Source organism: Colius striatus, chromosome 5 (assembly GCF_028858725.1).
Source record: "Colius striatus isolate bColStr4 chromosome 5, bColStr4.1.hap1, whole genome shotgun sequence".
Taxonomy (NCBI): Eukaryota; Metazoa; Chordata; class Aves; order Coliiformes; family Coliidae; genus Colius; species Colius striatus.
In genome coordinates this window covers 7,782,102-7,924,613 of record NC_084763.1, presented here as the reverse complement: position 1 = coordinate 7,924,613, position 142,512 = coordinate 7,782,102, and the positions used below count along the sequence as shown (strand labels likewise).

General features: G+C 42.9%; 3 protein-coding genes and 1 long non-coding RNA gene across 20 annotated transcripts; 2 read left to right on the top strand and 2 right to left on the bottom strand.

The window, feature by feature from the left end:
* The first annotated feature begins 20,834 nt into the window (after positions 1 to 20,834).
* Positions 20,835 to 44,353, top strand: STARD3NL (STARD3 N-terminal like). 13 transcript variants are annotated; one of them, XM_061996934.1, is made up of 12 exons: positions 20,835 to 20,938; positions 21,499 to 21,597; positions 22,639 to 22,749; positions 25,669 to 25,829; positions 30,645 to 30,941; positions 33,366 to 33,443; positions 35,320 to 35,397; positions 37,071 to 37,124; positions 37,222 to 37,339; positions 39,797 to 39,895; positions 43,015 to 43,084; positions 43,752 to 44,353. In XM_061996934.1, the coding sequence occupies exons 5-11, from the start codon at positions 30,717 to 30,719 to the stop codon at positions 43,065 to 43,067; spliced, it is 705 nt and encodes a 234-aa protein (XP_061852918.1). In that variant the 5' UTR covers positions 20,835 to 20,938; positions 21,499 to 21,597; positions 22,639 to 22,749; positions 25,669 to 25,829; positions 30,645 to 30,716; the 3' UTR covers positions 43,068 to 43,084; positions 43,752 to 44,353. The 13 variants fall into 13 exon arrangements, with proteins under 13 accessions (XP_061852918.1, XP_061852923.1, XP_061852920.1 ...); XM_061996939.1 differs by lacking the exon at positions 21,499 to 21,597; XM_061996936.1 differs by lacking the exon at positions 22,639 to 22,749.
* Positions 44,354 to 46,554: 2,201 nt separating this feature from the next.
* On the bottom strand, positions 46,555 to 63,641 carry MLH1 (mutL homolog 1). Of its 5 annotated transcripts, none has more exons than XM_061996877.1 (19): positions 63,255 to 63,641; positions 62,666 to 62,756; positions 62,434 to 62,532; positions 61,066 to 61,139; positions 60,369 to 60,441; positions 59,172 to 59,263; positions 57,906 to 57,948; positions 57,034 to 57,122; positions 55,503 to 55,615; positions 54,830 to 54,923; positions 54,166 to 54,319; positions 52,823 to 53,181; positions 51,739 to 51,887; positions 50,299 to 50,407; positions 49,388 to 49,451; positions 48,720 to 48,884; positions 47,905 to 47,997; positions 47,420 to 47,533; positions 46,555 to 46,921 (listed from the first exon to the last, which is right to left on the bottom strand). In XM_061996877.1, exons 1-19 carry the CDS (start codon positions 63,359 to 63,361, stop codon positions 46,751 to 46,753), a joined length of 2,253 nt encoding a protein of 750 aa, XP_061852861.1. In that variant the 5' UTR covers positions 63,362 to 63,641; the 3' UTR covers positions 46,555 to 46,750. The 5 variants fall into 5 exon arrangements, with proteins under 5 accessions (XP_061852861.1, XP_061852862.1, XP_061852863.1 ...); XM_061996878.1 differs by having other exon boundaries at positions 63,149 to 63,340; XM_061996879.1 differs by lacking the exon at positions 47,420 to 47,533.
* An 11,796-nt stretch (positions 63,642 to 75,437) lies between these two features.
* On the bottom strand, positions 75,438 to 76,297 carry LOC133625588 (uncharacterized). The gene is made up of 2 exons (XR_009818843.1): positions 75,993 to 76,297; positions 75,438 to 75,850 (listed from the first exon to the last, which is right to left on the bottom strand). It is a non-coding gene; the product is annotated as an uncharacterized LOC133625588 (long non-coding RNA).
* Positions 76,298 to 76,307: 10 nt separating this feature from the next.
* TRANK1 (tetratricopeptide repeat and ankyrin repeat containing 1) lies at positions 76,308 to 135,255 on the top strand. Its single transcript, XM_061997515.1, has 24 exons — positions 76,308 to 76,405; positions 87,094 to 87,228; positions 89,127 to 89,250; positions 91,236 to 91,386; positions 92,343 to 92,461; positions 94,565 to 94,648; positions 97,509 to 97,647; positions 98,515 to 98,646; positions 101,304 to 101,471; positions 104,828 to 104,983; positions 105,362 to 105,613; positions 106,432 to 106,608; positions 108,149 to 111,019; positions 111,298 to 111,497; positions 111,967 to 112,104; positions 115,580 to 115,720; positions 116,413 to 116,569; positions 117,654 to 117,742; positions 120,701 to 120,804; positions 122,999 to 123,131; positions 123,967 to 124,112; positions 126,442 to 129,518; positions 132,761 to 132,862; positions 134,461 to 135,255. Exons 1-24 carry the CDS (start codon positions 76,335 to 76,337, stop codon positions 134,598 to 134,600), a joined length of 9,006 nt encoding a protein of 3,001 aa, XP_061853499.1. The 5' UTR covers positions 76,308 to 76,334; the 3' UTR covers positions 134,601 to 135,255.
* The last annotated feature ends 7,257 nt before the right edge of the window (positions 135,256 to 142,512 follow it).

Sequence of the window (142,512 nt, the reverse complement as noted above, 5' to 3'; positions counted from 1 at the left end):
AAAGAGTATTGCAAGTACCAGAGATGTCTGTGAACAACCTCTGTTGTTTTCAAACCCTCCTTTCTCTCAAAGCATTACACAACACTAGAAAGCTGTGTAGTCCAACTTTGACTCAGGTCTGGCAGGTGGAAAAATTATTAAAAGAAAGGCTGCAGTGCCTGGAGGTTTCGTTTTCTTGTACAAACATAAGGGTACGTTGGAGCATGTGGTGCTGATGATAATGTGGGGACAAAGCACAAACTACTTGGGCCATTAAAAACCCACATCCCAGACTATGCCACATGGCAGCACAGAAGAAAAACCAAGCTTTTCTTGCTAACACAAACCAATTAAGTTATTTTTAGCTCCTACAAAAACAAAAAACACGGCAAAAAAGCAGCCACGCTCGTCACTGAGACAATAAGCATTTCTAAGATTAGTCTCAAAATTCTCTAAATACAGGCATCCCTTCCCCCACTTCCCAAAAGGAAAATCATAGTAATCATTAGGGTATCTGTGTTTATGACTAAAGTCCACAAAACAAAGGTTTAGATTAAAGGTTGAAGTTTTTACTTTGCATCTGCTGCGCAGAAGGACTGGTTTTGCTCTTCTTTACTTCCAATACAATGATCTATGTGGCCATTTGCTGTGACTGCATATTTAGCAGAGTGAGCTAATGGATCCTCTGATTTCCTTGTCCCCACGTTATTTTCACCAAGCATGGTAAATTGGGGTATTAAATCTTCCATAGTCCTTCCACCTTGTCGTTGGCTTCACAGGAGCAATTCCTGTAGTTCAGAGAGTCGCCCAAGATGTGCATTGCTCTCCCCATTCCCTCTGCCTTTATCATGAAATGGTTTTGCCTTCAGGTGAAAAATATTATGCAAGAAAAAGAAATACAGAATAATAAAGCCAAACATAGCCTGGATGTGCTTTATTTTCTTGAGAAACAAGTTAATGTGTGTGTCTGCATATAGATGTGCACACACATGTAAATATGAGTGCATGTGTTTGCAGATATGTATCTAAGGATCCTGTGTATGGGCAGCAGGGCCAAAATGTAAGATGAGGAGACTAGGAAAGTATTATTTAATAACCTACAAGTATAAGAACTTAAAAGCAGCCCTGAGGTTTTGGGGAGAGGAGTGGGTTGCAAAACACTGTGCAGCCTCATACAGTGAAAAGATCCCTTAAAAGTGCCATGTTCATGCTCATTAAAGAAACATAACTCGTGGAAGACTTTATAGTTGGTTTTCATATGAATCCCAGAAACAACAGAAGAAAATACAGTGGGACTTCAGATAGCATGTGTCTGTTCTTCAAAAATTTCCCCTAATACAGCAAAAGGTGAAATTACTGCTCCTCTTAATTAACATGCAGTGAGAGCAGTCGCTACTTTTATTACCTGACATTTAATTTGACAATGGTTGTTGTAAATTTTGCAAAAATATCTATCTAGGGATATTTTTTAAAAACTCTTTACATCCAGCACCAGCAAGTACTTTTCAGAACTGCTGGCTTAAGCAATTTCTCTTTGCCTTGCAGAGTTCTGGCTGATGGCCTGGGGCAAGAGCAGATCCCCCTCTGAGAGCCCAGAGTAGCTGGGAGCTGCTTCCATCCAAGCCCTGGCTAGTTCACAGAGGAGCCTTCAGAGCCCTGATGCACACAGGCAGGTGGGTGGCTCTACATAGATCAAATTCATGTCCCCTGTGACCATATTTTGGATATTTCATTTAAAAGTCATTGTGTTCTGAAAGGTGGGGAAACTCAGACATTTATTACCCTGAGGTGAAAACCAGAGGCAACTCCACTGTGCACAACATGCCTGGAGTCAATGGTCACCCTAATTAGAGGCTAAAGCCATAGACTAGCAAAACGTTGGGCAAAGAATGTGTTTTAAGAAAGGAAAAGATTCCTTTTAGGAAGCCTTCATTTTTTATGTGGCAAGGACTCTGTGTGGATCCTGCATGCCACTGCACCCTCTTTGAAGAAATTAGTTACTGAAATAGACTGCTAGAAGGTCCATCCCAACCAGCACAGCCAGAGGAAATGAGCAGGGGAAGGCAGAGCAGGCAAATCAAACAGCTGCAAAGATGCCTAACAGGTAAAATGGGCATTCCTGGTGAAATGCAGTAGCCAGTGGGGAACCTTGCCATCAAAAAGTTTAGTAGCCACATGTCTCAATGGCCTGTGATCATCTTCTTGCCCCACCACCGTACCCTAGAGTTAAAGAAAAGAGTACTTTACAGCTATACGTCCTCCACAACCAATCTTCACTGGGTGGGATGAAGAACAGGGCAGGATGTATCCTGCTGGAGGACAGTTGCTGGCTATGTTAGTTGTCACCAAGAGCCTTACTAGGGGGAAGCATGTGCAAACAGGCATTACTGTTGAGACATTCAGTGATGTTGCTCTGGTGGCTTTGAAAGGGCTTGTTGTTTTGCTTCTCATGGTCCTCTCCATGTTTCCATGTTGCTTGCCATTATGGCAACCCTGTGTCATCACAGCAGGGCTTGGCTCAGCAGCCTCTGCTCCTCCATCTTTATCTCAGCACCAGGGAAAAGAAAGCACTGACCTATCTGGTGCCCTTCCAGTTTCCTGCTGCTGGGACAGTAGCACTGCCTGAGACAACCCATCACCTTTTGTGATCTCCCTCCATGCAGGCTGGTTAAGCCTTGCAGTCTTAGCTGATGCATCTCAGCAAGGCAAGGGGAATGTATTTAGCTTCCATTTTCTATACTGAGAACTTGGTTTGAGTTGTTCCTGTGATCATCAGCAAGAAACTCAAGTTTAAATCCATGTCCATCCATACATTGTGGTATTTGTTTCTTCCACTTCTTGTGGTTACAGGCAATGAATCCTCCTGATTTTTCTATTGTTCCTCCTTCTTGGTTGTCAGTTGCTTTCCTTAGCAGTGGTAGTATGCTTCAAATCTGTATGTCACACTTGGCATCCCTGATGCTCTGCAGTGGCAGTACTTATTTTTTCAAATTACAGGCTTTTGGTTACTATGAGAACCCTTTGAATAAAGGAAATGCCTTCTGGCAGCAAAGAAGACTGTGTGACATAAACACCATATATCGTGCCATTCATTACAAGACTGCCCAAGCAAGTTCTTAAACACTCTTCTAAACTTCCTTATTAGCAAAGATGTTTTGTCAGACCATTGGCTTTCAAGTCTAATGTCACGGAATCTGAGCAATCACTTGCTTGGCAAAGGATGGTCAAAGATGGCAATGCCCAATAGCCAGCCTACTGAACATAACTTGTGAAGATATGATACATAATACAGATTTTTTTAAAGAAAAAAGTTGACCATAATGAAACAGAGACATTAATGTGGGGTGTGTTTTTCAGGGGTTTCATTTTAGCTGTGCTTATCTACAGAATTTTACTTCAGTGAGTTTCAAGTCTCCCTTCAGTCTCAAATTCTGGCTTGACAATTCATCTTGCTGACTCTGGGGAAAAAAATGAAGTCAAATTAAAACAAATAGCCTAGATTAACAATTGTTTCTAAAGGCCAGTAATTTCATGGATTTTATCTGCTTTTTGCTTAGAATTTCATGATGACTCTGCTGTCTGTCTTCCCTCCTCATCTTTCAGCACCCTGCACTCTCAATGAGTCATTTCAGAAAATTCCCCTGCAATTGTCTGGTGTACTGATTTATGTCTAACTAAGGGAGCAGCTACAGGGGCTACTGCTGTCTGTCAAACCAACAGCACATATTTTAATGGCTCAATTGCACAGCTACCATCTATAAACCCAGTAAAGACCTTTGTTATTTCTGCATTTCATTATGCAAAGAATTCTGTGGTACAAGGTTTAACGTAACAGCAGAATGATTCTCGTTGGTTTTGTGACGTTAACCAACCCTTTTCTATTTATCTCATGATACAGCATTGCATTGCTGGCATATATTTTTGTAGGAAAAAAGAGCTTAAAAAAACCCCTACTATATTCCATCTAACAATGTAATTAGTAGTTACCTTATTGTTTTATCTTATGAAAGCAAAAAATATGAATGTTTTTAATGCATGAGAATTTTTAATAAGCTAAAAAAAAGGTTATACTGTACACTCTGTTGGATATGCAGGCCATACTAATCATGTGAGTATATAAGTCTGCCTTTGTGACCAAAAATCCTCACTGAAAAATTTTTTGGCCACAAGTAATACAAAGTTTCAAACCACACTTTGACCACTAGGAAACAAATACGTTTATTTTATGCCTGATCGTTGTAACAAGACCCTGTGTCCGTACTGTGACATTTTGTTCTGGTTGCCTCCACAGCAAATGATGGGATGAAGCACTGCTTATCTACAAAGGGTTAAAGCTTACTAGTGGTCGGTTAATTAGACTTCATGGAAGTGATAAGCATGTAGTCCAGATACATAACCACAAAATCCTTGTTTAAAAACCTAAAGGAAAACCCCTTTCACTCTGACTGGAACATTTCCCATGTTTACAGTCCCTGACTTTATAACACGTTTACATAAGTTTGTGCATTATATTCTCCTGAATGAAAGCATTTGAGGTTTTTTAGTATATGCCTTAAAAAAAAGACCAAAAAATGATTTGAATTCAAAATAGTTTCATATACAAAAATGATGAATACTTTCTCAGCCAGGACAAATCTCAAAAGAGTACCAATAAGTTTCAGGTGTGACAGTAGTCCTTACCTTATGGGTTTCTTGAGCTCTGTTTCCTTGCCCAAACCATGAAGATGTGATACACTCAAGAGAGAAAGCAAATTGGGAAGGGCACGGACAATGCCCTTAGGCTGGAAGGGCATTGAAAGCTCCATCTGGAGAACTTGCTTAAAAGCTTCAGCAGCCAAATGTTTGGATGGGATTTAGAGACAAAAGTGAAACTCCACATCAGAATTCAGATGTCACATATCTGAGTTCTGACATTTATTCAGGCACCTGAAGCACAGAAGATGCTGAGAGAAAAAAAGCCCCTGGCATGGTCTGATCAACGTCTGTCAAATGGATGTGAGCCAGAGGAACTTCCTAAAGACAGCCATGCTGTCAAAATATTGACAAAACTGAGCCAGAGTGTTTCTAAAGGCTAATCAGAAGCGGCTACTAGAAATAACTAATTCAGATTCTTCAGCTCCAGAGATATACCAAGAAGAATATGACTTGGATGGGTTGAAGTCCTCAATACTCATCACCAATGGGCACACTTTGATCGAGTTGCTTAAGTTAGGGACAAAAGTCCTTGAATTGGACCTGAAGGCTCAAAATAAACTCAGTAAGCTTGAAACTGGCCATTGGCTTGATCCATTCAATCAGTGAGGGTCCTGTAAACACCATAACGCAACCTTACAACAGTGAAAAACAACTGATGCTACAGACCTTGGCTACCAAAATACAGATGTTTATGTTCTTGGTCTCCTTTTTCATTCCTAATCCAAAACATTGCTCTGCCTCCTGGTCCTGGAAAGCAGCAGAAGTAGCCAGATCTCAGATAGATCAGGAAGACCTCAGGGCCTGAGGAGGCACAAAACTTCTTGCAAGTCTGTCCTCTTTCACTGCAACTGAGGAGACTGTGCTTAAGTAGAGAGAAAGCCATGAAGTGTAGCTGTCTGTTCCATGCAAGAGATGGTCAGACTTGGGCTGCTTCAGCCGTGCTTGTCAACATAAAACCACATCATGCAAACCCTGATTCACTAAATCTTCCCCAGATTCACTGAGCTATAGATATCATTTCCATATGGAGTTCAATACATCAGCCAAAGCTTTGCAAGTGAGAAACAGTAAATAATCTGACAGGTGTCATCTCAGTAAATGTTATCCTTCAGTGCAAGTGAACATCATTTTGTTTTCAGTTACTTAAATGATTCTCTGTAATAGTGTTGATGCTTAAAGAATAGTAAAATTTCCTGTTGATAAGGGTAATCACTAAGAACAGTTGAATTTCCCAACAGATTATATCTAATTTCAAACACATCAACAGATCCTGCTAAATATATTTGCCCAGTACTCACAAAATAGAAACAAAGCAAGTACCACATTTAGTGTCAGTCACTTGGTGTACATGTGATGTGGAATATGTACTGCTCGTGGCTTTGTGCTTTTTTTTGTGGTTCAGCTGTGTCTGTCAGTAGGCTTTCCAGGATGGGGAAAAAAAACCCACCATGTTTTCAGAGTGTTATTGCAATGATGATGTAATTCTTTGGTTCAGGGTCTCACAAGTTGCAGTTTTGTGATCGTGGAGTTTGTCACAATAATGCAGGATGCAAGCAGCTACAGGCTGCTATTGAATGCTGTTCTGGCTATTTGACTTTGCATCAAAACTAGTTAGTGTTTCTCTAGCTACTAAGCAGGCTCACAGATGGTGTATCTCCTTGCAGTCTTCCAGGTGCGTTTCCTTTCTGAGGCTCAACTGAATAAATCAATCAGTAAAGGGCTGGCAAAGTTGTGGGCCAGGAGAACCTCAGAACTGAGCCTTTTGGTGCAGTGAGAGGGGTCAGCAATGTGGGGAATAAAAAGCTCTGTTGAATCCTTATCAAAAGCAGTTTTGCTCTTGCAATGGGGACTTCAGTTGCCTCTGTACCTCCCTACTAACAATGCTTCTAAAAGCCAGTGTTTGGCACCTGCCAAACCCTCTATATGACTGTGGACCTATCCACTGTCATCTTAGCCTGACCATGCAGCCATGGTCACTATCCCATTGCTATGTAGTGCTCCACAACCACTTGATCACCAACTTATTCATCTGCAGATGCATGTTCTTTGCTTGACCTCCCACCCATACAGACATACTGTAGCACAACTCCAGCTCAAGCAACAACTAACATTGAGGACTGTCAATACCAGAGTTTTGTGAAGATGAAGTTTGTTTTCCAGCTTTCTTTTCTAGGCATTCCTTTGGTGGAAATCACAGTCACATCAAGAAATACCTGTTTCAACCCCTTCAGCACCCACAGATTTCACCTTCTTCCTAAATTCTACCAATCACTCTGATGGATATACCAGAAGGACAAATAAATAAGGATTAGGAAATGCATTGGGAAATTCCACTTGAAAGTTCCCAGGCTGGCACAAAAAGAAGGTATTATTTTAGTTGCTACATTTTTCAGGAAAAGCAGTTTTATCACCATCAGTTTCATCAATAAGCAGCTCAAATCAACAGCAATTTATTAATGACAAGCTGTGCCCTTCATTTCTTCAGAGACTGGTAGCAACAGGCTCCAGTTCTCATCTGTCCCACCAGGCTTCTCTTACAAGTGGAAAGAGATATCCACTTTCCTTCTCAGCCAGCAAATAAATCTCTCTTTATTTCCTTTCCTCCATGTCTGATATTTATTCAATGGGATGGAAGGAAATAATTTGCTGGATTTGGATGAGCCTTGAATGCACTTTGGGGGTGACGTTACCCACCTCTCTATGTGATGCTGCACTTAACGCTGTGGTTAATGTGACTGGCCAAAGATGATGGCTGCTGGCATTTCTTTTGTAACTAATGCATTGATAACAGTTTGCTCCTCTGTGATGATAGCCTAATTACCTGTAGTTGGGTTGACTTGACTTTCCAATGTTTTTTTAGTTTTGCTGTGGGTGCTGAGGCTTGTGTAAGCATAAAATAAATGCAGCTGGAAGTACATCTGCCCTTTGAACTCTTCGCTTGTACTTCCCAGAAGGCCTGTCTTATTATTTGTCTTATTATTGCAAGGATACATGCAGTTGGCTGCATGCCTAGATTTGCATCTGGTGTCCAAAAAGAAAAACAACAATTTGCTTCAATACTATATTCGGAGATGACAGAGGACAAGAAGCTGAGGCTCAGAAACTGAGCCGTTTTCATGGAACTGATCAGCCACATACATCCTACCCGCAGCTTGAAGATGTTAGTCCTGGGCCTAAGAGCAGTGGTCAGGGAATGCAACTTTTTCCTTGTGTACTCATCCTTGTAAAAGCAAACTATGATAGGCTAGAATGTACTTTTTTTTCAAGATCCAGGCAGCTTCTTATTATATTCTACAGTTGCTTTGCTTGTAGAAGTCCTCCAGATAGGTGGAATGTTTATTCTCCATTGACCAAGGAAGGTTTGTGCCAACTTGCCAGTCTACTCTGAAAATTTCTTGAGGGTGTGGAGGTAGTCTCTCAGCACTACAGCTCTGCAGGAGCTTCAACAGTGCACAGGAACAGTAAAGTTCCTTAAGTCTTTAGGTATACCCAAGAGGAAAAAAAATCATCTCCCTCTTCAGGAGTGCACAAATGCCCTTAACCATGAAAAAAACCAAACAGCTACAAGCCCCTTCACTTTCCCTTCTTCTGTGTTGAAAACTTAACAGTATCTTATGGGCAACATCCAAGCAAACAAACAAACAAACAAAAATTTCTCCAGCGTTGTCAGATGAGTCTCTCTACTTTTGACTCCTTCACCACTCTCTCACAAGGTTAATTTCCTGCTGCTGAGGCTATAGAGGTTGCATCAGTCCTCAGCCTGATGTATAGTTTTTGTTAATGGGGTTAGCAATGCTTACAAAATTCAGTGCCTAACATGAAGTAACTGTTCCAGAAAGAGGTCTACTGCTTCCCTTTCAAGATTACATCTTTGATTGCAGCCCAGGCGTCTCACACTCCTAATGCTTAAATCACAACTTGGAGCCCTGGTTCTCTGGGGATTTTTTTTTTTCATGTGCAACTTGAAGCAATGTTTCTCACTTACATATTAGTATTAGAAGCACTTCTATCCTGAAAATGAGCTGAAAGAAAGGTCTGATGTGCCTGATCTCTTGGATAACCAAGTCAGCCTGAGGAAAGCGTGTACTTAACGGCTCCACAGCTGAAGACTTACTGCAGTGAGAGTGTTTTGCACAGTGTCAGCATGTTGGCTGGCTAATAACTAACCTGTAATAACTATCCTGTTCTTACCACAGGATGTGCAGGCTCCTAATTTTTGAGGGATAGATGAGCATTTTTCGCAGGATGGGTATTTCCGTGCGTTGGATTCTGTTTTGCTGAAGTATGTCTGTGTGAAGAAAAACTCCGTCCTTTCCCAGGCTTCAGATCTGCCTTGAAAAGGAAGACAATATTCACTTTCCTGAGACTAATGCCCAAGTGAATTTTTTCTTTCTTCAGACCATTATTTAGCCAAGACTATAGGTCTGAGTCTTCATTCACTCTCTGTCTTAGCATTACTTCTGATGCCTCTATAGAGAAATTCCTGTTCATATCACTTTAAGCTTCACTTTGTAGAGCAAGCAGATATTTCAAGTATTATCTATGTATTGTGGTGGAGATATTTGTATAAACACACCCTAAAATACCCAGAGAAAGAACAGATGGAAAAGATTTTTCAAGCCTTCGTAACAAATCCCAAGCAATTTCCAGAAACTATGTCAGTTAGCATAACAATAATTGCACCCACAGTTCCTCCTTCTCAAAAGATTTCATACTGTATGTATAGGACTTCATAGGCTTGTATTGCATTTCTACAGCTTTTGAAGTCTCATTTAAAGTTTGGAAAGTGAAGCTATTGGAAACTTGGCTATTCCCCCATACTTGATGGCCAACCAAAACACTGTTTATGTCTTGTCAGATGTAAATGATAGGATAGTGTGTTGTGATGTGTGTATTTTAGAGACCAAATCCTTGTTTGTAGAGGTTTTATGTTGACATGGGAATCATGCGCCACTTCATCAGTAATTTCACTCTCAAACCAGTGTAATTATAACAAAATACAATAGAGTAGAACCAAGCCACAACTGAAACATCAGCTTTCTATCCTGTCCCATCACTTGTGAATGAGATGTGAAAAGTTCAGGCTTACCGTAACTATGCTAGTGCCCAATACACAGGATTTCTAACAGTAAAAACAAATCTTTTCAAGTCCTTATTGCTTTTTTCCTTAGGGTGTGAGCAGAACAGTCTATAAAAACGCTGCCAAAATTCTACCAACACATGGCTTGCTTAGCTTACTCTGCTTTGTTAGTAGATACTACTAATACATCAATAGAACATACTTTTCTGACTTGATGCATCTCTTCTAAAGCTTCCCTTCTCAACTGTCTTTTGACTTAATTCCTCTTTATTAAGGTACCTATTAAGTAGAAAAGTTTCTGACACATTTCCGTTTACCCAGACTATCATCTTTTCTCCACTGCTTTGCTGCTTTGTTATCTGTTCTTCAGGAAACCTCGCCATCCTTAAATGGTCCCTCAGCTGTATTTGTTAACCTTGTGAATTTAAGGCAGAGGTATAAAATTTGCTGTATAATTCTGTGATGATTTCATTCTTAATATCAGAACGATCCTAATGATAATCTCTGGGACATCTGCATCCAGGTCAAAAGTGTGTAAGTTAGTTATGGTCTGATTTTGAGGTGCTGGTTTAGTATCTTGCTCTTGCAGGAGCAGCAGCACTTTTTGGAGACTCATCTTGTTTTTCACACTTTGTACCTCACTTGCATCTTTGTAGCTATCATTCTGCTCTTCCAAGGGTGTTGGCACACACCTGATGGAGCCTGATCCCCCTTCAAAAAACAACAGCTGCATCATATTCATGTCAATTGAGCTATTCTCATTGACTTTCAGAATGAACTAACATCATTCAAAATCCAAAGGAACTAGGTCACACTTCATCACCACTTCAAGGAATTAAAATGTTTCTCTAAGTAGTCCCAAATGTGTCATAACTTATGTCTTCAAAAATTAGGAAGAGGAAAGGATTAGGTAGGCTTACTTTGTTCCTGACACATCTCCCTGTTTTACTGTTTATTATTGTTTGCTTCATTGGAAATCTCTTTCTAAAGGCAAACACTAGCTTTAACCAGAGCAGAACTGCTCCCATTCCTCATACCATACCAAAAAGTAAAAAGCTAGGCTGAGAGGAAAACAACCAAACCAGTCCTAGGTCTTCTTCATAGAAGCTCAGGCAGAGAATACTTTTAAAACAAGCATTTGTCTGAGAAGGACTTTCTCCTTTGGAAGCTGAGATCTTTCCTTTAAAGGCTGTAATCTGGTGCCCAGGACACGATTACTGAGTCTCTTTGCCACATTCTAAATGGGATCACATCTGTAGATATTTATGAAAGCATTTACTGGTAGAGGTGTAGGTATGTTTCTGGATCTCTGCATTTATAGATCCTCATGTACCCTAACTAAAAAAAAATCTGTAAGAAATTGAAAGTTGCAGTATCATTAATAAATGATATTTGCAACAGCAAATAAATTGCAGCTGAATGCAAAAGGGAATCTTGTCGGATTTGATCTCTATGTGTTTGCACACGGACTTGTGGTCTATTAATTTGTCTAACCCCTTTCTGCATTAACATCCTTGAACTGCTTTTCTGCCCCTACCTCTCAGTCTCTGTCCCTGAACTGCATGAAGTGCAGCCTATTAAGTTTAAAACCTTCATATGTAGCCTGCAAATAGAATATTTTGTTTTATACAAGAGTAAGTTAATTACTCTGCTCTTCATCCAACACCTCAGTGGTTGTTGTCGCAGGAAATCTCCACCTTGGGGAGTTCCTATTCCAGCCTCCTGAAATCTAGCTGCCATTCTCAAGCACAGTTAGCTTGTCTGCACCTTTAACAGCTCAACAGAGTGACTTTTAGATGCTGTATCACTGAAGAAGGTCCCACAGTGTTCTGTGACAACCCAGTGATTAACAAAACAGAGATGCAGATGGTTTCCAAAGCTTCCCAAGACCTGAAATGAGCTTGAGATGAATGATCTTCTCTATCCCTTTGATGTTCAATGCTTCCACAGAACACTGAAGGTTTGATGGTAATGTGCCTGAGTGCCCACGATGCTTATAGATACATGCCATCTGTGACCAGATATCAGCTTTTGGCAAAGCTGCTGCCCAGTATGGAAAAGGCTTAAACTGTCAGTGCAGGTGCCAGCTTGGAGACAAATCACCACCCATTAATTGTCTGCATGTTTCTCTCCCTCTTGGGTGATCCCAGAAAGAGAAGAGAGTACTTCACAGAAAGGAGATAACAATGTGTAACTGTGAACGCACTTGGGAAATGTATTGTCATTTCAGTATAGTCCTACTGCAAACAAGAGGAAAAAAAGTCAGTGAAGTCATGAGAAAGGGATCTTTTCTATCAGCCCTTCCTCTGGGAGGTAAGCACCCACCACATCTCCCCTGGCCTCCTGGCATGGGTCAAGATGTAACACTGCTCAGGGCAGGAGAGTTTCAAGACAAGTTTAGTGAGATATTCCTGAGTAAGAGAGGCTTGTGCTTCTCCTTGTGTGCTGGGCTTGGAATTGGCTGTTCTACCTAAATGAACTACCAGTCGAAACACATGTCAAAAATCAAATCCATCTCCTGCAGAGTTGCTGACAGACATTGCAGCCCACAGCTGCCACCACTGCTCTGTTATCAATATTTGCTTAAGCTATAGAAAAGCATCATTTTCTAAAGCTAAGGTTGGATTTCTGAAGCTGATGATTTGGTTACATCTCCTTTATTCTCTTATATGTACAGTGTCTACTGAAATAGTGCTCTCTCTCTTGTATCACCATCAATACATGGCAGTATAAGATTATACAAAACACATCACTATAAAACTCTGTACCGTTTTAAAGTTGCAGAAACCATGTATTGCAATGAAATTACAGCTGAATGCAACCTCAGCATAAAAGGGAATAAACTGCAGTGTCTACACTTATATAAAAAGTATTAACATACATGAAGAAAGGTAACACTTTCAATGCCTGATGAGTTAATTTTTTTACCCAGATTAATCTACATGGGTACAAATTATTACAAAATGCCAAATGCTTCCTATTTATATTTCACTAACTAAAGAATAATGTAATGTCTGTAACACACATGAATTTGGCCTATTGCATCCAGCCCTGTTTTCTGAAAGCTGCAGTCCACTGTCATACAGTCCATACAGATGACAAAATGGACTTCTTCAATAAAAAGATGGCAGCACAAAACAAGGAGATTCCCCTGCAGCTTGTTCTACCTTGGCAAGAAGGAAACACTCCTTGACCAAAAAAACCCACCCTGGAAATAATGTTTCTCATTCTCTTTTAAAGCCTTTACAAGAGGTGGCTCAAATACAGCTGTAGTGGGTCACACACTGGCTCTTTAAACTTTCAAGGGGGTTTTTTTCCCTCTCTTTATAGTGCAGTGGTTCAGCATTGCTAGACTGAACACTAGGAACAAGAATAGCTCAGTGTTTTAGCTTGGCTGACAAACAAATGGATGCTGACACGATATTTCATGCATCTGAAGGCCTTTTGTCAGCGTGTGCTGCATCTTCAGCTCATTTCCACCATCCACCTTCTACGTTTTCAGGGCCGAATGAATTTCTGACTTTCATCCTTTCCAGGATATCTTTTGCTCGATGAAACAGATCGTGGTTTTTTTTCTGCTTACTGCCGTGCAGAGCCACAGATGATTCCTTTCATGGTCCCTTCCAATGACGGGCGGAGGTGAAACTCCTCGGCTGGCAAAGGCCGGCTTTTCGCTGAAAGCGGCAATTGTCGCGACACAGAGGTGGGTAGAAACATCGCCAGCTGACTCGATTTGGCTTGCAGGAGTAGAAAGTGCAGCATGCCGGTTGCCCAGAAGAGGGGGCTGGCTTCCCGCCCCCAGCCAAGCGCTCCGGGCGCCGTTCCCCGGGAGCGCAGCGGGGACCCGCCAGCCTTCCCCCCGCCGCCGGCCGGGCACCCGCCGGAGCCCGAGCTGCGGCTCAGCGGCACCAGCTCCCGGCCTCCATCACCCAGCCTCTGGGCTGCCGACAAGAGAAATCGGCTCATGGCTGTAAAAACAAGTTTAAAAGCATCTCCCGTGACTATAGTTGCAAAGGGTCAGGGGCACGGTTGTACAGGCAGGGGTGAAGCTACCAAGTTTCTGAGCAGTTTGAAACATCCTTACTGCACACTGTGAGAGTGGCTCTGATATGCTTTATACCCCTCTTGAGACAAAAAGGGATTGGCAAGGGAATCATATGAAGAAGTAGATGTCATGCCTGCACGGGTCCTGAGCAGTAGCTTCAAAAAGAGCATCATTTTGAAGCAGCTCATCTAATCTGATTCTACTGAAAACGCATCCAATACACTACACGAGGCCCATGAAAAAACAAACCTAAACTACATGGGAATTTCACAAGAAACTGCAGTGTGGGAACAGTAAAGGAGATGGAAAAGAGTACCTGACATCTTTTGGACAGGAACGAGTTAAAGGACAGAATGCATCAGTTTCACTAAATTAGATTACAGAAAACTGAAAGGTGGATTCTGTAGTTTATTCTTGTGTCTATTGCTTTGGGAGAAAGATGGTTTAACATCTGATACCTACTTAAGTGGTCATGTGCTAAAGCATGGAGGGGAAAAAAATTGCAAGGTTTAGTCGTCTGAATATTTCAGGTTACCTTGACACTTGCATAATTCTCCTTGTCTCATTTTTATTTGCATGATTTATCACCTTTTAATCCACTTACTCAGAAACCCCCTCAAATGTTTTATTCAGAAAAATGTTTGTCATTCAGACAGGAGCAATGTGTTTGATGTTAGCAGTGTTCCTGTTAGAACATCCTTAAAGCAAAACAGAGAGGAGGAAGAGGAGGGAGGAAACAAGGGCTAGAGAGACCTGCTCACTCTACAGCCATTTAAGATGAAAAAAAAGTGGACAGCAGCTATTTGAGCACTACTTCCAAGTGCTTTTGAGCAGCTTTTCTCAAAACACCCTTTTAAGTAACCCGTCAGCATTTTCAGCCTTTCTAGAACAGACAGTGCTTTAATTATAGATTATTTCCTTAGAGTTCAGTATAGTTAGGTTCAGAAAATGTTATTCAACGTAACTAGAGGCAAAGAACTATGCACATATGCAAATTATCCAGGAAACAGTTACTCTCTTGGTAGTACTACATGGTTAACTATGTAAGTCTCAAACTGATAATGCCATAAATGTAAATTTGTTTCTTGAAAGTTACAACTGTACTCCAACTCTGCTGGTCTGCTGGCTTTACAGAATGACCATTATAAATACTTCCTGGGTAAAATCCAGTCTGGTGAAAGACCCTGTCTTGCTTACAAGGCAGTTTCTGTACAGTAATCTGGATATATTTCCTCTTTTAGAAGAAAAAAACCACAATATATGTATCTGTCTCAAAGGGTCACACTTAAAATGTCTGGCATGGGGTGTTGGGTTTGTTTGGTTTATATTTTTTACTTCTCATTTTTCACTTAAACATTTTAGTTTCAATAATTCTGGTCACAAGATTGGCAAGAAGAATGCCTTCCTTTTAAAGCTTCACGAAACTAACAGATGTGTATTTGGTCCCACAAGTATCTACACATATTCCTAAGGTTAACATTACTAGATATATCTCAATGCATAAAAGGAACTTCTTTAAGTGAGAGCCATGGACAGTTGAACCCAGAAACACACAAAAACAGGTAAAAGAGAGTAAAGCAGAATTGAGTGTCAGGAGTATATACAGTATTCTATATACAAAAAATGTAGCTAAAATTGAGGCAATTATTGCTGTATATAAGGATTGTATATAAAAGGCTTTTGGTAAAGACAGCAAGATAGTTTCAGGTACAGGTAAAGAGTTTATCACTGATTCCTAGGGAAAAGAAAAACTCCATGAGATGTTTGAAACTCATTTTTGCTCTCATTAAACTTTTAAACTCTAGATGTGGGTGAAAGCACTTTTCCTGGGGCAGGGGAACTTGATACAAAAGAAAAAGGAAGAACAATCTGAAAAAGACGTATAGAAACAGGGCAGCTGTAGATGGAACAGAACAGAATTGATAAAATTAATAGGAAATAATAATAATCCATATTAGAAAGACAAGGCAGGATGAGTGGAAAAGACAAAGAGTTTGCAAAGAGATAGAACATGAGTGTGCATGACCAAAAAAAGAGAAATTGGCTGCAAAATGGCCCAGCAGCAGTCTGTGTGCACAAAGCACTTTGCAAATGCCAACAGATATTCTAAGTCATCTTTTGTTTAAAACCAAAGTGCATGCATTTCTTTATTCTCCCCAAGTGAATAAGCTCTTATCTTTAAGACAGGATTTGTTTTGCTCTGATGACAGGCAAGAGCTCAGAGAAGAACATTTCTGTCACTGAGCTGACCAGCGAACTGCTGTGGATTTCAGTCTTGTAAAGTTGCCATTAACATCAGAGAAAGTGGTATGTTGTGCTTGTTTCTTTCCTAGGGAAGGAAAGGTTTTCTTTAGAGCACAGGTTTAGAAAGTTTGATTCATGCACATGTTAGAAAGCTGGGGGCTTTTAGTACTCGAGAAAACAAGTGTAGGTGGGAGTTATCTAATTTCATGGCATGCAGAAGCGCCTGCACAAGTGGTACATCAGCCTTTTAATTCGGTGTCATGAAATATTCTGATGGGTGCTGCTCAGATTCTGCACTGAATATTAAGCAGCAATTACTCCTTGCACTAATACCATCATGTCATCCTGAAAAAAAAAGAGATCTAAAAAAGAACATGTTTTATTTCAATGCCTGACAAATGGTTGGAGTTTGAGTCTTGGTTTCCCTTAGTCATTGTCTTGCCACGGGATGAGTTAACAGTCCCTACACTGGGTGGTTCATTGCAACTTGGAATACATCATGGAAGAAAGCATTAATGTCAGCTTGAACTCTGAAGTGTAATACAGAAATTATGTGAGAATCCTAACTCTATACTCACTCAACAGGGGTTTTTTTTCTCTTCCTCTTCTACTGTAGAAATACTTAATCACATCCCACATGTTATCTAACTAGGAAGCCATCTAATCACCCCCAGTGCAATCTACTTCACTTTACTTGAAGGAGAAATAGACATTATCAGCACATCAGCTAGAGAAGCAGATATGTTAACCAAGGATGTCTTTGGTTGTGGCTTTGTAGCTTGAGGTTTGAGAACCAGTCATGCACAGGAATATGAACCTTTCATCACATCCTAAAACAGATTTAAGCAGATCGGTTCCTTTGACTTCAAAGGAGATTTGGGGGTGTAATGACTTTGTTTATCTTAGTGTCTTATCTTTAGACACTGTGTTTAACTACAGGATTACTTGTGCATATTCTGTTGTAGGAACCAAATTATTAATTTCAGTTGTTTACCACAGCATGAAAGAGCAGGAAAGAAATACTTGAGATGTACCAGAAAGCATCTCATTTTACATCCATCTACTTGATATAATGAGGCATATTGAGAATAACTGTTTCAGCACCCAGACTTCACATTAGCTGCTGTTGAGAACAACTAACTGATGTCCCAAATCCAGCATGGAGAGCAAGGAGCAGTGTCCTGCTTTAACTGAGACTCCAGGTGAGGGATCATGCTGAAATGACCATCCCTATTTCAGTTCCAGCACAGGATAGGAAGCTTTATACCACAATCTGTGTGACAGGAAAGCCTTCTTCATAGAATCATAGAATGGTAGGGCTTGCAAGGGACATTTAGAGATCATCTAGTCCAGCTTGCTCCTTAACAAGCTCTCATCTACCAGGATAGCAGATTAGGAAGAGCTCAGGCATATTTGCCTCCATTTGGCATCCCTCCTGACCTACCCTTGCCACACTTTAAGGGCAAGGAATTTTTATAAAGCAATTTGCAGCCAGTGGCTTTAATAAGACTTTACCTATTATCTGCGTTCTTCAGTATGGAATTAGGATTCCTTCAGCTCTCAGAGAACTACCAAAGCCTAATGGTCTTTCCTAGAAAGAGAATATAGAGCTGAGAATAAGCATATTGGGAACAACACACAAACACAAATCAAGAGGATTTATATAAATATGAAACAAGAGGATGGGGAGGCACTTTTTTTTATTGTCTCAAGTGACAGGATGAGGGGTAATGAAAAAAAGCTGGAATACAAAAAGTTCCCCTTAGACATAAGAAAAAACTATTTCACTGTGAGGTGAGGGAGCCCTGGCACAGGCTGCCCAGGGAGAGTGTGGAGGCTCCTTCTCTGGAGGTCTTCAAACCTGCCTGGATGCCTTCCTGTGTGACCTGATCTAGGTGAACCTGCTTTAGCAGGGAGTTGGACTAGATGATCTCTAAAGGTACCTTCCAACTCCTAGCATACTATGATTCTCTGATTAACCTGATTGCTAGCTACTTACTCTGACAAAGAACCCATTACTGCCGCAGGCTTTTCACAGTGGGAGCAGACCTAAAGACTGAAAATGGGCACTTAAAAAGAATAATAGGAAAATCAAATGAGGAAGGCTTTAGCATGTAAAGTAGGAGTCCTGACCCCGTGCTTCTCTTTCCATTTCTCTTGCTCCAGAAGATTACAGACACTCTTTTCCTTAATGCCTTGTAATAGGCACACGTGGACATAGTCCAAGGTAACAATTTAAGTGGAATGTTGTCTGAGACCTGTGTGCAACCTGCTCCACTCCTTTGGAAGGTGGAGCAGGCACTCCATTACCTGCACACAAAACACAGTTGCTCACATTCCAACTTCAGCGTCAGGACAGAGACATGCCCCTGTTAATAACACGCTGCTGAAGAAACTGCAGAGTGCTTCCTTACATGATCTAACATCTGTCCTTCTCTACATTCAGATCCACTGGGGGTTAAGAAAATGCCTCTGCACAGCCTAGAAAAACTTTCTCACTAGCCCATGCTCAGCTCTTTTTTTTTTCCAAGCCTGCACTGCTAAATGTCCTCCCTTTGGACAGCATTGCCATCACAGGATGAGTTGGTGTTCTCAATGTTACTTTTATTTCCTTGAATAATGCAAGACAAAGGATGTTTTTGACTCCTTGCAGTAGGAACTGAAACAGCTCTTCACTCATCAGGATCCTTTCCCTGCACCCTACAGAAAACAAAAAGCAGAATGAGCACTATTTTCTACCCAGTGAGATTCTGTAAGGCAGCATTTTGACAAAGCCAGTAGAAGAGAGGAGGTAGACCAGCTAGAAGGGGAGACTCAAACATTAATCTGTTGGGTCTTCAGACATCAATTTGTTATCTTATGACAGAGGTTTCACAGAATCACAGAATCTCAAGGGCTGGAAGGGATCTCAAAAGATTTCCCCTCACTTGGATGTGATTCAGGATCCATTTTTCTCCTGCCTTCCATAGCTGCCTCATGCCTTTCCCTTTAAGCCAAACACTGCATTCTCTAGCTCTCTCTGTATGGTTTAACCTCTCCCAGTTCTCACTGGTACCCTAGAAGAGCTGTCAATGGGACAAGGAGTTTGAGGACAGAGACAAGTGACACTAGTATAAAAAAGACACTTGCTCTATTCATCTCAGTGCTATTTCATATCACTTCTGCCTTGTCAGGAATTTAAATGTCAACATCATCTTGCTGCAGCCTTTTTTCCTAGACTTCTTTAATCCTTCTTCCTCCATTTGTCATGCAATAGCCATGACAAAATTTAGTTTGCTCTTCTTTTCTCTGTATAACTTGATGTGTAGGACAAGACACATTATTGCTGTACATTTTTTCTTAGAAGAGATGTACAACGGGCTTGGTAGTGTGAGGTTAGTGGTTGGATTTGATCTTAAAGCCTTTTTCCAACTGAAATGATTCTATAACTCTATGGATGTGACCTGCAACAATGAATGACAGGCAAACCTTATGGCATGTGTGAGCTTAATTTGACAAGCTTTGGGCTTCAGTAAGATCAGAGACCACACTTTCCCAAAGGAGAGGATGGTTTTCTTAAGTGGCTGCTTGGTTGAGTCTCTGACATATTTTCACAGAGACAATTCCCTGGCACTTGGATTTTTTGGTGCCAGTCTCTGTAAAATGTAAGGACTGAGCTATGACAAGACACACGAGCTTCAGTGGAATTTATGCCAATGGCAGATAATTGGTTTCAGTGCTCATTTTGATCGCTTCATTACAATTTGGGGGTGTTTACAGAGTCCCAGAATGGCCAGAGTTGAAAGGGACCTCTGGAGATATCCAATTCAACCTGCTAAAGCAGGTTCCTCTCCACCAAGTCGCACAGGAACGTGTCCAGGCGGGTTTGGAAACCTCCAGAGAAGCAGCCTCCACACCTTCCCTGGGCAGCCTGTGCCAAGGCTCCCTCACCTAACACCAAAGAAGTTTGTCTTCACGTTCACGTTCCCCACGCTCTGCCCTGAACCCTCACAGCGCAGATCGGCCGCGCCATAGCCTGGCAACAATGGCAGCGGCAGGGCGCTACCGGGGCGATACCGGGGGCACTGCGGACAGCCCGGGCCCGCACCGGCAGCGGCGGGGCGGTACCGGGGGCGCCGCGGACAGCCCGGGCCCGCACCGGCAGCGGCGGGGCGGTACCGGGGGCGCCCCGGACAGCCCGGGCCCGCACCGGCAGCGGCGGGGCGGTACCGGGGGCGCCGCGGACAGCCCGGGCCCGCACCGGCAGCGGCGGGGCGGTGCCGGGGGCGCCGCGGACAGCCCGGGCCCGCACGGGCAGCGGCGGGGCGGTACCGGGGGCGCCGCGGACAGCCCGGGCCCGCACCGGCAGCGGCGGGGCGGTGCCGGGGGCGCCGCGGACAGCCCGGGCCCGCACGGGCAGCGGCGGGGCGGTACCGGGGGCGCCGCGGACAGCCCGGGCCCGCACCGGCAGCGGCGGGGCGGTACCGGGGGCGCCGCGGACAGCCCGGGCCCGCACCGGCAGCGGCGGGGCGGTACCGGGGGCGCCGCGGACAGCCCGGGCCCGCACGGGCAGCGGCGGGGCGGTACCGGGGGCGCCGCGGACAGCCCGGGCCCGCACCGGCAGCGGCGGGGCGGTACCGGGGGCGCCGCGGACAGCCCGGGCCCGCACCGGCAGCGGCGGGGCGGTACCGGGGGCGCCGCGGACAGCCCGGGCCCGCACGGGCAGCGGCGGGGCGGTACCGGGCCGCGCTGTGCCCCCGCCCCGGAACAAGCCCCGCCCCTCCGGTGCCAGGCCCCGCCCCCTTCCGCGCCGAGCCCCGCCTCTCCAGTCCCCGGGGCCTGCGGCGCTGTTTCGCTGCGGTGGTGCTTGGCTGCGGTGCGGGGCCTCTCCTCCGGGCCGGAGCGGCGCGCCCACGGTAAGCGTCACCGCTTCCCCTCGCCCGGCAGCAGGGAGCGAGGGGATGGGGTTAAGGTGAGGGGAAAAGGCGAGAGGGATGCGGGGCGCGTTGTTGGCGGAGGGGGCGGCCTGGCCGCGCCTCAGGTGGGGAGGCCGTGGCTGAGGGGAGCGGGGCAGGGGCACAGCGCGCGGGGAGGGGGCGCAGCGCGGCCTCTGCTCTGCCAGGGCCGCTTTGTCCCGCGCTGCAGCGTTCGCTGTCGCGTTGGGGCGGGGAGGGGGAGAAGAAGCACTTGGCGGGGGCAGGGAGAGGAGGAGGAGGAGGAAGCAAGAGGAGGTCACGTGGGGGGAGGGGGCTGGGCAGGGCGGTTCAGGGGTCTCCTCGCCGGGAAGGAGGGTGTCCATGGGGCTCAGAGGGTGCTGAGCGGGAGAGCCGCCCGTGCTGCCGCAACCCCGACTGACCGGCAGCTCTCCGGCGGCTGGCGGACCTGCAGGCTGGAGGATTGTTTTTCCCTTTCTGCTGGAGGTCCTGGTTCAGCAAATACATCTTCACCGAGGTACGGTGACCTGTTTGTCCCGCAGGTCACGGCGTGTGAACAAGTCGGGGAAATGCAAACCTCTGGTTTCCAGCGTGGGAAAATGTTGTGTTGGCGTTTAATGTTAGCATCGGGCTGGATTTAGGTAACGTTGGAGAGGTGCTTCCCGATTGCAGTGTCTGGATTAGAAGTGGGTCATTTATTCTGGAATCATATCGTTTTGCCGTGTATCTCAAGGGTTGCACTGGTACAAACTGGTTAAGTTTACGGCAGTTCGATCTATGCCCGCAGTTAAAGTTACTCATTGATGAAGTGCTAACTGTGCCTCAGTCCCCAGTTCTGTGGTAATCGGGTGCCCATAGATAAAGAAGTTGAGCTTAACATAGAAAATATCCACCAAAACTTCTACACTTTAAAAAGATCCCTTTCTAAATCATGTTATTATGCTTAGAGGTATAAGGCCATCACAATATTTCTGCACAGTTGTCAGTACATTTTGTTATGGATATATGTAATTTTGGCATTTATAACGTGATGTAGGACTGTGAGCATTAATTCCTATGTGAGCTGTCGTTTTTTTCTGGAAATCCTAGTGTTTTGGGGGATTGTTAGTCAATCCGACATTGCAAGAGAGCTCATTTGTAAGCCAACAGGGTTGTTGTTATTTTTAGTAGATGTTTTTCATCAGCTTTGCAGTTTTAAGTAGGCCAGATGCAGAATGTCTGGGGTTTTGTTTGTTTGTTGATAGTTTTCAGGGACAGATACTTTGGGTAGAATGCACCAGAGGTTCTCATGTTCAGACACAGAACTTTAAGAGTTTTTCTGTTATTTATGTATTAGACTTTTTCAGGATGAATGTTGTTCTTCATAGACTTGGTATGTGGGGGAAGAAATATTTGACCTTTCTAACAATGCTGAAATTTGTGAATTACTAAACGCGTAGTTCAGATGGATTAGGCATTCTTTTTGGTGCTTTTGAGAATGTGGTTTTCCTGTTGCAATGCATTCTAATTTTGATAAGTTCTCGAGTGTTTAGCCATGAGTTTTTCCAAATGAGTTTAGCACAATTGTTCTATACATTCATTCATGCTAGAGAACGTGTTGAGACTTCACCATTTTAGACTTTGTCAGACCTTCTCAGCTAAACACGTACTTTAATAACTGTATTTGTTGAAATGTTTTACAGGGACAACCCAGATTTCCAATAAGCAGGATTAATGGATTTCATTCAGTGAATTAACTCGACAAGCACAATGTTTTTGTTGCTTTTTCAGAAGAGATTGGTGATGTGATAATGGTAAATCACACCTGTGACAGCAGAAACTGTGATTTTGCGTGGTTAGCGAGCAGCATCAGCTGAGTCACTTGATCATAGATGTGTTGCTTGTTAAATGTTGTCTAGTTTAACTGTATCTGCTAAAAACCTCGTCTTGATTTGAAATCCCCAGTGAGCATGTTAAAAGACAGCTTCTGTATTACCTCTTTGCCTCGCTGTGTTAACGTGCTCATTGAGGATTTCTGTATTACCTCTTTAACTTCAGCTAGGAGCAAGATTAAAAAGGAAAGGTTGAAAAAGTATATCTTAGTAAAGAATGAAACAAATAGCTCATAATGACACTTTTCATGTTAAGGTCAGCTGAAGCCCTGATTGCTTCAGAAACTGCATCACTTCAGACATCTAAAGTTAATTTCTAAGTAGAGCTGACAGGAAAACTAGTTGAATTTTGAGGACGTGTGTTGGAATAAATACTTTGTGCTGAATGTTCAGATCTTTGCTAGAGCTTACTGCTGCTGCTTGAACTGGGTAATTATTTCTTTACAATATCCTTTAGGCATTCTAAAGGAAGAAAATTGAGCTAATATGTAAAATCTGATACTTCTGGAGCTATAAAATAGGAGTTGAGAATTGTACCAGAAGTTTATCTTGTGTTTGAAAAATGAATGTAATTTTCTTTAAATAGTCTATTTCTTAAGAGCTCTGAAGAATTTTAAGGCCTTGAGTTTGCCTGGAGAAAACTTTCACACCATTTTGCTGAATAGTTTTTGAGGAGGTGCCAGAAGCCTGAGTGTTTCCCACTAACACTGTGATATTTCAGGAAGAGTCCTGCAATTCTGTGCTAGCAAAAGAGCAGTATTTCTTGTCCAAGTAGTATCTGGCTAGCAGCCCTGGGGCATACATTTATTGTGGAATTGGAGAAAAACAAACATGTATGAATCCTCTGTAATAAACCAGGGCTGTGCTTGGTATTTAAGGCAATCAATAAGATGTTTGGCCTCTTTAGATAATGTATTTTGTGTTTAGAGAAATGCTGACATGATAAAATGGAAATGCTTTTGATACCTAAAAGGTTTATTGAGCCCACAGTTGTTTTAAGTCTGGGAAACTGGAGGGGGTAGAATTTCATGTTGCTTAGTAGAGTAAAATCTGCAGTGAAATCTCTGTTTCTTTGAGCTGATGTTGACTGGGCTACAAAGACAGCAGGTAACGGAGGTGAGGAAGACTTAAGACTAGATTTGGTGGAGATTTTTAATTGCCTTTTCTCAATCTCTGTACTACTTCCCCTTTATGTTAATTTCTCCCTCCCTCCCTCTATTTGCAAGATGGTGGTGGTGGCCTACAAAGGTGTTTGCCATTGTGTCTGCTCTTGTAGAGCAAGAAGTGAAGTGATTGTGAAAGGCCAGCAGCGTTCTGCAGGATATTACACAGTGGCAGGCTTTCTTCATCTGCAGGGAAAAATTAGCCCAAGGTTGGAGCACTTTGATTTGACTTTCTGAGTTTGTGAGTCTCACTCTTGGGATGAGAGAAGGTGATGTTGCTGTTCCCTTAGATGTCCTACTGACCCAAAAGATTTTTTTTTTCTTACTTTCTCCTTTTAGCTTGGAAACCGTGTCCAACACTGTTCAGCACATTCTCCCAATGAAGGTGGTTGTTTTTTTAACAGGCAGAAATTCTCTAAATATTTTTCAAATACAATTCTAACTCAAGTAAATAGCATGACTTTAGAATTGTGTAATCATTTTGTAGAAAACAAAACTTAAACTTGACATGGAAGTAGGCAAACCTATCAATTTGCTAGCAAAAGCACAAATAGTTGCATTCCCACTCACTTTCTAACCAAGGAAAGTTAATTGCTCATCTGTCTTTGTTTTTTTGTCTGGCATCTGGCCATCTGTTTGGTGGTGTTGCTTTCAAAATCTTGGTGATAAGTTATTTCACAGCTCAATGATAAGAAACCAGATGTGATTTGTAAGTATAAAAGTGATTTGTATGCCTTACAAGCTGTAGGCAAATCTGTTTTGTGTATGTTTTGTGTGTTGGATGAGAAATGTTCTTTTGACCTGAGGGATATGTAAGAGCTGCTACTTCAAGCTGTTTGTGTAAGGGAATTCTCTCCTGTCTGCTTGCCTATCTCCTGTCTTGTCCTGCCCCTCTAAAGGGAAGCTTCCCAGGCTTAAATGTGTTGTATGTGTGTAACCTCTAATTCCTGCTGTGTTGCTTAAACCTAGAAAATTCCCATGAAGTTACACAAGGTTTCTGGTACTTATCTTTGGGGCATTTTGTGGATGTGCATCAGTTTGAATTATCTTTTTTTTTTGCTTGATCAATCCTGAAGTGGACAGGCAGTTGGACTAGATGATGGTTATAGGTCCCTTCCAACTGAATCATTCCATTCCATTCTCCTGCACTCAAGATGAGTTGAATAACAAAGAGACTGTTATTTGCCTGAAATGCCAGGGTTTTTATCAGCTCCAGAACCAGTTTCAAGGAGAAATAACACAAAGGGTACAAGTGGAAACAGGATTTTATTTTTCTGACTCATTCAGGGCAGATGTTCACGAGCATTGACACAATACACAAGTGTAGCCAGGAACAGGTTGATGCCATCCTCAGTTTGGCTTGAAAAACCATCACCTGAGGTTTGGCAAAGTCAGCGCTACAGAAAGTGGCAAATCCTCCACATCTTGTGGAGAGCCACGTGCTATTGAGGCTGCACAGGGAATACCCATTTCTGGCTCCCTCACGTGTCTCTTGTGACAAGGAGTTAATGGCGTAGTTGGTATCCAGCATGGTTGCTGTGAACTCTCCAGGCAAATTTGCCCATGGATTGTCTTGCAGGGCCATGAGTTACAGGCTGTTTACCTTCTTGGTGAAATTCCTTCACTCAGGCACTGCAGGGAGTGAACATGCTGGTCTGTAAACATCGTTTCTTCCTAGGACATACTTGATTTGGAACGCACATCCTGAAGCCTGTTGTATAGAATGACTCAAAAATGAGACTGCCTGGAGCCTAAAGAAAGGGTGCCAGCTGAAGTCAGCCTCCTTCAAACCAGAGACAGACACCGAGTCAACCTGGAGATGATATAAAAGTACTAAAAGTATGTAGCTGGTACTGAAAAAACAAAGCTGTAAAATATTATCCTTTGTCAGTAGCAGGAAAGCAGATAATTGACTAATGGACAAAGAAGGCTCTTACTGGAAAAAAAACTCAAAAGCTTTAAGAATGGGATTTTTCTCTTTGTATTTAGGGTTTGAGCAAGCCCCAAACCTTCCCACACCTAGTTTATAATTATGTTTTATTTCTTGTTTCTACATTATCTTTTTCTTTTAGCCTTTAAGAAGAACTATAACCAGTTATCACTTTGGGTGCCCAAACTCAAATCACATGGCAGAATGAATACAGGTGGAGGAGTCACTGTTTCCTGAAAGTGTGGGGATCAGTACCAGTCATGAACTAAAGAGAAGGCAGGTGTTATATTCCAATCTATGACCCATATGGAAGTGAAGCAGATTTTTGCCTTCCCAAACTTGCTCCACTGCTCCTTGGCCAGTGATGTATAAGAAGGGCTCTTGTTCCTGCCTAGCACTTGTGTTGCACTCGGGGAGAGCTGGAAAGGGGCAGCTCTGGGTGGTACAGAGAGCCTGGAGCCCTTTCACACACAGGCTGCATGGCACAAGCAAAAACGCCCAGGGAAATGGAGCCTAGGGAAGAGCAGAGGTCACTCCTGCTACAAACATTCATCAGGCAAGAGACAGAGAGATCTGGGGCACAAGCGGTGCATTGAAGGAGCCCTGGCAGGGGACTATGCTCAATGTATGGAGGACAAGAAGCCACCCCAGAGGTCGCTCATGGGCCTCACCTGAGAGTCTAGGAAGCTTCCTCCCCCCAGGTGCGAGGCACGAGGGCTATGTTTGTGGAGCATGAGCAGCAGTTACTTAGCCAGAAGGACCCAAAAGAGGACACCTGCAGCAAGGGGCCATGCTCAGTGCTGCAGAGGAAGGCCAAAAACCCCCAAGGCCCAGTGCCGCTCTGCACCAGGGGGAAAATTCCTTCCTCAGCCCAGTGCTGGCAATTGGCATGCCTGAGCACATGAGCAAGACCTGCCTCCTGCTCCCATGGGCTGGTCATGCCTCCCAGGAGATGCCCAAGCCCTTTTCTCTCTCAGTCTGGAGCCATCTCTGGTCTTCTGAGTCTGGCCAAGTGCTAAAAATCAGGGATTGTGTCAACAGCTGCAGCCTGGAGGAAATGAAAGTGCAACCAGATCTGTAGACTAGGATGGACGGTGCCAAAATACAACCATGGAAATAACGGAGGCTTTTAGAAACCACTGAGTGGAGGTGACACTGGTGTGGTGAAAAGGTTGATCTCTTTCAGACCCTGGAACATTTGAATCCATACCAAAACCACAACCAGGCAATGATTTTTCCAAATGGCAAAAGTAGCCTGTGGCTGCTATCACTGTTCCATGCCCTTCTCCCACTGACACCAACCTGCACCATTGGCCATGTTTCTACGGGACACAGAATGTGCTTCAGCCACAGAGTAAAACTTCCACAGGTCATTTGTGACTTTCACCGTTCTGAAAGTTGTTTCTCTACTTCCCTTTGTGGAAAGATGCCCAGTTCTTATCTAAAACCCTGTCAAGTCTGAAAGAGTAAGGAAAGTAGTCATCTTGTAGTTTTCTGAGTTTGCACTAAAACTCATATGTAGAATCAGGCTGTTATAAACAAATCATGTCTATAAGCAAGCTGCAGAGGAGGATCGAAGATTTTGCTTTTCATACACCTACTTGAAACCACCTGCTAATGTTAGTGTGGTTAAGTTATTGATGACATTATCCAGCTACAAAGGAGCTTCCCTTTTTTAGAATTATTGAGAGACTATGGAAAACAATCTTCTAGCACACACTTTGTGATTATGCAGATAGCAAAACTGAGCCAGTAAGTACTGAAAGCTGCCAGACTGTATCTATTGCATTGAAGAGTCTCTTCATCCTGATGCCAGCTCAGTGTGATGAGATGGGCCCTCCTGTGTGTCCACAGGTGGATCTGATGGATTATCAGGCAGAGTGAGGCTGAGGTGAATTCCCTGCCCAGAGGGCTGTGAGACCAAAGGCAGCCTGTCAGCAGAAAGCATTTCTCACTACATGGGATTTTTAAGCTAAAACCTGTGCTTTGAGTTATGCTTGAAAATGAAGCAGTAGCCAGAGCATTTTAGGACTGTGCTTTCCCCTTTGCGTTGGGCCTCAGAAGGCAAATGAGTGCTGAGCTAGCACATCCTGAAACAATTAGCTCTTGCTGTACTAATTGTGTTCCCAAACTGTGCTGTATCTCATGACAGTCCAGGCTGGAAGTAACAAATTCCTAGATAATTGCACTGACTTTCACATCAAAAATAAAAAAGGGGGTCACATCTTTCAGACAATGGAGATGGAATGTTTTTTTTTCTCTGCATTGCAGATATGGCTTTTCAATTTAACAGTTCCCTGGCTTTTCTAGTTATGGCCACTGATGGCCTGAACTGGGGTTTCTGTCTCATCCCAGATGTTTTCCTGCAAGCACCCATTTCACAGCAGGGCACTTGAGTGTGAGAGGTTTCAGTACAAAGCCAGTGCTGTGTACAGCACTGGAGTGCAGCAGTTCTGTTCACACCCTCTGGCTCAGGTGGCCCAAAGTTCATTGCAGCACTTGAGACACCTGACCAAACACATGCCACACATGTCTTCCTCCTCTGCAGCCCTTTGACAGCCACCTTTCAGGCAGCTGCTGTAGAAAGAAAGGAGGGAACTTTAAAGATGTATTGTGCTTGGCCACTCCTGCCTGGTGCTTCTGGCAAGGGGGGACACGACTCCCCGTGAAGGCAAAGACCAACATTTCCTTCTGCTCTTAAGAAAGGTCCTCCAGAGAGGGAGGTTTCATTAGTGAGTGACATGTCTGACATCAGGTGATTGCTGCTGTCATATAGATCATATTGGCCCCAATATTTGAAGTGTGACAGCACTTTGCTTCCTGTGGCTTATGTTTTGTGATTGCACATTTTGCAAGGCCAGCTTGAGTGGCTCCTGTGATGGGAAAGGCAGGAGGTGCATGGGAACAGGTCCTGCCTTGCTTCTCCCCCTGATTATTTCTCCTCATGTTTCCTATTTCTCCTATGTCTCCAATAGCACAGAGCATAACACCTCTTACCCAAAGCTGTGTAAACAAGAGGGTAAGAATGAGAAGTAATGAAGATACTCAGTTGTAAATCCACTTGAAAAGATCTGGCAACATGGCAAGTGCGGTACAATAATTTGTGTCTTTATTCCAGTTAAAGATGAAACCTATTATCTCAATCTCATGTTCCCACTTAATTTCTCTGGATTTGTATGTTCTGCTAACACCTCAAAGGAGATTGTGCCCAGGAAAAAGCCTATCTGATTTCCTAGTCTCATGGCTTATGAGTGAGAACTAGTGGATATATACCTTGAATTGGCTTGAAAACCAGGGGCAGGAGCAGGATGGCAGTAGCCTGTGTGTGTTTGGCCTTGTCTTTGGTTTGGCCCACAGCTAGATTGCAGCAGCAGATAGTGATTGATACTGGCTTAGTTTGCCTCTGATCACTTGTTCCCTGCAGACAGAGACCCAGCTGGCAAGATAGCTTCTGTCTCTGGGCAGTCCTGTTGCTGTTCTTATGATGTAGCCCAAAAAAAGCAGACTTTGAGCTACCTGAAGGCTGTTCTGTGTGACTTCACCTAGACATTGACCATCCCTGGCTCACTTGCCTTTTCCTCAGCGGAGATGTGTGTGCAGAGGTGACTCCCAGCCCCATGTTTCCTTTTTCCCCGTGTCCTTGTATCGTGATGTTTTCCTAGCCGTGTGGTACAGATCCCCTGCTTGCTTTTCCTGCTTTGCTTTGACTGGCTGTGTTCTTGTAGACATAGAGCTTGAACCCTGTTGGAAGAGTGGGAAGGGTTTCTCTTTCTGTTTTGTGATTTACTGAAAGACAGCCCACACAGGAAGGACCAAGGTTTCTTCTTGAATTTCAAGAAAGCTCTCCCCGCAGCGCTACGGAAGTGCTGTGTGATGTGATTTGTATTGCAGGATGTGCAGCTTAAACTTCTGAGTGTTTGGCATAAAATAAAGTTTTCTGTGTGTTTCCTTGAAACTTTTGTGACCACCTTAGTCAACTCCTTCTAGGAGCTTTAATTGGAAAAAGATTTTCATGGAGTAACAGTAGTGAAACATACATTAAGTTGCTCCAGTTTTGTTGGAAATCTAACCTGATTTGTTTGTTTGTTTGTTTTAAAGCCTTGTAGTCAGAAGAGACTCGAGGGAACTGCACTACCTTTAACCACTGGGTTGCATATGGTTTTGTCAGAGAGAGACTGTCTGGCAACATAAGTTCAGCAACTGAATTTCTCTATAGAGGAAACAGAGGTGCATTCACTTTATAGAATGATGACTACAGTATTCAGGGGTTTTAAGGGACCTTTAATCATGTCAGCTCTGGGTGTGCTAGTAGCTGATGCTGCCATTTTTCAGAAATTGTATGTGGAACTTCATTTTAGTCAGCTTCCTATTGAAAGCATTTAAAACAGAATTGGAAACCTTTAAGGTGCACAGCATCATGCTTTTTATTTATTCCCTTTTAAGAGTCTCACTCTAACAACATGGAGAATGGAGCATTCTAAATCTAGACAGTGCTCCCGTATTTCCACTGGCCTAATTGGAACATGAATTCTCTTGTTTCACAAATCCTGAGAGATACAGTGAGCCTAGGTGTATCCTATTTTAGAAAGTTTTTAGGGCCTGCTTGCCAAATGCTCTTAGTCATCAGTTTAGCAAAAAGAGAAGTGACATGGGAAGATGAAAATACCCACTGGAACTCTGGGGTTTTGCTGACTAATGTGTTTTGGTTTTGTTTGTTTGTTTAGACATTCTTTCTATATGGATCAGCCTTCTAGTGATGGTGAAACTGGAAGAAGACCACTGTAAGCAAAGCCAGGATGAATCGGGTGGCAGGTGATACAGAGACTGCTCACAGTAGCAGTGTGGAATCCTGTCCTTCCCTGCGGGATGTCCACTCCATCAACCCCACGCATCTCATGGCAAGGATTGAGTCATACGAAGGCAGAGAGAAGAAAGGCATATCAGATGTCAGAAGGACTTTCTGTTTGTTTGTTACATTTGATCTCTTATTCATAACCTTATTGTGGATAATAGAATTAAACGTGAGTTTTCTTTTCGTTCCCCTTAGACTTCATTAATTTACTTATTCATTTCAGGAGTGGTTAATAAGTTGTTCTTTTATCTCAAATTATATGCTATTTCCATCTATTTAAATTAAAGCAGCTTCTTACTTTTAAGCTTTCATGAACATAGTATCTGCTATCTGTAGACACATAGAACTGCATCTGCTTTTAGTCATGAGGATACGTGGCTTATTAACTTGCCACTAAACCTTCTGTTGTTCCTGAAGCCTATGAACCACACTAAAGAAACTGTGAGAAATCCAATTAACTTTTCAGGCAGCAAGTAAACAAAATGTTACTTTACATCTTTGAGTTTGATAAGAAGTGTGATTTTTCACAGGATTCAACAGTTCTCCTTCTGAATAATTCAAAGTCAGTGACATATCACTGAGGTGTTAGTCCCTGGAAGGACTTCTGATAGCCAAAACCTTTGTTTTGCTGAGATGTATTTTTCTTTGAGACAAACTTTCTGTGCTACACATTGTGTATGGCAGTTTACATTTAAACACCATAAACTCCCACGGTTGCCACCTTTTAACTCCAGCATTTGTAATTTGGAAAATGAGACAGTTCTGAAATTTCCAGAAGGCAACAGGATAGCTGATTTATTGTTATTTTGTAAGAAGCATCCTAGTTTTTGAGCTGGGTTTTAAGCTGTGATTTAAGATGTGTATTTAAGAAAGAACACACAGGAAAAATGGGGAGAATCACTTTTCTAGACAAGAACAATCTTGAGTAAACAGGTTTTTGTCAGCATTCCTTTACAAGATAAATAACCTTGATTATTGACCTGACGATACAATGTTGCAGGAGCTGACTGTTTAAGTACATCATGGATACAGTGAAAAAGACCCTTTCTGATTTAATATGAGAAAGCAGACTTTGCTTGGCTGAATGCTGTAATTTTGGGACTAGACTGCTACGTACTTTCTAAGTGGAACAACTTGTATCCAGTGTGTAAAGTTAGCTTGTCTCACAGAAGTAGCATAGCGTTCTGATGCATATCTTTTTTTAGGCCAGTTTCTCACAGCTTTTTCGACTAAGACGAGTAGAGCCTGGGTTTATATCTCTTGTCAGTGATTCAGAGTACAGATTTTCACATCAGTGCTCTCAGAATGTTTAGGACTCTTAGTAGAAAATGCAACCAACTCAAGATGTTTCAAGTGCTGCAGCATTTGAGACCTCAACATCCTGGCAATTTTGTGAAAAGCTTTATTTTAAGGAGAGCTTATTATGAACCAGACCCCTATACTGCTAAATGTCAACAAGAATGAAAACCATTTTCTTTTGTCTTCAGAAGTTGGAGTATTGGGAGCCATCATTTGATATCTGGGATCTGATGTATGGTTATATTTTTTTTGGTTCTGGTTTTTAAATTGTTTTGTTCATTGGGAAGTCAAATAGCACTGTGTTAGGACTGTCCATCACTGGTCCATAAGTAATGAGACTCCAGAATTGCTGCCAGAGTGCCTGTAAATATTGTTTTCCCTTTGCCACCATTATTCAATCTGCTTACGCATAATTTAGTTTTAAACACTCTGTGACAGTTTGAGCAAACCCTGAATGAAGGCTGGTGTGGTTCTCTGATCATCCAGATGTTAACATGATGCTTGTGGCAGTGAACAGCTTTGGGGGATGGAGGTTGCTCTTATTTATACTGGAAACAGGTGATCACACCTGATACAGTAGAACTGCCAACATGAAACTGCATTTAGAAAGTTATTTTTCACCCAGAGAGGAGAGGGGCAGGAGGAGAAACAGAAGAAATTTGGAGTTGGAGACAATAGTCTCAGGAAAACATTGTCCAGCAGTTCAGTTGGGAAAAGTGTGTGTCTAGACTGCATTGCTTTGAGATGTGAGCAAATGTTGGCGTGCTTTGGTACCTCCCTGCTTTATAAGGACAGCAATAGTCAAACTCAATATTAAAGCCTTCTCTTGGTGGGGTTTTCCAGTGCTTTACATAACTATTTCATTCAGTGCTTAGTTACTGAATTTGGTATTAAAAGCAATAGAATATGTACACTAAGGTTTTTATCAGCTGCTGTGTTCCTAATTAGACATAAAATGCTCTGTGAATTTACATAACAGACCTTACATTTAATCATTTCTTCTCCCCTCCACAACTTGTTGGCTTTTGGGACAGACTGAAATGTAGCTTGCATAGGCTGGGTGATAATCCTAAGTGTTTCCAATTTGAAAATTGTACATAAACATGAAAAACAAATAAGGCCACTAATCTTAAAATTGACATTCTTAGCAGAGGACATTCTGTATGTCCTCTGCACTTAGTTTAATGATCTTTTTATACATCAGTGGGGAACTATTAATTTCACCCTTCAGATTTGTGTGTACTTTGACATTGGTAACTTCCATTCTAAAGCTCTGTGTGTTGTTTCTTTGTAGGTAAAAGGAGGCATTGAGACTACCTTAGAGAAAGAAGTCCTACAGTATGACTATTCTTCTTCATATTTTGATATATTTGTAAGTGTTCTTTAAAAAAAAGACAGAAAAAACCCCAGCAAAAGTATAGTTTTCCCACATTCCTCCTTCCACAGATGTTCCTTAGTTTGAGTCCTGTGAAAGGGTTGATCTTTTCTTGGTAATTTAAACTGGAAGGACTTGTAGCAAATTTCACCCATCTAATGGGATTGTCCAGTCCTACTTTGGAGGGAGCCTCTGGACAGAGATGCTTAGGCCTATTTATATTGCACCTTCTGCTTTGGAGGGTGTAGAACATCAAATGAACAATTCAGTCAAGAATGTGAGACTGTAACATGATTTATTAAGACAACATGGATAGTCCTCCAGCTGTAAAAATCACCCTGTCTCAACTGACATTTTTGTCCTTCCACAGAAATAAGTCAGTTGCAGTGAGGAGAGACCTGCCCAGGTTGGCCTGTGTAGGTCAGGGTTTTTACAGATTTCTGTGGTTTAACTCAAACAGGGTGATTTTTTTTAACGTTGTACTAAAAACTGATGACATGAAATGTGCTTCTCTTTTACTATGTGTAAGCACCTTAGGCAAGAGGGAGGGGCTCTGCTGCGTTAGGAAGTTCCTGTCCTTCAGCAATGCTGTAGAACTGCAGTTGCAATGCATTTTGTACAGCGCGGACCAAGCTACTGATCTCAAAGTAAAAGAGCTCTTCGAAAGTGCCCCATGTTTTTTTGCAAGGTCATTAATTCTACCAGACCTTGTTTTCCTGGCAGAGATCAGTTGGTTTGGTGTCAGCCATTCTCTCTTGGAAACTGGCATAAAAAACCACCTTTGCTCCTCCATTGAACCATTTGCTGTGTCAAATGGAGTGAGCTATTAGACAAAAAAAATTCATAAGCTAGCAAACTATGCCACTGTTACCTTTCTCATTATTTTGCTGACAGGTTCTCTGTGCTATACCTTACTGCAGAAAGCAAAAGGTGTTACCTGTAAATGTTGCTACTTGGGCAAAATGATTTTCAATAGTTGAACCAAGGGTTAAAAACAAATGATGCAAAGTAATAGACCTTGATTCCCTGAGAAGGGACTAAGTCATTGAATTCTGCAAAATGATTTGTGGGCTTATGCAGGATCTTTTCTATTTCTACTACACATCACTGAAACATATATATTTGCAGGAGGTTAAATGGGTTCATTATACCTCTGGCCATATCTGTCCCTGATTTCTCTTAATTTTTAAGCATTTGTTGCACATTTTTTAAATTGAAGATGATCTCATATCAAATTAAAAACAGGGAAATTGAGGGTTAAAGTCCCCAGTTATTCAGAATTCTTACCTATCTGCTATTGATTTAATTTTATGTTCTAGAAATACAATAATGTGAAACAGCTTGCTATTGCAGGCATCTCCATACAGAGTAATTGATTGTTGCAACATTCATATTTCAATAAATACTAAAGAAATACTAGAAATTCTTCCCACTTTCTGATTACATTTGTAAAGTCTTTACAGTTTGTCATGATACTCTTGTGCAGTAGCATGCCACTAAGATCAGCAGGATGCACAGTGGTGCTCAAGGAGTTTGCTGGATTAACTGCATCTAGATTTAACTTCTTAGAATCCAGTCAGGTACAATGATCATGATGGACATACTTTGTGCAGCTCTCTTACATTTCTAACTTCTTTGTGGACTTGCACGTGCTGGCATAATTAAGCCTGTTTAGTGTTGCTTTAGCAATGGGAAATTGTGTTCTATTTCTGTTTTACAAGTACATGTTCCAGTTTGGTTCTCAACAATGCAACTTAGATTGTCCTCTTTAAAGTTGTTTTGTAAGCAGTTAGTATTTTCAGTGAACTGAGAATCTTGTGGTTCTTCTATGTTCTGAATTAACCAACCAATATTCTTTTTCCTTTCTCTATAGCTACTGGCAGTCTTTCGATTTAAGGTGTTAATACTTGCATATGCAATGTGCAGACTGCGCCATTGGTGGGCGATAGCTGTGAGTAGTAGCCAAGCATCACGGGGTTTTAACTAGAATGGATCCAACAGACAAAATTTGAGATGCCTCTTAACACTTGTATGTTAAGAAACATCTTGGTGCTATATATAAAAATTCACTGTACAGTAACAGATTAAAAAATAAAGGACTTTTGGAAGGTTTTCAGCCTCAAGACAAGAATTTAATGGCACAGTGGATGTGGTCCTTATTAGATGTCCTGTTAATATTAATTGAAGACTTACGGATGGCTAGTAACTGCATGTTACCTCTGACTTGTTAATTAATGTTTGAAATCTATTTGCATTTGAAATGGGGAATTGTAATCAAAAGGAATTTGCATTACTGTGCCAGCAATCCAGCTGTCCAATAACTCCCATACCTTTGCCTTCAGAGTTTTAGGTGCCACCCGTTGAGCACTGGCACCTGTACTGCTTCATGCTCCATTACCAACTGTCTCAAAAGGGAGGTTCTTGAGAACTGTAGGCAATCACAGTGGCTTGGAGCAAATAGCTTTAATGCAGCTGTACTGTGTGGATGAAAAAAAAAAGTGCAAAACTTGATGACAAACTATTTTCACCAGTCAGTGCCATAGATTGGAGTACAGTGGGCATATTGCTGCCTTAGCGTGTGGTAAATGTGAAGACTTTTTCCCTTAACCATGTGGTAGCTGCATGTAGAACGTGTTCATGTATAACTTTCTTCAAGTGAGTAGCATGCAGTTTGTTTTGGTAGTCTGAAATTATATGCCATAACTTTTTCTGGGGGGAGGAAATGGTGTTCTTAGCATGGCACTAACACATCATAGTAACTGCTGCTCTGATTGTGTTCAAGTGCATGCCTCTCAAAATCCCTTACTCTTAGTCACGCAGCTTTGGAGTATTTCTTCCAATGCTCTCCTCCAACGTGATACAGTTGTTTGTGAGGTGGTGAGAGTGAACCTATCATGGTAATTAGCAATTAGGTGTCTAAAGCTTCACTGACTTTGAAGCCATTAATCTTAAAATCCCACTGGTGCTTACCAGAAGAAACTTAGTTTCTGCTGTTATTGAAAGAATTGGTGGACCCAGAGTTAGAAGCACTAAGTGAACAGCACATGTCCACTGCCTTTTTTGTTTCTTTTCAGATGTTTTGTGCAATCTGCCATTTTATAAAGATGTCAGGGAATATCAAGCCTTCATTTGTCACAATGTCAGTGTATGAATTAAAGTTATTCATTGAATTTTACTCCTGCAAAGATTTTTGTTGTTTGAAATGCATCTATCAATTTTGCATGGTAGTGAAAAGCATTTGGAGTAATTGCTGTTTGCTTTTCCCCCAAGTGCATAAGCAGTTGGGTTCTTTTTTTAAGAGTCTTTGTGAGTAAGATACTGCATCTTCATTTTAAGATTCATTGTAAGATCACAGTTTCTATGACTCAGCATCTGTGTAGCACGTGAAGGGCCTATCTGCTGTGTGGGAATCAACATTTGGAGGTGTCTGTTTTAAAAGTTATTTTTATTAAGGTTATTTTAATAACACTGCAAGTTAATTGTATCATAATGGTTAGGTTTTGTTTATCTATGCTCTTGCTGTTGTTGATAAATATGTAAAGCTGCAACTGATAGATAATGGCAGAAATGAGAAAGTATAAAGCCATGTGTTAGTCTTAACTGTTCTTACCCTGTCTCTTTCAGTTTACAACAGCAGTGACCAGTGCCTTTTTATTAGCAAAAGTAATTATTTCACAGGTATCTATTCTAATCAAATGTTTATTTTGTTGTTTTCTTGAAAGCAAGATTCTTCTGGCTAATTTCTGTAACGTTGTGTGGTTTTGTTTCCTTCAAGCTGTTCTCACAGGGTGCTTTTGGCTACGTGCTGCCCATCATATCCTTCATCCTTGCCTGGATTGAAACTTGGTTCTTGGACTTCAAAGTGTTACCACAAGAAGCCGAAGAAGAAAACAGTAAGTTTTTGCTGTTCCCCCTCAGTCACTGCAGTTGGCAATGTTCAACCCCATGTTACCTGGCAGAAGAATGCTTCTGTCAGCCTCTCAGAATTTGAAGAGCTGTGGGAAAAATTAAATCACATGGCATAGTTTTTTGTTTTTCTGGAAAGGGACATCTCCCTGGAAGGAAGTGGAGTTTTAATTAATTCAGGGAAGCAAGGGTAAAAGTTCCAAGGGCCAGATCAGCAGCTTGTCAGGCACTGGGATTGCACATCATTTTGAAGACATGAAAATTTAACTGAGCTGGGCTTGTAAAATTTTATTTTCTGGGTCATACATAGAATAAGTATCTTGTTCCACTTTTAGGAAAAATAGACATGGTAACTAGCTCAAACTATTTTTTGAGGTGGAAAAGTGAAGGCAAAGAAGTGTTGTGGAGAGGCTGCTTCATGCATGGACGGAATGAGACTGCTCAAGTATGAATCTCAGTCTCTTCTTGATGAGGCAGCAGCTCATCTAGCACTCAGTGAAGGAAACCTAATGATTTAGTTGAAACAGAATATTGCTTCAGTGGTGAGGAAAAGAAAGCACAGATTCCTGCTACAGATGTTTTATTAGATTCAACAGCAGGAGAGCAATTGTACAGCAAACCTGTTGTTTGTGCACAATTACCTGAAATACAATCTGAAACTCTGTTGAAAGGGCACGTTTGTCTGTTAGGTAAAACCAAGATCTTTACATGGGCATGGATGCCTCTGGTTTTTTAGTGTTCTGAAATGCAGTCTTTCTACTTTGATCCCTATGCTTTTGCAAGAAAAAAAAGTAGATTAAATGAATACAGTGGGGTTTGCCTAGAGAAAGTGAAACTTAGGGTAACCTTTTTTTTTCCCTCCTCTTTTGAGGTGATGTGGAAACAGCTGCATCACACTTTTATCTCAATAGATGAGAGATATAACCAATTCAGAGACTTTTGCAGTTTTTATTACTACATCTTTTATTACCTGATCTAGGTGGACCTGCTTCTGCAAGGGGGTGTGACTAGATGATCTCTAAAGGTCCCTTCAACCCCTACCATTCTATGATTCTATAATATTAATAGACAAAGAAAGTATTTGATGCATACACATGCTGATCATCATAATAGCATTGGGATATTATTGCTAAATCCCTGAGAGGTTCAATGAAACCTAATGAGTTTGAAATAGACGGCATTTATTTAGAAATATGCAGAGTTCAACTAAAAAGCATGTATTTTGTTTGGTGATACTTCCGTCGTGCTTTGTTTGCTTTTAAGTCTGAGGCAGACAATGAAAACAGTTTTTAATAGTATTTGCTTTTTCACCAGGTATTTTTCTCTCCTGTCTCTAGTGGAAGTAGAAGGTGACTTTTTTTTCCATCTACTACTTGGTTCTTAAAAAAACAACCAACCAAAAAACCCCCCCACAGCAATTTTCTGCCTAATGCAACAGTGACTGTAATTTGGACATAATTTGACTGTAGCTTTTAAAAAAACACAAGAATAAAAAAGGGCAAAACTTGTCTTTCCACTGAAGATTTCCAGCTCTAAAGGCTTCCTTCTGTGAGCAGGATTTAAAGCTAAAATCCAGCCAGTATGTGTCTTCTGGTTTCATGTGACTCACTGTTAAGTGTGGAGACTGACCTTCCTCTTTTGGACAGGGTGGAAATATAAGTAAAATAGATGTCTCCTTCGGAGACTCTGAATTGGTGAATAAGATCAGTTGGTGTATGGAAGTAGTAGTTTGAGTTGGAATATTGTTTTTAATATCTGCTGTGTAGCTCAGCTCTCCTGATTCAGTAAACAAGGTTTTCTTCTTTTTCCCCATCAGTGTTTATGTGGCAGAGAGTAAAGGATGGAAGTTTAATTGTGTTATGTTGGTCTAAAATGCCATCTTTGCCCTGTTAACTGTCAGAAGACACATTGATGTCAGTGAGGATGAGATGAATTAGCTTCTCTCCCAACTCCTTTTGGATTTTGTCCTGTGTTAAACACACCAGAATAGCCCCATGTCTTTTCAAAATCAGTTTCCTGATTTTAGATGAAATTGAGCCAAAAGGAGTGAAAAGTTGGAGTAAATAGGTTTGTTGAGACAAAATGAGGACTCTTACAGTAGCAACGTGAGAAAAGGATTTATTTGGTTATAGATTTCATTTTCAGTTAGCCAGTGAATATTGATGAGTTTACATGTAGCAGCCCAATCATGGAATTGCTCCTAGTAGAAGGAAGGATTCCTTATTCACGTGTGCAGAACCTCTCTTTTGTTAGTGTGTCTCCTTAGCTGCCTGGAGTTACATAAATTGACAATTTACTGCTTTTTTTGAGTGAGATATTTCTTTCTAGAAGATAGGAATGCTAATGTAATCCATCAGTCTTTAAGCTGCTTCCTCAATACTGAGCTTTAAGATGCCATATGATAGCATTGAGGATTTGAGGTTTTGTGTTTTCATTCCTTCTAGGATTTTTGATAGCACAGGATGCTTCTGAACGAGCAGCTCTTCTTCACCCAGGAATCCTCTCTGATGGGCAGTTCTATTCTCCTCCTGAATCTGTAGCAGGTAATTCAAATGTTCTCATAGTGAATGATTTTTTTTCATACTGACATTCAACTCCTGCATATTTCAGCCCCTTCAGAGGGTGAGGTGGGGAAAAAAGTATGCTCCTTTTGAAATGAAAAGTTACTTTACAATGCTAGTAGGAACTAAACTGAATTACTGAATAAAAAGAGTCACTACTTATCAGATGAATAACAATACACACCATTACTTAAGCTCACAGGTAAGTGAAAGAAAATCCTACTGCAGCTGAACTGAGGGGTTAATGTGTGTTTCTGCTGTTGATAATCCTTATGGGTCCCTTATTCTATGTCATCTCTTATGTGCTGGCAGTGGTGTTTATGCAGCAATGCACTGTTTAATCCACCCAAAACTTGGAGCTTTGCAGCATCTTAGGATAGACAGTGAACCTAAAACTGCTCCAAAGGAAACTGAAATTTCAATCAGAGACTCTTTTCCTTTCTCCTGACAAAAAGCAAAAGCCCTCTGTATGAAAAGGCTGGTAGTGTGGGGAATATTAAACTGAGGGTACTCATCAATTACATCTTAACTCTGCCTGTCACCTGCTTGCTTCTAATTGAGGTATGAGCCAAGTAAACCAAAAAATAAATGGAAATACTGCAAGATTTAAGAGTGTGTTTGCAGGCAATTCAAGGAAATGAGTAACATCTTAAAGGGTTGAGTGGATGTAGTGTGAGCCCCCAAATCCTATGTCAGTCTTTTTACCCTAAAGTGTAAATCTCTTCAGTTAACCTGTGCTTTATTGTGCAATATATTTGAAATATTAATGTCTATTAACTGCTAGAGATAGATGTGCCTACCTTGCATTACACAGTTACATATGGTGATGATATTTTTCAGTCTGTTGCTGTCTCTGTGGTTGCAGAGCATCTTGGCATAATTAATGACTTAGAGCTCCATCTAGGGATGACAAAGCATTAAGACTGTGTTGAGTATAACTAATGACTGAAAGTGTATTTTAGTTAAAGCTGTGAGTATCTTGAGGAATAATGGTTGGAAGTGTTATGCTGAATTCAGCCTGAGATTTTTTTGGCAACAGAGTGTGGGAGGAGTGTAAGTGGCGCTCACAGGCTCTCCTTGGCTGTCTGACTGGGTCGTTGCTGTGTGTGGAGTGAGCTGTTGTGCCTCAGCATCTGTGTGGTGACTACAGGTATATGCCTGTGCCATTGCTTTCAGCATATCAGGTGGCTGCTTGTCGCTGGGTTTAAGTAAGAGCTCACCTGCTGCCTTCTAGTCTGCCCTATCTGCCAAGTAAGGTTGTGCTGCCATTCAATGAGAGCTGCACAGGCTGGAGGGCTGGGCGGAGAGAAATCTAATGAAATTCATCAAGGGCAAGTGTAGAGTCTTACATCTGGGAAGGAACAACCCCATGTACCAGTACAGGTTGGGGAATGAACTGTTAGACAGTAGTGTAGGGGAAAGGAACCTGGGGGTCTTGATGGGCAGCAGGATGAGCATGAGCCAGCAACGTGCCCTCATGGCCAAGAAGGCCAATGGCATCCTGGAGTGTATTAGCAGGGCTGTGGGCAGTAAGTCAAGAGAGATTTTCCTCCCCCTCTACTCTGCCCTTGTGAGACCACATCTGGAATATTGTGTCCAGTTCTGGGGCCCTCTGATCCAGAAGGACAGGGAGCTGCTGGAGAGAGTTCAGCACAGGGCCACAAAGGTGATGGAGTGGAGCATCTCCCTTCTGATGAAAGGCTGAGGGAGCTGGGGCTCTTCAGCTTGGAGGAGACTGAGGGGTGACCTCATGAATGTTTACAAATACATAAAGGATGGGTGTCAGGAAGATGGAGCCAGGCTCAATGATGGCCAATGATAGGAAAAGGGACAATGGGTACAAGCTGGAACACAAGAGGTTCCAAAGAAACATAAGGAAAAACTTCCCTGTTGAGGTGAGGGAGCACTGGAAGGTGCTGCCCAGATGGGTTGTGGAGTCTCCTTCTCTGGAGACATTCAAACCCACCTGGATGAGTTCCTGTGTGACCTACTCTAGGTGGTCCTGCTCTGGCAGGGGGGTTGGAATAAATCATCTTTTGAGATTCCTTCCAGCCCTTGAGATTCTGTGACATAAATTTGTTTAAGCAGGCTTTATGGGTATGACAAGCATAACAGTCATATTTGGACTAAAACACTCACACACTGGTAGTCACAAAGTATTCTGAAACTGCTAGATGCTGTACAGTAAAAATAGCTGGCAATTAAAAATACTTTCTTCAAACTTCTGCATTTCTTTCAGGTGAGACAAACTGTGGAGTGTTCTAGGAGAACAATTTTTGGCCAGTTTACCTTACACATTGATTGCAAAAGTATTTAGAGAAACTGTTTTCCCTGATCACACAGAGCAGAATAAACCCCTCTGCTGACATGGCAACATGTCTAGAAACAAATCTTTGCTGTCAGGAGGTGAAATTTAAAACAGGCTCTGTTGGAATATTCAGCACATTTATCATTATATGTCTATCCTTGAAGTTGTAAGTGTCCAGGGCCATCCTTTTGCAGCCACTTCTTTATATGGATTGACCCTTCATCTTCAACATTAGATTTGGTTACCAAGTAATTATTCTGGAGGTGGCAAGTGGAAAATAGTCCTGGAAAGAGCAAATTTCTACAGTTTCTGTACAACTTCAAAATAAAGGCAGGTACCCTATTCCAAGAAAGGAAAGGGCTTCGAATAGTCTGGCCAAAAAGAATGCTTAACAGCATTGTCCATCTTTTTCCACTTCTTGGTGAGAGGGAACAATGTGTCCATAGTTGAGTCTTAAATTGATGGCAAAAGCCAAAGTCTCTCAGGCATTTCATCACCTTTCTTTTTGTTCCCATTGTTGGAGCTGATTGTGTTGCAGCACCTGCTAACTGTATCCATTGACAGGGTAGGTATTTCAGGAATGACCCCAGTACTATGGTTTTCGTTTTACCTGTTAAAAAGCCGTTCAATGTGAAACAGCCAAAAAGATCAGGAATGGGAAATAAACAGTACTTTTATGGAAAATAGTTGCTTTGAATTGCCTTTTGTTAAGCCATTACAAGTGGTGGTCTACTGCTTTTCTTTTTTCTTCTTCTGTTAATTGATCTAATAGCATCCTTGTCTTCTTTTGTAGGATCTGATGAAGACTCTGAAGAAAAACAAGACAGTGAAAAACCAGTTGTATAGCAAATATGGAAAAGCCGGTAAGTTCCCTCACATACAGCCTCAATACTCCTAACAGATATTGGTTTCTTCAGAGTTCCTTCAGAAGGAGGGAGTTCATCACCTTTTTGAATCCAATCTGTCTGACTTGGCAACTTTCAAGCAGGAAATGGGGCCAGGCTGTCAATAGTGCTCCTCTGCTGCTGTGTTCTGGCTAACCCAGGCCAGCGCTCCGAGAGCTGTTCTGGTGTGGTACAGTGCAAGAGGCTGCAGGAAGGGAACAACCACAGGTTTTAGTCGTTGGCTGTCCTGGAAGGGACAGTGGTGGACCAAATTTGTGAAAACCACCTTTGTTTTGGAACCAGAGAGAGTTGTTTCTCTACAGATGGTGATGCAAGAGTGCTAGGAAGAGATTTTCTTTGAGTTTAGGTCTAGGACAAATATAATCACCTTGAAGATTGCATGGGCAAAACTGCTTCGATATTCCTCCTCATTTAGTCTACAAATGGGTGACACTGGAGCAGCTGCATCTCAAGGTTTTTGTAGTGTACTTGGGTTAAATATGAGAGATTATTTCCTTACTTCAGAAACGACTTCATTGACGTTTGGAATTACCTTGCCCTGTGCTCTCACTTTACCACACATAGCAAAGCTCAAGCTAGGGGAGGTGTTGAATGTTCTTGAGAAGCTGAAGCCTCTGATTTGTAGTCTTCTAGTGCTCCTCTGGAAGAGTGGATGACCTTTTCAGCCTCCCCATTTTCAACATCTGTTTCCTTGACCCGCACCTTCATCCATCCTGACTTGTGTAATCGGTTGCAGAAAGAAAATCTCAGAGGGAAGTGGTTGAGGTTTGGAAACTGGCAACAGAGTCTGTGACTGACTTGCTGGTGGAGCTGCTCACAGGAGAACTTGTTCATTAGAAAGCAAAGGGAATGGTTCCCATGTACTGTAATACCTCACAAAGACGTACCTTGTTGACATATGTATATTAGGTTGCCTCCCAGGTGGTATGAAAATATTTGTCCATGATGTATTTTATTATTCAGCAATTCCTGAAGTTGATCTTCTAATGACTAGGTAATTACTGGAAAGTGTTGTCTTGTGTACCTAATCAAGAGACTGCTAATATAATGAAGTCAAACTTCTCTATGGTAGAAGTGTATTTAATGATCGTTGGGACTCACTAGGTAAAATTGTTTTATGTTATTGCAAATTTGCCATTAGTTTTATGTTTCCTTTTTTTTTTAACCCCATGCATTGTTTTTTTTAATGGATATGTTCACTTTCTAAAATAAAGATGTTAAAACATGGGTGATGTATTATCATACTTTGTTGCTGTATCAACTGGAAATCTGCAGGTGCCACTCCTTTGCTTCTGGTAACGAGGGTGTCAGTTTGCAGAGGTTTTGAGCAAAACATCTTTTGGTGCTGTTGTGCTGTAGGGATGCAGCAGCAGCGGGATATCATTTCCTTCTTGCTGTTTGGTATCACAAGGATGCAAGGAGCTTTTTGAAACAACTTAGTTCCTACTCCTGTTCTTCAGGTTCAAGGAGGAAACTGGAGTCAGTGAGCCTTTGCAACACCAGTGTTAGCCCAGGAGTGAAAGGAAGGTGTCAGTCATTCAGTGTAGGTGTCTGGGATGGGTATTTTCAGATACAGATCTTCAGCATTAACTGATGCTTGATCAGAACAGTTTCGGGTAACACCCAATGGCTGCCTAGAGAGGAATGGAAGTGTTGGTGCTTTCCTTAGACAGCAGGTTTACCAGCAACTGCCCAGCAGATAGTAAGTACCAACATGTTATTCACCTGTTAACTCACGTGTAGGGACTGCATTGCTTTGTAATATTTCTGTTGCAGCGGACCAGGAGCAGTGGGTGGAAGACGGGATGGGCTGTGGTCTGTCTCTTCCAGTCACAGCTTTTCCTTGATAAAGAAGTGATTGTTCCAGCTTACAGGATTTTTCCACTGAAAGCTGTACCTCAAAGCATTAAAACAGATGTTGGCTTCCCCTTATTTGGTCTCAACGAATCACTACATTAGCAGCTGGGGCTTGTCAGCCACTGCAGCAGCCAGACTCTCAGCCAGAAACCTGACAAGCCCTAGAAACTGCAGATGAATACCTATGTTCAACACCTATGTTTAGGGCTGTGAGGATGCAGGGATTTTGTCTTTTCAGCTTTGGGTATGAGATGTTGCAAGTGGGCTGGAAGATCATTTACTAAAAGCAGGCTTGAGTCACAAACACAATCACTTGCTTTGTTGGCCTGTTGGAGTTGAGGCTGCAGCACTGAATGAAGACCATGCAGAGAGCAGCACAAGGGGAAAGGTGAGGAAGGGGTAAGTCATGCTGCCTTGTGTTAGACTTTGTCTGAAGCCAGGAGGTGCCTACCTTGAGGAATCATCCCCTTGGACTTCTACCAGATGCTTTCCTGTTGCAAACTGTTGCCCTTCTGGAGTATTTCTCAAAGCAAGGCAGGTCTGGGAACCTTTGCAATCCAGACCATTAGTGCTTCTGCTTGTACCAGAGCTGCTTTCAAATGGAATAGGTATCTTCACAGTGCAAAGCTGAAGCTTGCTCTCTAGTTTGGGCTAGATGCTGGGTGCCTCTTGGAAAAATGCTTTCCCTCTCGAGAAACAGCCTTGCAGGGGCAGGTCTCCCTATGCTTAATTGAATCAGAGACAATGGCAGTTCAGTGACCATAAATCATTCTCTTCGCATTGTTTGTGTGTTCAGAGGAAACCATTGGGGTTTGGTTGTCCTTAGGCTGTGTATGCTGAAGACTGGGGGGGGTTTCACACACACAGAACATCTGCTAAAGCCTCATCTGGTGGATGGAGAGCATGTCTGCTTCTAGTTCACTTCCTCTAACCCACCCCATGGAAGCTGCAGCGTGGCACCAGTGGCCTCCTTGCGACAGTTCCAGTCTGTGACGCTCACAGGCAAGGGCAGGGGTCAAATGAAAGCTCAAGCATTTTTTCCCTGCCTGAACACAACTAAGGGCTTACTCTCAGGCTGCAGCCTGGAGACAGAGTGGCAGCTGCACTTCCTCTTTGAAACAAATGTCATGAGGACATGGGCATGTGCTGTCCGGCAGAGGATTCCCACTTCCATTTTCAGCCTCCTTGATTAAAAGGGATGGGATTTGCCTTATTCCGGCCAGGGCTCTGAAATATTACAACAGATCTGTTTTATTCTCTTTCATCTGTTTTTATGTATTTCTGAGTTTAACTGTCCATGGTTTTCCACCTACAGAGATGATTTGAAGTGCTTTAAGTTCACAGGGGAGGTACCACCACACAGCAGTCATTCTCAACAGGAAGTGGGTAACCTAAGCTTGCTTCCTGAAAGCACCAAAGTTAAAGCACTCCCTTTTCTATAAAGTTAAGCTCTGTCTCCCCACTTACTTAACCCAATTCCCCTTCTTCAGTAGAGGTTGCACTCTCTTAGCATATTGCTTAATAGTGAAACTCAAAGCACATGTGAAGCTTTTATTTTAGAACTTCGCAGCATTTAGGCACAGCTAAAACAGTTCTCTTTATTTTTTGATCAACAGAAGGAAAATAGAACATTTGCTGCCATGACAGTATGACAGTAAGTCCTCTCTTTTTCTTTCCTCCAAGATTCCAGCTTTATCCTCTACCAAGTCAAAGAGAATGGAGCGTGGATGGGCTTTAGATATGTACCAGTCTCTAACAACCACTTGGTCAGCATCTCTCAAAAACTTTGTACAGGTCAGGCAGGTTAGCAAGCTGCAAAATGTTGCCATCTTCTGTGAAGTGTTTAGGAGGTAAAAGATGAGTCCTAAAAGCTTTGTAAAGTACATGTTCCACAGTCCATTTCCATGTTGTTGAACCACCTGAGTCAGACTCTTCATTCTGAAATCCAGAAAAAGATGAAAGAACTCAACCTAAATTCTCTTTTACTAGAGGAGAGCACTCAAGAGACTTTACAATTGCTGTAGTCTTACACAATAAAGTTCTGCTAGTATTAGAGAAGTTAATTCTGTACAGTCAAATCAAGTTTAAGTCACTTGCAGAATGGGTCACTTAACTGAATGATTAATTAGACACTTAAAGACAAAAGTAGATTAGTTGTAGTCTATAAGCACCCTTATTCCATTGAAATCTATCATAGCTTGGCAGGTTAGAAAATACATGCCAAGCTCTTAAGGCCAAAGGACTGTTGTGATATTAAGTACACTGCAATAGCCACAGTTAAAAGGATTTCTTAACACACATAATACTGGAGAAAACCTAAGTTACATTCTTTCACTTCACTGAAAGTAGAGTTGGGACCAGAAGTCTAGCTGAAAAAGGAAGTTCCCTGGGTGGGGGTAGTTGGTTGTTCACATGACCAATTCCATATCATTGTACCTGAGAGTTGGTCTGGTTGGCCTCATCTATTACATATTGCTTTCTTATGGAGTAGAACAGAGCTAATTCTTTACTTAGGCTTTCAAAACACTCCTTTTCTTCATCCCAGTTTACCTGTTACGAGAAAAAGAAGTCATTGAATGGAGTCTGGGTAGCAGTCAGAGACTTTGATAGAGATTCTTAAAATGCAAAAGTCATAATAACATCTTGGCTGTTGTGCTGAGAATGTAAAGGTATAGAACAACAAACCCCAAAACAAAGGGATGGAAATTGGAATCAAAATGTATTCCCATTCAATTCAGCAGTTGTGAATGCAGAGGCGATCACAGCTTACCAGTAACCACTGCAAAAGTGGCTGGAGCATGTAACTACATTTAACCCACTTGTGCCTTGCCTGTGCAGCTTCCCATGAATTAATTTGATTCACTTCATTCTTTCTCAATAGAAGTCATTTGTGAATGCATCAAAGCATTAAGAGAACACACCTCTGTGGCCAGGCGAAGGATAAACATCGGCAGTCCTTCCAGCGGCGGAACGTAGTTGTCTATCAGAAGTGGTAGCCCAGTAAGGTTTCCTTCCTGCAAGGCAACACAGCTGCTTCAGGCAAAAAAATATGCTCTCTCTTGCAGTCAATACACCAAAACAGTTACATCTTGTCAGACTGAGTCTCACCAAACTTTGTGAGCCTTAGGGGTACCACAGTTACAAGCTTTTAAAGCCTGAAGCCAGGCAGACATTTCAGTTAGAGGGTAGTGGTGGTGTTGAACCTCCTGAGCTGAGTGGCAGAAACCCAGGCCTTGTGAAAACCTGAACTCAGCCTCTGCTGCCTCTAGCCACTGACTACACAGATGCCCCTTCCCAGGAGAATATCCAAGTGAAGCGTCTGGTTTCTGGTTAAGCTGTTTTGTAGAGAGTGATGGATGCATCAGGCCACGGAAAAGCAAGGCACATTGACAGCAAAGGTGATGCTGGTTAAGCTATGCACCATGTTGGATAAGAGATCTGAATTCTAGTTATGGAAGCAACAGCTAAAGCCTTTTATTTGGTAACTAATTAAATACAGATTTCTTTGTGTAGTGGCCTTCTAAAAGCAGCATTTCTAATGACAGGGGTAAGCCAGCTCAGTCTTAGTGGAGCAAGTTCTTAGTAGCAGTAAGTACTGCAGGCAAACTACCGCTGTGATCTGTTACCAGAACAGTCAGTTAAGCTGGAAAAGACCTTTAAGGTCATGGAGTCCATCTATAAACAACACTGCCAAGTCCAGCATTCCTTTACTGTCAGATGTAACAGCAGCAGTCACCTCATCAATTTCAAGGGAAAAATAGTCTTTCAACATTTCAGTCTTCTTTTTCAGAAACTCCACAATGTACTCGGCCAGCCCTTCCTTGGGGCCGTCCTCTTCTGTCCAGCCGCTTGCAGGATCCTCTAAAGCAAGCATCGAAAGCTCATATAAAGGAGCAGGCTCCTAAAAATAGAGAAGGCAAACCTGTTGTTAGTGATTAACTTGCTCTACTGGAAAACTATAGATGTGAAGGAAGAAGCTAACTGCAATATACTGTTCCTAGCTTGGGGAGCAAACAGTTCTGCTTATCATTTCCAGCCTAAAAAGTAGGAATTTCTTGATGATACAATTCAGTGCAGCCCACAATCCTGCAAAGTGCTGTGGTATTTACAGGATAACTGTTAACAATCTACACTTGCTGCTAGAGTGTGTATTCAAATGAATTACTTGTCCCAATGTAATGAAAAACAGCAAAACCAGCTAAATACCTCAAAAGTGACACTAATAACAAGCAGCCGGGATCACAACTTAAAGTAGCAGCTACAAAAGTACTAACAGAGTTTTCTATTGTAAAAGAAACAAAACATCAATCTTGTAGTGGACAAAAATCAACCTGTAAAACTATACATTGTAAATGGATTTTAAAGTCTCTTTTTCTGTAGGATACAATGTAAAACTGTACTTACAGACAACCGTAAGACTCCAAAGTTTGCAAAGTCATAAATAAGTATCTGGTAGAAGAGTTCTTGGCTAAATTGAAGTACAAAAATGAGTTACCATAGAATCATAGAACGGTAGGGGTTGGAAGGGACTTTTGGAGATCATCCAGTCCAACCCCTCTGCTAAAGCAGGTGTCAGTTATGTGGTCAGGGTCACGTTATCTCAAGCTACCATAATTAAGAGGGGAAAGAAAGGGTCATCTTGGAAACATCACACAGATCCATTCACTTTAACAAAGATCTTAAAACTGTTGGAAGATTCACATGCACTAGCTAGATGTTCACAATTAAATGCTTTTTGGCTTCTGACACCATCAGCCACCTTGGTGCAGAAACATTACACACCAACATGCAGCCACTCTCTATCTATTCCTTACACTTCAGCCTCTTGCTGTACTGCAAAGAACGTGCAGGAGCTTGAAAATTGATAGGCATGTCTAAAGCATTTGCTATTGCTTGTTACAAAGTTTGTGTAGCTGACTGGGTAAGGCTGCAGATGCAAAAGACACTAACTTTGTGTTACGATCATGTCCTGCAGCTTTTCTTAACCCAATTGGATATGACATTTTACAGGACTTTTCTGAAACCTCTGCTCCTCTTTATACTAGCACAGAGCAAATAAAATGTCTTTCCCTTCCCCCATCCATGAGTTCACAGTGCAGGAGCTGGCACTTTAATTAATTACACTGATTCACTGCAAGTTTTCCTAAGCATGCCAGACTTGTTTCCAATGTTCTGAACCAACTGCTTAATCTTTAGCCTTGTGACATTTCAGATAGGCAATGAGAAAAAGATGTTTTGCCTGTCATTTCCTTCTTCCTAGTTAGCCTGGTAATTGGTATTTATTTCAACTGCAACAAGTCTAACCGTTTCTTTACCTGAGTTTTGTTGTATTGAGAAGATATAGTTTTGTCTGATACTGGGCCAGAGCCCACTGAGGACTGACACAGCCAACAAACGAGTGGTCACGCAGCATCTCCTGAAGATCTGGAACAATTGAGGTGGTGGGGAAGAAACAAAAAGATCTCATTGCTATTTGCAACCCTGCCTCAGTCAGTGTAGTTGATTGGTTTGTGTCTTCTGAACTTTAAAAGTCTCAGATTACTGTTCAGCCACTTCTGTACCCCTCCTGTTCTTATAAGCCTGTTGGTTATCCATATGTGTGGATAACAGTCATCATTTCTGTGCACGTACATGTACTCGGGTGTATTAAAGCATGAGAGTCAGATTCTATGTAAGAGCCCATTTTAGGTATCCCACAAACTCCACTGTCAGCTTTTCCAAAGGACTACAATGTTGTGAGAAGAGCATTTCTTTCTTGCAAAGGTGTCTTGTAGGTATTTCTTAACCTGTGTGCCAACAAGACACAGCCTTGAGCAGCTGCACCAGTTCTGCTGTGTATTTTGAGACATTTTTGGACAATTTATGGCTCAGGCACAAGTTCTTGACTTCAGTATTTAAAGTGTGACAGAGTTACTGCCTCAGACTAACCAGCCCAATGCAAAACGTTTTCAGTGCAAATACATGCTTTCTACAAGATTTTTAGCCATTTATAAAAGAAGTTATTAATTACAGATGTTGTTAGTCTGGATGTTTTAACTGTGGAGCATTCCCAGTTCTCAGTACCAGAAAAATCACATTAAATTCAAACAAACCCCCAAGAACATGAGATTCCCAACATTTAGACCAAGTAATGGTTTATGTGACTCAGTGTGCCTCTGAAGGTAACCAAAACAACTCCCAGGAAGCACTGCAGCCCTTTTACCTTTTTCTAAAACAACTTCTTCCAGAAGAGGCAACATTACACGAGTCTCATCATCTCATGTAAGTGGGACAGATACAAATGAAAAGCAAAAGCAGTAACTAAACATGATGATTCTCCAGCCTCTCCCACTTGATTTCACAGTTGTGGAAGCAAACAAAACTTCTGTAGCTACCACATTACAGCTGCCATTTGTTTGAAAAATACCAGAATAGCTTTTCAAGCTGTCACTTTATTGTGTTACTCCTTATGGTGCAAGTTAAGGTTTGCAAAATGTTTAGAAATGCATAAGACTTCCATCAACTAAAAGGCACCCAGAAGGTTTTAAAACAGCCTTGCAGCGTGGCTGGGGGTGGCAGCTGCCTGCTCTAAGCCTGGCCCCTGACGTTTAACAAAAGCTTTTGTTCAAAGCTTGTTTAGCAGCACAGTGAGCTGTCTGGGCCACCTTTCAAACATCTTTTTCCTCAGCAGTTCAAACAGTCGTATTTAGTTAACAAGAGAAGGATATTTGGTGAAGAACATAACAATAACCTTGAGGAGCAAAGGGCTTGCTTACGGGCATGTGCTTGGTTACTGATTTCCTCCTGGAGACTCAGTACGCTGGTCAAGTTGATGATTCTTCTCTTTGGGGTGCAGGCAGCAGTCATGTCCTTCCTGGTGGGATCTTTCTCCATGTCTACATCCGTGTCTTCCCGTGGTCTCTTGCTGCAACGCCAAAACAAAAAGGTGTTCCGTTCAGTTCAGTTCTCCTGTCACTTAGTCAATGCACACCAACAGATGGGATGCTCCAGTCACATACTGTACATTAACTCAGGGCATGCAGAAAGTTTCCTAGGAAAACTGTTTTTTTACTTCCGAGGCATAATTTGTAAGGAAAAGGGAGCTCATGAGAGAATTTATGACTCTCTAATACCAGTCACATCAGCAAATTGGGCTCTACAGGACACAGCAAAAAAATGTTCATGTTTCTAATGATTTTTTTCATGATTGTTGTTCTGTAGGCACTGGGGGAGTGGGGGGCAGGAACCAGAAGACTTGGGTCCTTCATAACAGCTTGTGCAGGAGCTATAAAATGATGACAGCACTTTTATCTTTACCAGGGTAATGTCTGCAAAATTTAGGTCTCCAAAGAGAGACAGACCAGTCGTTATTTATACAGCTTCCTGCCTTTCAGTTTGCACAGAAAATTTATCACAGGTTGTATCATTTGCAGTTCATAGAATCACAGGATGGTAGGGGTTGGAAGGGACCTTTAGAGATCATCTAGTCCAACTCCCCTGCCAAAACAGGTCCCACCTAGATCAGGTTGCACAGGAACGTGTCCAGGTGGGTCTTGAAGACCTCCAAGGAAGAAGCCTCCACACCCTCCCTGGGCAGCCTGTGCCAGGGCTCCCTCACCTCAACAGTGAAACGGTTTTTCCTCATGTTTAAATGGCACTTTTTGTGTTTCAGCCTCTTCCCATTACCCTTTGTCCTGACACTAGATACCAGTTCACAGCTAAGTTTAATTTCTCAAATACCATGGAGAGTTATTCTAAGAAAATTTTTCCTTCTGAAAAAGCCAAAATTCAAAGAGATCAGGAAAAAAATCTTCAGTTTCGGAGCCATGCCATGAAATGAACAGGAAAGATGAGACTTACCAAGGAGGCTCTGTCTCAGGAGACAAGGGTCCACTCTCTCTCGGCCCCCCAGGCACTCCCATGTCCTCCTGAACATCATCAGCTTTCTCAACCAGATCACTGACATCTTCCATTTCGGCATCCTGTGGCCGGGCCGTGCCCTCCGGGGGTCCAGCACTGGCCTCTGCCGCCGCCGCGCTGGGGGCTGTGCTGAGGGGGTTGTTCAGTGGCTGCAGGAAAGCATCCAGCTTCTGCTCCCTGGAGTCTGTACGGACCAGCTCATGGGCATAAACTTTGTCACTCGTTCCTTTGGCACCCACAGAGGAGTTTGTTGCTGGTTTTACCACCTCGGCAGAACAGTCAGCCCCTGGAAGCAGCGTCTTCATTCGCATACGGGGCAGCAAAGAGAAGAGATTCAACAACCAAATGAAAAAAACCCCATAAACCAAACCAGCCACACTTCTCACAGCATCTTCCTGCTCAGAGGCAAACAGCTTTCTGAGCCCACAAACACAGCATCAACTGCTTGAACAGGCCTTGTACCTGCCACCCACACAGCGTGACATCTTGGCAGCTCAAATCACTAGTTAGCATTCCTTTGTCTCAAAGGGAAAATCGTTCATGTAAAAGAAAAAAGCCTACAAGGAAACTTGTTTTTTAAAAGATTATAGTTATAATTTTTATACTGTGTTCTATGTAAAGAGAGATTAGGAAACCCTCCCCTTTTTTTTATGGTTAAATTCAATCCAAAGTGGTGTCAAATGCATAGAACAGTTTCCCCAGTCACACGTCTTTCATGTAAACCAGGGCAGAATAAAAACCAGTCTCCCGTATGTGAAGGCTAACATACATGTAAAAAGCAAGAGAACAAGAGGAAACGGCCTAAAATTGCACCAGGGGAGTTTGAGGCTGGATATGAGGAGGAATTTCTTTGCTGACAGGGTTGTCAGGCATTGGAACAGCTGCCCAGGGAGGTGCTGGAGTCACCGTCCCTGTAGGGGTTTCAGAGATGGGTGGCTATTGCACTGAGGGAAATGGGCTGGTGGTTGATAGGGCTGGGACAAAGGCTGCACTCCTTGAGCTTAAAGGTCTCTTCCAGCTGAAATAATTCCATGAAAATCAAAAAGACCAATCAGGTACTTGACAGAAAGGTATTTAAAATGTTTCCATACACTTTTCCTCTCTTTTTCCACACTGTTAATAGTGGGATGTTAAAGCAATTTCAGCCCCAGAAGCTGGGACAAAGATCTTGAGCTGCCAGTATTAACACTGATGGACCAGCAAACGTGTGCATTATACAATCCAAATGTACCAACAACACCTGAAATACTGCAGAACTGTGGTCACTTCAGACCTGTTCTCACCTGAGTGAAGTACATCCTTGAAGAATTGGAGCCCAGTAACTTGCTTTCTACATGTTGTTGTACTCTCTCTAGAATACAGTCTTCATGAAGGAAATGGACCTCGTGTTTTGTAGGGTGCACGTTCACGTCTACGTTCTGGGGGGCTATTTCCAGGCTGGAAAACATTTTAAAAGTTAACCTGAACTGTTCCATGGATGGCAGAGAGGGCAGCAGTTGGTTCAGGAGAAACCTTGTCAGGCTTGGGGCCATTACTCCATGCTAAGAACTGAAATAATCCTGAAACCTGCTGAAGTTACACTACAGTCAGGTTGGTTTGGTACATTAAAAACCAATTCATGTCAAGAACTCCATTTCAAAATGAGCTTACATGGGTAAGCTGAAACCAATCTCTCCATTGTACTGCTACAAAAAAACCCCCAGGTTTTAGAAAATATCTTTTCATGAGTTAATATCAAAGGACTTCAGCTGAAATGAGACACTCACTACTTCTGAAAATAAGGCCTGTCTTTCTTATTAGGGTTTCTTGAATGCCATTACCTCCTGTCAGGCAATTCAGCACCTCAGCGCAATGCTTAACACTACCATCGAGAACACAAATTCCCTTCTCACTCTCACTGTATCCTACAAGGCAGTATGAAAAGACTACTTGTAACTATTACTGTACCTTAAGTATAGGAATGGATGGGTGCTTTTGGGCAGGTAAGCAGCATACACAGTTTCTATGGCTTTCCGCAAAGCGGCCGACTCCACCAGTCGATCTGAAACACAGAACGCGATGCTGTTTGCAGAGAATCCCACTCAGCCCAGTGCAGTGCACAGCTGCTCCTTCACACCAACAGCTTCACGCTTCATATCTTCCAAGGGCACCCATTACACCTGGTTTCCCCCCCCACAAGACTCACTTATGCTTCATACAAAACCAGGAATAAGCAATATCTTCTCCATATGTTTTATATTTAGAAGTTCTCTTTTCCCCACAAACATGGAAATAAGCAGACTACCTTTTCATTATTTCCTACTAGTCAGGGTTTGTTGCACCCCATACCAACTTTGCTACAGGATGGAGAGACCACTCTGTTTAAGACACAATCATAACCTCATACTCCAAAAGCTGAAGTTCTCTATGCCCAGTCTGAGCTGCTTCCCACTCCTGAACATGCAAAGCGTGACGCACGTTACAAACAGAAGAACACCTTGAGATCTACACTGAACCATCATACTTAACCCTCAACGGTTTTAAGAATGCCCACATGGGTTGCAGTTCTTCAGAAAGTTTGGATCTTCTGGTTATTATGGCAACAACTGTACAAAAAGCTGCTTTTTCCTTTTAAACTTACGGTTTATGAAGAGTAAAAATACACATTTCTTCACAGAGTAGTTTGCATTTGTGATGTAGCCTTTCATTTTAAAGGCCAGACTTGCATCTTCACAGCTCACTTCTATCAGTTCCCTATTGACAGTTTGACAGAAACACACAGAAAATGCAAATCATTTCTTCTAAGTCAGTGTGAACTGGTAACAGCGTGTGAGTGGAGTCTGTAAAACTATCTGCACTCTCTTTTTACTACCTTAAAATGTCACAGGAGGCACAATGTTATAAACATCTATGGGTAACACTAATATGTGTTTCACTTAAGTAACCAACAGCGACAAAGACGCTTCAAAACTGTCAGCAGCCAGGGAAGAACATTCTTCTGCTTTAACTACTTTGTTTACTTTGCCCATCTAATATGTATTAGTCGGCTGCTAAGAAGTCACAGCAAGCTATAAACCTTTTTCTTGCTCATACATACAGATCTTAACAATTGTCTTCATAACTTTTACAGTTTGCATGATTAGTCAAGGAGATGCACTTTGGTAGTTTGTAAGCACAGCTCTCCAGGAAGGCACTGTGGCAACTTCTGAAGCTGACACAGAAAAGGCTTATGGGCTCCTGAAGTACAATTCAGCCTCAGTGTATACAGAGCATCACTTTTGTGTTCATTCTTTAAGTCAAAATACCAAGCCAGACTAAACACTACCTTAAATAGGGCAAAACAAAAGTTTAACTTGAAAAACGTGATCAAAACATGTTAAGTTGAAATAGACAATTTATTCAGAACTGTACAAGGGAGAAACTATCAAAGAAGCATTAGCAGTAGGCAAAAACAAACACACAAGAAATAAACACAACACCACAAACCTTATCTCTCAACATCCTCTGTAGTTTGCTTTGTTCCCTAAAGGTGTTTCCATGTATTAAGAGATATGTTCCTTAACAGGTGAAGAGTGACTTTAGTAACTGAATCAAACTGACAACCAAGTATTTGTAGAACAAATCCATTCCACACATCCATTCAATGATTTCTTCACAGCTGGATGTCTTTTCTTAAAGAGAACATTAAGTCTCTCTTAAACAGACCTTTTCCTAAAGCAGCAGACGCATTTTCAATAGATGATTGGGTTTGTTTGGGGCTTTTCTGCCTGGTTTACCCAGCCTCAGCTAATGTAGTTTCTGTCAAAATGTTAAAACTATGAGATTTCAGAATTGAGCAGATAGCAAACTGTGGTAAGTGTTTCACGATGTAGACAGAGGCTAGGAACTCGCAGGCACAGCGTGCTCTTTGTAAACAAGCAGCACACAGAAAGAGTGTGTGAGGCAGATGGCTCCCTTGTAGGGCACTAAAAGGACAGCTTTGCAACTTCTTTATTTCCCTTGATACACTAAAAGATGTCATGCATTGCACATGGCAAAGGAGAGCTCTGTTAGTGCAACACTAACACACCTTGAGGGAAGCAGGAAAAGTTAGCACAGCCACATTCTTTGAAAGAGAAAGGGGAAATGTACTAGAAAACTTTATGGCAAAATGAAACCTGACATCAACATACCTGCTAACAGCATTGCCAAAGATGGACCTAATGTTGTCCACTGTTGAGGCGTTTGATAAGGTTCTAACGTCCGATACGGTTTCCCCTTGCTAAAAGGAGCAGAAACGAGAGTCAAATTCACAGTTCTCGCTGGAGTCTTACAAATTCATAACACACATCAATAACACTTTGAACACAAAGGCATGGGACAAAAAAAAATAATCACAGAATCTTAGGGGTTGGAAGGGACCTTGACAGATCATCCAGTGCAACCCCCCTGCCAGAGCAGGACCAGCTAGAGTAGGTCACACAAAAACTCGTCCAGGTGGGTTTGAATGTCTCCAGAGAAGGAGACTCCACAAACCATCTGGGCAGCACCTTCCAGTGCTCCCTCACCTCAACAGTGAAGAAGTTGCTCAGTGTTGTCAATGAGGGTCAATGCACAGGGTTACAAGAGTTGCCAGATCACATCAGACCCATTCAGGCTACTAACTCTGTCTTTGAAAGTGAGGAATCTAAGCAGTAAATAGTTACCAAGAGTGCCACAGGATGAAGGTTACTCTACTCCATCCTTTTCTTCTAGTGATTAGTAACCAGGCTCTCAAAAGAAGCTGAAACAGCCGAAAAAGCTAAAGCAAAACAAACTGTTGGCCACATAGAAGACTCCAACCTCCTGATAAATATGTCTTGTTTACTTTTAACTAATGTATTTTCTATCTATCAGCATCCACTTCAACATTTCAGCACAAAGGAACACTGCACACCATTCCCATTGCAAAAGATGCAGTGCAAATCTTCTGGCATTTTCAGATACATACATTAGAGATACATGTGTGTGTATCTGTGTGTGTGTGAGTTTATACAGTGAAGTTGTAAAGACTTTGTTTACATACCTTTTTAACTGAAAAGCTGACCCCCGAGTTATGGATGGCATACCTGAAAGACAGGTAAACACAGGACTGCAGCACATGGAAGAAAAGGTTACTTTACCTCAAAGCTGGAAAGCAGCTCCTAACAGAGCAAACAATTACATTGTCTGCTTCACAGTAACGTGATTTGAGCCAAGCTGAGCTTTTGTAGACTGAACAGCTATACAAATAAACGTTCTCTATTTATAATATTCACCTGTAACCATATAAAATTCAAGGATCAGCTTCTCCATGATTAACCTCTATAAACCTGTTTAGTTCTGTTTCACTGCATAGGTTTAACTAGAAACACAGCAAAACGTCCTCATTGTAACAGAATCAAGTCTCAGTTATGATGGAGAAGGATATAACAAACATCAGCCTCGCCTTTCTGGCCTCCCCTACACAGATGGTTCATCTGTCTGTGAGCCCAGGGGCAGGCTCAGAGACACTACAGCTGCCCTAACCTCATCTCAGACCTCTAGAGAAGTTGCCAAGTTGTGAGAGAGAACACACCATAGAACCTTGCACTATGGGAAACATAAAAATGCAGAGGTTAGACTGTTGGGATTGTGACAGTAACTCAGAAATTCAAGAAGGGGGGAAAAAAGCCCAAAATGAAAAGATGGAAAATCCTGATGAATAGTAAAATAAAAAAGTAAATCAGAGAGTTGGAAGCCTGTAACTCTGCAAGATCACATCAGCCTCTTCCACAGGGCCTGACCCCCCAGCTCCTGGATGAAGCCTGCCTGGCCTGTGAAGACTCTCCAGCAGCCCCTTCAGGGCACAGGATTACGCTCAGCACTCAGTCCCGATGCTCTTCTCTACCTTTGGGCATCTGCACATGGCAAAAACAGCAACAGAGGGACCCAGGAAGAACACCTGGTAGCTGAAGTGATACTATTTTATCATTTTGATTTTATTCCATGAGGACATGGAATTGCCATTCAGCTTTTTCATACTGAGCCAAATCTCAACGTCCCTGCACGCTTTTTACTTGGATTGTCTTCAGCCCGAGTCTACTGGGAGTTCACTCAGTTGAGACTGTCACCATTTGTTTGGTGGAATTCTCACTGATAATTAATAGACTGACAACACCGTTTCTCCTTTGAATTTTCTGCATCAAATTGGACTGCATCTGACACTCAACCCCAAAAAAGAACGACACCAGACACACATGTGGCAGCACCTTTGAAAATCCCCAGCACTCCCCACGGCAGTGTGAGACTGGAGCCTCTTGTTTCTGTTTACCTGCCAACAACTTCCAGTATTTTTGCATATTCTTCATTTGGATTTTTTAAAGCTTTCCTCCTTGTATTTACATTGTAAAAAAGATCTTCAACCTACAGGGAGAAAGATGACAATGAAGAAAACCAATCAATTTTAAACTCATCTTTTACTGTATAATGACTTTAGTCCATCTTCTTCATAAATACTGCAAAATCTTTTGAGAATCTTTTTTTTTATGAAGGATCACCGTTCCTTTTCTTCCTTACCTGCTTGGGTTCACCTAACAAAACACAACTTCAGAGAAGTGTTTGGTTTTGAGCATTTTGGTACAGTATTTTTACCAGTAACAAGAACTCTATAGCTCACTTCTCAATGAGTTATCTACCTTCCACTGCAGATGACAATGAATCTCCTTATCACATTGTGCTTTAACGAAACACAACTAAGTGTTAAAGCAGTTGCTGGAAGCAAGGCTGTTAATGGCATTAAAACAGCAGTTAAGCTGTTTATTTTCACTTCTTATTTAAACAAGATGCAAACTGTTTTTTTCTGCTATACTGAGAAAGGCAGAAGTCTGAAGTTCAGCTTCTCTTTTAAGCCCTATTATCCCAGACATCGCCACATGATGTTTGCTCAGCACATGCTCCCACTGCACACACCTCCAGACTCTCAGGCCAGGCTTCCACTTCCCCCCCTGCACTGTGCAGCTCGCTCACTCCTCCCCACTCCGGGCTCCTTATTCTTCCTAATCCTAATGCTGATGCTAATCCCAACCCACATTCAAATCTTGCTGTGAGATAGGAAAGGTGTGATATTTTGTATGAGACATGAAAGATATAAACCAAAGGGCTGTTCTGCAGTTTCCTGTGCCAGCCTTCATCTCCCACTCCAGCTCACGCAACGTGGACTGTATATTCTGAGCTTGTAGCCTGGACTGTCCTCTGAGGCTTTCAGCAGTCCAGAAAGATTATTTCTGATAGTAAATGACTGTACTATTCTTTATTTCTTTCTGAGAATCTTCTAAAATTGACTTTGCTGTCTTTGGTGAAGAAAACAAAAGAAAAAACCCAACAAAGCCACCCAACATCATCACTTGGAAAATATTCTACCCAATGGTACTGTCCCATATGTTACCATGTAACACACACCAGTAAGTGGTGCAAGTGTAACAACCAGTAAACAGAAAAGGAACTAGAGAGAATGGGCACAAAAACCTACTGTGATCTGAGTTCCTTGGTTTCCAGCGCAGGGTTTTGGAGGGGCTTTAATTTTTCCATCACTGTAAGCAGCTCTAGGCAGAAAATAAACATAAGAAGCTGTCAGACATCTAGATTTACATGGACAGATGACAACAAAAGGGAGAAGACAAATCCCACCATTGTCACACTCCTCCCAGCAAAAAACTTGGGACACTGAAGATTACCTGCAACCCCCGCCCCAGCTCCTCCTGTGGATAATATCTTCACTGACCTCAGGACCCAGAGGGACAGTGGGAATAATGACAGAGAAAAAGGGGCAGATAATGGGATAGGTGTTTTGAAATTGTATTTGAGACTTCTCCTGTAAAGTCAGGATTATTGTATTTTAACAACTAGACCTGGACTTAAAATAATTCTTCCACTAGACTTTACATTTCAGCTATCCTAATAGGAAACTCTTGACTTTACATATAAGATCTGTTTCCTTTTTGGCTGTAATGGCATTCTGAGCATAAGAGATCTCTGACCCACCCAGGTTCAGCAAGATAAGAATCACTCAAACTACGTTTTCTCACATCCTGGGTGGTTTTTTTGGTAACTACCCTAGAAAAACTTAATTCCTGATGCCACCCTCCTCCTTAATAAGAGCACTGAGAAGAGAATTAAATACACTGGTTCATGATTACATGAAGTCACCTGGATAACAGGCAGCATACCTGAATGCACACTTTGCATCAGCTGTTTTGGTTGTTACTGTAACGTGAGCAACGTGGCTGATGCTGGCCAATGCCTGCAGAAACAGAAAAGCACTGTAAGCCTTGCTCTGGGGACCACTGAGGAGCATCCACACTTTAAATGGCATCACTACATTTTGATGTACCACTTGCAAGTAATTAATAAAAACCCTTACAATGAAACTGCAGGTCAGTAAAGCTTTAAGATATGTTAGTGCCTATGTAACACTGACTTTTATTCAGGACCTTCGTTTGGCTTTTCTAATGTTTCACGATCTCTGGCAACGCAGTCAGCTGACTCTGCACGACTCAAGGAAACGTGCAGAATGATTACAGTTGTGCCCTTTCTTGGATGCCAACAAAAAACTGATGGCAGGTTTTAGCCATTTCTTTCTCATCTCTGCCCAAGTTCTTCTCCTGGCTGCAGGTAATGCTACAAAGTGAGGTTATGATGGTTTTCCTGGAAGACTCAATGGATGTGTCTATGCAGCCTGCTGAAAGCAGCTCCGGGACCAGGCTCCACTGGCTGCAGAGCTCTTAATGGCAAAAAGCTGGAACACAAAAAGTTCCACTTAAACATAAGGAAAAACTATTTCCCTGCTGAGGTGAGGGAGCCCTGGCACAGGCTGCCCAGGGAGGGTGTGGAGGCTCCTTCTCTGGAGGTTTTAAACCCATCTGGGTGTGTTCCTGTGTGACTTGATCTAGGTGAACCTGCTTTAGCAGGAGGGTTTGACTGGATGATCTCTAAAGATCCCTTCCAACTTACTCTGTGATTTTGTGAAGTGTGTTGAAAGGACTTGAGCACTCTACTCCCTGAAGCACAAGGATCAATATATCGAGCACAGGCAACCTACTTGTGCATCATGGTGTCCATCTAGGAGGGAAAGCAAAACTCCCTCTGGGCTGTTCTTTCAGATAAGCTTAGATATAGCCTATGAGAATACAGAGAACTTGTACTTCCAAGGGGTCAGATACTGCCTTTGACTCATGGCAAAAGCAGTGGAAGACAAATGTACATTTATTTTTAAGTTTATTTAGACAAATGTGTGACATCAAGGATTCACCTTCCACTCAAATCTTTGTCTCGTACCTGTAGGTTCCTGAAGCATCATTTGAGCAGAGAGGCCCTTACTGACTTAAAAAAAAATATCTTACTCCAGAAAGCAAAAAGAATAGATACCTCTCCTTAGGCAGCCATCTAATCTTGCAAGACACAGACAACAAGTATTGGGAACTAGATTCACAGGGCAGACTCTCTCAGCAAACAGAAGCTTCTGTAAAGAGTGTCAGGTATGAGGTAGTACGTGAACCCCACAACAAGGAACAATTTCACAATCTTGAAGAGCTTACCTCACCCCTAAAACCATAGGTGGAAATGCTAGCCAAGTCTTCAAATTTTTGCAGTTTACTCGTAGTAAATCTCTCACATACAATGTCCAGATCTTCTTTCTGTGAGAGTGGGACAAGTAATAGTAATTTTCCATCTCTGGTTTTTCAAGATGGGAAACATTTCTAAGTGGAAATAGCTTTTTTGAAGCTAGTATTAAGTGTAACACTACAGCTGGGAACTTTGTTTACTCACTCTGATGCCACAGCCATTATCTTGGACCTGGATGAGCTTCAGACCACCTTCTTTAACTACTACTTGGATACTCGTAGATTTAGCATCCAAACTGCAGAAAGCAAGAAAGCATTCTGGAGAAGAGCCATCCCAGAGAATAAAGGGCTACATGGCTTTGACTTACAATTCCCTTGTTTTTTCCTCCACAAATAAATCTTTACCACCTCCTCTCCTTTTTCTTCTAACTAGTGACACATTTTTCTACATCACCATCCACAACTACGAAGAACTTTCATGAACTTCATGAGATGCCAACAGGTAGAACTTCTGTCTCCATCAGTGTGACCCACGGCCGACTCTGCTGCTTGCCTCCCACCTTCACACCGCTGCAGCAGCGGCTTTCACCCCACACAGCCCTTACCTCCGAAACAACCCAAGTGTTAACTTGACGCTGAAAGCAAACGATTCATAAGCTTATCAAGCAACCCAAAGGCGAATACGGACTATTGTGGAGCGGAGCCGTCCTCTCGCGGGCGCATCGCCCATCGCCACACGGCGGCGGCCGCAGCCCCCGGCCCAGCGCGGCCCCACGGACAGACCCCGCCGTTACCAGTTCTCTATCATCTCCTTGATGGCGTTGGCCGGCCTCTGGATGACCTCGCCGGCCGCGATGCGATTCACCACGGTTTCATCCAGGCGCCGGATCACGCCCGCCATCGGCGCCGTGACGGGCACGGGGACAGGCTCCTGTGGGCCGGGGGGCAACGGAACGGCGACGGAGACCGTGGGGCGAGGCGGGATGGGGACGGACGGCCCGGGCAGGGAAAGGGACGGCGTGCAGAGAGAAGCGTGGCAGGAACTGAGGGAGGAGAGGGGCCAGCGGGGCACAGCCGCTGCCAGGGCAGCTGAGCGGGGAGCACAGGCCGCTCGCGCCAAGCCGAAAGCGGCCCCCGATTGCTCGGCGCGAGTGCCCGTCAACAAACCCGGGCGGCGCAGCGGCACGGCACGGGCGCGGAACGCCGTGCGACTGGCTGAGCGGCGGCTGGCGGGGAGCAGCGCGCCACCTGGCGGCGGGAGGTCGCGCTGCGGCCGCGGGGGCGAGGCCGCGCTCCCGGGAGGGGCCATGGTGGCCCGTGACGCCATGCGCTCCCGTGTGCTGGTGGTGTGACGTGATCAGCGAAATGCCGCCTGCATTCACACCCTTTGGTTAGAAATGGCCGTTCCGCGGAGCTGAGGTGTATTCCTCCACCTTGCCACAACCTCCTGTAGGGAGTGCTCATGTCTCCCCTCAGCCTCCTCTTCTCCGTGCTGAGCACCCCGAGCTCCCTCGGCTGCTCCTCATCAGACTTGCTCTCCAGACCTTTTCCCAGCTCTGTTGCCTGTCTCTGTGTTGGCAGCGTTATAAGTTGTAGTTAGAAGTAGTTAGGTTAAGGCCTGAATAAAGGCCTAGTTGGAAATATTAAAGTGAATAATCTTAGTAGGACATGCTGACCATGTCCATTCATGTTTAGAGAATCAAAGGAATTAGTGTTGAACATTCTGTGTAATCAAGCAAAGAATGTCTTAGGAAATTGTTAGTGATTACCAATTGTTAAATTGTTACTGATTATCGATTGTTATCTGAAAAATTTTGACTGTATATTAGATAAGTGGGAGAATTGTTCTGAAGATTGTATGTGGAAACACAATGTAATTGTAAATCTTTGAGAAAGCTGGCAAGCAGTATGTAGGCCTAGTGAAGCAAGACTTTATGATGAAGTAATCATAAGAAGAAAGTATTTAAGCTCTGTGAAATTTTTCTGAGACAGGGGCTCTGACTTTGGACACTAGTCCTCAGGTCCCTAGGGCCCTCAGTAAAGCACCGCATAAAACGACCTCGGTTGTTTTGTGTTTTCCTTCGGGAACGGGCAACATCTGGACAGTGTCCTTGTAGTGAGGGGCCCAGAACTGAACACAGTATCCAAGGTGCAGCCTCACCAGCGCTGAGTACAGAGGGACAATCCCTGCCGTGGTCCTGCTGATCACGCTATTCGGTCACACTTCCCGTGACTGCAGCCAGGGAAGGGGCTGTAGCCACAGTGCAGTGAAACCTGTTGGCTCTTGGCAGTGATCCCGGTCAGGAGATGGTTGCACGTGATACAGTTAGGGGACCACAGAAGAGTTAAGCTGCTGTGTGCCCAGCGTGGCCTTTGGGCCTGGGTTACGGTGCAAAAATCCCTCGTCTTCAGTTTCAGCTCACTGTAATGAAGGAGCCTGCAGGCAGCTCCCCCTCTCTACCAGCAATTACACCACCTGCGTGGCCTTGCCCTTATCTAGAAGCTCAGCAAGAAGTTCTCATGGGAATATCCCTTCAGTTTGACAGCAGAAATGATGAATGGAGCTGTTTTCATGCAAGTAAATCCCACAGTAGCTTGAATGACCAAAATTAACGGCCTTTTCCACAGATGGGGTTCGTACAGACCAGCATCTCCTGGCACATCTCCTGTAACTTTGGCAATTTCAGATCCTCTTGATAAACACCTGTCTTCATGTTTGGGATCATACATTAACTGCAAAATTTTGACAGTAACCAGTAAAGCAGTTTTCATTTTGCAGAAAGGGGTTGAAAAAAGCCCAAACCAACATCCCGAGAAGAATACTTTCAGGGGTATCGCTTGAAACAAGGGCAGGCTGTGCTTTGGCCAAGGACATGAAGAAGGTACAAGCCCTGCAAGGAACGTGTGAAGCATGAAGCAAAACCAATTATTTTTGGTGAGTGTTAAGGATTAAGTGTGTGAAACATTGAAGGTACCTTGCTATAAAGTACTTTGCCTTGTTGAGGACATTTGTGTCCTCAGCACTGTCCATGATGTGTCACTGTCTGCAATTCTTGTCCATATGGATAGGTGCCTGCAGCACCCTGAGGCATGAAGGATCTCCACAAAAGCCACTTTTGAGCTTGACTTGAGGTCGAAAAGTTCCACTTAAACACAAGGAAAAACTTCTTAACTGTAAGGGTGACAAAGGCATCTGGCATAGGCACAGGCTACTCAGGGAGGGTGTGGAGGCTCCTTCTCTGGAGGTTTCCAAACCCGCCCAGACATATTCCCATGTGGCCTGATCTAGAGGAACCTGCTTTAGCAGGGGGTTTGGACTAGCTGAAGGTCCTTTCCAACCCCTACCATTCTATGATTCTCCACTTCTTGTCCTTGGCAAAACTACCTGGGTGGAGGCCAGCAGCACTGCCCGGTCACCTCCCTGGCCGTGGCTTCCTGAACTTTATGATTGCAGTGACAGCTCTCTGGGCCATGATGCACTTTTGCTTTGACTTGCAGGAAAAGGTTGGGCACCTTGGTACAAGCTCTCCCCTTGTCAGCCTGATCAAGGCAGGTGGCAAAAGTTAGCAGGCACAAAGAGAGGACTAAAGACTGTGCATTGGCCTGAGGAGCATCAGGACCATGGGAGCACTGAGCTTCAGAGCAGATGAATCTGGCTCTGCTCCAGGGTCTGAACCTGGGGGAGGAATCTGGTTTCAGTGGCCTGGGGCAGTGGTGCCAGTAGAGCAGCAGGTAACAGGAGTGGGAAAGCAGAAGGCATCCACTGGATCTCAGCACAGAAACTGAGACAGAACACATTTATTCAGGCTTTTCCTTGTCCATGTTTCTGCTGACAGCTATTTGCACTGTCAGTATCTACCCTAAGACCAGCCAGGAGGAAAATTTTCACCTTTTCTTCTTTCCACCCATGTTATAGTTTGTATTACACAGATACAGTTCATTTTACTGGCTGTCATAGAATCACAGAATCAAAGAATCGAGGTTGGAAGGAACCTTTAGAGATCATCCAGCCTAACCTCCCTGCCAAAGCAGATTCCACCTAGATCAGGTCACACAGGAACGTGTCCAGGTGGGTTTTAAAACCTCCAGAGAAGGAGACTCCACACCCTCCCTTGGCAGCCTGTGCCAAGGCTCCATTGCTTGTGTGAAGCTTTAAAATCTTGTGAGGTCTGTGCCAAGTGTCCAGTTTCCATCTTGAAGCTGATGTGAATAAGTCTACTCTGTTTGTCTGCAAGTAGCCTTCAAAAGACTTTTTCACATTTGCATCACAACTGCCCCAGCTGGAAGTCAGCCCTGCTTGTTCATACCCTACAAGCTTTGCTCCAACATATTCCAGTTTAAGCTGCTGTTTTGTGTGACAATCTGTTAAAGAAGGGAAACATCAGCAACAATAGCTAAAAATAATTTACCAGAGAAGCCTGGTACAGACATAAGTGTCTTGGTAAAATACTTCTCTGACAAGGGGCAACAGGTACAAGCTGGAACATAAGAGGTTCCAAAGAAAGAAAGGAAAAACTTCTTCCCTGTTGAGGTGAGGGATCACTGGAACAGACTGCCCAGATGGGCTGTGGAGTCTCCTCCTCTGGGGACATTCAAAACCCAGCTGGACGAGTTCTGTGTGACCTACTCTAGATGGTCCTGCTCTGGTGGGGGGGTTGGACTGGATGATCTTTCAAGGTCCCTTCCAACCTTTGAGATTGATTCTGTGATTCTGTGAATTGGACTTTTATTACAGCAAAGCAAAACCAAAAGGTATAGACTTTATTTTGAGTAATTTAGGAAGATATAACCATCAGGTTTTCATGCCAGGGCTCAGAAGTGGTGTCAGGGCAAGGGAAGTGGTGAAGACTGAATGAAGAAAAAGCCTGTTGGAATCTTAATGCTTTTTGAGATCCAAAAGAGGAAAGGTGATATATTTAGCAATCAATGCTAAGAGATTTCAGGAGGCAAGAATTAGTTTCTTAGAAACACATGAAACAGCCCCACAATCACCAGAGAAATGTAGTGAGTTTTTCCCTTGGAGGCATAGAGAACCATTTAATTAAAAAGACTAATGCAGTGGAAGAAGTTGCCAACATCTTTCTCACTGTTGAGAAGAGGTGGCCCAAGTGCCAGTAAACAATATGGATTTTGAATGCTTTGACTTTATTGTAAAATCCATTTGTGTGAGTGTTTTATTTTATAAATGCAGAGATCTAGCTAGCTTGGGTCAGTCTACTGTATTGTGTACCACTTTCAAGTCTTACTTAGTCTAGAAAAGAGGAGGCTGAGGGGAGATCTTATTAACATTTACAAATATCTAAAGGGTGGGTGTCAGGAGGTTGGGACATCCCTTTCTATAGTAGCTAGCAACAGGATATGGGGTAAGGGGATGAAGCTTGAACACAAAAAGTTCCACTTAAACATAAGGAAAAACTATTTCCCTGTTGAGGTGAGGGAGCCCTGGCACAGGCTGCCCAGAGGGGTTGTGGAGTCTCCTTCCTTGGAGGACTTCAAGACATGCCTGGACATGTTCCTATATGACCTGATCTAGGTGACCCTGCTTCTGCAGAGGGGTTGGACTAGATGATCTCTAAAGGTCCCTTCCAACCCCTACCATTCTATGATTATCTGCAGCATGTACTAACTACTCTAACTCAAATGTATTAAGAAGCTCAGCAAAGAGGTTTTAAACTTACCTGTAATTTGTTATTGATCCATCCAAAGTCAACATTTCTTTGGCTTCAGCAGTGAAAAGAGGCTATTCAGAAATAAGATTTAAGAAAAAATTGGAAGATAGGGGAAACAAGGACTTAAATAAGTCCTGATTGACACAACCCAAGACTATACCCTGTGCCATGAGGCAGTGCTACAGAGAGGAAGGGATGTGCTACACTGGAGAAAGGACTGAAGAGCAATTAGTCTAAAAAGTTACAATTATGAGGTTTTCACACTGCAGCTCAAGCAGAATAGGAGGTTAGAAGATGAGGATTACTTGAGCAAAGAAAGGCTTATCATTTTGTTTGCTTTTAAAGAGAAGCAAGTTGAGCAGCATTCCAGTAACAGGGGTTTTTTCTTCACTAATACTGTAAACTCCCTTCTAGGGATTTCATAGGTGATATTGAAGTCTCTGGTTGTGTCTTCTCATTTGTCCTTAAATCATTTGTCCCTGACACCCATGGGTATCTTTCACCCTTCGTACAGTTGTTACTGCCAAACAGCAGCAAAAGTTTATGATAGTTTCTTTAAACTGTCTCCAGTTGGCTAGAAAGAGATAACTGAAAGAATGCAAACCAAATGACCTTGACTCACAGACCTCTGCTTCTTCTCAGCTTGTCTCAACAAGTACCGGGAGTGTCCAGGCAGTTCTTTTAACCCTTATCATTGCTGAATACAGACCCACTGGCCTTGCAGTGAGTTTCAGACAGCTTTAGGATGCAGAAGAAAATGTTAACACAAAATCAGTGCTACAGAGGTTGGCTGTAGAAGCAATAGCACTGCTGGTACTGATATATTACTAAACCTATTTACAGAGAAGGATCTACTCCAGGATAATGCAGTGCCTACCTAAAAAAAAAACCCACACAAAACCTCCCATCCCAAGACAGAAAAAACCATCAGACTCATTTTTCCAGTGAAATCATGTCATCTCATATACTGTGCAAGACAGTTACTGTTGCTTACCTGATGCAGCATCATTTGTTAAGCTGCAGTGATTATATTCTAGGTCAGTGTCTCATGGACCAGGGATAGGTGAAAATGCACTTGTAGGAGTACAAGAGCTGCTCAAGACTGTGTGTCACAAGCCTTTATACATAGCCTCAGGCATTTACATGCTGCAAGAGGAGGGGTTTTGCTAGAAAATATTGTCCCAGCTGTGATTTTTCAGCCTAGTTTTTAGTGCATTCTTGACCACAAGGGCATATTGCTGGCTCATGTTTAGTTTGCCATCAACCAGAACTCCCAGGTCCCTCTCCAGCAGACTAAGTCCTGCTTCTTTAGGGAGGGCACTGCTGTAGGTAAGGCATTCTGTAACTGTCCTCTGCAAACATACCACATCAGTTGTTCTCTCTTCATCTGACATGCAGAAGTTCTCACAAGCAGAATGCTTATATAAATTAATCACACATTGGTACAGAGACAGCATTTTCTATGTTCCTAAAGTGGTATAAAGATGGAATTTATGAGACTAAATGTATGCCAACTTCTCTCCTCCCCCCCTATTAGAGTAACTGTGTCATTCCACAGTGTTTAGATTTTTCCAAGCTACTGTCCATGATGATTCTAGTTTTTCTGACATTCTCCTTATCTCTTCCTTGGAAACAGAAAAATCTTCTGGGACAACCAGGAAGTATGAAACAAAAGCCATAGTGTTTTCCCTTGTTTCTGTACCTTCTGTGTGACTGTGTGTCCTGCAGAATACAAGACTTCCCTTTGTAAAACATTTTGTGAGCTCTGGCTGGTGACTTCTGTATGATGGTTTAATACTATTGCATAACATTCCGTGTCTTCTGTTTTCTTTTGCCACAGTCTCAGTTAGAGGAAGCTTAAGGTGAGCTTTAAAGTACTATATTAACTGTATAATATCAGTATATATTAATGGAAATAAATTGAAGAATAAACATTTTAAATTGGACATGAGGGTCTTCATCCTGAGATATACAAAAGAGAGCTTTTACAGCAAGATTATTCAGTCACTGAAACAACCTGCTCAGGGATGCAAAAGAGCCTCTATCACTGGAGGTTTCCAACATGAGACTAGACAGGGTGCTAGGTCATCTCACCTGGGCTCTCCTTCCCACCAGAGGCAAGGACAGAGGATCTTCAGAGGCTCCTTCCACTCTTCTATGGTTCTGTGATTATTGCATGGTTGGACTCCAGGGAAAAAGAACTGTTTTGTAGTATTTTATTTGGCAGTAAATACTTGGGTGCTTTAACCTCATTTTATTTTGATTACAAGAGAACATCATCCCATTTTGATTTTGCTCCACAAGGCTGTGGTGGCTGGATGCTCAGTTTTGTACAGGAGTGGCCATGATGTACCCTTGGGATGGATGGGATCACACTGGCTCAGCTGGAAGGTCCTGGAGGATGGGTGGCAGACGGTGTCCTTCTCAGTAGTCACTGTCATGAGCTGGTTTTGAGAGGCTGAATCACATAAAAGGAGAAGAGCAATTTTGTAAAGCCATTTGCTCCTCTGCACCCATGGCAGTGGTGCCCACAGGTAGCAGTAAACACAAATATCTCCTGCTCAAAATTTGGCCTGGACTTATTAGAAAAACAAACACAGGAAAGCCTGCCAAATCTCTTCTGGTGCACAGCTTTGAGCATGCTGGTGCTCAGACCTGGATGGGAACATATTTGAGCTAGCTGTCTTGGTTTGCCTGCGCAGATTCTTGACTGGTTTCCTGAGGCACAAACATTTCCTGAGCTTTGGACATCTCTTCCTTTTCCTCTCTGTCAGCAAGCCCGTCATCTCTGTTTCTCATGAAGGCTCAATGCCACTCTCTCTTGCTAAAATCCCATCCAGTTCTTGGTGTTGTGAACGGATACGTTCTTTGCTGATTAAAGCTTTGCCTTCATGCTCCAAAGCAGCTGATGGCCCATTGCTGCTGTTATTTTCATTACTGGCTTCATGCAGTCTCAGTTATCTTGGGGATTTTGGCATTCCTGTAGCACAACATCCACAGGCAGCTGCACCCCATTAGAACATACTGGTCTGGAGGCAGAGACATGGATCTGAAGTTATTGGCTCAAAGTTACTTGAACCAGAACTGGGGCAAATCTATGGATTTACTTCAAAACAAAATAGTACAAAATATGTATCTTAAATTTGTTGTTATTGTGAGTTTTTTCCCAGCATCTTTGACTAAAAGCCCTGTGTTTTCATTTGTTCTGTTGCTGCCAGCTGTTGGTTGCCCTTCTCCACATTCCTTCAGGCACTGCTGCTGGGAGACTCACCTATCTCAGCCTGTACCAGTGGGCCTCTGGGAGAGCCTTTCCCAAAATCTTCATCTTCTCCTCCATTCTCCACCTTTCTCTCTTTCCTCCTTTTTTTTTTTTTGCCTCCAAAATAAACAGGCTTAGATAACAGAAGCATGTTTCTTTACTTTGGTCACATCTATTGGTCATCCTACCTGTTCTTCATCACTCGCTTGGCTCAGTTTCTACCTCTTTAGTAAGACTATTTGAACTACTCTCATGGGAGTGACCACTCTGTGTAAACAGCCTTGAACTGGCTGGTGATTCCAATTTGTTTTGCAGCCATAAAGGAGATAGGAAATGAAGGTAACTGTGCAGTACCCAGTGAGTTTTATGCTTCTGCAGCTTTAAGGCTGCCATCAGTAGCTGGGTTAAAGTCTAACTAAGAGACATCTCTACAGCAGTCCTTCCATGCACAACAGGCCTTCTGGTGTACAAGATTATATTGCTTTCCTTAGCAAGATACCCAGTACTTGCTGTCACAGGACTCCAGTCCCAGCTCAGGACATGCTGTGCCACAACTGCTTTCAGTGTATGAAGAATAACGTCAGAAAATGGCTGTGGAGAGTGCTGGTGGCAAAAGAGCACCAACAGCTGTGTGTGGACTGATGAGAATTGCTTGTGCAACAATAGGGACCTCTTCTTAGGGGGCTATAAAATGCCTTAATAGGCATTCAGAAGGTTTACAAATACACTGGGTTACATGATGCTGATGCAAGGCTGAATAGGCTTTAAGGAAATGGAGTAACAGGAAAGTATAATGCAAGGCACATCAGACAGGAGAGATGTGAAGGGTTTTTTCATCATTAGGGCAACTGGAAGCTAAATAATAAAATAGGCCTGCATTTGGCAGTAGTTGTTTTGCATACTTATTCTGTGCTTAGGTTTCCATTAAAAGTTCTTTTAAAACTATTATTCCAAAGCAGCTGATTTCTCTGGGACAAGTTTCTTGACCTCAGAAATAAACCAGGGTAAACAGAAGCTCATCATCAGTATTAGTACATCAGTTTGCCTTTAAAGTCAAGCAAACATCCTGAAATACTCACCTTGACAGAAGCTGCAGCTTGGCTACTTCCACGAAACCACACCTACACCACCAACTTTTGCCCTCATAGCTGTGATAGCTGGAGACATCATTTACGGCCAGCGTGTTTTTGTTGACTAACTCTCTCATGAAGGGCAGTCACACCAGGAAAAAGATGGTTTTATGTGTAAGGTGTCAGGGAGCAGCATGGGACAGCTGCTCTGCTCCACAAGGCATGGGGATCCTCAGGGGACCATCCTAGCAGGGGTTTCCCCAGCCAGGGTCTATCCCACTGCCCTCAGTGAGGGAGCTGGGCAGGCTGGGTGTGTTAGAAGGGGAAGAAGAGTGTTCTTCCTGTCAAAGAAAGAAGGCTCAAAAGCACAATTTCTAGCATCAGCCTTGTTCCAAGGCCTGTCCACGCAATGGATGAATCTCTATCGTGAGCTCTGATCCATGTGTTCTTCTGTGGAGTGACAAGCATATGGAGGGATCTGTTACTCACCCATCCAAAAGAAGTACTTTCCCTAGGAAATGTGCCCACTTTGATGTGTCTGTTCTACAGCTGCAACAGAGGAGATGTAGGAGCTAAATAGGAAGGCTTTGTACATCATCAGTTGTTAGACACTGTCCCAGGCTGCCCAGAGAGGTAGTGGAGTCCCCATCCCTGGAGCTACTGCAAAGCTGTGTAGCTGAGGTGCTGAGGGACATGGGTTAGTGCTGGGCTTGGCAGCGTGAAGGCAGCGGTTGGACTCTGTGATCTTAACAGTCTTTTCCAACCAAACCAATTCTGTGATTCTATGATCATTTTGTGCTTCCTTGCTGGTCTTTATGAGCAGCAGTGCTCCTTCTTCTGCACAGAACATCCCATACCAGCCAGCATGCCTAACTGCTTGTTTGTCTGAGTACCTGTGCCCTCAAGACACGCTGGAGACATTTAAGACATGCAGATGTGGTGCTTGGGGACGTCGTTGAGTGGTGGATGTGGCAGTGCTGAGTTAACTGTTGGACTTAATGATCTTAAAGGTCGTTCTCCAGCAGAAATGATTTTATGATTCTAGGCAGTAGTGCCTCCACAAGCAGGTCCAGCCTTTCAGTTTCTATTCTTTCTCCATTCATTTAGAATTAGGAAATGCAATAATTTGCAGACTCATTAACTCACTGGCAAAGTGTGTGGTGTGGCAGGGACACTGCTTTTTGCCAAGTGTTTTGCTCCTCACGAGAAGGAAAGGCCTGGCTGCACACCAGCGTAAGGCTCACAAGCTGCCAAGCTTTGTTTTGATAGCTGAGTTAAAACAAAACAAAGAAAGGAAAAAGAAATTGAGTTTTCTTATGACTGGTTTGACAAACTTTGCCATGGCTTGCAAACAGATATGGCAACAGCTGCTTGTTGTGCCAGTTTAGGTCAGAGTGCCTTTAAGCCAAAAAGCAGTGTTTTCTGCTTTCTGCACCCCAATTGAGGTAAGTTGGTCCTTGGTTTCTCTGCGCTGAAGTGAAACATCCCCAGACGACAATGATAAAGAGTTCAGAGGTCACATGAAATGGCAGATACTTCAGATGCTCATCGCTCTCTGTGTTTATACTCTGATGATTCACACATGTACTGCTGCCTGAATGGGAACTGCAGAATCCCACCCACGGACTTTGATTTCTTCAAGTCATTCAGCAAACCAGATTATACTGGGGACCATGCAGTTTCCCCACCTTGCCTCCATAAGCTCCAGAACACCAATGGTGGCTGCACTCTTGAATGCTTTGTTTTTTAAAGTGGCTTTGCCCCACTATTTCAATGCATTTCACTTGGAGCAAAGTGATAAAAACACTCATGTTAAGGTTAACATTGTTTTGTTTCTCTGGTCCCTAAATGGGTAGAAGACAGATCATGGAATCATGGAATGGTGGGGGTTGGAAAGGGACCTCTAGATCTCATCTAGTTCAACTCCCTGCTAAAGTAGCTTTGTCTAGATCAGGTCACTCAGGAACACTTTCAGGCAGGTTTGGAAACCTCCAGAGAAGGAGAGTCCTCATGCTCCCTGTGCAGCCTGTGTCAGGGCTCCCCCACCTCAACACCAAGGAATTTTTTCCTCATGTTCAAGTGGAACTTCCCATGTTGCAGCTTGTGCCTGTTACTCCTTATCCTTTTACTTACTGGACACTACAGAAAAAAGTGTTGCCCCATCCTTTTGATACCCATCTTTTAGATATTTATAAGCATTGATGAGCTGCCCTCTCGGTCTTCTCCAGGCTAAACAGCCCCAGGTCTCACAGCCTTTCTTCATAAGGAAGATGTTCCAGTCCCCTCATCATCTTAGTAGCCTTTTGCTGGGCTCTCTCTAGAATTTCCCTGTCTTTCTTGAGCTGGGGAGAAATTTATTTTTGTATGAGAATGTGGTGGGTTGACCTTGACTGGATGCCACATGGCCACCAAGCTGGTCTATCACTGTCCCCCTCAACAGGACAGTGGGGGAAGAAAATAAGATGGAAAATAACTTGGTGGGTCAAGATAAGGGCAGTTTGATACAGCAAACACAAAGGCTGCTGTGGAAGCGAAAGAAAACAAAAGATTTATTCTCTACTTCCTATCAGCAGGTGACGTCTGGACACTTCCCAGGAAGCAAGGCTTCAGTATGCAGAGTGATTGCTTCAAAAGACAAACGGTCTAATAACAAATGCCGCCCTTTCTTCCTTTCTCTTAGCTTATTACCGAGCAGCTGTCATACGCTATGGAATACCCCTTGGGTCAGTTGGGATCAGTGATCCTGGTACAAAGCACAGCAGGGTGAGGGCTTCTAAGGGGAAAATTATCTCCAGGCCCCGTCAAGACATGCTGGACAGTAAAACTGGATGACAGAAAAACACCTCATTAGAAATGGGCTTCACAGAAAAGGGAGTTATTACGTGATCACTCGATCCCCAGGTGAAAAATCGATGGGAAGTGATGAACTGGACAAAGAAGCTTTCCTCCCTGTTATGGACGAAAAAGTTGTCACATCTGTTTTCTTCTATAAAGGAATTTATTAATTAATGTTTAACATAAAATAAAGACATTTAGCAAGCGGCAAATGAGCAAAACAGCGCTGGGTGACCGGGGAAACACAGTAGTTCCGCCACGGCACACTTTGGCCTTCTATTTCCCGCCTTATATAAGATTTCAATGCTGTCCACACGCCTGAACATAGTCCATGATTGGGTTCCGAAATGTCCAGCTTTTACGTCGGAGATCTTCATTGGTCATCCTTAGGATTTAAAGTTCTTTTTCCTCTGCATTTGCTGTAGATCGGATGTCCCGATATTCCTAATTTGGGCATTTTTGGGCTCCAGCAGTACTCCTGTTCCCTCTCGATTGCTTATTTTTAAGCACTATCACAGTGTCCCCATAGCCCATTTTCACGGTCCACCCCTAGGTATCTATAAAGAAACAGAACTGAGAGCTGACCATTCGGACACTTATCTCTCTAAAACACTCCATATTAAGTTTGTCACACCTAACACATATCTTTCTTAAACTCTTATTCTTTTAAATACTATATTTATTATGATCAATACACACTTTATATTATTTATTACACTCCCTAGGTTTCTCTCAAAGCGTGGACGACCGGAGCAGCAGCTCCTGCCTCTGAGCACGGGTCGCCCTGGGGAAACGGCCGGTGTCAGGGTGTCTGGGGTGGACCGAGGCGGGACGAAAGCTGCTTTTCCACCCAAGCCGGAGGCACTGCGGCGTCGTTTTTTAGCAACCCGGCCTTTCTGCGGGCGCCCAGAGCCATGTCGGAGGTGCCTCGGTGGGCCGTTTGCCGGCCACCCGGTCCCCCGGGGCTGCGAGTTTCGGTTCCCCCGTTCCTGAGGGTGACGCGGGCGGCGGGGGCGGGCCGGGGGCGGGGCGAGGCGGCCCATGTTTTGGGGCGAGGCCAGCGCGGGCCCCGCGGCTCCGGGCGCACGGCGGCGAGGGCAGGCGGCTGCCAGGTAGGTGTCTGCGTGAGCGCGGCCACGCACGGACTCCCCCACCCCTCACCCTCCTTTTCGCCAGACACACACATATTACGCGTCTCGCGAGCTGCGCGGTAAAGCCCCCGCCGCCGCTGCGTGCGGGGTTTACGGCTGCCCCTGCCCGCCCGCATCGCCCGCTTCTTGTCGCTTGGGCCCCGCGGGTAGTGCCGTGGCGGGGGGCGGCGGGTGGGGTTCCGCTTCGTTCGAGTGAATTTCCCGCGTAGCCGAGCAGTCCGGGGCGGATGGGGGGTGCGGGTGATGGGGAGGAGCGCGGATGCGGGGCTCGGCGGGCGGCGAGGGTAGCCGTGCTGGTTGGGAGGCCTGCCAAGGGAGCCTGGGGGGAGGACGGGGGAAGAAGAACGCATTCCTGCCTCTGCCGGGCACCTGGGAGAGCATACTGGCCTGGTACGGCTTGCGCAGGGAGGTTGCGGGAGTGAAAGAGAACTCCTTTGGCACAGCCCCAAGCTAAGCATTGTCTTCGGTGGTTTTGGATGTTTTCCCTGAAAAGCAAAACTCTCGTACACGGTCGTGGAGTGGTCACTTAGCAAAACGCTCTTTTTTCATTCGACAAGGAGTTTGGGCGCAGCGTATGCTTCTGCAGAAAAGAAGCGACAAGATCTCGCATCGTTCTTCTCGCATCATGATTTACATGTTGGATTTTTATCCAACTTAGGGTTGGATAGCCCAGGTTTGTTGCAAATGGAAAGGAGCGTTGTTTTCCTATGGAAACGTGCAAACCGGAGTGTTTCCTGCCACTGTTATTACCAACAGGTAGTTAAACCTGTCAGGTGTTGGCTGTGAGCTGCCCAGGCTTGAAACCCTTGCAGTTAGGGGAATCTTCTTGTTTTGGTTTATCTCTTTTTTTCATTCCAGGTCCGATGCCATCTTGAGCTCACTTACACAAAGGAAATACTGAGGCTCTTGCCATTGCTTTCTTACCGGGTCAGCTGTGTTTGATGACAGAAACATTGCTAGACTAAGCAAACAACTGCAGCAGTGTAAACAGCTCTCTGTTGGACCAAGTTATATCCTGCATGGCTGAGCAATCCTAGATGAGGGATTTCAAGTTTGTTTTTTTCATAGGCTAGGAAGCAGGGTTAACTTTTTCCATTGTTTTGTGAGGTTTGGAAGTTTTTTGTTTAGCAAAACAATCATGATGCCGTGCAGCTAGAATATTAAAGATGTTTTGCATGTATAAAGTGGGAGTTGCAAGTCCTTTCATGGTTTACTGGAAGTCACAAGTATGTGTACATGTACAGAGTTTTTGATGAAAACAAAACTCCCCTGCTTGCCCTTAACTGTGTCTTCTATTAGGTATCATTTGTTGTTGGTAGGTTAAGAAGAGGGGAGAATCATTTGAAACTGAAAGTAAAAAAAGCCTGTTTTGATTATGTAGCAAAGCAGGATATGCCAGCTGTGAAGCACTTCTCAACAAAAGCTAGTCTTCCTGAGTTCAGCACTGGAGGAAAGGAGGAAGGATGTTCTGAGATGCCACTTTAAGTGCATTGAGGTCCAGCCTATAAACTGAGAGTGCTGCAATTTTTTTTTCTTGGTCTTCCAGTAGTGTTATTTTTTCCCTGAATTTTTCTAGGGAGTTTCCCAAAACAGAGTGTCATTTCCATGACATAATGTGGTCATTTCAGTGACATAATATTGTGATTTCGGCTGGTATAGAGTTAATTTTCTTCCTCACAGCTGGTACAATGCTGTGTTTTGGATTTAGGATGAGAATGATGTTGATGACACACTGATGTTGTTGTTCAGCAGTGTTGTTTACCCTAAGTCAGGGACTTGTCAGCTCCTCATACAACCCCGACGTGACCCATGAAGATACCTTATGGACAGGCTCAGGACATCCCAAGTGGTCTGTAGGAGCCAGTCTGTCAGGTTTCTGTTGCCCTGTTGATGGATGTAAAACTCTCTGGTTTCACAGGGAGCACTCACAATATAAAGCCAATACAGAAATGGTGCCCTGGGGTATGTGCACCCACCTCATCTCATTGAAAGTGTTGTGTCCTTCTTGGTGATGTGCTTGTTACAGTGCTTACTGGCCTTGTACCTTTCCTGTCTGTAAGTCAACCACAAATTCCTACTCTAGAGGATTTATTTGTAATATTTTGGTAGCCTGTTTCTCTTGGGGTTTTTCTTGGGTTACTGTGAGTCAGCAGGGCTGGCCCAGTTCCTCTGGCTGGGTTTGGGTCCTATTTTTGTGGTCTTGTTTGCTGGTCACGGATCTGAGGAGGAAGTGAGCTGCTAAGCAGTGTCAGCTACGTGATTGTCCTTGTTTCAGCTGAGATAGAGTTAATTTTCTCCCTAATAGCTGATATGGTGCTGTGGTTTAGATTTAGTGTGAGGATAACGCTAATGACACACCGATGTTTTAGTTGTTGCTAGGTAGCTCTTATCTTAAAGGAAGGATGTTTCAGTTTCATCGAGAAGGTACACAAAGAGCTGGGAGGGAGCATGGCCTGGGCAGCTGACTCCAAACTAGCCAAAGGGCTATTCTATACCATAGGACATAATACACAGTATAGAAACTGTGGGGAGTTGTTGGGGAGGAGAGGATTGCTACTTGGGCATCGGTCAGTGGGTGGTGAGCAACTGCATTGTGCATCACTTGTCTTTTCTTTGGGTTTATTTACCTCCCTTTTTGTTATACTCCTTTTCATTATTGTCACTAGTGTTATATATTTTATTATTGTTATTATATTTTATTTCATTGTAGTTATTAAAATGTTCCTATCTGAACCCATGAGTGTAAATATGGGTTTTTTCAGCTTCCCCCCACCCCCATCCCTTCCTCATCCCACTGGTACAGGAAGGAGTTAACACGAGTGGCTGTGTGGTGCTTAGTTGCTGGCTGAGGTTAAACCACAATGGTGAGTTTGGTATGTGGCTAGCTGGAGATATCAGGCAGCTGAGCATATTTATTGGTAATAATTGTTTTATAACAGTTTGCATTAACTGAATGTACGGTGGTAATCTGGAGAAGGCGGACCTCGAGAGGTCATTCAGGCCAGCCCTGGCCACAGTTGGAGATTTCTTGTGTTTGTGTTTTGCTTACTTCTCATGTTTCATCCAGACTTTGCACAACTTCTTCCTTATCTGGTTTACGCATAGTATTTGAGGTATTAACAGGCCATGAGGTACTGGTATACATTTGTCAGCTGTTGATAAGGATGTCTGTCTTGTTTCTGACAATATCTGTGCCCAACAATCATTAGTTTACTTCAAAACACATTTCCAGGGAAAAGCTTGGTATGAAGTGAAGAGCTGCCTGGGATGTTCTGTCTCACTTGGTGCACCAGGAGCTGTTTAACGTCTCTTGAAAGCACAGTCAGAAAGGAGAAGTCTCACAGCTAACTGTCAAAAAAGCCTCACGCTTGCATGCTAGACCCACTGCAGGTACAGGTCCCATCTGAAGAGTTAGGTGTGCATTAGACTGGAAACATGCTCTCATTCAGTGTGTTAGTGCACTGGTGGAGCTATGAAAGGGCAGAGTGAGTTCCTCCAATACCGCTTCTGACTGAGCACTTAGGAGGGAAGGGTGTCTGAAGAGGCAAAACTCTATCAGTGGTGTTTAGGGTTGTTAGTTTCTTGTTACGGAGATTGGGTTCAGGTCTCCAGCTCAGACTGAAACAACCTGGGAAAGTTTTCTTTCTATTTATTTACATAAGAAATTGTTTTCTTTGTCCTTTTAGAGCTCAAAGCAGTTACAGAGATATATGCTGTCTTCAGCTCTGGGGCATGGCAATGCTTAGGACACTGGCTGCAGGGCCCAGAAGCAATAAATAAACCTCACTTGGTTTGATTTGTGCTAAGTTCAGGGCAACATACAAAGATAAGGAGCTATCACCATGCTGCTGTGCCTGCCCTAACCTGTTTCAAATTTACTTTAGCATCTCATTCTATTTTCAATGTGATGCTGACTTTTACTGGGAGCAAAGGGTCTTTTGGAGCTTCCAGGCCCGGGTATGAATATGGCAAGGTGACTGGTTACAGAAATGAAGTTTTGTTTGTTTCACAACACAGAGTGCGAATCTGTCTAATGATAGATTCAGATAGCTAGAGATAGCCTGTCCCTAACAATAGGGATGTCTAATGAGAAGCTATCTAAATTATAGGCTTTTCATTTCAGTTGACCAGCTTTGCCAAGATGAGCTGATGTAGTTCACAAGAGCTGAATGTATTTGTTGTGAGATACTGGCTGAACATTCGATTAAAATGTTCAGATAATCACAAACACCACTATGACTTTTTCCAGGCTAAACAGATCTGTGAAGGTGACTTTATAAATATCAACTTCTTTCCCTTCTTCTTCATGAGATTTCCTGATGTGTCCACTTAAGGCCTGGTCAGTTATAGTCTGTTCATCTGACTGCAGAACTTGTGTTTTTGTCTGTCATTTCTCCAAGGCCTCTTCTGAAAATACAGTGGATTTCAAGATGCTTTCATTTGCCTTTTCATCATTCAATGGAAAAGCAAAGCTCTTGGAATATTTTTTCCCTGCTTTTTGCTGTCAGTGTCCCGGTTTCAGCTGGAATAAAGTTGATTTTCTTCCTAGTAGCTGGTATAGGGCTGTGTTTTGGATTTGTGCTGAAAACAGCAGTGGTAATACAGGAATATTTTGTATTTGTATGTGTTTAAGCTCAGCCAGCAACTGGGCACCACACAGCCACTCACTTACCCCCCTGCCCCACTGTGGAGTGGGGAAGAGAATTGAGGGAGGGAGTAAATGTGAAGCTCATGATTTGAGATATGAACAGTTTAATAACTACAATGAAGTAAAATATATTAGTAAGAACAATAATAATGTATACAGACAGAGAGAGAAAAAGAAATTAAACCCAAGGGGGAAAAGCCAAAAGCAAGTGCTGCCCAGTGCAGTTGCTCACGACTCGCTGACTGATGCGTGAGCAGCGATTGCCCCCTCCACAACAATTTCCCCCCGTTTCTGTACTGGCCATGATGTCCTGTGTTTTGGGGCTAGTTGAGATCAGCTGTCCTGGCCACGGTCCCTCCCAGTCTCTTGTACTCCCTATCCTCCTTACTGGCAGGGCTGAGTGAGAAGCAGAAAAGACCTTGAAGCTGTGCAAGCACCACTCAGCAATAACCAAAAACATCCCTGTTATCAACATTCATTCCAGTGTAAAGCCGAAACATAGCCTTAAAATGAGCCCTATCCCAGCTAAATGTAGGACAATCTCTTTTCATTGTTATTGTCTTTTATTATTACCTTATTTTGTTTCGGTTTAGTAGTATGCTCTTCTTTTCTCAACCCAGGAGTTTTGGTGTTTTGCCTGATTCCCATCCCCATCGCACTGGGGCAGTGTGGGGTGAGCAAGCAGATGCATGGTGCTGAGTTGCTGGCGGGGGTTAAACCCCTAACAGAGGGTTGTGCTGATATGCATTCAGAGGAGGCTGCGTTCTGTAAATATGTCCTTGGTAGCTGCTGCTGTTGTTGGGAAAGCAAATAAAGCTGGGTAGCAGACAGAGCGTTACCTCTTCACGTTATGGCCTGCTAGAGCCTTCTACCCCTATATTTTTCCTCTTTTCTTGGACCTTCCCTGACATTCTCAAGCATCTCTACCAGGGCATGTTCAATTCAGAAAACAGATACACAGTGTCCTTTTGCTGGGAGACTGCAGGACAGCCTGAATGGAGGGTGCCAGTGGTGGGCACCTGGCTGGAGGGGTCCCTCTGATCCCTCCAATGTAGCAGGTCATGGTGGCATGGCAATTTCTCTTGGTGGCACCATGCTCTTGGAGCCAGCCTGCTTTCGTTGGGCAAGAGGGAACAAAAGCCTAGAGGTTTCCTGATGGGAAACATGAATTATTAGAATGCTGATGAAATGTATTTAGTTGCTGCTCAACCACAGTTCAGGTGCATTGTCAGGCTTTTTCTCTCCCTACCTGTTGCCAGTTGGTAACATCTGCCTGTTTGCCTAAGGGGGAAGAAGGAAAGATTATTTAATCCTCTGATAGGAGTGAGGAATGCACAGTCTGTAGAAGTTATATTTCCTGGAAACAGGAGGATACTCACTTTTCACTGCTATTCTAATTTGGATTCAGAGCTCCCCAGATTGCTATTCTTCATTTGTTACCTGCACCATGGAAAGCTACCGTGCCTCAAGAATAAAAACATTATTCTACCACTTAGTAGTGCCATAGGGACAGAACTTCAGTGCTTAACTTTCTGTATCAACAATGATTAAAAGAATGGCTTTGTAGACCTTCCACTTTTCCTCCGTGAATAAGCAGCATTGCACAGTTTCTCTTAAAATGTATAAAGCAGATGCAGATAGAACAAACCAACTGCTTGAGTTCACTCTCAGGTGTTAAAAGTTTTTAATATTGCTGACTTCAACTGTTCAGAAAGCACAAGCTGACCTCTTGAGACTGGTAGGAGCACAACGTTTCTGAAGAATGACAGATGGGGTTTTCTGGGCAGTCTCCTGTCTGCTTTGTCACACTTATCTGCTGAAGCGAGAGAAAGAAAAACTGAGCCTTGTAAACCCCCACAGCTGCTCTGCTGCTGAGAACAGTCTGACTGAAGAGTTCAGTGGGACACTAACATAAAAGTTGGCAACGTCTTAAGTGAGAATTTTGCCTACTGGCAGCAGTTGGAGTTGATTGTTTCTGACTTAACTGAATAATCCTTTGTTTTACTTCTTGGAGTAGAAATTAATAAGCCTCATTTTGCTGTCACGGTTGTGCTGGTGGCCTCAGGAGCCATATCAAAGTGAACAGAGTAGACTGTTGTCTGGGGTTTTTCTGATTTATGTTTTTCTTTGAAGGACAAGATCTCAGCACTGCACTGGGGAAGGTCTCCCAGACTTCAGGGTGTACCAACCCCTTTATGTGTTTCATCAACTCCAGAGCTTAGGAGAAATCTCCACTTTACAAGGGGAACCTGTCTTACCTCTGCTGAGTCTGGCTGGAATGGAGTCCATCTTCTCTGTAGTAGCTTGTGTTGTGCTGTGTTTTAAACTTGTGACCACAACAATAATGAGGACACACTTACATTTCAGCTGTTGCTGAGCAGTATTTGCACAGCATTGGAGTCTTCTGTGTTTCTTTCTCTGCCCACCCCAGCGAACAGCGTGGGTGCACACAGGGTGTTGGGAGGGAACACAACATGTTAAGCAGACAACCCAAACCGGCTCAAGGGGTGATCTATGCTATGTAACATGCTCAACAATAAAAAGGGAGATGAGAGGGCTTAGGAAGATGAGCCATCCCTAACTCTGGAACTGCCTGAGCCTTGCTTTGCGTGTGGGAGGTGGTGGATCATTGCTTTTGCATCTTTTGTTTCTTTCTCCCTTCCTCCACTTCTCTTTTGCTTAATAAACATTTTTTGTCTTGACCCACAAATTTTTTGGTTTTACTCTCTTTTCCCCTTTTCCCATCCCTCCGGGGATGGGAAGGAAGTGAGCACTTAGCTGCCCTCCAGGGTTAACCCTCAGTGCTTCACCCTCCAGCTCTTCACATGACAAAATCTTTAGTGACATTCAGAAACATTTGTGACTTTTACCTGTACAGGTTCATCCAGGGTAATAAACAGTGGTTTTGTTTAGTGCTCACCACACTCAATAGACTTTATGTAATAGATCTTCATTCAGTCCACCGCTTTTGAGTTAAAATTGCTTATGCTTCAGGAGGCTGTTAAGCAACAGCAAGACGTGGTGTGTTAGTCAGCACAGCCGTTCTTCTGGATCTTGAACTTGGATGTCACATTTGCATGCCTGGCTATCTCTTGGCTCTGCGAACTTGGGTGTAGCTGCTACAGCCTGCAGCACACATCCCAGTTATTTAAATGACCTACAGTTTGGAGTTTTGGCTGGGAAACTCCAGTGCTAGAAAAGGACAGGGATTTGTGTTCCACTGGAAATCCTGGAGCAGAGAGGGAATTCCTGATCTGAGTGAGGGAGCTCAGTTCCAGCATTTCGCAGCAAAGGGCATGTTTAAGAGCCTTTTAAAAATCTATGTTGCAATTGAGGCTCTTTTGCTGCATTGTGGGAAAAAGAATCCTTTCTATGTCTTGCAAATACTTTTTATTTGTAATTGTACTTGAAGTATATTCCAAGGAAAGGTAAGGTAAATATAATTATGGGTAAAAAATTCACCCGTAAGTAGAAGGGTGTTTTTTTTTCCTTGAAAAAAAGGGAAAGCTTGAAACAACTGATATAGAAAACCACAGGTTTGTGTGTATTCCTACAGGAAGAAGCTCCTGTGTAGTTGAACAGTTTTGCCATTGTTCATTTAGTTTATCTATCCTTCTGATGCTAAAAAGTTGAAAGCTGAAAAAATTACAGAAATATGAGGTGGAACCTTCTTTTAGCATTTGCTTTTTATTCTTTGCACTGTTGCTCTTTATTTTCCTCTTTTCTTCACCTCTGTAATGCTCAGACCATGCAGTGTAAGAATAAAAAGTCCCACTTACCCTATGAGTACGCTTCATTCACAGTCTGTTTAAGTAGCAGTTTTAAATATGTGCTGTATGGACATTGCCCAATGGAATGCTGATTAAATTTGCTTAGGGTAAATGTCATGATTACTCCTCTAGCATGACTGGTTGTCATACCTCCCCATGTAGATGTGACCTGTTTTTCTTCAGTTTAATTTATAGCCAGGAAATTCATCTCCTCTTGGTGCTTCCCTGGAATCAGCAAGGTCATGTTTGGATAGCAGGAATCATCAGAGAGTGTTTATTTGCTTCATTGAGTGTTTATTTGTTTCATTTAGTAAGAGACAACTTCCAACAGGCCTTTTCCCAGGCAGCCTGAAGCAGTCTGGATCTGGACTTTGTAGTTGCACCTTGTTCTTCTGCCATTGCTCCTTCAGAGCTGTGGGCTGCTGCTCTTCTGTCTGCTTAATGAAGATGTCATCCTGTTGCCTCTCTGGCACTTGGATGAGTGAGGAAGGTGCAGGGCCATCCATAATGTGCTTCTTCATACCTCCGAGTCCGCAATATAATCAGAATTGTTTCAATTGGAAAAGACCTTTAAGATCATTGAGTCCAACCACTCACCTCACACTGCCAAGACCATCACTAAACCATATCCCTCAGCACCTCATCTGTGCATCTTTTGAGTATCTCCAGGGATGAGGACTCCCATCACCTCCCTGGGCAGCCTGTGCCAGTGTCTAACATCCCTCTCAGTGAAAAAATTCTTCTTCAGCTTCAATCTAAACCTCCCTTGGTGTAACTAGAGCCCATTTCCTCTTGTCCTATTACTTGTTACTGGGGAGAAGAGACTGACTCACACCTCGCTACAACCTCCTGTCAGGTAGTTGTAGAGTGTTCATGTCTCCTCTCAGCCTTCTCCAGACTAAACACCCCCAGCTCTCTCAGACACTCCTCATCAGACTTGTGCTCCAGACCCTTCCCCAGCTCCATTGCCCATCTCTGGACACGCTCCAGCACCTCAGTGTCTCTCTTGTAGTGAGGGTCCGAAAACTGAACACAGTATTTAAGGTGAGGCCTCACTAGCGCTGACTACAGGGACATACAGTGCTAGTTCTCAATGTTTCAGGTTCATCATGAGGAGCACTATAGAGAAAAAGTGTCAGTAGCATTGCTTGATTTGTCTGTAGGTTTGTATACTTGAAAGTGTCTAGTTTGTTCTGTTGTTAAGACACCTATCTTATCTGAAACCAGGACACATAATCTACAAGATTTAATTTTCTTCCCAGTAGCTGATACAGTGACACATTTTGGATTTAGGTTGAGAATAATGTTGGTTACACACTGATGTTTTAGTTCTTGCTGAGTAGCGTTTACACTAAGTCAGGGATTGTTCAGCTTCTCATGCTACCCTGCCAGCAAGGAGACTTGAGAGGGGGGCACAAGAAACTGGGAGGGAGCATGGCCAGGACAACTAACCCAAACTAGCCATGGGGCTATTCCATACCATACAGTGTCACACACAGTATATTGGGGGGTACGTCGCAGCTTGGGAGTGAGCTGGGCATTGGTTTCCAGGTGGTGAGCAGTTTCATCAGTCACTTTGTGTATTCCTTTATTATTGTTTTTGTTGTTATTCTTTCTTTTCTCCTTGTATTGTCCTATTAAACTATCCTTACCTCAACCTAGAAGGGCTTTTTTAACCACCGTCTTCCAGTTCTCCTGCCCGTCCCATTGAGGACAGGGGAAGGAGTGAGAGTGGCTGAGCAGTCCTTAGTTGCTGCCTGGGCTTAAACAACGACACTCATAAAGATAAATGAAAAGCAGCTAAATAAGTTTTGTGTATAATTCATTGAAGTATATACCTTAAGCATATGAACTCTGTCTATTCTCTGAGATATTTCCTCCTGAGTTTAGGGTGTGTGCACAATTTGCAATCTTAATTTAAAAAAATAAGGTTTAAGATGTAGGGAGAAAAAAATGAAAACAAAAAATGCATACCAATGGTAATTCTGCTTAGCTGAGATTGGTAAAATAATAGATGGAAAGTTGAGGTGTCACAGCAAAGATGAGGCTATCAGCTGAGTTATATTTTACTATTTCAACTGCAGCAAACTAAAAAGTTGTGCGTTTTTGTCCTCCATTTCAACATGCCAAAACTAAGGTGAAAATTGAAGTGGAACTGAGAGAAAGAAGAGTCTTGTGAGTCAGTGTGGGGTTTTTGATTCATTTTTGTTACTGTTTTTGCTTTTCATCAGCATGGATCCCATGGAATATGTGCAGAGTATGAGACAATCTGGGAACCAGGATTTTAAAAATGGAAATTACGCTTCGGCCATCAAACAGTACGATCAAGCTCTACACATGCTCGGTTATTTGATCCAATGGGAACCGTAAGTGTTCTGGAATGACAAGGTGTAAACTGTAAAACAAGTCTGAATTTTGTACAGTACTGTGGGTAACTCACCAATGTGTTTTCTTGCCCTGACACCTGATGTTCTCGTGTCTTTTGTCACACTCTTTATCGCGCAGTTTTATAGAAGAGGAATTGCTGTTCCTGATGTATGTGTTGGAGATCAGTTGTTGACTGCACCTGAATAATTTTATATAGGCATTAATTATAAATGAATGTAATTAAAGCTCTGATTAATTTTTTTTCCACAAACCATGTTGATTTCTGTTAAATTGCTTTTGTTTCTTAGCTGGCATACTGTGGATTAATCTTGCTGTGATTCTGCCATGTCTATGACCTGTTACATGATTCATCTGATTACCTTTATTCATGCAAGTTATGTTCTTCTTGTAATTTGGTCTTTCTTAGTAGTCTCAGATTTGTTGAAAGATAAGTTTTCAGCAGAAAGGTTCATTGGCTATTTCTTTCCAAATGTTAAGTGCCTATTTTTATCAGTTTTCATTGGTTGCTAATGTTGCTAATGATTAAAAAGTTGAATGTTATGTTAATTAAATACTAGTTACTACTGGATATTAATACTGCTGTTAAACAAATGGCTGCTGATAAATTATCTTGACTATTAGTCATTTAGACTAAGTAGTACAGTAAGGCTGGAGCATATGCGGGGAGTAGGGCAGAGCAACAACAGAGCTGAGCAGGCTCTTTCCCGGCTATGCCACACATAGGGATCTGCTCCTGATTGTCTCCTTTCCCCTTGCATAGCTACCCTTGTCAGGATTTGCTTGCATGCAGGAATGCTCTGAACGCGTTCAGTGTGGCTGAAACAGCTTTCTCAAGTGAAAATTAGTAGACATGAATAAGATGAAGGCACGTACTTTTTGAGTGCAGGCAGGATGGGCTTTCCAGGCTCCCCAGTACCTTGTGGATGTAGTCCTGTAATTTGCATGCAGCTCTTTTATCCTAGTTTCAGCTGGGGACAGAGTTAATTTTCTTCCTAGTAGATGACACAGAGCTGTGTTTTGGATTTAGTGTGAGAGTGATGTTGATAATACACCAATATTTTAGCTGTTGCTGAAGTAGCTGAGAAGGGGCAGAATGCTGCTCAGGTATTGATCAAGGGGTGGTGAGCAATTGCATCCAGCATCATTTTTCTTTGGTTTGCATTATCTCTCTTTCTTAGATGCATTTTAATTACAATTACTATTATTTATTATAATTACATTTTAGTTATTCAACCCATGAGTTCTACTTTTTTCCCCCAATTCTCCTCATCCCAAGGGAGGAGTGAGTGAGTGGCTGTGTGGTGTTTAGTTGCTGCCTGGCTGCATGGTATCTTTCGAGAAACTCTTGGTCCACCAGATGGTTTATATCCTTTAATATATTCTAAAATACATTTCTTTATTTCTTAATTGGTGCAAATGTGGATAATTCTATCAACTTCACGAAATGATGGTACAGTAAAATGTGTTTAGGTTGTTTTTTGGTGACCAAATTGTGTTTAACATTCTTTCCATCTAGAATCTTCCATTTGTGTGTCGATTTTCTCCCGTTCATGGCCACAGACCTTCAATGAGCCACATCTAAGTGTGTCGAGATGGTCTAAACTCTTTCTAAATCCTCATAGTGCATTTCTCCAGTTGGTTGGCTTTCTGCTTCAGACACTAACACATCACTAAGATATCATGTGGGATATCACTAAGAGATTTTATAGCTGAGGTTCAAATGATGTTTGTATTCTACAACTCCACTTTTACCTCTTATTTTGTTAGATGGGGGTGGTGTGTAGACTTTTAATTATTTTGTTATTGTTGCTAACAGTAAAGTACGATGCATCCTTTTTCAAGCAAACAAACAGTTTTGCTGAAAACATATTTTTAGGTGTTCCAAGGACATAGCTGTGTTATACTGCAACAAATCAACTGCCTTGTACAATCTTGGTAAATGGAGAGAAGCAATGTTTTCGGCATACCAGAGCTTACACTGGGATCCAGAGTATGTTAAGGTATTCCTATGTTTAAGCTGTCAGTTTTTGCATGCTTGACTTTTAAAAACAAGTGTCAATGTCTGCTTTTCTTTTGTTGTGTTTTGGTTTTAGTGTGATAAGCAAATATAGCATAAAGTTCCAGTCAGTGTCTGACTCTGTACGAGAGCATCAGAATTACTGCTGTAATAATACTTCTGATTAAAAAAAGCAGCTCTCTCTTGAACTAGGAGATGTTGGTTCTTTCTGAGTCCAAACAAGAGAAACACCACTGCTTTCAAGAAAGATCACTATTTTATTAATACACCAGACAAAGTGCATGCTGTACAGATCCCATCTGTGGTCAGGTTCACCAGCTCTGTCTTCACTGACCACTCCTACAGAGCCTGTCTCTCAGTACAGATGCATCAGTCACTGACAGCAGACTTAACTTTGAAGGTTCCTTGGGCAGTGTGCCCTAATATTCTTAATATTTGTTATTAAGCTTGCAGTTCCTGGGAGCAGTATGTGGTGATCAAGGTCACACTGTATTTGCAGTGGAGATGACAATACACTGCACATATGCTTGTGATTAAGTATACATTGATAAACTACACACTGACTCAAAACTCACCTGTTAGGAATAGTACAGTATTTACAATACAGAGACATACACTTGGATTGGCTTTTATGCACAATAAATAGTCTTCTGGACTAACCACTACAGACTTTTAGAAACTGTAGTAGAAGGTATTTAATTTAATTATGGTAAAAGTGGGTGCAAATCCTGATTGAACTTGCACTGTGTTGCAGCATGCCAATCCTGCCAACTACAGGGCACAGTTGCTTTTTGGGAAGGAACAACCCCATGCACCAGTACAGGCTGGGGGTCGAACTGCTGAAGAGCAGCTCTGCAGAGAGAGACCTGGGAGTCCTGATCGATAATAAACTAAATATGAGCCAGCAATGTGCCCTCGTGGCCAAGAAGGCCAATGGCAGCCTGGGATGAATCTGCCCTGGTGAGGCCTCATCTGGAGTCCTGAGTCCAGTTCTGGGCTCCTCAGCTCAAGAGGGACAGGGAAGTGCTGGAGAGAGTCCAGTGCAGGGCCACTAAGATGGTCAGGGGAATAGAACATCTTTCATACGAGGAAAGGCTGTGGGAACTGGGGCTGTTTAGTCTGGAGAAGAGGAGACTGAGGGGAGATCTTATTAACATTTACAAATATCTAAAGGGTGGGTTTCAGGAGGTTGGGACATCCCTTTTTTCTGTAGTAGCCAGCAACAGGACAAGGGGTGATGGGATGAAGCTGGAACACAAAAAGTTCCACTTAAACAGAAGAAAAAACTATTTCACTGTGAGGTGAGGGAGCCCTGGCACAGGCTGCCCAGAGGGGTTGTGGAGGCTCCTTCCTTGGAGGTCTTCAAGACCCTCCTGGACATGTTCCTGTGTGACCTGATCTAGGTGACCCTGCTTCTGCAGGGGGGTTGGACTAGATGATCTCTAAAGATCCCTTCCAACCCCTACCATTCTGTGATTCTATGAATTACCTGACTTGAACAAATTGACTCCCCTATGCCTCTGAGCTGGTATAACCTCATTGAGTGGTGAATCCAAACATATTCAGGTGCTGTTGTTTGAAGAACGTATGCATTGTGGTAAATGCTGCAAAATGCAGTGACGTGGGGGAATAAGCATAGATTCTGGACTTTGGGACAGGACAGAAAAACCAGGCTGTTCAGAGGAGGTTAAAACACGGTTGCTAACGATGTGTATTTCATCCTGTAGCTCTTTTCCAGGGTGCATCACTCTTAGTGTCTGTGATGACATAGTAACATAGTGTAAATTTCAAGGGATGTTTATTGCACTTTTTTGAATGTGTGTGAGAAGCTGTAAAAACAGTATTACATGTCATTTTTATAGACTAATCAGAGAATTTAGGGGGAAAAAAATCCCATTTTGTTTTGTGGTAAAAATCTCCCAACAATGTTGTGTTGGTTTGTTTTATTCTCCTTTTATTTTTTTTCAGGCTTATTACAGAGCTGGCCACTCACTGATCATGCTATCAGACTCTTATGAGGCGATTTCTATGTTTCATAGAGGTTTGGTTCTCCTGAACACTTCGTCAGACCGAACTCAAATCGCTGATTTTGTAGCGGGAATCTTCATGAGCGTCAACGGTAAATTCAAATCAAGAGCTTTATTTTCCCAAGAGTCTTTCAGTAGTGATGACAACACAAATCCTTGGTAGAGTGTCCTTTGTGAGATCATTCATTTGGTGCCTCGAGACTCTTTGTTGAGTGGCCTACTCAAAAGGATGTGGTGGACTTGGTCCAGTTTGTATACAGCAGGTGCCAACAATCCCAAATCTTGTCTCACAAGAACACGTCGTTTGGGGAATAGGTAGAAATAGTTGAAATTCAGAGTCCAGGAGACAAGGATGGAGATTTGGAGTTCCAGATCTCCAAGGCTTTAGTGGGTTTTGTCCAAACCGCTCTACTTTTCTTTTAGCTGAGTAGATTTGAAAATAATTAGAAGGTATTCACCTTAAACTTCAGGTTACAGAGCAGTGTGTTCCACTATGGGGAGCAGCAGTGAAAAGGGGAAATCTGGCCTTTCTGTGGCATTGTGTGGAGTTTTTTGAGCAATGTCTACCCCATGTCTCCCTGATCTTTCCTCAGTCTCTCCTCCTCTACTTGCTTTTTTGTCCAGTTCACAGGCTTTTTCGGTTGGAGCCTCTAAGTGTGCCAGGAGACTTTTGGATTGTACCCCTGCTGTGTTTACTTGAACTCGTAGCCCCACGTTAAGGACCTTGATCAGCTTTAGCAACATCTGTAGCTGGGCTCACCCATGAGTAAGAGAACCATCATGAGGTTCACAGTGTCTTAGGGCTTGGAGGTGGTTATTTTGAGAGCAGGGATTAGTTTCCACCCCCCCTTCTTTAATGAAGACTGGCCACTGATAACAAGGTGCTGTATCAGTTGGATGGCCAGGGATATTGAAGCCCATTTGTCACTCACCTGACTGTTAATCAGTGCTAAAATTGTCACTGTGCAGTGAAATAATTTAGCTGGAGGCCTCAACTTTAAAAGTGCTGTGTGTACAAAATAGTCTTCTCAATTGCTTATTCTTGCAGATGAACGAGTCGTTCCACCAACTTTTCCCCCTGCATATGATTATATTTTCAGTGCAAGGTTTGATGCTCTGATTTGGCAAATGGTGATAGAAAAGTTGGCCCAGAAATGGAAGTGGCGGGTAAGTCTGTCGCTGTATTACCTTCTGCTGTGGTAAGTGCTCATGTCTTACCTCTTCATATGAAGCATGTCATAGAATCATAGAATGGTAGGGGTTGGAAGGGAGCTTTAGAGATCATCTAGTCCCACCCCCCTGCAGAAGCAGGTCCAAAACAGGGAATGTTTATTGTTCCCTGGTTCAAATGCCTTGTTTTTTAAGACTTAAAAAATACTTGTAGAGATAAATAATTTCTGAAATTGCTTTCTTGGAGGGTTGAAACAAGCTTGAAATCTTATTGGCCTCTTGCTGTTGTCTCATAATTATGGTGCCATCTAGAGTCACTATTCTTGAAAGAAATCAGAAGCAAAACAAAAAAAACCCCCACCATGTTTATTTGTGGTCTTGTTTCCTTCTGTATGACAAACTGAACTTCTGAAGCTGTGTGTGAAAGACCTGCAAATAAGTGGAAGTACACGGGAGTTAAAACTAAATCATCTAGAAAAATCAGAAGATGAATCACCTGGAGTTATTTTAACCCACTTTTCTATAGTTACTGTGGGAAAAACAGATTGACCATTGTCATGAGTATACTTCTATTGGGTGTCAGTGATGAGGTGCTGGCAGTGAGGGCTGCAGAGGTCTCTGAAGACAGGTGTCTGAAGAGAAAGCTGGGGCTGCCCCATGCCAGACACGGCTGATTCGAGTGAATTGGCAGAATGAGGGGAAAAAAGTGAGAGAAAACACCAAAGAAACATCAGGGTCAGAAAAGGAGAGAAAAGAGGGGGAGGAGGTTCTCCAAGCTTGGAGCAAGGGTTGCCTTGCAGCCCGTGGAGGCAGACTCAAATCAGGGGCCACGACCCATGGAGGACACATGCTAGAGCAGGGGAGAGGCATAAAAAAAAGGGAGTGATAGAGATGAACTGCCGTGGACTGATTGCAGCTCCACAGTCCCTAACCAACTGTAGGCAGGGACAGCTTCTACTAGATCACCTTAAGTTCTTCCAATGACAGGGCATCCACAACCTCCCTGGGTAACCTGTTCCAGTGTACCACCACCTATATTGTAACCCCACCCCCCCAGCCTCCCTTTCAGGTTAAAACCATTGCCTCTTGTCCTATCACTACAGGCCTCGTTAAAAAGGCTTTGTTATAAGCTCTCTACATATATATTGAAAGGTTGCAGTAAGGAAGGCTTCCCTGAAGCCTTCTCTTCTCCAGGCTCATCAGGCCAAACTCTTTCAGTCTGTCCTCACAAGAGAGGTGTTCCAGCCCTCTGATCATTTTTGTGGCCCTCCTCTGGACCTGTCCCAGCAGGTCCATGTCTTTCCTGTGCTGAGGACTCCCTAGCTGGATGCAATACTGCAGTTGGGTTATCACCAGAGTGCCATCTCCAAGCTTATTGAGTGTACTGCACAATCCCACTGTCTATGCCATTGGTGAAGATACTCAGTAGTACCGGTCTCAGTACAGACCCTTGAGAGACATCACTCATTGCTGGTTTCCACTTGGACACTGAGCCATTGACTGTTACTCTTTGGATGCAGCCATGTAGCAGTTCCTTGTGCACCTAACAGTCCATCCATCAAACCCATATCTCTGCAATTTAGAGTTAAGAATGTTGTGGAGGAGTGTATCAAAACCCTTACAGAAGTAAGATAGGTAACATCTGTAGCTCTTCCCTTGTCCTCTGCTGAAGCCAGGTGAATTTTTGAGGAGCACGATAAAGTTGTTAGAGAAACTGAGAAAATGTGGAACAGTACAGTGTGCATTCCTTGCTTTCTGCTCAGGATGTTGGTGTAGCTGGGGACTAGGAATGTAAGTGTTCGTTCTTAAAGTGAAGAATCACTTCCAAGGTGTATTGGAGAGACCTTTAGAGCCTGACCTTTCTACTTGTTTTTTGCTTCTGAGGAAACTTTCATCAGTTGTAGCTTCCCACAGTTCATCGTAGATTACATGAATTCAGTTATAAAATAGAAAGGGAGATGTAGTAATCTGTTATGACTTTAAAGAAAGATTTGAAGTGTTGTTAGCTCTCATTTGCTTTCCTACAAGATCTGATGAGACAGTGAAAAACAAAGTTTCTAAGTGTGCTTAGAAAATCATTAATGTTGGGTTTTTTTCCAGTCTTGCCTGTTGCTGTTGTCTGAGAAGAAAGAGTTGCCCACCAATCTCAGAGTCAGCCAGTTATCACTGAAGAATCTCTTTGAGGTAAAGTAGAATCTTCTTTTCCCTCCCTTGTGTCTTATTTGCATTCTTCTTGTTTGGTTTACAGTGAGATTTTTCCATCATGTGTACAAGACTAAGACAGATCAAATTAAAATACAGCAAGCTATTCATGTCATGCTTGTAACCTGGCAATTTAATGCTGAAAAGTGTCTGACATCAGTTGAGCTGCATATGTTCTCCAATCAGAGGAACTTACAATATACATGGGATAGAGTATTTTTATACTTTGCTAGCCTTTCTCTGGTGCTGAGTATGACTGCAGGGAGTTGAGCTGGGTGCAGTGTTGGAATTTACCCCTCTGTCAACACCCCACATTTTCAGATGGTTGCTTTATACCTAGGCAGCAACTCCTAAACCTTCTCTGTAAAGGCTTTAACACTTTTCAAATAACTTAGAGGACTTTGGCAAGATGGAAACGTGTAGTCATAGACCAAGTAGCCACAGTTGCTGCCTTTCACTGAGATGGTGGCATCTGCATGCAGCAAAATTTGATCTTTCTGTTCCTCTTGTCAGACTTGTTCTTCATCTTGTGATTCCTCATGTTCTGCAGCATTTGGGAACCTCCAAAGATTTCTATGCTTACAGGATAAAATGAAACCTCTCTGCTGTCAGAAACTGCCATGATGAGTGTAGTTTGCTGCTGTTTTGGCTGTGCTTGCCTGGTGCATTTGCTGCACCCTGCACACCCCAGAGGCTCTGCCCACATAGCTGTGTGGACTTCGTGGCCTTGGAGGCCTCACTGCTGCTTATCCCAGCCTTTGTATGTTAATGTCTCACCAAAACACTTTGAATTCAAAAAGGGGTATGAATTTCCAAAAGCCAATGCTTTTGGGGAACCAGGGTGTGGCTGGAGGTCAGCTGTGAGCCAGGAACTGCTGGGACTTCACCAGCTCTGTAACTCAGGTTCAGCCAGTAAAATAGCAGCTTTCAAAGGCATCTCTCAGAGTATGTGCCTGTTACCACACAGTTGATGCCCAGCAATTAAGTAAAGCATTTCTTATGGACCATTAAATTATCTTTATGCATTTTTGTCATTTTATTCTTCCATTTCTTTGTATTTATGTAACCTACTTTTAAAAGCTATGGTTACAAATTCATTGAGAAATTCCATTGGGCTTTATGCTGAAGTAGACTAGATTTCCTTCCTGACAGAAGCTTTAGAAGATGTTAACTGCAGGCTGCACAGTACATTTTTTTGGCATTTACTGCCAGGCAAATTAACAGTTTAGGGCAGATTGGTGTGGAGTCTGTCAGAAATTGCCATATGGCTGTTATAGTGTTTATGGTACTTTTTGTCATAATAATTTCAAGTTGAGGCTTTTCCCATAATTGTGTTTGAGTTAGATGCCTGACCAGAGTGAATGGGAGCAATTCTGGAAAAGAAGGGTAATGCAAAGGGAATAAATAGAGATCTATTTATAGGCCTGTTTATAGTGAGTCAATATATGCAAGCACGCCTTGGTTAGCTATTATTAGGCAGATAGGCAGTAGAGGACACATGTAGGGTCTCTTAGCAAAAAACCCCCTTCCTTCCTAGGCAAGCAAATCAGAATGTCTCATTGAGAGAGGAGGGATTGCCTTTGCAAAGGAGTATGTTCGCTGTTGTTGAATTGTCCCTGACCAGTCTTCAGCTATTCTTGTGGGTTTGTTGTACATTTGAAAGACTGAGGATGAAAGATCCCTAAGCACTGTTTCTCTTTTGCAAAAATTAGAAAATGTGGCTTTGTGACAGCTCCAACTTCCTCAGCTGCCACCACGTTTTCCCTGTGGTTTATTGTATTTTGATGCGCAAACAGTGATTCTTGCCAGTGAAAATTTGGCACGAGGTGTTAGAAAAAAAGCTTTATTTGTGGATGTTAGAAGCATGTGTGAAGGCTGCTATTTAAAAAAGATGACTGGCACAAATGGAGAAATTGTGCCTGAACGCTGTTTCCGACCACCCCCTCGTGTCCTGATCCTTCTGGCATATTGTCTCAATTTCCATCTGAGCTTCCTCTGCCCACCTCCGGAGTTCCCTGTATTGCTGTAGCCCTTGTAGACTTCATGTTCATTAAGTCCTTGCTTTGAAATCCTGTTTAAGTTCAACTGCCTTCTGCTGAATCTTGGTCTGTAAACTTCCTTGTATATTCTATACTTTTATCAGATCACCTTCTAGGAATTTATCTGGCCAAGAAAGTGTCTCCTAAGTCTTAACACCTTTTCTTTGCCTGAGTAGTCATATTGACTGTCTTAGTAATGTCAGATGCTTCCTGAGTTGGATGAGAGTAGGGCTTTGCTCTGCGTAGTACCTTAGTACCACATAGTACCATAGTACCTGCATCTGGGGGGTTCTTGAGCTGTAAAATGGGTGATTCCCTAAACCTCCTTCCCCTAGTCTCTTAACTCCCTTTTCTCAGTTTCAAGTATTTCTCTGGCCTTTTGTTTTTTTGCTTTGGGGTAACTGCCTGCCTAAGCTGCCTCATTCAAGCTTAAAAGGCAACAAAATGTAGTTACAGCAATGTGTGTAGTGAGATACAGTACCATGTAGTGGACAAGTGTGAGGCACAAAGTTGCAGTCAATTGCAGTGAATAAATGTAGAAATATGTATTATAAAGTAGACTTTAGGTTCATTGCCATTCAAAGCAAGACAAGATTGAGGTTCATGAACACCTTCTAGGAGAAGAGGATTTGTTTGGAGCTTTTACTGGGATTGTTACATCTATAGTAAACGTTTCATTTTACGATGGCTTGATTGTTTTTCTTCCACTGATTCTTGTTATTAAAAGAACATAGAGATAGCACAAAATGCCTTTTTTTGTGTATGGAAAAAGAACGTGTTGTAATTGTTCTCTTTGCTATCAGACTTCAGAGTTGTACGGGCACGGTGAGAAGATGCAAGACGTAGCAGAGTTAGCCAAGTGGCTAATTTCCATCGGGGCAAAAGTTGAGACCATTGGAGTGTATCTACTTCATGCTGTTATCAGACTGTGTATCAAAGCAAGTGAGTGACAAAGCTGACAGAGCTTCTTTCAAGTGTATTTTAAAAAAAACCTAATGAGATCAGATCATCCACATGTAACCTTTTGTGTGCCAATAAGGTACTGTTTTAAAAATGGTGTCAACACTCTCTTGGATCATCTGTGCCTGAGAGTGGTACAAACCCAGCAGAGTTGTTCTCTTCAGTGGTTTGAAGCAGAAGTGCGACCAATGTGGGTTTTTTGTAACTTGGATATATCAGCTTTGATGAAAACACAGTATTTCTTCCTGACACCTCAGTGTGCAACAACAGTTTCTATATGTGCTAAAGAGTCATGAGTCAACCTCAGATTTGCACTTGTGAATCGCTGAGAACATAGCATCATGTGTCCCACAATGCAGCTGGCTCTCACTGGGTTTTCTGCCATGTGTTTCTTCCCTCTCCTGTTCCTTGTGTTTGAGCAGAGGTTTCACACAGATCATGGAATCATAGAGTCATTATGGTTGGAAAAGACCTTTAAGATCATCAAGTCCAACCATTAACCTCATGCTGCCAGGCCCATCACTAAACTAAGCCATGTCCTTCAGCACCTCATCTATGTGTCTTTTAAATATCTCCAGGGATGGTGACTCCACCACCTCCCTGGGGCAGCCCATTCCAGTGCTTAATAACCCTCTTCATGAAACAGTTCTTCCTAATGTCCAATCTAAACCTCCCTTGGAGCGACTTGAACCCATTACCTTGTGTCCTATCATTTGTTACTGAAGAGAAGAGACTGCCACCCAGCTCACTACAACTGCACCTTGCTACTCCATAGAGGAAAACATTAGGACCTGTTTGTGCTGTATCTCTATGTACCATTTATAACAAGTGGGGTTTTTATCATTCCAGGAAAGAACCATCTCTTCAAGTGGTTGCTGAACCAGAGGCCAGACTTGAAGGATCGGATCAACCAGAGAGACAAAGATGGATGCACCCTCTTGCATATTGTGGCTTCTTCCAGTGAATATTCCCAGAAACGCTGTAAATACTTTTGTGTGTGTGTGGATGTGTTTGTGTGTGGTGTTTTGTTTCCATATATTAAAAAAAAAAGAATAATGGAAGAAAACTTCAGACCCTGGTGTTTACTATTTCACGCTAAGGAAGGAAACGAGACAGTCTTTTATCTGACCTTGGATGGCTACCGTTATTTAAACATTTCAACATGTATTACACCTTTACAATTGGATACCAGATTCATGTTCCTTTGCTTTGCTTTTTGGTTTGGCTATGATTTTTCCTTAAGTGTGCTGCAGCTTTTAGAGTCATAGAAGTTACCTTTTAAAAGTTTGATGTGCCCTTAAGATCAGACCTTCTTTTAGATAGGTGAAGGTTTAAACCCTAAGTAGCAGTGTACCTCGTCAAAATGCTTTCCTTCACCTCTTCTGTGGGGTTTTTCTAATGTTAATTTGGCCTGGCTTTTTCTCTTGTATTTCTTACTTTGCTCGCTAGGTGGCAAAAAGAAATAAGCATCAGTGCCAAGATAACACCAGACTTCCAGGTCATCGAATGCAATTCTGGTGGTGCTCTTTAATATTATGAATGAAATATGCACAACCTATATGTAATAATTGCATTGTCGGGAAAGGCATAACACATCTTCTGTAGCAGTTCCATCTGTTGCTAGATGACTCCTGCATTTCCAGAACAGACCAAAGATAAATAAAATTACAACTAAAGTTTAATAATAATTAAAAAAAACCCCTAGCTATGTCATATACAGACATATATTTTAAGATGTATTCATTAAAGATTATTTATTTATATAGTACATATTATCTGTAGAGTATACATATTTATATTAGTGTTTATTCCTTTATATAATATTCACATTAGAATACTTACATTGATTCAAGTTTATTTCTTGATATAGTATACATAATCTATAGAGTAGATATTCAAGTTTATTTCAGAGAATCCCAGAATGGTAGGATTTGGGAGGGTTTTCCAGAGATCATTCATTCCAGCTTCCTGCTAGAGCAGGTTCTCCTCGATCAGGGTGCACAGGAATGCATCCAGGTGGGTTTGGAAACCTCCAGAGAAGGAGACTCCACGCCCTCCCTTGGCAGTGTGTGCCAGGGCTCCCTCATCCTTACAGGAAGTAAACTCTTCTTTCTGTTTAAGTGGAACCATTTGTGTTCCAGGTTGTGCCCATTACCCCTTGTCCTGTCACTGGACACCACAGAAGACAGACTGGCCCCATCCTCTTGCCACCCACCCTTTAGACATTTATAAGCATTGATGCAGTCCACTCCCAGCCTTCTCTTCTCCAGGCTAAACAACTCCAGGTCTTGCACTGTTTTTTCATTAGAGAGATGTTCCAGTCTCCTTATCATCTCTGTGGCCCTGTACTGGACTCTCTCCAGCAGGTCCCTGTCTCTTGTGAGCTGAGGAGCCCAGAACTGAACACAGGACTCCAGATGAGGCCTTACCAGGGCAGAGTACAAGCAGGGGGATAACTTCCCTCAAGCTGCTGGCCACACTCTTCTTGATGCATCCCAGAATACCACTGGCCTTCTTGGCCACGGGGGCACATTGCTGGTTCATGTTTAATTTGCTATCCACAAGTTCTTTCTATAGTGTGTATATCTAAAGCATACTTATAAATGTATAAAGACATACATGTAAAAATCAACCCCTGCACTTGTCTGTTAAGAAAGTGTAATTCCTAATATAGCTTCAATGGTAAGACTTAGAAAAATAGAGCAAGTCACTTGTTTTAGCCTGTCTTTTTTTCCTCATCTGGGTTTTCCCTTCAGCACATGGGGTGGCAGAGGCTGTGTGATGTGCCTGGAGCATGTGTGGTGCTCTAACACTTATTTACTCACCATAGTCTTTCAGTCTTCTCTGTGGCTTGGTGGTTTGGTGCTCCTGTGCTCTCCCAGCTGCCCTGAGAGAATGGCTTATGGAAACGTGCTTATTTCAGGCAAAGAGAAGCAGCTGCTTGCAGGGCTGTAAAGCTTCCCCTAGTAGTGCAATGTGACATACCAAGAAGCAAGCATGTCCTCTTCCAGAATATTAGATACTGTGTAAAGGCTTTAAATCACCATTATATTTATTATGTCTGTGTATAATCTCTAATACTTGTTGTGAAGTGCTATAAAGGTTAGTAGTTTCTGTTGATAGCAGTGGTATCTACCATGAGTCAAACTAGACATCTTTGCTGTAAGGCTGATTGCCAAGGGAAGAAACTCAGTACCTAGTTGTGTGTGTTCATGGCTGAGTATGTGAAATATTGGGGTTGATTCAGTCACCTTCCAAACAGCAGCCAAATCCCTTGTTTTGATTTTGTTTCTTTATGTATAGAGCAGTTTGCCTAGAACCTGGAGAACAGGGTTGGAAATAAGGGAGGAAGTGAATTCCACATACCACCTCTGGCCAGTGAGATGCTCCCGATTCACCCAGCCTCTTGTCTTTCAGTGCTCTCATTTCCCAAACAGGATTTTAGTTTTTCCAAAGAGGTTTATTTTGGGGGAAAATAAGGTACAGTTGGGTATTCTTATGACACTGGAAAAATCAATGTTGTACTTTAACTCACGCTAGGAAGAGTGCCAGGGATTTGAAACACAAAGGAAAGAGGAACGAACCTCTGCACAATGAAAATTATTCTTCCTCTAACGTTTATTCATGTAACATTCTAGGCCAAACAGAAGATGTGATCATGCTCCTGAACTTTGGGGTTGATCCCACTGTTCCAGATTCACGCTCAAGATATGTTACAGATATCTTGAAAAAGAACAAAAACTTCGATGCCGTGAAAGCAGTCACCAGTCACATTGAGCAACGCGCTTCTGCAGAGAAACGGACAGGTAGGACACACACTGTGTGCTTTGCCTGGTTTTAGACTGTATCCTTTAGATACAGAGTTGTTTCATTTGTGGTTCGTAATAGCAAGTGGGTTTGATGTCACTTTTTTGTATGAGGTGTCATAGAATCACAGAATGGTAGGGTTGGAAGGGATCTTTAGAGATCATCTAGTCCAACCCCCCTGCAGAAGCAGGGTCACCTAGATCAGGTCACATAGGAACATGTCCAGGCGGGTCTTGAAGACCTCCAAGGAAGGAGACTCCACAACCCCTCTGGGCAGCCTGTGCCAGGGCTCCCTCACCTCAACAGGGAAATAGTTTCTCCTTATGTTTAAATGGAACTTTTTGTGTTCCAGCTTCATCCCTTTACCCCTTGGCCTGTTACTATCTACTGTAGAAAAGAGGGATGTCCCAACCTCCTGACACTCACCCTTTAGATATTTATAAATGTTAATAAGATCCACCCTCAATCTCCTCTTCTCCAGACTAAACAGCCCCAGTTCCCACAGCCTTTCCTTGTATGAAAGATGCTCCTGTCCCCTGATCATCTTGGTGGCCCTGTGCTGGACTCTCTCCAGCACTTCCCTGTCCCTCTTGAGCTGAGGAGCCCAGAACTGGACACAGGACTCCAGATGAGGCCTCACCAGGGCAGAGTAGAGAGGGAGCAGAACCTCCCTTGACCTGCTGCCCACACTCTTCTTGATGCATCCCAGGCTGCCATTGGCCTTCTTGGCCACGAGGGCACATTGCTGGCTCATGGTTAGTTTATTATCAATCAGGACTCCCAGGTCCCTCTCTACAGAGCTGCTCTGCAGCAGTTTGACCCCCAGCCTGTCCTGGTGCATGGGGTTGTTCCTCATCCTGATCTCCTGTCGCTCGTTGATGAGCGTTTTGTCCTTGTTTGAAGGAGGCTGCTGTCTCTAACTCATGTTCTTAGTGTATCACTCACTAAGTAATTCCAAGTTGCTGTAAGCTGCCACTGATTTCTCTCCTCAGTCTTAACATGAGGCTCCCCCCCTGCTTCTTTCTGATGCTTGTTCAGTTTTCACATTTTACTTTCCCTTTATGTTTTAGAAAATAAGAGCATTTTGTTAAAGAACTGGTGGCATATTTAAAATGCTTTTAAAGGTTTGAAGGGATGAAAATATGAGTGAAAACTTGACAAAACAAAATAACCTTTTACTAAGAGCTCTTTGTTCACAAAGGTTTAGCCATCTCTGATCTATGGCTGTGATGAGCAGCTAAAACTTTGGTATGACTTGGAATTTAACTTCTGCATATGTTAAGGGGAAAAGAATAGCAGAGCAGGCCATCAAACTAAAACTATGACAGCTACTCAGAACCAAAGCAGGGGAGCTAAGATTTACTTATGCTCTTGAAGTATGGAGAAACTTCAAAGTGCTTTTAAAAAGTTATTAATTACAATTCTAGGCAGTTTGCAAAGGACTTGTCATACAGGAAACTCTTAATTGTCCTAGTGCTAATATGGAACATCATGAACTGAGGTGACAAACTGGCTTCCAGGCTGCTGTTTCTTATAAAAGCCTGTCAGTTCTGAAGAGGATTCTCACTTGTCTGTAGTTTTTTTTCCCTAAGTTTCCTTTCTGGAAGCTAATGTATCAAGTGTGATTACCCAAATAATGGGAATTTCCTCTTCCATGCCAATAAATGGGAATGATAAAACATGAATTGTACACCATCCCCCCAGTGTGACAGTATTGAGACTGGACAGCCCTTATAGAATGTCCTGTCTGCCCCAACAAATGAAGTAAGCCTGAGCTGCCTGTACTGCAACATGGTCTTAGAGATGCTGTTTGAGGGAAGAGATGGGGAGCTGTCTACCCTCAGGACTGGACTCTCCCCACAGGATGCACCTTCTTGGCAGCATGGCACTATGGCTTGGTTGTTACATCCTAGCTCTGAAAGACATTATAGTGGACCACAGACATTTCCAGCAGAAGATCCAGTCCTAGGAGGCCATTTGGAACAAGATATTCCTACAGGACTTTGAGGTTCAGAAACTGAGGAGGTAGATCCTACAGTGGATCTTTTCAAGCCATAGACTACAGTTTAAAAAATAAGTCGCAAGCATGAACATTGTTTGTCTTGGGAGCATTTCTTCAGTACAGTCTTTCTGAGATGGCTTGGTGAGATGGCTTTCTGAGATGGCTTGATCTGCTTTTTTCCCCTGGCACTAACCAGCCAGAACTTTAAGGTACCACCTGTATTAGCAATGTTACTATATTAGCCCAAAACATAACCTTTTCAAAACAGAGCTTGCTCATGTCATGCGAATCTTAAAGCGCAGACGGAACAAAAGACTGCACAGGCAGATCAAACTTTGCAAAAGCAGAGGTTTCAGGCTGCATATCTACATTCATGTATGTATTGCATGTAAGTTTACTGGAAAGCACTGACTTTCATCACACTTGCATCTTGTGACTCCTGGCAAACAGATTCACACGTATTCTTAACTGCAGAGATCTGAGGAAGATCTTAGCCCAGTGGTTCTCAGGAGGTTAACACCAATATCCCTGTGGTGGTAATTGCTTTGGTTGGTTTTCCAGGTAGCTCAGCCTTTCTATGATCAATCTTTTTAATTTAGTTTGGTTTTGTCAATGCACAGCCCACAAGAATTTTCTAGGCTTGGTGCGAAAAGAGAGGCTGGAGAGTAAACCTCTACTTTACGAGTGGCAGTCTGAGGTTAGTCCTCATTGCTAAAAAGATGACTAACCTGTCAGTCTCTTTGTCCTAAGGAGTAAAGCTAGTGTTTTGTTTGGTCTTTGATATACCTGAATTCCTCAAAGCTTTTATGAACATCAGACCAAATCTTTCAGTTTTCATTTAAGGGCGTTTATTGGCACCTAATTTAAAATCTGCCATTGCCCATTACCTAAATACCTCTTAATCATGTAGGTATTTTGGTGTAGTGGGGTTTTTTTTCCTCCTTGGTTTGGTTTTTTTCTTTTAAGAGGACTAAGTAATTTATGGCTATATTTCTTAAATGGTACTGAGGAGTCTGACAAGCTCAGGACATCTGATCAAAGTGGTGTGTTGGATTCTGAACAAAGATATGTTGAACAATGATATGTCAGCATCCTGCCTGCATGCAGAACTACTGTGAACTATTGCCATTTTCAACCTAGTGTATTATGGTAAAGAGTGTATTTGAGTGTATCAAATATCCTTTGGGATATGAAATCCACCACAAGGCTGGCTTTGGCAGTAAGAGTTTCAACCATCTGATCTTAACCTGCCAGCAGACCTTTCCCAGAGCCTGGAGGTGTAACATGTTATAACCCTGCCCTTGAAACATACCAGCAAGGAAGTGGATATTCAGTTTCTGTCATGTTTTGCAGAATGTGAAGGCAGAGCCACAGCCGATACAGATTCTCTCCTGAATGCTCTTGAACAGTTTGTCCAGTTCTACAGGTTTGAAAATGGAGCACATCATAAAAATGTACTGAATGAAGATGCAGTTAAACGATTTCTGAAGCTGCTGTCTTCTGTGAAAGGTACAGCGAGTTCCCGTTTCTCCCCTTCACAAAACTTAATTGCTGTGAAAAATGTGATTGATGCTAACATCCAGTTTTTGCTCTTTTACCCTTCCTTCTCTTCCCTGTTTCTGCAGCTGATATTACTGGAACAATGGGCTTTTCCTTATTTTTACTGTTGTGTTTTGCACTGAAATATACCGGAGTATGCACAAACATTCAGTATGATGAATCGAAATGTTCAAACTTAGTTTGCTGTCAGCATGAGGATGGAAAGATCCAAGTGTTGCATTTTGCTGTTCTGAATTTAATGAGTTCATTTTTCTGAAATCAGTTTACAGTGAGATGGATTTTATTACGTAGCTTTGAGTGAGTTACGTTGTCTTGACTGTCTTGCAGAAATCCCTGGAGGAGTGGTTTGCAACATCTCCCAAGCCTGTGCTAACAGCTTCATAAAACAGTTGCTGGAGAAGCAAATGTGGCAGAAAGTTTTGCTGCTGTTAACAGGGAAATCCAGCGGGGAGGAACCGTCAGGTGGAGGACTCTTCAAAAACTGCAGCCTTTCAGACGTTGACATCGGCAACGTTATCCAACAGTGTGACAGAACAGATATGCAAGTGCCCCTCATAAGATGCTTGATTGAACAAGGAGGTGAATAACTGTGCAATATTAATGTGTTATAGAAGATCTGGCATTTCGTTTGGCATGTTTGGAACAACATGGTTTCAGAAACACAAAGCCACAAAAAAACCTGCATTGGTATAAGTGCAGCAGCTTGGTTGGAGTGCAGTCCATCAACTGCATCTGCTCTGCATGACATGGGGAAGTTAACAAGGTCATATGGGATGGAAGATGTTTTTCAAATGAAATTTGGCAGTCAGGGTTAGTGAAAGGCAAAAGGCCAAAGATTATTGTTGCTTCTTTGCTCGTAGTTTCTTCAGGTTTTAATTTCTCTGTCTTCAGCCACAGTCTTATCCCAATAGAAACTATAAGCCTCAGTCTTTGGGATCAGTCTGGTTTTATTGACTGCTTCAGTGGTTTCAAAGGCATGACCAGATATCTCTTTTTTTAGCTAGAGCAGACTTCATCATTTTTCTTCTTTTGGATGAGGTTTACTCCTAGGATCGCTTTGGCATTTTTCATTTCATCTTAACATTTGGTGTTAGCTGTAAGTTAAGGACACAGCTGTCTTGCTGCAGCATTGTGAGTACCAGAAGTGAAGGGAGGCTTCTTGGTTTGGTCAGTGACTGACATATTTGAACAAGATATGTTAATGGGACATGAGAGGAGATTCTGAACTACTTCTTAGTCAAAAAGTCGTTAACTTATACATTTAAAAAGCTAAGGGGGAAAGAAAGCCACCATCTCAGCAATCAGCATGTACCTTTGTCTGTTTAAAACTTTCTGTAGTTTGCAGATCTGTCATGTCAGATTTAACCCCTGATATTTTCACATCCCCTTCACACCAGCTCTGCCAGATGGGATTGGAACCAAATCTGAAATACCACTGCAAATATGCCTCAAAAAGAGTTACTTTGAGCTGGTGTATTTGCTGCTGACCAAAGGTGCAGATCCTCGAAATGTCTCCACTGCACAAGGAGATACTCCTCTACATGCTGCAGTTTCCATCTGTTTAAATAACAGAGGTAAGGTTTTTGTATGCCTGGGCCTAGGAGACACAAAGAGCTCTAGCAGATGTGGGCTGTTGTTTTCACAGCAGCTGTTGAAAACATCCCCGTTTCTTACCTGCCCAGCCCACTGCCCCTTCTGCTGCACTTTGCTGATGTGGTAGCAGAGACAGCAGATCAGGATGTCTGATTGTGTCTCAGGCCCCAGAGTTTACAAGCCAGAGGGTTTGTACCAATCTTTAAGCTGATGTGTTCTACTCTCTGGTTACAGTATCTGGGACTATGAGGAGGTTAATGGCAACTCAGGTGACCGGGGGCAATCAAGCAGCTGTAACGTCAGTTACTACTTTGTGAACTCTTATAATCAAGCTGATTTCCTCTTTGAAACTCTGTACATTGTGTACCGAGTGGGAATGAAGTAAACAAGAAGGAGCTAGGAGAAAACAAAGGTAAAGGCAGAGCAGTGGCTGCAGACTTTGAAGGAAATCCTACAGTGACATCTGAAATCCATTTCCCATTTTCCTTCAGTTGCAAATCAAGGAGAGTTGTATTCAGAGGAGTGAGTTAGTGTATGGTAGGGCTTGTGTAAAAATGTAAGAAATTAAGACAAACTATCAAATTGAGCCCCAAGATCAGGTTAGATTTTAAATTAAGAACAAATGCATTTTGAGTTGAAGGATTAAAAGTACTGAATTTATTACTTTATAAAGTACAAACATTTCATTTAGTAGATTTAGAGAGATTAAAAGCATAGGTACTGCTAGTCATAAATTTTAAATCAAAAGATCAAGAAGTCCAATGACAACATCTTCTCTGAAGTATTTTTCCCTGTGTAAAGTTTATGGGGTGGAATTTCCTTACAATTATTTTGTTGGGTCACTATTTTAGGAAAGAAATGTTTCACGGACATTATCTGCTTTAAATCACATATATTGTGTGGATTAAATCCAGAAAGCTGTAAAATGTCTCTTTTTAAAAAGAATTATCTTTTCCCCCAGGGAGGTATTGGACTAATCTAATTTTGTAGGAAATTGCTCTAGGGAAACCTCAGCTATGGGGAGATAGCTGGAATTTGCCACAGGCTATTTTAGTGAACCAAAGCTACCTGCAGCAGATTACTTCTAGGGGGCATTTTAGATTGAACCATAGGAGTACACAGGGCTGCTGCTTGTCCAGACAACCAGTCACAAACCTGTCTTGGACAGCAGTCAGGGCTGATGCTGGAAGATAAACAGAGCTATCTGCAGCCAGAGGTTAAAAAAGAGGAACGAGATTGACTGATGCTACAGGAGCAATTGCAGCACTAGGTAGGGATTTCTGAAACCTTACTGCTGCTGTGTTGTTTTCCCTGAGTATTAGAAAAGCTTAGTTCTGAGCCATTTCAAATAAGCAGGTTTTACAAACATGAGATGGAGATTTTCTTTTTAATTTTGAAAAGAAATTGGTTTTCTTTTAATAGCTGCAGGAAAAAAAAAGAGATTAAATATTCTTGGCCTACAAAGGAGCTTTGTAAAGCCAGTGATTTGGTTTTGTTATGTTTGTTTTCTCTTGCTTTCAGATGGCACTGGTTTAAGCATCCTGAACTGTCTACTCGATCTCTTTGCTTCAAGACCTTCCGAGTTTCACTATCTTAATCCAAACGTGCAAGATGAGAACGGAAATACAGTGATGCATTTTGTTTTTCAGAGAGCCTTTTCCAAACAAGTCAAGAGAGTAATCGAGTCCTTGGCAAGATTTGATGTGAACTTCAATATAAAAAACAAACTAGGAAGAGATGTGAGGTATAAAATTAAGAAAACTGATCCACTGCTACTTGCCTGGAATAATGCTGTAGTGGAGAAAAAGAAGTACCGGCAGGATATAGCAGGGCAGTTGGTTAAAGCATCCAAGCCTGCTCCAGCCTCTGAGATTTCACAGCCAAAGAGCACAGGGCGTTCTTCGTCTGGGCCCTCATTAAAGGCACCGTCTGGCAACGCAGCTCATCGTGATTTAAAAACCCCGTGTTCCCTAAAGACAAAAGATCGGTTGGCAGAGCAGGAAGCGGAACGGATAAATAGCCCCTTCACGCTGCAGGAAACTCTAGTGGAGGCCATCACAGCTTTAATTCAGCAACTGAAATTGGGTGACACCTTGAGGAAGGAGCACTGTCTGGTACAAAAGTCATCTTCAGCCCAGGCTAATTTGGAAGAGGGCAGAAGTGAGTCCTCGCAGCCTTGTGGAAGCAGAGCTTATCCCGAAGGAAAAGGGGGTAACTGGGGGAGAAAGAAAGGAACGGGGGAAGGTAGTACGGCCCTGCCTAATGGAGAAAAGGAAGAACCAGAGGAAGAGAAGGAGAAGATTCTGGATATTGAGGCGTATGTGCAGGAGTTTGATAACATGACCTGGGAAATAGAGTGCACTCCTGAAATATTGAAGACGTTGAGTAGCAAAGCTGTGCCTCACTATCTGAAAACCAAAACTATAATGACCATTAAGCGGCTCGGCAACGGGGAATGGACTAGGGGCCTTCAGAAGCCACTGAAAAACTTGAAAGCTGACATCCAGCTGTATGAAGCCAAGTTGGGCAAAGGTCCCAGAATGCTGTGGGAGCTTGCGATCGACTTTTCTCCTCGTTGCAGCGAGAGTGCGGAAAAGATCATGGAGACAGAACAGACAAGAAGCCTTCCAGAAAAGTCGGGTAGAGTGTACACGGAAATCATCCGCATTTGGGCCATTGTCCTCGACCACTGCAAGCTGAACCGTGTCTTAGATAATATATGTACTTCCTACAACCGTGGTTTATCCTGCATCTTGAGGAAAAAGCTCAAGGGCATAAACGAAGGACAGCAGAACCACAGCGTGACGACGCAGAAGCGCGTCCCGCGTTGTTACGTTGAGGACCCAGAGGCGGAAAAGTCGAAGGAGCGTACCGTACCTGAGTACTTCCCTCCAGCCAGCGCGGCGGAGTTGGAGTACAATATCATGAAGTTTCATAGCTTCAGTACTAACATGGCCCTTAACATTATCAATGATGTGCATTCTTCTGTGGAATACCCTTTCCGAGTCGGGGAGTTGGAGTACGCGGTAATTGATCTCAATCCAAAGCCCATGGAACCAATCATTTTAATTGGGCGAAGCGGGACGGGGAAGACGACTTGTTGTTTGTATAGGCTTTGGAAGAAATTCTATTCCTACTGGGAGAAATCCACCTTGGCAAATGGTCCTCTGCTGGAGAGGCAAACGTGGCAGCAGAGGAAGTGCGGTGAGGTTGAAAAAGATGGGTTAGAGAGGGAAGAGAGTGAACTAAAAGTGGACAGCGATGATTCGAGTGAGGAGCAGGTGAGCGACGAGCAAGACCAGGACAGTGAGGATGAGGAGGTTCCTGTGGGCACAGCTGGTGCAGACGTGAATTCATGTGATGAAGGAAACCAAATGCCTAGCACGGAAGCGTCAAACAGGCTGGAGCACCTGCACCAGATCTTCGTGACAAAAAATCCCGTCTTGTGCCGAGAAGTTCAGAAGAATTTCGTTGAACTTAGCAAGTCTTCCAAGGTAACCAGTCACTTCAGGCCTCTGGAGCCAAATGTTCACAAGCTACAAGATGTCAAAGATGAAAATTTTCCACTGTTTATCACCTCCAAGCAGTTGTTGCTGCTGCTGGATGCGTCCATGCCTGACCCATTTTTTCCAAGAAACGAAGATGGAAGCCTTAAAAGAACCATTGTTGGTTGGAGCCCTCAGGAAGACTTGGTTGTACCAAACTGGCAAGATGAGGATGAAGAAGGTAACGGTGAAGCAGAACATAGCAACGATGAAGGAGGCGCAGATACATACTCTAGGGAAAGCGATCCACGGATTTTTGTGACTTATGATGTATTTGCAAATGAAATATGGCCAAAAATGGTAAAAGGTAAAAGCTTGTACAATCCAGCACTGGTTTGGAAAGAAATAAAGTCATTTCTGAAAGGCTCTTTTGAGGCACTGAGTTGCTTTGGGGGTAAACTTACTGAGGAGCAGTACAAAAAGCTCGGCCGAAAGAGATCACCAAACTTCACAGAAAACAGGAGTGAAATCTATCACCTCTTCTGTCTTTATCAGCAGATACGATCGCAGAGGGGCTTCTTTGATGAAGAAGATTTCATATATAACTTATCTCAAAGACTGTCAAAGCTCAGGGAGCTGCCGTGGTCTATCCATGAGTTTTATGGTGACGAGATACAGGATTTCACCCAAGCTGAGCTAGCCCTGTTAATGAAATGCATCAATGACCCTAATGCCATGTTTCTAACTGGTGACACCGCCCAGAGCATCATGAAAGGAGTTGCCTTTCGTTTTAGTGATCTGAGGTCACTGTTCCATTATGCAAGCAAGAACTCCATGAACAAGAAGCAGCGTGTTAGAAAACCAAAAAGGATCTATCAGTTGTACCAGAACTACAGGTCCCATTCAGGTAAAGTAACACATTTATTTATGGTTTGGGCTCGTGCTTGTCAGATGTTGTGGCCTGAGGTTTTTCTTTAAGAGACCAGATGGTCAGCTTTTTCTCACCTGCAGATTCTATCTTTTGACATCTCAACTGAAAACCCAAGAATGAGCCTTTTAAAAATTGACAGTTTTTGAACAATCGTTCTTACCACGTGTTTTGACTGTATTTGTCTGAAGGAAAACTTGAAATGTGCTTGCAAGCAAAACAGGCAGCCTGAAGTGTAAATGTTCTGCCTCTTACAGGTATTCTCCATTTAGCTTCTGGAGTGGTTGATTTGCTTCAGCACTATTTCCCAGAATCTTTTGATCGGCTTCCTAAGGACTGTGGTCTCTTTGATGGACCAAAACCTACAGTCTTGGAGTCCTGCAGTGTTAGTGACCTAGCAATTCTGCTGAGGGGCAACAAAAGGAAAACACAACCCATTGAATTTGGAGCACATCAGGTTTGCTTTTCGTAGCTATACAGCTTTTTGCAGATTTTTTTCAGCTCTCTTGCTAAATCATTATGTATGGACTGCCCACAACTTTCTTTTTTAAGCCCTTGTATCTCACTGGTAAACTCTACTTTTTAAACTTAGAAACCTTTATTGTCTTGGTTTCTGTTTTTTCTCACAGCATGTCTTTCTCTTTTTGGACTTCTTTGCATCAGGTGTTGCCTGTCCCTTTCTTTTCTAACTCTGAATGTTCTTACACCATATCTCCAGCTGTCTGCACATACCACTCATTTGTCAGTCTTCTAGTCACAGCTTTGTGACCTTTTTTGTGGAGTCTGGTGGAATGTCTGTGTTAAACATTGTCTGGTTTTGAGAAGGCTCTTGCATTTTCATGACATGATTATATGCCTTCTCTATGCAGCTCTTCATTTATTTTTCCTTCCTAATATGTTCTTTTTAATCATGTATTTTATGACAGGTGGTCTTAGTGGCAAATGAAACTGCAAAGGAGAAGATACCTGAGGAACTTAGTTTAGCACTTGTACTGACAGTTTATGAAGCAAAAGGCTTGGAATTTGATGATGTACTCCTTTACAACTTTTTCACAGATTCAGAGGTATTTAATTCTTACCCATTCAATGCATTTTTTTCTTAAGACTTGATTTTACAAGTGATCCAGTTGGCTTTCCAGCTGGGGAAGGATTCTCTGTTTCTTCTGAAGATGGCTGGTTTCATCTCAGTAAATAACAGGGCTCACAGGTTTAGGAATTGAGACAGTCTTCCCTTTGTGCTGCATTTTGCTTCAGGTTGGCTGTTGCAGTTTAAGGGAGAGCCTTGGGCTGAACATAACAGTGCACACACAAACACACACTTCTGCTGTCTACCAAGACTACTCTGCAAGCTTACAGCATGTCCCTCCTGGCTGCTTCTTCTTTGGGTCAGAGCAGCTGGTGGAGGGACACTCCATCACCCTCTCATACTCTACCTTATACTGGAGTTACAAAAAAGCACCTTAGACCCCCTGCTTTGCATCAGTACAAAATTGTAAACCAGTTATGCTTAGAATCAAATAGTGGGTGTATGCATTTGGGGAGCAGGGGAGGAACATGCTCTGCAACCATCACAGCTTAGATCTGGAAGACTTATTCTGCTATAGATCAGGAGTTGTCATGAAACTTGGGAAGGTCTCACAGTCTGTAGTGGACACCGTCATCCACAGAATGGCCTCAGATAAAGAAGTCTTTCTTTCCTGGAGGTGTTACGTTTTGTACTTCTTATGTACTCCCTTTTCCTGTTTTGTGGTTCTCTGGGAAGCTCAGACTCTGTCTCTCCAAGGTTTCCTGTAATTCAGACGTGGCAGGGATGCAGTCCTCAAATCTTACAAAGAGCTGTCAACCACAGCAGCCTGGCTGTTGTTGCTGGAGCATCACCCAGCCCCTGCCTCCAGCCAGGCAGCATCCTTACTCAACATGTCTGCAGAGACTTGAGAATGCCCATCATTGGGTATATGTGCTTCATATGCTCAGCAAATAAATATTCAGTGTGGACACCTCTGCCCCTAGCCCTCAAAAGAGTGTCTCACACATGGTTTTCCAGCAGATGAAAACCACAGGAAAACTGAGAGCAGCTGACTGGTTGTTCATTGGGGTTAGTAGACATTACGTGGTGAGGGCAGAAGGAAGGAGCTCGAGGTAAATGGTGGGGTGTCTGGCTTACTGAGATTTGGGGACAGTTCAATACTGGCTGTCATGGTAGGTTTCTCAAACCTGATTTGGTTTTGGTGATGCAAGTTGTACTTAGCAAAACCAGTCCAACAGCGTTGAGTTGTGTAGAGCTTTTTAACTAAGATTAACATATATCACGCCTAGAGAAGTGTTTTCATAGAATTCTTCCTTTTTCCAGGAGTGATTGGATTGAGTTGATTGGAGCAGCTAAACAAGCAGGAAAGAGAGCAGCTAGCCCTGAGGTTTTCTAGTCTTGAAAAGCAGAAGTGATGGGCTTGTCAGTGTGAGATTAGCAGTTGGACTCTTAAAGGTCTTTTCCAACCATAACGATTCTGTGATTCTATGATCTATGACCTGTTGTAAACACAGCAAATGGGGCTGTGTGCTCCTAGTAATGTGTTGACTTTTATTTTTATTGGGTTTGGAAATGAGATTTGAAATGACTCTTGTTTCAAGAAGCAGATTTGAATGAAGAATCAATAAGGAAAAAACCCAAACAAACCAACCTAAAACCCCAAAACCTAGCAAGCTGTTGAACAAACTGATACTGTTAGCTGGTTGTCGTTTTGTAACCCATGACAGGCTTAGGAGTGCTTTGATTGATGATTCATTGCAATCTTAACTTCAAAATACATTTTGCAAGGAAGATTTCCTGTGTTTCTTGCCCTTAGGAAGACAGTTAACCTGCATCAGGTTGCTTAAAGCACTCAACTATGTAGATTAAAAAGAAGCTATTTCAGTCTATTATGAGTCTTTTTCATTTTGTGCCAGAAACTTGGCATTATTTAATCAGATTTCAATTAAATGCCAAAAGGAGTAAATAGTAAATACACTTTAAGGTTTTTTTTTCTGGGTTGTTATTTTTGTGAGGATTCAGGAACCTGCAGAAAGGTGTGATCAGGAGCTGGCATTTGTTATGTGGTGTTGAGAGTGCACAGCACCAATCTGCTGCCACGCTTTAAATGTATTTAATCTCGTCTATGCACATTTTTAGACATTTCTCACATGTCCCTGTGTCATAGTCCAATATTCTCTGACCAAATATTTTTGGATATTCCCCATGAGTGGTTTTTTGCTCATCTCTGCCATTCCTCTCTCTGCCTCAGATCTTCACTGGTAATTACAGGTATTGCAGTTTAATACATCCATCACATGAATGGTCAGCTCTGTTGCCTGATCAGCAATGTTGCCTCTCATGCATAGTGAGACTATAAACCTGCATGGGATACTTGTGAATCCACCTCCATGTCACAGAATCACAGAATCTTAAGGGTTGGAAGGGACCTCGAAAGATCATCCAGTCCAACCCCTCTGCCAGAGTTAAGACCAGCTAGAGTAGGTCACACAGGAACTCATCCAGGTGGGTTTGGAATGTCTCCAGAGAAGGAGACTCCGCAACCCATCTGGGCAGCCCCTTCCAGTGCTCCATCACCTGAACAGTGAAGAAATTCTTCCTTGTATTTCTTTGGAACTTCTTATGTTCCAGCTTGTGCCCATTGCCCCTTGTCATACCATTGGACATCATTGAGAACAGCCTGGCTCCATCCTCCTGACACCCACCCTGAGGGAGCCCTGGCACAGGCTGCCCAGGGAGGGTGTGGAGTCTCCTTCTCTGGAGGTTTCCAGACCCATTTGGATGTGTTCCTGTGTGACCTGATGGAAGTGAACCTGCTTTAGCCGGGACTTGGACTGGATGATCTCTAGAGGTCCCTTCCAATCCCCTACTACTCTATGATTCTATGATATATGTTGCATATGATTTGAATGTAGAAGAATGATATAGCAGTACCCTGAAATCATAAGACAGATGTAATAACCCAATAGCAATATACAACAGACTCCCAGTGCAAGCATGATTCCCAGTAATGATCCCTGTGTGAACCACCGTCATGATGCTGGGCATCCCCATTCCCTTTGAAGAGGTAGCTCAAAGCCAGCTCAAGCCAGTTGCACTCTTCCAGGTTTGTTTTCCTTGTTGCTTAGTTTTCACACACTCTTGGGCTGAGCCACGTATTCACTTTTCTCCATGGTAGTCTGGGCAGCTCAGGAGGACATTACTCTCTATTAGGTATTTTAGGAGAAGTTGTTTATTTGGCTTGAGGACTGCCTGGTACAGGAATGTAATTCAAACAAAGGTTACCTTCCAGTCCTGAAGTTCAGCTGAGATGAAGTTCAGCTTTCTTAATGACTACCGGATGTTGTTCTTTATGTTCTTCGCTGTTTTTTGTTTTCCTCTCATCTCCTCTGAGCCTTCTTCAGTTGGGGGGGGGGGTGCATTGGTCGAGTGCAGCATGTTGCCTTATCTTGTGCTTCTGTGAGCAGTAGTGATGGATGAACACAAGTAAACTCATTCTCTTGACATTTTAGGCTAGCAAAGAGTGGAAGATAATTTCTTCTTATACTCCTGGTTCGGATGTGCAAGTGGGAACCAAATTGCTGATAGAAATGCCTTTAGAGGATGCTGGTGGTATGCAGAAAATAACTCCTTTTAATGTGGAAATGTACAAGGTGAGCTTTTCATAGTGTTGGGAGCAGGAAGGATAAACGAAGTCCTTAAATCTTAGATGCAGGACATTTCTTCAAGGAATCATTTAGTCCTGTAGTTCCATATGCATCAAGGTTGCTTTATCTTTTTGATAGTTGTTTGTATCTCTATAGAGTCTGGATTTTGAAACATAAAGGGTTTCTGAGAATGTAATTTGATAAGAGAAGAAAGACTACATGTGATAAACTTTCAGGTGTATTTACAGAACAGCTGTGGCTAAAGCAAACGGCAAATCAGCTTGTCAGTGTTTATTATTAACTTTAGTCTGGCTTCAGATCAGTGTCACCACCTTAAAATTAAGGAAACCTAGAGTCTGGTGAGTCAGATATTTTCAGCACTGTGTGGTAAAAAATGAATAATTATATGTGCAAGTGATTAGAAAGAAAATAGACTTATCACACCTGCAGCTGCTAGATTTGCTGTAGCAGAAATTGCATGCAAATTAGCTGGACAATGGCTTATGTAATTGAAAAAGACCCACATATTTAATATTTAAAGTTACTGTTTGAACAGTGTCGTGATTGTTGCTAATTCTGTCTATATTCTGGTTTCTTATACCTGCAAGGTATGTTTCTTTCTAACAATGTAGCTCATCTGGCATTTCATGGATTTTATTTTTGTGTGTTGCTTTTTTGTTTGTTTGTTTCTGCTTCAGATGCTGAATGGAGAACTAAAGCAATTGTATACTGCCATTACAAGAGCCAGAGTCAATCTTTGGATCTTCGATGAAGACAGAGATAAGCGGGCTCCAGCTTTTAAGTATTTCATCAAAAGAGGATTTGTTCATGTTGTCAAAGCAGATGAAAAGAAAGGTGAAGTTATCCTAAAACTTTCTCACAAGACTGTCAAACAGGCCAGCCTACTCATGCTTTCTTGCTTCTAGGCTGTGTGATTAAAGAAGGTTAAATTTCTTGGTCCCTGTAATGGTATGTGTTAAATTTCCACTGGTTTCAGTGGGTTTTACTTCTTTTGGCTCTAAAAATCAGTTGTATATGTCAGTTATGTATATCTGTTAATACATAACTTCATTGCTAATTCGTCATTTTCATTAGATCACTTGTATTTGCTCTGGCAGTTACTTCATAGAGCTCCAAGCAGTAAATTTAGTTATGTAAAATACTTCATAAGTACAGATGGTGGTCAGTACTCTTCCACACTTAAAGTGACTATGGGATGCAAAGATTATCACTTAAGCTTATTATATGTATCATAAAAGTTACATGCATGCAAAAAATGTCACTTACCAACCCATTGCTGATCTCAGGTGAGGGATCACTCAGACTTGAGGCTAACCTTGAGAGGTGTCCCTACTCAAGGGGAGATCACTGCCGCTCAGCCAGCTGATGTGGAGGGAGAGCTCAAGGGGCTCTGATGGCTGCAGAAATCTATAGCATAAAGTGGTTGATATGTAGGCAGATTTTTTTGCTCTGTTTATACAGTTTCAGCCAAACCAGTTGTTACTATTTTGATGCTGTGTTCTCACTGATAGCCTCACACAATAGGATTCACTTTGGTTAGGCTGACTTGCTGAGCATCTGCCTGGATCAAAGTTCACTTTGTTCAAACACAAGGAGAACATCCATCACATCCCAGCTGAAAGAGATCAGTGAAATGAAAGACTTTGTTTTTTATAAATTCAATGGTTTTACTCAAAGTTTTGTCCAGAAAACAGGAATAATTTTCAAAGGTCTTTCAAAACCAATCCCAATTTGTTGATTTTCAGTGATGACTGAGAGGGATAAAACGTATTCAACTCAGAGTTACCATTGCTGGTGTGAGCACAAATCATTAAGAGCCTGGAACATTATGAGGTGTTGATGCTTAGTTTTGATACGTGGTTTCTGTGGTTTATCCATTCTAACATATGAGTAACATCAAATACTCCATACCTTCCAGACTTAGATGACAGCATGTTTGTTAAAACTTCAACTCCAGAAGAGTGGATTGCACAGGGAGACTACTATGCCAAACATCAGTTCTGGGAGGTAGGAGCGTGTGTTTATCTGGAATAAGGATTCTTGTCTACTCTGAAACCTTCTTTTAATTTTCTTTGCATCCATACAATTATCTGCAAACCTTCATTTGCTCCGTAGCAGTTAAATGTTTGTGGTTTGTAGTTGTGTGGGTGTCTACAGACTACTTGTAAACAATTTGCAAGAGGTAAGCTGGGAGAGCAAGCCTATTGTTTGTAATCTCACATTCACTGAGAAACTTGCAGTCTAATGAGGGAAAAATGCTTCAAGGTGCACAAACAAAAGATGGCTAGAAAAAGCAATTATTAGCAACAGCTGGAATTTACTGGAGTTTGTGTTATATTGATTTGGGTGATGATCTCAGAGCCCTTGTATGGCTTTTTTGGACAATAATTAGGGATGGATACAAAACGCAAGTGAAGGAGCAGCATGTAAAAACCAAGGGAACACTAAGACAGCTGTGGAAATAGTAGCAAAATAAGGGTTTAATTCCCTTCTTATTTAAAGAGGTTTTACAGTCTTTTATTTCCTAAATAGTTAGTAAATACAATCAGATATAGGATGACAGTTAATGGAATGGAAGCAAAACCCAGCCAGGATGACACCACCAGTGAATTATTTTACAGGAAATTAAGGGATATCTCTAGGTAAACTATCCTTGTCCTTCTGTGTCATTTTGGCTTCCCAGACATCAACTGGGAGTGTCTTACAGTGGACACAAAGAGTCCCAGGAAATTTCTGGAGGATGTTGAAGATAACTTCTTGGTGCCGGTACTAAGGGTGCCAACTAGGAGGGCTACCCTCCCAGACTTGTTTGTAAACAGAGAGGGACTCGTGGACAAAGTGGTGGTTGCTGGCTGTCTTGTTAACAGTGACCACAAAGTAGCCAAGTTTCAAATCATTGGCAATAGGAGAAAAAGTGCCAGCCAAAACTTCAACCCTGGAGAAGAGGAGACTGTGTGGTGACCTCATTAATGTTCACAAATACATGAAGAGCAGGTGTCAGGAGGATGGAGCCAGGCTCTTCTCAGTGATGGCCATTGATAGGACAATTGACAATGGGTATAAGCTGGAACGTAAGAGGTTCCAAAGAAATAGAAGGAAGAGTTTCTTTAGTGTGAGTGTGAGGGAGCACTGGAAGGGGCTGCCTAGATGGATTGTGGAATCTCCTTCTCTGGAGACATTCCAAACCCACCTGGATGAGTTCCTGTGTGACCTACTCTAGCTGGTCCTGCTCTGGCAGGGGTCTTGGACTAGATGATCTTTCGAGATCCCTTCCAATCCTTGAGATTCTATGATTCTATGATATGAGGAGGGCAGACTTGGGGTTGCTGAAGGAGGTGCCAGATTCTACACCTGGGATGAGGTAGTCCTGGTTATACGTACAAACTGAGGGACAAGAAGCTGGAGAGCAGCTCTCCGGAAAGAAATCTGGGTTTTGGGTTGATGGCAAGTTGAATATGAGTCAGGAGTGTGCCCTGGCAACATAAAGGGCTAAACCATGTCCTGGGATGCACCAAGCACGGCATAGCCAGAGGATTGAGGGAGGGGATTATCCCACTCTATGCTGCACTAGCACAGCCCCACTTGGGGTTGTCTGCAGTTTTGGGTGCCTCAGTGTAAGGAAGATGTCAAACTGTTTGTGTCCAGAAGAAGGTGACCAACATGGCGAAAGGCCTTGAGGACAAGACTTAAAAGGAGCGGCTGAGGTCACTTGGCTTGTTAAGCTTGGAAAAGAGAAGGCTGAGGTGGGACTGCATTGCAGTCTGCAGCTTCCTCAAAGTGGGCAGTGGAGGAGGAAACACTGATCTCCTCTCTTGGGGCCAGTGACAGGACATGAGGAAATGAAATGAAGGTGCACCAGAGGAAGTTCAGATTGGGCACTTGGAAAAGATTCTTCACTAAGAGAGCAGTCGGATCACTGGAACAGGCTCCCCAGGGAGGTGATCATGGTACTGAACCGGTCAGAGTACAAGGAACATCCACGTGACACTTAGTTATATGGTGTCCTTCCAACTTGAGGTATTCTGTGATTCTATAAAATAAAATTTTGGGTACTTTTTTGATCATGAAATAAGGAAAGCTTCCATATTTTGCTGATAGCAACATGTAATTGTTCTGGATGGAACAGAGATACTTATAACAAGGTGAAAACAGAAATAATCAGCTGCCACTGTACAGATGGTCTTTATCTCCCCTTCAGGGAAAAAAAAGCAATTTCCTAAATGGATGGAAAAGTGTTTAGATAAAAGACACAGCTGAAAAAAAATCATCTTGATATCTGACATGTATTAGCTAAATTATCTGCTGTTCTGTTTTCTTTACAATCCTGGTCTTTGCTTATCGCTGCTGCGTTAAGAAGAAATTATCTGGTGACTTTGGCAGTTCTGAGAGTGGCTTGCAATGTGCAATTTCTGAACAGAAGCAAACACTAGATTAATGGATAGAATAAAGAAATAAGGATGTTGCAGAATGAGCGATGTGATAACGAAGCAGACCTTGCTGGGAGCGTGGTAACTCCCGCTGCTTCCCTTCATCTTACGACAGAAGGGGCCTGGTATGGTAAAAGCATGAGTAAATGTTCCATGCTTTTCCTTTTAACTCTGCACACCTTGGTTTTCCTAACTTTTATTAATAGAATTGATGTGGTGGATGCCTGGTGACTTACCAATTAATGGGTTTAGGTTGAAGTTGCATGTGCTGTTTGTTCTACCAGCCTGCCAGGAATTTTGCTTTCCCTACTTCCAAGTGAAACGTTATATAAAATTCTAATTGCAGTAGCCACGTGTGGACTGACTTTCAAGCTTTGCTCTTTATCCCCAAGACACACAGCAACGTTTTACCTTTTCTTTCTTTCTGGCACCTTGCCAGTCTTTCTGTTTTCCATTGCAGTGACTGTAGGGTTAAGGATTGCTTTTGTGTGATAAGCCATGGGCATATGTGTGAATGCTGTGTATGATTTCACCCCAGGTGGCAGCCAAATGTTACCAAAAGGGAGGAGCAACCGAGAAGTCAAAACTGGCCCTGGCACATGATGCTGTTCTCAAAGTGCACTCAAAGAAAGCAAGCCTCAGGTAAGTGTAAATACAGGTGAGCAATGCTGCAATGCTAGACCTCAAGGGTGCATCCAGAGGGAAGACTCCACCCCAGTGTGGGACGGGACTGGAGACATCAGAGAACCATGCAGGCGAGGTGTCTTCTCATCTCTGTGGGTGGCAAAAGAGCTTTAAGAAATTGGAAAATCTAGCACAGCTCAAAACAGGATCTGGGACATTGCTTGCTGTAGGCTGTCCAAACCAAATATGGCCCTTGAAAGGGCTTACTGGTTATGTGAGAGGAAAGCTAAGGGATATACATTACCTCAAGAGGCTTTATATTCTGAGATATAGATAGAAGAGCATATGCCATCTGCAGTGCTCAAATCCAGTTAATCTGACTGCATATTCACTTAACAGAGAAGGAGGAATGATGCTGTACATTGGGGAAGAAAAGCTGCTAAAAAAAAGTGATCTTTGAGGTAAAATTGTCATTGGAGTCAGTCTAAACTAAACAAGCAGAACTAGTTCTGAACTAAAGGGCAGTTTTAAAGGGACAGATTTTGTGATGAGACATGCAGTTCATGATGTCTGCTGGGCAAAATGACTCAAGGGATTCACAGGGAGTAGAGTTTGCAGTTACCTGGAGGCTGAAAAACTGTTTTGGGACTCCTTTCAAATAAGACAGGTCTAGAGTCTTCCCCATGAACTTTTTTCCTAAGTGAATTAACTCCTGTTCATGCTGGGGAGGCTGAAAAGTAGCAGGGATAAGAGAGTGGGTAAGAAGTTATTAGAGCAGAGAAAGCTAGCACTGAAGGGAAAAGATCTGGAGAAACATTATTACTAGAGTTAATGAAGGTTTCACCTTTTTTAGTTTTGTGGTTTATGTTAGTGGCCCTGGCTAGAAGGATACTCAGAAAACTTCCTGATCACAGAGAATTTGTGGTAGGGACTGAAAAAGCTTGTTTTCAGTTGGCTGTAAGCTGGGGTGCTTACCAACTGGATACAATTTGAGAAGAACTTTGGTATATTAGGAATTGCTAAGCTGACAGAACATATGTAATAATGAACCTGTGAAACTGGCATTTTTTTTTTAAGTAGAAGCATTAATACTAGTACAAAGCATAAGTAAGATTCTCATATGCCCTGTATGGTTCTCATCCTCCAAGCTCAAGAATGATGAATTCAAATTCTGTCTGGGAAGAAAACGGACTTGGTGTGATGATACCAGCAAGAGTGGGCCTATTTAATTCAACAGAACAGAAGCTGAGAATTAATTTGGTTGTTGGCTTTAATGGCATTGAGGCTAAACAGCAGAAAGGGAGAATCGCAGAATGGTAGGGACTGAAAGGGACCTTTAGAGATCATCTAGTCCAACCCCCCTGCAGAAGTAGGTCAGCCTAGATCAGGTCACACAGGAATGTGTCCGGGCAGGTCTTGAAGACCTCCAGAGAAGGAGCCTCCACACCCTCCCTGGGCAGCCTGTGCCAGGGCTCCCTCACTGAAACAGGGAAATAGTTTTTCCTTATATTTAGATAGAACTTTTTGGGTTCCAGCTTCATCCCTTGTCCGGTTGCTAGATAACATAGAAAGAAGGGATGCCCCAACCTCCTGACACCCATCATTGGGATATTTGTAATGAGATCTTTCCTCAGTCTTCTCTTCTCCAGACTAAACAGCCCCAGGTCCCACAGGCTTTCCTCATAAGGAAGATGCTCCAGTCCCCTGAAAAACTTGGTGGCCCTGTGCTGGACTCTCCACCAGCACTTCTCTGTCCCCGTTGAACTGAGGAGCCCAGAACTGGACACAGGACTCCAGATGAGGCCTCACCAGGGCAGAGTAGAACGGGAGCAGAACCTCCCTTGACCTGCTGGCCACACTCTTCTTGATGCATCCCAAGATGCCATTGGCCTTCTTGGCCACGAGGGCACATTGCTGGCTCATGGTTAGTGTACTGTCAACCAGAACTCCCAGGTCCCTGTCTGCAGAGAAGCAGCATTCATCTAGAAAATAAAAGATTCAGATTTTTTTTTGTTATAAAAATCTATTTACTGCCAGAAGAGTTGAGTTTCTGGAATGGACCTCTGGACAGAACAGTGTCAGCTCAGAAACTAATTCTAAAGTAATATCCAGGATACATATGAAGAAGAACACATGATGTCAGTGTTGGTTGGATCCTGTGATTCTAAACTAAATTTGAGTATAAGTGGTAATTTTCTCTTACTTTTTACAGGGAAAAAAAGATGGAATATATGACTTTGGCTAAAACTTACTTGGAATGTGGAGAACCAGAGCTATCGCTAAAATGTCTGTTTCAGTCAAAGGAGTTCCGGCTTTGTGCAGAGCTGTGTAAAAAGTTAGGAAAGGTATTTGGTCCTCTCAATTAGCCTCTCTTTGTCAGTTTCACTTTCCTACAGCTTTTTTTTCTTCCCCTTCATATTACTCATAATTCTCTGTGACATGTTAGTAGCTGCAACTAGAACAGCTCTTTAAGCTGGGCCATTCAAGAGGAGGGAGCATTTGTCACCGAATAGCCAGAAGATGAATGAAGATGACAATGATGCAATTATGCAGTCTAGGTTTATTTCTTTGACTTTCCTCAAATGTCACCATCAGTCATTTTTGCTGTTCAGTTGTAAGTCAATTAATGACTGATTTCATGAAACTTCAGCTGTTGCTTCATTCAGTACTCTGATGATACTGAAACATCAATGATTTACAGCTATCTAAATGGAACCTTGAAACTTCCAAGGGTTAAGTAATGTACTAACAATAATTCTCTAAGTGTGTGAAGATACTTAACACTTTTATTTGCAGTGCATTTCCACTAAAAGAATGTAAAGTCATTGTACCCAAATATTTAAAGTTCAAGAAACAAGGTTAGAGTTCTCATTCTGTGTCTGTGTTCTAATTTGTTGATGTGTCTGTGGTGGTTTTTAACAACAGGCAGAGCTGGGTGAATAAAAACATACTCTGGAAATCCCATGTGATACTTTTTAATTTTACATTCTAGTTTTTTGGACACAAATAATTAGAAGTTTTGGTTTTATTGATGGTGACTTTCACAGGTATTTGATTATATTTAGATCCTTCAGTTACATTTTATTAAAGTGTGCCTCTGAGACACCTAGGTGGTGGAATTACCAAATTTATCCTATTCATGTAGTTTTGACTGTTTTACTACTGCCTTCTGCATTGCAGATGAAAGATGCTGCAGTTTACTATCAGAAAAGCCAGTGCTACAAAGAAGCATCTGAATGTTATGAGCAAAGTGGGGAGTTTGATCTGGCAGTTAAAATGTATTGTCAGGAGGAGCTCTACGAAGAAGCGGCAAAGGCAGTTGAAAGGTATGTCTCCCAAGATAGTGTTGGACTGTTATTGTCTTTTCTACTTCCAAATTCAGTGTAATACAGCTGTCTTGCCATAGAGTTTTCACAAGAGTTTTGGCTGGTGACTTTGTTTTGCAGGGAGTTAAATGAACATTGTCAGAATTCTGACTTGGGTAATGATGCCACTGACAAGCTCCGTTTTCCTGGGAATTTCTTCTGGTATATGTTACTACTCATGCCAGTTCTCCTTCAGCCAATCCTCTAAACTGGCTTCTTATGGTAAATATGCCAGAAACATTTAACAGAAGTATTAAATACTTCTCTTTTAAGAATGAAATAGTAATGGATTTAGCCACTTAGTCATTAATTTAAGTAGGAGTATAACTATTAGATGTATGGTGTATGATGCAGCAGTCGTTGTGGCAAAGGAGCTATTTGTCCCTCAAAATCTCTAACTTAAGAGCAAAGAATAGTAACATAAGTGAGCAGATTATTGTTCTCTGAGATCATAGAATCATAGAATGGTAGGGGTTGGAAGGGAGCTTTAGAGATCATCCAGTCCAACGCCACTGCAGAAGCAGGTTCACCTAGATCAGGTCTCACAGGAACGTGTCCAGGCGGGTCTTGAAGACCTCCAAGGAAGGAGCCTCCACAACCCCTCTGGGCAGCCTGTGCCAGGGCTCCCTCACTGAAACAGTGAAATAGTTTTTCCTTGTGTTTAAATGGAACTTTTTGTGTTCCAGCTTCATCCCATCACCCCTTACGGGCAGATGGACTTTTCCATACCATCTCCCCTACGCTGGCTCAGGGAAGCGAAGAACTGCCTCGCACTGTGTTTGATAAAATGATTAAACTGGTATCTTTGACAGAGCTTTGCATCTGGCACCATCCCTGTGATCTCATTAGCCCATTTTTGCATAAACAGTTCATTTATTGGTCACACTTCTCCTTAACACCCAAACTGATCAATGACTTGAAGAATATATGCACCAATTAGAATTCTAGCAAGGCGTACAGTTATTCTCCTTCACTGAAATCCTTTGTGCTATACCTTCAATAATGGCAACTGGCTTTTTTTTAATGATTAAAGCTCGTTTAATATGCAGAGATCGTTTGATCAGAAAGTTCAAGCATTGAAGTCACTTCACCAACCAACGATTTTTTTAAAACGAGCCTCCCCAAAACATTCATGCAAATTAATCAGCAAAGGTACAAAAATCTGCACTCCCACGTTTATCATGAAAAAGATGATAATGAAAGGCTAATGATAATTTACTCACCCATCAGGAAAAAATTACTCATTCTCAGCATGCAGGAGAGAAAACTTTTGCAAGGCTGGCTTAGGGGGTATCTCGATAATTTCACATCAGCCAATAATCATAAAATGGTATAACCAAGTGTTTTAAAGTGCATACTTTAAAGATGCAACCATGTACCGTGCTCAGGCACTCAATAAGCAGTGAAGGGTATGTAGATATGTGATACAATTGAAAGAGTTCTCTAAACTGATGGGTTTATGTAAATTTTACAGGATATTGTCTGTAATGGCCTGTGGAGAATTTACTGAAATTTGCATTGATTTCCTTCTGGCTTCTATTAATGTAAACAACCCTGCCATATCGAGGCTTATTTTAACAAACAGAAGATTGTCACTGGCAAAATGTGATTTAAAAGAATTTGTACAGTGATTTGGCAGCATGGAGAGGGATTCACTAAGGCTGTAAAACCTTGGGATCTTGTTTGTAACAGTAAAGTTTTAATCATGGAATCACAGAGTGGTGGTGTTTGGAAGGGACCTTTAGAGATCATCCAGTGCAACCCCTCTGCAGAAGCAGGGTCACCTAGATCAGGTCACACAGGAACGTGTCCAGGCGGGTCTTGAAGACCTCCAAGGAGGGAGACTCCACACCCTCCCTGGGCAGCCTGTGCCAGGGCTCCCTCACCTCAACAGGGAAATAGTTTCTCCTTATGTTTAAGTGGAACTTTTTGTGTTCCAGCTTCATCCCATTGCTCCTTGTCCTGTTGCTAGATACAATAGAAGAAAGTGCTGCCTCAACCTCCTGACACCCACCATTGAGATATTTGTAAATATTAATGAGGGTCTCCCTCAGTCTCCTCTGCTCCAGACTAAAATGATCTTGCTTCGCCATATGTTGTAACTAAATTCCTTCTGTAGATGGTTTAAGATGATTGTTTTTTGCATGACAGTTGGCCTTTTTGCAGGAAGATCTTCTGGGGGGCAGCTATGTGTTTAATGGTTTGGGGCTTTATAACAATGCGGTGGGGTTTTCTGGTTTTGCCTGCGTTAGTCATCTGTGGTAGTAAGTTGGTATCTCAATCATTTCAGATACGAAGAGATGTTAAACGTGAAAGGACAAGTGGCTTCCAGGCTCTCGTGTACAGCAAATCAGTTGTACTTGGAAGCAGCTGCAAAGTACTTGAGCATGAACAGGAGCGAGGAAATGATGCGAGTCCTCTCGAAGCTCGATATAGAGGATCAGCTGGAGTTTCTGAAGTCTCAGGGCTGCTTGCGCCAAACGGCAGACTTACTGAAGAGGGAAGGGCGGGAGGAAGAAGCTGCCAAGCTGATGAAACAACACGGGTTTGCTCTGGAAGCAGCCAGCCTCACAGCTGTGAAAGAGTTCCGCGCGGCGTGTCTGCTCGCCGCGGCGCGCGCCGGTGTGAGTCGCCGTTCCGAGTCGGAGCTGGCGGACATGGAGGTCATCTTGAGAGAAGCCCTGAGGCTTTGTGAGCAAACGGAGCAGAAGGCTGGCATTGCTGAGGCTGTGTTTCTGCAGGGAGTTCTGAAGGGAGACTTCAAAAAGCTGAGCGACGCGTACTGTCAGTTCCTGTCCCTCAACCACGCAGCTGGCGCGGTGGAAGCTCTCTTTGCGTTGTCCTGCTGCAGCACTCCGAGCTGCGTCCCCGTCCTTTTCATGGCAACACGTGGCTTAATGGCTCTTCTGAGTTTGGTTAGGGGTTTGAAGAAAGCAGCCACCAATGCAGAGAAAGACATGGTGAAGTCGTGCTTTGCCTATTTTGGGATTGTCCCAACAGGCGACAGTTGTCAGGTGTCTCAAAATGAAGCTGAACCCATTCTCAAGTTTTTGTCAGACAAACCAAGTCTAAAAGAGAGGAAGACAAAAGGTGATTTCTCAGTAAGAACAGAGGAGGTGAAGTCAGCTCTGAAGCAGCACTTGCTGAGCAGGTTGTGCTCTATCACCGAGGAGTTACTGAGCAAGCATTACCCTGATATTTGTGTGAAGTACATTGTTGGCTTGAACTGTGAGGGTAAAACCTGTGAGAATTACCACAGGCCCTTGTTGCGCTGTGAAGCAAACACAGTATTACAGTGTAAAATGCATCTGGTGGCAATAAACGGCCTGCTGTTAGAAGCAACACATGCTTTCCCCAAAGAGCTACTGAATCAGTGCAAAAGCTTTGACCTTTTGACTGCTGACAAATACACATGGTGTAAAGCCCTCCTAGAAAGGCTTTTTCCTAACCATTTCCATTTGAGAATACTGTCTGAGAACTCGAAGGCGTGCAAAGAAATACTGGAATTCAGTAACGTGATTTCCAAACCCTACAGAGCAGCACTGAAGGAGTACATTGCCTTTAAGTTTAGGAATGAATGCACTGCAGCCAGAAGAGAATCAACCGACTTGTGGCTGAGTGCCATGCAAGTTTTCATCTTGTCTTCGGGATATCCCGAAGAATTTGAGAAGCTTCTTTTTAAGGAAGAGGATGATTATAACAAAGAGCTAAACTTTGCTTTGTCAAAGGCAAAACACTCCTTGAAGAGTAAAGGCCAAAGTGGGAAGGCCAGAGGAATAGAGGGCAGGCATGGGATGTTGCTACCTGACAAAAACGCCGAGCACGCAGGAAGTACGCACTTGTGCTTCATTCGACTTCTCCAGAATTCCCTTGAGCAATTCTATGTTCATAAGAACCCAGAGAACTGTAAAAGGTTTTTCTTCCGTTTTATGAACGTCCTGGTCAAGAAATGCACGAGGTACTTGATTCCAAGTATAGGAAATACGGTGATGCTGTTGGAATTTCAGTATATTCTCTGTTGCACTGTCCTGATGCGCCTCTGCAAGAACATTACTCTCTGCTTTCCAAAGAGTTACATTGCTCTTCTTCATTACTGGGAGTTTTTGTTCAGAAGCAAGCACCGTAACAAAGAGCTGAAAGACACCTTTTCTATCATACAAGAGTATAGACCAAAGGATGTACACATAGCTGTACAGAATTTCAGATTTCATCTCTGTTACCTAGCAGAAGTTTTGTCTGGAGTTTATGGAAGGTTCAGCGTGCTTCTGGATGCTTTTGAGAATCCTGATCACATAACTTCAGGGGAGGCTGAGCGGACTATAGTGTTAGGCTTAGTGATGCTATTGAATGCTGACCAGGTGCAGAATTGTAAATGCAGATGGCTCTTATGCCAAAACTTCCCTGAAATCAAGGTGATACTGAATTCAATGAGCAAAGAGTTTCCCTCTAAAGTGCCTGAAAGATTGTTGAGGGTTGTGGAACAAGTGAGTGAGGCTACACATCTAAGAGAAATTGCTGCAGGCCTACAAGAGCTGCTGGCAGAGCGGGACGAAGAGCACTTGGTTGACTGTCGATGGAGGTGGGACTCTGCCTACACTCAGGGGCATCCATCCATACGGGGCATCCTGTATGAACCCGTAAACCTTGACAGGTTTATGAGCTCTTTGGATGAGGCAGAATATGTTGATGAGCTAGAAAAGGACCTTGAAAGGGTTCATTACTTAGAGGACCAAAAGGATCCCCTGGAAGTCATTGCACTCAGCAAGCAACAGAAGCAAAAGCAGAAAGCATCTGCTCAACGCCAGCTGCGTCGTGTCTTCTATGTTGTCTCTCTGTGTGTGAAGTGGAAAAGGAAGGCCTGCTCCAAAGCTGAGACTGTTGCAATGGAAGGAGAGGGATTTTTGTCAGAGGTCTTCAAAAAAGCAGATATTGACCAAACCCAGTGTGACCTCTGTGGAGTCAGATTTATCCAGAGCTCTGAGAACTATTTCAGCCAGTCCGAAAGCATGGAGGCAGACACTTCTGAAGCTCTGTCACCAACCGAGATCTGCGGGGAAGAAAAGTCGCCTGCAGAAGGAAATGCAGTTTCTGTGGCCAGCAAGGCTTATGTAGAGCACAGAAACACGGATGAACACAGAAATAATAATGCTGCCTACAAATACTATGCTGACTTTTTCAGAAGAAAGGTTGATCCAGTAATATACGATGGGCTGGGTGTAGTGGAGGCCATCACAGAAGAGACTTACACTCGAGACCATTTAGCGTACAAAGAAGGTCCCAACTTACGCCAGAGGAAAATCAAAGAGAATATTAAGAAGATTTCAGATGCAGTAGAGGAAATCTATGATAAAAAATCCTGGGCTAAAGGTAGGACCTTTTAAACAGTATGTCATTTGTGGACAAACTTCTAGACCTGACAAGGCTCCATTTAAAGATTTTGATGTGATCAAGAGAAAAGATGTTTCCAGGTATTTCAGGTTGCTGAGGAAAAAAGGAACTGAGAGCTTAAATAAAGTACATTCTTGCCTCTTCCAAACACAAAGTAATAACATCAGATAGTACAAGTAAAGTGAACAGTGGTGAATTTTAGTAAAGTGAATTTCAACTATGTCATCAGATGTGTATATTGTCTGAATTTACACAGACTTTCAAGCAGCCTGTTACATTAGACCAGGGAATCTTTACTAGTTTTTCTACTGTTTCCTACTTCATCCTGCCAGCCATAGTAACTTGGATATGCAGCAGGAGAGTGTTAGGTGTACCTGGAATATTTGGTTAGGGTTACCTCTAAGTAGTCTGCCCTTGTATTTTTTCTAGAGCTGAACAAATCTGTGCAATGCCAGGCACTCAAAGGTAACCCTGGTATTATAAAGTCCAGTAAATTGTGGTACTTAGGAGACATGTATTTTGATATTTGATTTTTGGTGGGGTGTTTTTTTCCCTATATACTTAAAATATTGCTCTGTGCTGAGTGGCCAAGGATTGAAATTGTTTGGGTTACTTGCTGTGGGAAAGCGACATCTTCAATCAAAACATTGTTACTGGCTTTAGTTGTAGGAAACCACCAACCCTGACAAATTGTCACTTCACCTGTGATGTCTGACAGTAGTGAAAAAGTCTAATATTTGGTGTGTTCACCAGCTCTTACCAGTTATGTTACATTTGTAACTAAATGTTAGGTTGTGGTCCTCGTGTCAGCTTTATCTTTCCTCCTAGAGGAAAGCTTTTACGTATGGATCAAGTCCATAAAGCTTTGCATATTATTTAGTTGGCTTTCTGCTCAAAGAACCATGATAGTGAGGAATGTGATAGATGTAGTAGGCTTAATTAGGTAATAGCTGACCTTGTTAGGACAATTACTTGATGAGCGTTACCTTGTTCTTCCACTGAGTGCAAATATATTTACAGAAATTATTTGCCTCTGAGATTCATTTATTATTTTTCTGGTAGAGTTGGAAGGGACCTTTAGAGATCATCCAGTCCAACCCCCCTGCTAAAGCAGGTCCACCTACATCACATCACACAGGAATGTGTCCAGGTGGGTTTGGAAACCTCCAGAGAAGGAGCCTCCACACCTTCCCTGGGCAGCCTGTGCCAGGGCTCCCTCACCTCAACAGGGAAAGAGTTTTTCCTTATGTTTAAATAGAACTTTTTGTGTTCCAGCTTCATCCCATCACCCCTTGTCCTGTCACTGGACACTACAGAAAAAAGTTTCACCCACCCTTTAGATATTTGTAAATGTTGATGGGGTCCCGTCTCAGTCTCCTCTTCTCCAGACTAAACAGCCCCAGTTCCTGCAGCCTTTCCTCATAAGGAAGATGCTCCAGTCCCCTGATCATCTTGGTGTCCCTGCGCTGGACTCTCTCCAGCACTTCCCTGTCCCTCTTGAGCTGAGGAGCCCAGAACTGGACACAGGACTCCAGATGAGGCCTCACCAGGGCAGAGTAGAGAGGGAGCAGAACTTCCCTCGACCTGCTGCCCACACTCTTCTTGATGCATCCCAGGCTGCCATTGGCCTTCTTGGCCACGAGGGCACATTGCTGGCTCATGGTTAGTTTATTACCAACCAGCACTCCCAGGTCTCTCTCTGCAGAGCTGCTCTCCAGCAGTTCGACCCCCAGCCTGCACTGGTGCGTGGGGTTGTTCCTTCCCAGCTGCAGGACTCTGCCCTTGTCCTTGTTGAACCTCATGAGGTTCCTCTCTGCCCAACTCTCCAGCCAGTCGAGATCCCGCTGAATGGCAGCACAGCCTCTGGGGAATCAGCCAGTGCTCCCAGTTTTGTGCCATCAGGGAACTTGCTGAGGGTACACTCTGTCCCCTCACCCAGGTCGCTGATGAAGATGTTGAACAAGACTGGCCCCAGAACCGATCCCTGTGGAACTCCACTGGCCACAGGCCTCCAACTCAACACTGTGCCATTGATCACCACCCTCTGGGCTCTGTCATTCAGCCAGCTCTCGATCCACCTCACTGTCCACTCGTCCCAGCCACACTGCTTGAGCTTTCTGATGAGGATGTTATGGGAGACAGTGTCAAAAGCCTTGCTGAAGTCAAGGTAGATGACATCCACTGCTCTCCCCTCGTCTAGCCAGCTGTTTATGCACTCATAGAAGGATATCAGATTGGTCAGACAGGATTGATGAATCCTTGGTGAATCCATGTTGACATTCAGGATGAGTTGTTCCATCCCCTTTCCAGGGATGGAGGTGAGGCTGACCAGCTTGTATTTTCCTGGGTCATTCTCAACGCCCTTTTTGAAGACTGGAGTGACATTGGCCTTTCTCCAGTCCTCAGGCACTTCACCTGTCCTCCATGATTCATCAAAAATGATGGAGAGAGGCTTAGCAATCACATCAGCCAGCTCCCTCAGCACTCTTGGATGCCTCCCATCAGGACCCCTTGACTTACAAGCCTTAAGGTTGGCCAACAAGTCTTTAACCTCTTCCTCTTCCACCCAGGGCAAGTCCTCTGCTGTCCTGGCCGTTCTTACTGGACTGGGCTTCCCGAGGGCTGGCCTTGGTTGTAGAGACTGAAGCAAAGAAGACATTCAGTAGTTGGGCCTTGGAGTAGTAGCTCCAGCCTTCCCCTGCATCCTCTGGCAATGTTCCTATACTCTTCCTAAGAAGCCAGGTCCAGTTTCCACCTCTCAAATGTGGTTTCCATTACTTTTCCCTGACTTGGTAACAAGCACTTTTCAAGTTCTTAATGTTGCAGTTAAGCAGGGCTGTAACATCTCAGGTCCATATTTTACTTCTTTTTTTGTGCAATTTCAGAGGGATAGTGAAAGCCAGGAACTTTAATACCCTAAAATAGTTAAACCAGAATGTTTACAGGAGTTTCAGGTACACCTTAAAAGGGACAGCAGAAGGATGGCAAGCTTCTCTGATAGTGCTACTGATGTTGATTGGAAGAGGCAGTAATACCTACAAGAATCTTCATCCCCAATAGTGAATTTGCCTGCATATGAGATCACTGGTGACCCTGACTTATGGCTTTACAGCATCATCATACCACACAGCTCTGTGTAACTTGGTTTTGTGCTTGGCTTTTAGCTGCTGTCCATCTCTCAGCCAGTGTTCTTACAGGATGTTCATTTTACTCCATTTCAGCTGAAGAAATATTAACCAAACATGCCAACAAATTGGTTGCCACCATTGATGAGGCTCGTCAGTGGCTGAAGAATGTGGACTCTCATAGGATAAGAGAAGAAGGTATGTTTTCAAGTTACACAGGTTTCTGTGCCCTCTTGAGGATACTGTTGGGTAATGGGCTCAGCATCATTTTAGTTTCCTAGTCAGCAGTGTTGTGGATGTTCACTTACCCTCTAGGCAACAAGAAATGGCCACTCTGCAAAACATGAGTTAACCAGGCTTTCCTCAGTGGCTCTTCAAAACAGAGCATAAGCTTCACAGCTAGTTTTGAGGTGGTGAGAACAGACTAAGCCTCGTTCCTCTCTTGGCCCTCAGTGGACCTCAGCCTGCATAAAGCACCTGTATGTTTGTGCACACAGGCACACACAGATGCACACACCAGTGCTTCAAGTGCAGTCTTCAAGAAACTTGGGCAGGGGAGACAGAAGAGAAGCCAACTTCATCTTCACCAGTAAAACAGTGGTGCTTCTCAACTCTGCTGCAGCAGTGCAGTTATGGGCAATGTGGATCCAAGTTCTTGGAAACCACTTTCCTAACTAAACTCATCCTTAGCTTATTTTTAAGAATTCAATGAAAAAAATATTAGATATGGTTGGCTTTCCTTTGTTTTCACTTCTATTTCACTTGGTTTCACATCAGAAGTAACATAGAATCATAGAATGGTTAAGCTTGGGAGGAACAGTCCAATCCCCTGCTAAAGCAGGTTCACCTCAATCACATCACACAGGAAGGTGTCAAGTGGGCTTGGAAACCTTCAGAGAAGGAGACTGCACACTCTCCCTGGGCAGCCTGTGCCAAGGATCCCTCACCCTTACAGGAAGTAAATTCTGCTTTGTGTTTAAGTGGACCTCTTTGTGTTCCATAACCTGTCCTGTCCTGACACTTGACAGTACAGATAAAAGTGTCACCTCACCCTCCTGACATACACCCTTTAGGTAATTGTAAGTGTTGATGAGGTGTCCACCCTCAGCTTTCTCTTCTCCAGGCTAAACAGCCCCAGGTGTTGCACCCTTTCCTCTTAAGAAAGATGTTCCAGCATACACTGATGCAGCCTGTTGCATCACAGACCCCTAAGGACAAGGTTAAGACTTCATTGTACTTACCTGTATGTGTAGGTTTAAGCACATATTTAGGTGGTGGGATTGCACAAATTGCATGAAAAAGCAGCAATGAAGTGATTAGGCTTACAAATTACACTATCTATAAAGCATTAAAGTAACTCTGTTATGGAATATTTGATTGTGATTGAGCCTCGTGTTTCATCTTAGTCCAAGACAGATGCAGTTAGTAAGACTGCACGGGAGTGCTCTCATAGCCTCACAAGCAACATTATAGCCTGTCTTGAACTCAGTAAGAAAATGTATTGCCTGCTGAAACTGAACCTTGAGAGAGGAGAAATGTACTACTTAAAAAAGTCAAAAGCAGTAATAACAGAAACAGATTTTCAGTGTAAAAATTAATTACTAGTGCAGCAAGTGGCTTAGCAGAGCTCTCAGGCATGTTGTCATATTAAGCCAAATGCTTCTTAAACACGATTATACACACGTGAAGGTATACTGCTGACATAAAATATCAATGTCACAGCTTGTCATACTACTAAGAGGCAAAAAGTGTGTTGGGGTTTTCCATTCTGCATTCATTTCTTGTTTTTAATGTAGGTTCTGTGCACGATCGAGACTTGGAAAATGAAGTGGAAGATGAATGCATGGCTTTTGAAGAGCTTGTCTGTAAAAAACTCTCACGAAAAAAAGGAAGGTTTGGGAAACTCAGTAGGAAAAATATGCAGGTGGCTGTTTGATCCTCTTCACATCCTAATTTTAGGACTTAAAAAAATTGGTGAAAAGTAAAAGAGAGAGGTGGGGTCAGAAACTGGAAGCATTTGAAGAAAAAGAGCAGCTCACGCTGTTGGCTTTTATCACTTCTTTTAATTGTGTCAAAATAATTACTTAATGTGGTGGTGATGTGCTTGTTCAAACCTGTGAGAGGACAAATTCCTTTTCAAACCTATGTGGTAGCTTGAAAGTGACGAAAAGCCAAAGAAATGAAAAAGGAAAAGTCATGATGTTTCTGCCTTATCTCAGGGGTGTTCTTTCACTTGGTCTTCTTTTTCATCTTCCTTGTTAATTTCCATCATCGTTCTTCTGAGCTGGAATACTCAGAAAAATAAGATAGTTTCTCTAATTTTAAGAGGTGTTAATGGATGGTTTTAGGTTACTCTTGTAAACTTGTTGTGTCTTGTTGTCTTGTTGTATTTGGAAGTCTTTGAATCTTTGGGTTCTTCTATTTTTATAGGCAAGAACGATGACTTCTAAACAAATCCATATTTTTGACAGTGTACATACTTCTAATTAGATAGATATGAAAGATATAGATTGTCTTCTATTTGATCAAGTTTTGATACAAACTTTTACCTGCACACATTGAAATACAGATAACCTTTCTTTAAAAGAGTATTACACGTTTTAAGTGTTTTTTGAGTCTTAATTGTTAAAAGTCTTTTTGTGATGTATAACAACGTTTTTATAAAACTTGTGTAAGATTTTTACAAATCACCCCATCTTGTCCTGGTTTTTTGAATGCTCTCTGAAAGTTGTATGTGACTGACTGACTGGCTGACTTGAGTGAGGTTTACAAGTTGGAACCAGAGGATCAGTTCATCCTGATCATAGAATCATAGAATGGTAGGGGTTGGAAGGGACCTTTAGAGATCATCCAGTCCAACCGCCCCTGCAGAAGCGGGTTCACCTAGATCAGGTCACATAGGAACATGTCCAGGCGGGTCTTGAAGACCTCCAAGGAAGGAGCCTCCACAACCCCTCTGGGCAGCCTGTGCCAGGGCTCCCTCACCTCACAGTGAAATAGTTTTTCCTTGTGTTTAAATGGAACTTTTCATGTTCCAGCTTCATCCCATTACCCCTTGTCCTTTTGCTAGATATAATAGAAATAAGGGATGTCCCAACCTCCTGACACCCACCCTTTAGATATTTGTAAGTGTTAATAAGGTCTCCCTTCAATCTCCTCTTCTCCAGACTAAACAGCCCCAGTTCGTGCAGCCTTTCCTTGTATGAAAGATGTTCCAGTCTCCTGATCATCTTGGTGGCCCTGTGCTGGACTCTCTCCAGCAGTTCCCTGTCCCTCTTGAGCTGAGGAGCTGATGCTGTTTTACTCTTGGAATGTCCCCAACATACTGCAGTTTCCTTCAGCAGCTTTGAAAATGAAAGCATTTGCATGTTAAATATAATTAGAGTATCCCTTAGTTGAAATACTTGGTCTTGAAAAGGAGGCCACATTGTGTAGTTACCAAGTAGTTTCAACTCAACAAATAACTTCTTGTTATGCTCAGTGTTGTGGAAGTGGGACATTTTATATGGGTAAGAACGAAACGCTGCTGTAGAAGGGAGCAATGTGGGCAGCAGAAATCATTGTCTGTTGCATTGTAATTGCTCTTTTCTGCATTAAGACTATTTTCTAAGTGCTGCTTCTTGAAGAAGCCTTGTTGCTTATGTAAGGGTCTAGAACATAGTTTAAAACCATCCATTGATGAAATGGAATGCCAATCGCTTGCACTGTATAAACATCATGATTAAGAAAGTTGGATAAGTACTGTAACTTCTTTGGCTTGGTTTGCTATAACAATGTGTGTTTTGCATTTGAGATGACTCCAAGAATCTTTCCTGATCAGTTTCTTGGCTTGAGTGTTCACGTTTGTGGCAGAAAGTGCCACCTAAACTTTTTAAGGACAACTACAATTTAGAAATGCTTGCTGGTAACAGTCTAAAAATCTGATCACACTTCCCCTTTCTCTTCATGAGAAACATGAAGCTTTAGAAACATCACTGCAAAACACCAAGTAAAGAAGGAACAAAGAAAGAGACCTAAGAACAGAAGTTCTGTTGCACCAAAAGCTTCCACCTTGGGTACAATTTTATCTTGAGTACATTTGATCCAGGGACCTATAATCTCTGGTATGGTTCCCTGCAGATGACCACTAGTCATTTTCTGGCTTTGAATTGCCACTCTTAGGTGGGACTTATTTCAATAACGTGTGAAATACTGACTGCTAGTCAAAATTAATGGCAATTCAAATTTCAAGGCTCATGGTTTCAGAGCTAGATTTCAGTGTGATGAGAAATCCAGTTGAACCTCAAGTCCAGTATCAGTTCTTAAAGAGATTTTTTTCCCCCCATGGTGATCTGCATAAATAATCATAGACCCTTTCTTTTGCATGGCAATCTCTTCATATGATAACAAGTTATGTGCTGTTCATCCTATTTGAATGTTTTAATTAGCAAAAAGGGGTTGTCCAGATATTGTTTTAGAGGTTTGTTTGATTTGAAACTCTTTATTACTCCAGTGGAAGCTCCAGCATTCTGTCACCAGCTAATGCCTTTGACTCAAAGGGCTTAAGAGCTGTGACAGGTGCCTTGATATGTGTGAGATACATATTGCACTGAAACCTTGGAACCGAGTAGTGGATGCGGGCTGTCAAGCTAATCCACCCACTTCTGCCTGTCTGAGCTGTGTTGAGTTGAAAAGAATATAGAAAAGGCTTGAAAAGCTCAGAAACTGGCAACTTACAATCCCTCTCTCCCTGGCAATACAAAAATGACACCCAAATGAAAAAGAAGAATAAACTATTTACTGTAGTTGGAAGACAGGGGTATGGTGTGAAAAGGTGGCAGTTCTCCAGATTCCAAATTCCTCAAGAAAAAAAGACTCTTGCTTGCTTGAAGCTCTTGGTAATACAAGACTCTGCATGGTAAGTGATGGGTACTTTCCACCTTTTTTTCCTTTATTCCCCTTAAAAACATTGTTTTCATAGTACTACCCTCAGTTTTATTCTGTAACACTTCTCTGACAATTAGCTGTTACAAATGCTGACTCAGCAAAACACTTAAACATTCGCTGTTAATTTGCCTTCATTCCTAAAGGGAAGCCTTTTGCCTTTTTGCTCACTGAAAGAGTAGGAGGGAAGGGATTGTCTTACCTCAGTGTAAACACAAAAAGTTTTCCTGCTGGCAATCCCCGTGACATTATTTGCTGAAAACCGATTAGGAAGCACCTTTCCCTACGTGAGAGGGGGTCACAGCCATGGCAGCTGAGCTTCTGCCTTTGTTGTGTGTGTTAGATTTATGGCACATCTGTCCTTCAGGCTTGCAGTTAGCATGTAACTCAGAAGTGTATCAGCAAGGCACTGGGCAATTACCATACTCTTGTTTACCTTGGTCTAGTAGACGTCTTCCCTAACGCTCGTTTCTACGAGCTGGTGTTGGAACAGTTCAGGTATTTCATGTTGTAGTTTTCATTGACTGTGTTGATACACCAAGATTTCTGGCAGTATATCCACTCAAAGTCCCTGTGAAACACTTCAGGGTCAGCTACTTCAACCCCAGAGCAGCTGAGTTCTCAGACTGGTGGCCATTGCAAACAGACACTGTCAGAATGGAAGCATTTCTTTTGTTCTTCTGACGTGCACCTCTGATGCTATTTTCAGCCTCTGATCTGAGCGTGGTGGATGTGTGTGTGTGCACAAGTGATGTATATTCATGCTGTCATCTTTGCTGTGTTGGTCCTGCCTTGTTGGAAGAGGATGGGTTGTCGTGTCTTTGTTACGATCGTTGCGTTCTGTGGAATCTCAATCTGTGGAAATAGTGTGGAAAGAAATTGGTAAAAGACTTACTCACCTGCAGCCCATCTTCCATCTAGTCTGCACACAAAGTTTCATGGTTTAAAGGTGCATTTGCTAGTGATCCATGTGATGTCAATGCTCCAGCCATTTCTGAGTCCCTTTCATTGGGCTTCAGAGCATCTGATTTCTAAATTGTTGTGTGTAAACCAGTGCTGAACTTCTAGCAAGCAGTGGAGAGAATCATGTTACCTCTGAGACATCCTGTGGGGAAATAAAGTGATGCCAGAAATTAGTTTCCATTAAATCTCACAGAAACAAATCCTTGTAGTTCCCTTTTGTGATGGGGTAAATAGCCCTTTACCAAAGCTGTGTTGCACCAGTTCAGTGCCAGACACCTCTCTGTGAACTATTCATTGTAACATTTGCTTGTCTTGTGCTGCTTGTGCTTTATGAAGTCTTGGGATGAGGTTTTTTACCTTTGAACAGTCAGAGAGAGAATATTCAAGGTGTTGGCTTGAAATGTTGCCTGCTTCACTAGAAATAGACAGAGTAAAACTAACCTGTTTTACCCTAGTAAACAGCTACCAGTGTTAGTGATGTCCCAGTCAAAGTCAGTACCTGCGTAGTCTGGAGCACCCTACATGTTTCATACAACCTTTCTCTCAGGACATGGACATGTCTAGTACTTCTAGGCAGGACCTCAAAACTGGGAGAACCCTTGAACACAAAGTTGCTTAAAAGGGCTCTGAAGCAGAAGCAGATGAGGTGCCTGATTCCTGTGGAGAAAGTGGAGCACCTCTATATGGGAAATGGAGCAAAAGACCACTGAGCTGAGAGGTACTGGTGATCTGAAATGGCATTTCAGGTGTCAAAAGACATGCAGAAAGGAAAAGCTGAATACAGGTGAGTTTCAGACACTGGGGCTTTGACCGGGGGAGTCTGGGAGTAGGAAGGTGTCTGAAGAGTGCAGCATGGAAACCTTTAGTAGTCTCTCCTTCAAAAGAACAGATCAACATTTATTTTCACCAGGAGGCAGCCAGAAGAAAAAGTTTACTTGGAGGGGGACGTGCTGATGAGTCTTTGTATAACAGCTGAGTGGCTGGAGTACTGATCTAGGCTGCTGAGACACCAGATTTCAACCTCAGCCCTCCCAGGAGGATGCTCTGAGCCATGTGCTGATTTGCCTGGAGGCACATTTGCTGCAGCTGCTGCTGAAGGTGACTGAGTTCAGGGTTTCTTTGGGGCAGAGAGTGGAAGAGGGACGCAATCAGGAAAGGATTATGTGCTTTGCAGTTGCAGATGTCAGCACTAGTACTTGTGAAAAAAAACAACCAGTCCTTGGAAGGGGACCTGCAGCTCCAGTATTGCTGATGCTTGGCTGCCAGGGCAGGGTTGAGCCCACTTTAGCTTCTGAATTCATTGTGCAGTGCAACAGCTTCAGCAGGACAGGTGGAAATGCCAGCAGCCCAGTAGCCAGGCTCATCCTCTGCTAAGCTCTAGGGGCTGTGGAGTTAAACCTGGATCTCCTGTTCCCTGGGAGAATAGTTCAGAGGCTACTCAACAGCGACCATTCTGTGCTTTATGGTGATACCCACGGTGTCCAAGGACCTTGGGAAGCACTTTACTAAAGCAGAAGGTGAGAAAGAGCTGCCTATTTTCTGGATCCTGGCTGGATTTACAGGTAGGTAACATGCTGAGCTGTTCAACCTTGTCAAAACACCGCTGTTCTGGGTGTATAATGGAGACACTGGCTCAGAGGGGTGCTACCAAGGGTGGTGCAGCCCAGTATCTTGGTTTTGGTCTTGGCCAATTCCTAATCTCACCTATTTTCTTCTGAAGCCCTTTCCCTTCCCCCAGTCAATCTACTGCTTTACAGGGTCAAGCTCCAAGTGACCTTCAAGGTGGAGAAGGCTGTTTCACAGGCTGTCCCTATACTCAGGCCCTTGTGTCCATTAAATGCAGATACTCGTGTTGCTTACCTACCTCCATCAGTCTGGAGACTTAGAAGATTTTTAGGACAACTGTGGCATTGCAATCTTGTGTGATATTTTTCCACTGAAAAGTCCTGGAGTAAGTTAGCAGTGCTTCTGTGTTTATTTGGACCATGATTATCAGGCAGATGCAAAGCATTTCAATGCCTTGTTTTAACCAATTATGCAGGACCACATTTTGTCCACAGTTCCTAGATAAAATATGGTTTCCTTTCCTTAAAGGTGCACTTTGGGCAGTTAACAAGGAACTCTGGGCTTGGAGACCTGCAGAGGGATCACACTGAAGTGGAGTAAGCAAGTAATGAAAAAAAACCTGTCAGCCTCCAAGTTGTTCTGCTTGTCTCTGTAAATAACACACCTGGGCAACTCTTACTTTTCCCTAACCCTCTCCCTTTGAATGTGTCTGCTGTTCAGTGCTGTGAAGACAAGATTAAGTACTAGCTAATAGGAAGGAATTTCCTGATGTTACAGTTTCTCACCACTCTTTACTCCTGCTGGAGGAGTCTGATGTTTAAGAAAGGAATCAACTTGTAGCACAACAAATGGTACCTGTGAGCTGGGGTATTTATAGCTCTGTGCTCTGCAGCAGCCTTCTTGTAGGGAAGAAGAGAAGACTTTTGTCACTGTGTGGAATATTTTATGTGCTGGAAATGCAAACCAGGTTGCTGTTTGTTGCTGAGTATGGGTGTGGAGAGGAGAATTTTGCTGGTTTCCACCATTGGCTCTACAGACGTGTCTTTCCTCATCCCCTCACCTTACCCATTTTGTGTTGTTTAGTTCAGAAATTTCTGTCTCCCATCTATTTTTTGCTTTCTGAAGCTCTTGTGGCTTGTGAGTCATCGAGATAAAGACGCTGAATCTTCTGTTAAGTAGGAGGAGGACGTGATGAGGATGTGTTTTGGCGACCTAGGTTAGACAACCCCCTTTGGGCAGGAGGAGCTGTAACTCTTGAGCAGCTGTCAGGATTGACTGCAGCATGTCCAAGGCTGGGGTCACCCCTTGGGACTGGTCACCATTACCTGACAAGAAAACATTTCCTCCTAGATGTAATGAGCTTCCAGTATGAACTGTAATCACTTGGTAGTATAGCCCTGGCCTTTAAGTGGCATCAGTGATCCATCTGCTTCTCTGGTTGAAGCCTTTTGGTAAGAATTGTTAGAGCATTATCTGCAGGAGTTGCTTTCAGATGGAAGAAGGGACACCAGCTTTCCTGGCTCAAAGCTATAGCGTGGATCTCCATCTCCACATTCCTGCTAAGCAAAATCAGGGTGAGAAAGACAAGAAAAGGCCACTTCTTGCCTGATGCTCATCTCCCAACCATCCCCATTTGGTACTCAGTCTGCAAAGATTACTTAAAAAGTAGCTGAAAACATGGAATGAAATTATCTGTCTACCTAGTTTGATAAGATAGACCATTTTATACATACCTGGGAAAGAGTCTTCCTTTGACTGTTCAAACTCAGAGAAGTCCCAGACTGTACAAACTTTTCCCTTTATGAAAGCTGCAGTATTCTGAATAAGAATGAAGTTGGGAGAGGTTTTTGAAGTTCAGAGGTTTTAGCTCAATGATATATGAAGCAACATCTCCCCTTTTCATCTAATTATTCCTTTGATTTCTCTTTGAACAGTGTCTGAAGCCCAGGCCCTGAGATCTGGACAAGAATACCACCTGAGCACAGGTTTTTGTATTCCCTTTAGTTGCAGGTGGTGGACAGTCTTGTATGGATGACCACAAGCTTTCCCTATTCCTCAGTCCTCCCCTTTCCCAGTTCCACAGATTTAAAAGTGTTGCACACTGGCTTAAAACCAAAGGGTTCTATTGTGTGTTTAACGACTTTTGAGGCAGTATCTTTATTTCCTGAATCTTTTAGAGTGTCTTCAGCCAAACCTCAATTTCTTCCCCAGACAGGGATGCTCAACTTATTGCTTTCTTTCAAAGAAACAGTGAGCACTTCCTTACAGGAGCCAGGAATTAGAGAGAAGTGCTGATTGGTCATGAGACTCGAGATGAAACCTCAACATTTAGAAGCAGTGAGGTGAAATGACTGAATTGGGCTGTTTGTGACAGGGAAAAGAGAAAGAAAAATAGT

What these genes read in the sequence shown, in the direction of transcription:
- STARD3NL (XM_061996933.1), top strand. Translation starts at nt 30,717, where the DNA reads ATGAATCGGGTGGCAGGTGATACAGAGACTGCTCACAGTAGCAGTGTG. An exon ending in AGAAGCCGAAGAAGAAAACA is followed by an intron (nt 37,340 to 39,796) that starts GTAAGTTTTTGC and finishes CATTCCTTCTAG; the next exon opens with GATTTTTGATAGCACAGGAT. An exon ending in TCCTCCTGAATCTGTAGCAG is followed by an intron (nt 39,896 to 43,014) that starts GTAATTCAAATG and finishes CTTCTTTTGTAG; the next exon opens with GATCTGATGAAGACTCTGAA.
- MLH1 (XM_061996877.1), bottom strand. Translation starts at nt 63,361, where the DNA reads ATGGCGGGCGTGATCCGGCGCCTGGATGAAACCGTGGTGAATCGCATC. An exon ending in CCTATGGTTTTAGGGGTGAG is followed by an intron (nt 61,140 to 62,433) that starts GTAAGCTCTTCA and finishes CTGTTTCTGCAG; the next exon opens with GCATTGGCCAGCATCAGCCA. An exon ending in TTTGGCAATGCTGTTAGCAG is followed by an intron (nt 55,616 to 57,033) that starts GTATGTTGATGT and finishes AACTGTCAATAG; the next exon opens with GGAACTGATAGAAGTGAGCT.
- TRANK1 (XM_061997515.1), top strand. Translation starts at nt 76,335, where the DNA reads ATGTTTTGGGGCGAGGCCAGCGCGGGCCCCGCGGCTCCGGGCGCACGG. An exon ending in TTCTGCAGAGAAACGGACAG is followed by an intron (nt 101,472 to 104,827) that starts GTAGGACACACA and finishes CATGTTTTGCAG; the next exon opens with AATGTGAAGGCAGAGCCACA. An exon ending in ATGCTTGATTGAACAAGGAG is followed by an intron (nt 105,614 to 106,431) that starts GTGAATAACTGT and finishes CCTTCACACCAG; the next exon opens with CTCTGCCAGATGGGATTGGA.